This window comes from Lepisma saccharinum, chromosome 8 (genome assembly GCF_977018435.1).
Source record: "Lepisma saccharinum chromosome 8, izLepSacc3.1, whole genome shotgun sequence".
Taxonomy (NCBI): domain Eukaryota; kingdom Metazoa; phylum Arthropoda; class Insecta; order Zygentoma; family Lepismatidae; genus Lepisma; species Lepisma saccharinum.
In genome coordinates, this window is record NC_139236.1 from 25,581,727 (window position 1) to 25,725,905 (window position 144,179).

At 38.1% G+C, this 144,179-nt stretch overlaps 1 protein-coding gene across 1 annotated transcript; it reads right to left on the minus strand.

The window, feature by feature from the left end:
- Positions 1 to 2,581: 2,581 nt before the first annotated feature.
- Positions 2,582 to 115,784, minus strand: Ilk (integrin linked kinase). The gene is made up of 9 exons (XM_083126353.1): positions 115,395 to 115,784; positions 56,808 to 56,973; positions 55,436 to 55,628; positions 32,511 to 32,591; positions 28,205 to 28,400; positions 23,532 to 23,775; positions 22,434 to 22,533; positions 16,068 to 16,198; positions 2,582 to 10,517 (listed from the first exon to the last, which is right to left on the minus strand). The coding sequence occupies exons 1-9, from the start codon at positions 115,481 to 115,483 to the stop codon at positions 10,371 to 10,373; spliced, it is 1,347 nt and encodes a 448-aa protein (XP_082982479.1). The 5' UTR covers positions 115,484 to 115,784; the 3' UTR covers positions 2,582 to 10,370.
- Positions 115,785 to 144,179: the final 28,395 nt, after the last annotated feature.

Genomic DNA, 144,179 nt, shown 5'->3' on the forward strand with positions numbered 1-144,179 from the left:
TCATTTTGAGACATTGTACTCAAATAACATATTGTGATGTGCGTATTACTCACAGCTAAATAATGAAGAACTTTAAAAAGATCTAAGATCAATTACTTACGTGTGTGAGTACGATTAGTCAATCAAAACAACGTTTCAGAGGTCATGAGTGCCTCCTCCTTCAGGTTAATGCATATTCTTAGGCACCAAACATGGTGTCACGTTAAGAAAGTGTTAGTTGAGGATACAGGTTAAAGGTTATGGTAAAAAACACTTACTGAAGAACCTGCATTGTAGCTATAAAAACAGTCATTCTGTCCACACACAAATCTAAAACTGCGCATATCACAATCTAAAACCTCATAAAAGAAACATTCGAAGCGGCTGTTAGGAGCCACCCGGCCAGTGTTTGGTAGAAGCGAATGTGCAGCCTATACTCAACACGGAGAAGGAAGCAAACCTCCCTTCCTTGGTTTTCCCCTCATGAAACCCGTGCGTCACCAGTCCAAGGTGAACTCGATTTCCGCCTCAGCGGCCTTCCTGACCTCTGACGTAACATGGAAACCTAACTTGGTGTCATTATTCACAGCTTTATCCCATTTTTTGGCCATTAAAGGTTGACAGTGTTACACTACTGAGGAGGCCTGACCTTTAAAATATCAACTGATATTTAGCTGTGTGCTCAAGAGTATGTATCCTCAACTAACAGTTTCTTAACGTGACACCATGTTTGGTGCCTAAGAATACGCATTAACCTGAAGAAGGAGGCACTCTTGATCTCTGAAACGTTGCTTTGATTGACAAATTGTACTCACACACGTAAGTAATTGATCTTAGATCTTTTTAAAGTTCTTCATTATTCACACTGTACTCAATGAGAAAAACTTCAACAGTAACAGAAATACACAAATATTTGCACTGTACTGATCTAAGAATAACAGAAATATTATATCAAAGTCAGGATTCTTCTACAAATAAATTTTATGCACAGATTAACTAATCGGAACTGAACCTAAAATGGGATCCAAATCACTAGATGCTTCCAGTGGAAATCAGACGTAAACTTACGACCATGAAAATAGGCAGCTGGGCAGAATTGCACTGATGCCACATGTGGAAAAGCAAAGCTAGAGTGGGACAAAGTTGCTGGTTCCCACACACTGTGTGGCAATGTCAACCATTGCCTAATTCGAGCATCAGACCGACCTCTCCACGGGGCAGTTTCAAGTCCCATTCGATACAGAGCTCGTGATCGTGTGAATTGGAAGTTCTTTACAGGTCCAAGAAATGGCATCCCATAACCACAAGTTGACTGCTCTTAACACATTGGGGTCTCACGACGGGCATAGCCCGCAGTGCACTTAAAGTCAATGTGGACGAACGACGGGCATAGCCCATCCTGCGGTATGCAATCGCTTTGCCGATTGAACTACGGGCTATATTCGTACTTCGTCTCATGTGCATGTTCATTCAAGCCTCTTTGTTGAAATTCTGACCGCTAGGTGACTCATGTGCTATTTTTATCTCGCACCTGGGACTGTTTGTTGTCGGGTTGCTTTGTTTAGAATGGCCTCGTTAGATCCAAACTGCATAGCGGAAATTCTGCATGAGGATTCCGCCTTAGAGTTTGAAATTAGCAACGATTTTGATGATGCAGATGAATTTGAAAATTTGGAAGGTAGGTTATATTCGTAATAATTAATTGTTGACAATATAAACAGTGTTGCAAACTCTAGTATTTTATGAATGAAGTGAGAAGAGGTAATTTTTTTGGGTCTATTCATCTTGCCTCTTGCTTGATTCTCCTACATGCACTGATGTATTTTTAGTTTTTCCATTTATTATTTTGTATAGGGTATGTCAAATGAAAATTTATTTTATTTATTTATTTGTTTAATTTTTACAGATGACGTAGAACCAACTGATACATCATCTGGTCCTGTCCTGCAGCCACTTTTTCATGCAAAAGCTAATTACCTGTAATTTGTAATTATTTTTTGTTATGTGCACATAAGAAGTATTCTTATGCAAGATTGAAAAGATGTATTGATAGTTTATGTAGTTTTTGCACTGTTAATTATTGAAATTTCCAGATTATGAACTTAAAATATATCTATATTAACATTTGTTACAATGTTGTACTCAATTTTTTCACAAAACATTGCTGAAAAAAATATTCAAAAATGTCTGAAAATGAAAAGAAAATTTAACAAATTTTTGTTCATTGAAAAGAGAAAGTTTTGTAGATTTAAGAAATATGTGGTAAATAAAAACAAATTAAAAATATTTGTTTATGATTTTTTGAAAAACAACCAAAAACCACAGACCAGAGATAAAATTGCTGTATTATGAGGCCAGGCCAGACCCGAATGTGTTAAACCTCCGAACACACGGAGGTGTGTTCAGACGTTCCTTGATTAAAGGTTGACAGTGTTACACTACTGAGGAGGCCTGACCTTTAAAATATCAACTGAAATTTAGCTGTGTGCTTAAGAGTATGAATGTGTAGAAGGTATGGCCTTTCTTCGAGACTGCATTAGTGTCCAAAAATTACTGTCCACACACAACTTAAAACTATCAAATGATTATACAGCAGTAGCTTGAAATTTGACTTTATTATTACATACTTATTTTACATTTGGTGTGCAAAAGCAACATAAAAACTTTAAATAGACTATTTCATTAGTAACGGCTATGTATGCCAGTAAATGTACAAAATGCAAGGCATTTTTCCTCAGAGTATAGGCACCTTATTAGAATATTATTTACAATTACAGAATTGCTTTAGATTATCAATACAAAACTAGTAAAAAAAATGGAGCAGATAGATTATTCTCGGTTACTAAATTGTTAGAGAAAAATTTTCCGTTTTAAGTCCTAGTGTAGCGTTATACAGTTCCTCTCCACAAAGTCATCTGCTCCAAAGCTAAAATTAACATACAAAATGGCCAACCAAATGTTGAAGCACTGAAGATGGCACAACAATGGGACATACTCATGGCACACATTTACCCACAATTCATTGTCTTCATGCATCTTTTCTGGCATTTTTAAAAAACCCAATGCCTAAAAAATATTAAGTATAATCTTAATAAGTATGAATAATGAAGAAATTATGATAAGAATGTAATGCTTTCCGATTGTGATGCTGGGGCAAAAAAGTATATTGATCATAAGTGAATATATTTATGTTATCGTAATGTTAAATTGAAAAAAATGAATATAAGAGCAGAAGAAACTACGAGGACGAAGGATACAGTTTCCTTCACGAAGAGCCTAACAAGAGAGAGATTTATGCAGCCAGGTGTCAGACAGGATCTATAATTTTGCATGAATGCTTATGGAAGTTTTATTTTTTTTAGTAATAATAATAATAATAATAATAAAAATAACCCATGGTGACAGCCCATTGAGGGTCCGGGCCTACCTACCGACTGCCGATTTTTCCTCCACCTGATTCTTCTCACTCACCCGAAGTGGGAGATCATTTAACAAGTTACGGGGTGACGTGTGGTCAGCACAACGGACCCAGTCGGTGTAGGTTTTCATAACTAGGTTACACTACTCATTTGTAGCTCCCCAATATCCTCACGATGGTGGGTGGCCAACGGTCCCATACAAAGGCCGAAATCTCAGGAGAAAAGTTGTTATGATTCCCCCAGGAGACTCGAACCTGCATTCGTCCCATAGCCGGAGCCCAAAGCATGATACCTTAGACCGTATTACACCTCTATTATAACTACATAAAGCAGAGGAATGGAAAGAAAAAAGACTAACTCATCTTTACGAAAAATGCTAAAATATTGTTCAACAAAGTGAAAACTAAGTTGAAGAGTAAGTGCTTCCGTTTTCTAAATTGATGGGAATCGAAACATTCTTGCCAATATTTTTAATAAGATACAACTGAAATGTGAAATATTTGCAAGTATTTTGCCACTTTATGCGAAAATGACTCATCCATGGAGTTTATTTTCAAAACACCTATAAAGCATAAACTTTGAATGGGTAATTCCACTCCAGAAACTTACAAACACACGAAATAAGATCAAGAAACGCACATTTTTACATGTGCTGACTGCATTACATCACTTTTACATTCCAACAACTTGTAGTACAGCATGTACTGACATCACACTGAATATGTCCCATTTATGCATAAAACGCACATAATAAAGAACTACATAGCTATGCACGAAGATTAACTTAATGCAAATATTACATATGAATTAACCTGTTTTGTACACAATATGGCAGTGTTTGCTCAATGAGTATAACATCAAACTATAGCACCAATATAAACTTCTTTTTTTCACAAATAATACAAGCGATAACAAAAAAGAAAGCATTTCCCTTTCATAACATCCAAGGTTTCATCATCAGATAAATTAATGTGGGACAATTCCACATAAATATCAGGTCAGAGTCAAGAGTATAGTTATGCATGAAAATACGAAAATTCTCGATAAGTTTTGCCTCGTTACAAAACTGCGAAAAATAAGAAATTTCATCAATCAGTGAAAAACCAGCAGTTGCATAAAAATGAAATCCAAATTTGTGTTTGAATAAGTGTTGCAAACCTAGCATTCTCTAACAACATAATAAGGAAGAACTTAAGTTTGTAATGGCAAGAACCAGAAACAGACCAATATACCTTTGTATCACATTTCTTGCAACAAGCATAGTACGCATGAAATGAATAGTTAAGGGGAGGGGGGGGGGGCAGGAGGGGGCAAATCAATGATTGGAGTCTTAAGAGGAACAGTGGCCTCAGTTCCGATTGTTGTATGATTTTCACTACTTGTACACGACGATAATAAAGCATTTAGAAGAATGAAATTATTGTGAAATTGAGGCTTATAGAGGACATTTCTGTAATTTAAAATAGCTCAAATAAATATCTAACTTCTGATAAATTCGGTTTTGAAACGCAGGTTGCACAAGCGGCTGAGAATTAGCTGTTGGACTCATTTACCTTTGTGTGGAAACCATTGTACTATACACATGCAAGAAAGGAAGAGAAGTGTGCAAATGCTAACGCAACCAAACTTATTTGGTCTAACCTACCGAGACATGTACAAGTATAATTATACTGATTCAAATACCAATCTATATTCTCTTAATTCACATAAATAAAGAACTGAACATATGTGCAATGAAGGGAACTCTCTTTAACGTGTGTCTGTAGGCATGTAGAAAATTCATGTTACATAGAAAATAAGTGTGTGTGTACCACAATCAGAACTTGAGCCAGAAGAATTCTTTGAAAATGGCATTATCAGTGCACTGTGTGTTGCCTATTAGGAAGGCATATCAAGTGTTTCTGTACAAAGCGCTTGGTGGTGATACCAACCTCCCAAAAGAGAGAGAGAATCAAGAAAATAATCAGAATGAGCTACAGGGATTCTGTTGCTCTATTGGGTACATTATAATCTCTCTTTAGAGCAACTTCTTGCCTGACGCTTACTACAGCATTCTGACCTTTTAGCGTGAGGGTTCCAGGCTGAATTCCCAATGGGCCTCAAGTCTCTCGAGCAGGTTTGTTAAAGGTCCAAGAATCCATAAATTTCAATAGGTTTTATTGGGTTCCGTAACAGGACCGGAACCTTTCTTCTTGACCGATTTAAATTTGGTTCAAGTTGCATATTGTTTCATTTCAATACGGAACTTGGACCTTATTTAAACCGATCAGGAAAAAAGATTCCTGGACCGAATTGAAATACTTTACAGATAAAAAGGGTTCTTTACAGTCCAGAACCCATTTACACTTCCTGATTTTCTCTCCTGGACTAAAATTGAATTTATTTAAAATTCCTGGACCTTTCACAACCCTACTTTCGAGTTGATCCAACATTGTGAGAAAAATAGTAACAACTGGAGTTGGTATTCTGGCGTCACATCACTTGATGAGCCACTGTAGCCAATATAGGTATAGGTTCTCCACCACTGAATTAATAGGAGGAGCGTGCACCACAAAATATTTTAAAAGATTTGCTACCTTTAAAATCAATCATATTTTAACATAAGTACAGAAGACCAACTTTACATTAGGATATTTATGCCTACCGAAGCCAAAATTACAACATAATCAGGTTGTTCAACTGATATGTGAGTACACATACTTAAAAGCTTGGAGTTTAGACAACTATTCAAGGCACTAATGATCACAGTAATAGTGAATGGAATATCATTGCAGTGAAGAAATTCAAATTATAGAGCAAACAAAAACAAAAGAACCTTTGGCTAAAATCCATTGTGCACTTTCCCCTCGATGCATTCAGCTCGGACCCTAAGAAAGTACGGTGCACAGGAGTCGCGGTCTGTGCAGGTTTTTTTGCTGGTGGGTCCACTATAGTCTATGCAAATTTTAGTACAGCATAATACCAATGTACATGTTTCTATGCTTTGTAAGCTTCTTTCTTTAAAATTCAATCTTTGCAAAGAACTAAGGTTAATCACATGAACTTACATTGAAATAAATAATGTAATTTCCATTCTATTCAATTCATGTATGCTCTGAAACCAACTTCTGTAAATATAATTGGACAATTTAATTATCATGGTCATTAAAACTTCAGAAAAGTTAATCTATTCACACTTAAGCCATAAAAACAGCCTTGACTTACCCTTTTTTCTTCTTTTCTAGACTGTACAAAAGCCTTTAACTTTCCTTAATACCTCTGTATATACTGGCACCATATTGAAAGTACACTTTGTTAAACTCTCACATTATCCATAATTAATACATTTGGTGTATTACTTAACTATATATCAGGGTTATCTTTCATAAAAATATTCTTTTACATGTGCTAATTTCAATACCATAAAATATGCTTGGATATACAAGTTCATAATATTATGTACGAAAGAAATACAGGCACCAAGGACGTATATTCTAAGTTTTCTGTCCTAGTACTTCAAGACAAACATGGTCTGGTGAGTGAGGTCATTGGAAAATCCTTGTTTTGTCCTGATAGCATTCCATCCAGCAGTATAAAACCCAACGATAGTGTCAAAATAAACAAGTACTAAAACTTTAAACTTAGATGATTTAATCGATGAAAAAGATAACATCCAAGTGCATGCCAGAGCAGTTCTGTTACAGATATCCTCACAAAGGTTGCAATTTTATTGAAACAGAAACTAAAAGTCCTGTGGTGCACGATCAGCGGATCTAGTCTCATCGCTGCTGTATTCCAGCTTCCAACAACTGAATCTGCCACCATTGTTTTCAAGTAGCTCCCCAATTGTCCAACTGGAGATCGAACCAAGGACCACTTGCACCAGAGGCTATGCAGGAACTCTAATAAAAATAGATCAAGGCTTATATAGATGGAAGAATCAACCATGGACCTCCAGGTAACCAAATTGCAATGGTTAGGATTTTGATTCAATTCGTGTTTTTAATTTCAAAATCCAACTGGTGAACTAATTAAACAAGAAATCACCGAAGACAACAAGGGTAATGGAAGTTGCCATGGTGATTACAGATTACTTAATGAGTTGTCTGGCATGTCTTGACGCTCTTCAAGGGTTTGCACAACAGAGTTCAGTAAAAAAAAATTAAAAAAATATCCTTTGGGAGTAAAACTAACCCAACACTAGCACACTGGAGATAAAATATGATCATTTTTACGAGCATAACTAAAACTAAGTTATGAAAATCAATGCAATTGACACCTTTTAATGTTAACATTTTCTTCTTGTAGAACTACAATGTGTACACTATAGAAAAATAACATATGAAGCGCTCATAGTAAAAGACTACACAAACTTTAAAACTTACTTCTGACATAATACTGCAACAGGAAAACAACCATTGCATACAACCAAATAAGAATAGAACTTATTCTTATTTTTAAAGAATAAGACACTTTGTTTACACACACAGACGGACATCAAAGTTAAGTGCTAAACTCTAACAAAACATTCCACTTACGTGGTGTAAAGAATAATGCAGACACAAGAATCTTGAAAAATTCAGCATACGGGAGGAAAAGGGGAGACAGGAAGCATACTAATATAAGTAAATGTGTGATATTATATACAGAAATGAGAACTGGACAAACCAAAATGATAAATCAACATGCTAGTCACAAGAATATTTTTCTTCTTGTAAGTGAGGTAGTTTTTGAAAACTTCAGTCCAGAAGATAATTGATCTTAAGGAAATGGAAGACACTCACGAAAAAGTTACATAAAAGGTTAGATAATAAAATCTTAAAATTAAGAAAAAGTGCATTATCTGATTGTGAATTTCTTCCTCTTAACATTTTGTCAACTTAATACTGTAAAACAAAGTGAAACAAAAGAACAAGAATTTTCAAAAAATAGGACAATGTCACATTAAAAATTACAAACATATCACACTCAATTTCTATGGTTATTATCCGGAAGAATTATTGGGCTACCCAAGTGTAAAAATAGCAAAACCAAAGCTTGCCACAAGAAAAACACCATGTGGCAGTTTATTGAACTAGTGAATGAATTCTCTTTCGATACACATTTTTATTTTTTGGAAGATACATTGTGAAGTGTAAAAAATTCCAAGAGATTTTACTCCTCTTGAATAAGCTGTTTGTATTTTTCAATTTTCTCATGTGAGGTTACGAGGCGTTAGACATTATTTAAAGATAAAAAATATACATTTGAGCTACAAATCAACCACATTACAAAATACAGGCATAAAAAATACATTCTTTGTTATTAAAAATTAGCTTTACATTGCATCTTTAAAGCACAAGTGGCACGTTTAAAACTGAAATCTTTCCAAAATATCAAAGTCTACTTATTTTCCCTACATGAAAATGGAGTTATGGTTGAACATGTAGCATATTTTACATATAAATGTGGGTCATTAGGGAATACATATAGGATATCAGAGGCACGATTTAAGGCATACTACAAGCTAGTACCCTATTCAGGTATAATCTGAAAATATCTGAATTTGAAACTTAAGTTCTCATTTCCTGGAGATTACTACAGTATAAAGCAATTACCAAGTATATATTACTATATATGCTACGATGGTTCTTAGGATACTTAGCGCAATAGACAGCAAAGCACTTTCCCTAGTGATGTGAAAAATATGTTTGAACTGTAGGTGGCAGGCCAAGAAATTGTAAAGTTTAAAAATACATTAAAAATCTGTTACAAATGTGGAAGTCAACACTGAATTTCTTAATGAACTTTTTGTCTTTCATGGCTAATCACATTGATGGGGATGATGGCAATTACAGGAAACTGATGAAGGGAAGTTCACAAAGAAATAAGACACCCAGACTGGAGGTATAAATCAATGCACTCTGCCAACAAGGAAGATGGGTTTGGTACGAGTCACATCCAGCTGCAAATACTTTGTGAAAACTGGTTCCTCAAAAAAGCTGAGAGCATCAAACTTAACCCTCGTAACAAATTTATTTTCGCAGTTAGAATTCTAATAATGCCTACTCGAGTGCTGAGTAGTTCGCACGGACAATGCTAGATAGCATATGGAATTGACAGCTTCTTCCCTCGAACAGGCAAAACGATTGGTATACACTCGAAGTCCAGTAGTTCACATAAAATTGTAATTTGTCTGTGGTAGTAGGTCCTCAAATATACACTGTGAAGTGAAATCAAAACTTGAGTGAACTTAGTCATCATCTCCATGTTAAAATGTAGTTTAGTCTATGTTACCAATACATAGCAACATGTGAAAATGAAAGATTATGGGCTGAAACTTCCAGGGCAGATTTTTACACGTTGAACTGATATTTGAAACTATAAACTCGAGCGAATCATGCCGGCCCCTGTGGCAAAGTGGTTAGCACATCGCACTACGATGCCAGGGATACCAGGTTCGAATCCCGGGCATGGATGTTTGAGTGTGTCCATTCATCAATTTCATCATATCAACCATCATCCTCATCCTTGCAAATTAGCCAAAAGTGGCACAAAAAGCGAAGTAAAATAAAGCAAATCAATCAATCGAGCATATCATGCTCGAGCGTAGGAGACTCAAACAAGTATGATCGAGTGAAAGTAGTCCCATGCAGTACTATGTTGTAGGTTAGTAGGAGAGGTTTAGGGCTGTTAGCAACCCATTTTCACGATGTGTTAGCAATTGGGTGTGCCCCACACACGACCCCAAGGATGACAGGGCTGTGTGTACATATTCTGTCAATGGATTCCATGGAACATAAGCGTGGTAGCCATTCAACCTTTGACGACCTCCATACAGGGTTGTAACAAGTATCTACCAGAGTTTTATCAATTTATAAGTGTTTTTGCCTTAATTTAAACTCAGATATTTTGTGTTAAACCTAAATAGAGTACAGAATCGTGCTCCTCCCTGAATTCTTTTTTCTTGTGTTCAACACCAAAAAGCTGTCATGATTTTCCTCTTTTCGATACTTATCTGTGCATCTTCTCTAAGATGGGTATGACCATGTCAAATGTTGGCCTTTTGCCTGGATCTTCGTTCATGCAGATTCGAACTAACTTCGAGAGATGATGTGATATACCTGGAGGAATGGAGATTCTCAAGTTCTCAAGTGCGACCTGGAAATAAATTATACGGAACTCAGTTGTACGTAATTCTGTTTTATATGTAAATAGGTCCCAGCAAAATATAATTTAAAAACACATTAATTAAACATAATTTCTACGTAATGCATTTATATATAATTCGGTATTATACACACTAATTTTCATAAAGTACAGTTGATTTGTACGTAACCCAGCTTCAACAATGTCACAGAAGCATACATTTCATGTCGTTACGAAAACACAAGGCGAATTTCAAATAAGAAACAGGATAGGCATGCATGTTGGTGGCCAGTCTCGCGTTGCGAGAAAGAAGAGTGTGGCATGGTGATGTCACAGAGAAGGCAAGGAGACGTGGCGTGCGAAATGAAATCATAGGAGAAAGATTTCCCACAGTTGTTCAGAACATGAGAAGCATTTATTTTGTATGTCATTGCAATACAAAAGTACACACGTTAAAAAGATGCCGATAGCTGACGTTTGTGGTGTTCCATAATAAAAACAGAACAGCAGTTCCTTAAGTGAACAGGCCTCCCCGATGGTGCAGTGGTTGCGTCGTCGCCTTGTAATCAAGAGGTCCCAGGTTCGATTCCCGATGGAGGCATATAGTGGTTCAGCTCCCACTTTAAACTGTAGGTCCAGTCCCGATTAGCCTTACTGTGCATAAAGTGGACTTAAAACAACAAATCAATCCAATCCAATCCTTAAGTGAACATTTTCACTTGCTACTGGTCCGCAATGGAGAACAGAAAGAGGATAAGTTACCCGCTTGAACAGAAAGTAATTTATACAGCAAGTGGACCCTATTCCACATAAAACTTACAAATCAAACTTTTAGATTCGATAAGGGCATGCGGAACAGTCTCCACAGGGATCTTCCCAAGCTCTTCCCCCCGTGGCAGTGTAGCCAACTTAGCTCTCGTGGATCCAGGTCTGGCTCTTTTGTGCACTCGTTTGGCTATGAACAGGGGCACCTGCCCCCTTGCTCCACTATGATGCCACCACTGGTTCCAGCCCACATAGACCAACTTTTGCCATGTTTATACATGTTTATATCCCCGGAATAGCACTGCGCTGGGCAGAGCATCCATAATACAAATTATTTCCGCTAGGCAAGTGTCGAGCAACTCATTGTGAGTTCAGTACACTCAGTGGCTTCGCAGGGGAAGGTTGTCTCTGGTCACGGTGATTTTTTTCGTAAAAGCAGTTTCGCTCGCACCTCTTTTTTTGTGATGGCCGATGTAAGAGAACAGTGTGCAGCTGTGAAATTTTGTTTCCTGCATGGGCAAAAAGGTGGCAGAAACTGTTATGATGTTGAACACAGCTTACAAGGACAGCGCTATGGGGAAAACTCAAGTGTACGAGTGGTTTTCTCACTTTAAAACAGGTGACATGTCGATTGATGACAAACCTCGTTCTGGACGTCCGTCAACTTCCAGAACGGACGAAAATGTCGACAAAATTTGTGAACTTATGCTCGAAGACTGATGACAGACTATTGAAAAGCTGGGGACGTTATCTGGACTATCTTGGAGCTCCGTTCAGCAAATTTTAACGGAAGATTTGGGAATGAGAAGGGTCGCTGCAAAATATGTGCCACCACGACAATGCAGCCATCTCAGTGCACAAGTTTTTGGCAAGAAACAGCATGACTCTCTTGCCCCACGCCGCTTACTCACCTGACCTCGTGCCATGCGACTTTTTTTTGTTTCCCGGAATGAAGAGGGACATGAAGGGACAGCGATTTTACGACGTAGAAGAGGTGAAGAAAAAACTAGGAAGAAGCTGTCAGCCATCACAACAGATGAGTTTGAAAAATGTTTCCAAGAATGGAATCACAGATTGGACAAATGTATTCAGTGTCATGGAGAGTGCTTTGAAGGTGATAACGTTGTTTTGTTAAAAAAAAAAAACAAAAAAAAACATGGCTTTTAAAAAAAAATCTGGTTTCTTTTGGGTACACCCTCGTATATATTCTAACCTGCAAAAAATTGTTAATTGTGTAAGGATTTCAAAACTCAAATCTACCTAATCATTTTGAAGAAATCTTATCTTGCAATAATCTTCCGTCTGTCAGATTGCTCTACAAAACAAAGGAACAAAGTAAACAGATCGAGAGAATTCTGTTTTATTTTTAACACAACATTATTTTCCTTCCTCGATAAAAATAAAAACTCAACTGTGAAAATCTCGCCTCAGAACATTTATCAATATGTATAAATTCAATAGGATTTGGATTAGTAAAAGTTGCAATTTTTCACATCTACGGAGAAAAATTCAAGCAGAATTCATGCATAATTCCCGGAGCCAATAATTCACGCAGAATTCCCGGTGAGTAGCCACCTAAAGAAGCATTTATGTGTAAACTGAACAACAAATGGAATAACTGACAAACATAGAAATACAGTATCATCTTTCCCAGAAAAGTGGAAAGAGTCGTGGGCATCTGACTTCCATGCGAGAGACCTGGGTTCAATTTCCAGGGTGGGATGATCTATACCTGCTGCAAAATTAGTTTGGTATTGAGAGCTGAAGGAACACGCATCACGGTGTTGACATATCATGCGGTACGGTACGCAGTGCAGCCGTCTGACGCTGTGTCGAGGAAAACGTGTTATGAAAAGGAACAACAATGATGAAATGTGTTATTGTTTTTCGAGGAAAACAGAATAACAATGATGACAACAATGATGAATGTGTTATTGTTTTCTCTCTTCATTTCCATCCCCCTTACAACATGAACGAATTAATGAAACGAGCATTGTTTACAGATTATGTTTTCAATCCATTCTGAAAATATTGAATATACGAGGGTCACTATTTATATTTTGAGCCTAACAATGAAAAAACAGGAATTTGGCATTGAAAACTGCTTTATTGTTTTTCGAAGTATTCTCCTTTATGGTCAATACACTTTTGCATTCGTTCGAACCATTTGTCAAAGCAGTTTTTCCAATCTTCTTGAGACACCTCCATAATATGGTTTTTGAATGCATCAACGGCATCTTCCGCCGATGAAAATCGTTGTCCACGCAATTTATTCTTGACATTCTGGAACAAGAAGAAGTCATTGGGTGCCAAATCAGGACTGTACGGCGGATGACCCATCAATTCGATTTTTTGACTGTTCATAAAGTTGGTTGTTAGACGAGATGTGTGACAGCTGGCATTGTCTTGATGAAGAATGATCCGACGGCGCGGCGTTTGTTTGTTTTCCGTATTTGACCGAAGACCTCTGGCAAACAAATTGTTGTGTACCATTCAGAGTTGACCGTTCTACGCTCCTCTAAAGGCACAGTTGCCACATGACCAGTTTTCCCGAAAAAACAGGCGACCATTTGTTTCGATGTGCTTCGGGCGCGAACAACTTTTGTTGGATTGGGTTCATCTTGAAACACCCATACAGTCGACTGCTGTTTACATTCCGGCTCATATGCATATATCCATGATTCGTCACCTGTTACAATCTTATATACATCTTTTGAAGCACCACGATTGTATTTATTGAGCATTTGTTTGCATCAATTGACGCGAGCGTCTTTTTGAGTTTTTGTCAAATTGTGTGGGATCCAACGAGAACATACCTTTCTCACAGCTAAATGATCATGTAATATTTTATATATGCTGGTGGAACTAATGCCTATGGTTGCCTCAATCTCACAGTATGTCACATGACGATCTTGCAGTATTAGGTTTTGCACAGCATCAATGTTTTCTTGAACAACAACTGATTTTGGACGACCTTCGTGAATCTCGTCGGTGAGCGAATGGTGGCCACGATTAAATTCGTTATACCAGAGTTTCACAGTGGCAAAGGATTGGGCTTCATCGCCAAATGTGGAAATAAGTTGATCGATGAACTCTTGTCTTGATAATCCAAGTCGAAAATCGTAAAAAATCATCGCACGAAAATGTTCACGAGTTAATTCCATTTTATTGTTGTCGCGCAATCTCCAAGGCAACATAAACAACACAAATCAAGCTATTGACAAAACATTTGAAGTACGTTATGGTCAATAATGCCAGACGATTCCGTGCAAACGTCAAATCGCACCTAACTTCAATCAGTGTTGCCAAGGCTCAAAATATAAATAGTGGCCCTCGTATACACTTTCAATAATCATTTCTTTCCGAAGTCGCCGTTAAAGTCTGCCCATCTTTCAATTATATCGCAACTGAATTGCACAAAAGTCCAGTTGGTGGGGCATCTGACTTTCACGCGTGAGACCCTCGGTGGTTTGTGGAACTTTTTCAAATATCCCGAGCGGCTCCGGGGTAGACTCAGCCCAAGTGAGTACCTGGGGCAAACCTGCGGTAAAGGCGGTTGGTGAACCACATTACCGCATCACCTCCACAATATGGCATAGGTCGAGGTCGAGAATGTGTGGAGCCCTACCTACACATCCCCATATGCCTCCATACTTTACTTTATTTTGCGTCCATTATTTTTTTTGTATGAGAATCCCAGATATTTTATGACTGTCCTTAAAGATGTTTCCCCACCTTGAAAAAGTCCCGAATCTTTCAACGAAATGTGCAGTTTCCCAACAGTGGGATGATTTTTCCTCCTATAATAAGAGTAAATATGGCGACGAATAGCATCTTGCTGAAAGGTATCTAAACTTGTCACGCGTTTACTCATATTCCTCTTCTTTCCTGGGGTTTCCAGTTTTGAAGCTTCGCATTTATTTATTTACTTATTTCTACCACATTATATTTTTCTTTCCCTATGGTAACAATATTGTTCTTAGACATGCCGAAAGCAGCAGCAGTCCTGTCCAGAACTTTATTTACAGAAATGATTGGACCCCCATTGTTTTTCTCTTGCTTAAATTATTTGCCCTCAGAACAAACCATCTCCCGCGTTTGTCCTTTGAGAAGAATTCCTTCTTCTTTTAGTGCATGGCCTCTTTGGTACATTGTCATCTCGAGTATTGCCTCCTGTGTTTGACATTCTTCACATAAGCTCACGACACACTCAAGCAGAACATAGAAAATTATGTACAAAAAATAACACACTAAAACAGCATGCTATATACAACACAGAATACTCTAAAAACAATAAAAACTAAACAAACGGACCGGTTAAAATATTACAGCAATGCAACGCAACAAACAAACATGCCCTCTCCCAACAACATGAAATCTGATCGCAGGAAGAATCGGCCGATAAGCGGCAACACCGAGATAAACGTTTTCTGTTGCTAGGTAACCAGGGCTTGGGTGAAGCACTGGAAAGATTTTGATTGGCTCGCATGCCAGCAACCCACCCTCCCGCAGTGACGTAGACCCGATTTTCCCACATGCTTCACCAGCGTCAATACCAAACTAATTTTGCGGCAGGTATAAGGTAAGAATTTTCCAGCCTTGTCCCCACATAAAGTGGCTCTGGGGCTCCCCCAGCCTCAAATCAATGGGGACATGTATAACACGCACAACAGTTTCTTGGGATAAAATTTTTGGAAAAAAATTGTGCATTATACATGAGTAAATACGGTATCTATGATCTTTACCAACATGCAACATGTAACTTTCCTTGTACACATTAAAAGCTGATGTACAAACCTTCATTCCACATTCCATTGGTGAAAGATCAGCGAATGGCACTTCTCTGGTAGACAGCTCCCACAGCAAGATGGCAAAGCTCCACATATCAGATGCCTCCCAGTTTATGTCACTTGGTTTCTTCTGAAGTGCTGTTAAAAATAAATTTACATTATCAAGTTTGATGCAATGCAACAGAATGAGACCAAAATTCAGCTAAATAACAACGTGCTTTTGTCTGAAAAACCTACATTTTGAACTGGTCTATAAGGTCTGTTAGAAAGGTTATGAGACTGTGCCTGGGACAGCTGTACACCAGAAAACCTTCACAAATCCACGTTGTCTCCTTCAAAGTAGTTCCCTTGGGACTTGGGACACACTGTCGTAGACGTGTCTGCCAGTCTTGGTAGCACTGTTGGAAGTCGTTCCACGTGAGTGTGCTCGAGTGGTGTTTCACGGCTCATCAGATGTTGTGGTTACTGCCAAAATGATGACCTTTCATCTCCAATTTCAAAATTACGAAAAAGAAAGATCAGGTGAGTAGGGGGGTTGTGAAACCACAGGAATGCCCTTTTGTGTCAAAAACTCAGTGAGTGAGAGAGCATTGTGACACGGAGCATTATCGAGATGCAGCATCCATGAGTCGACAATGTCTGGGCGGATACATCACACTCTTTGCGGAGTCTGTCAAGCACCTCATGGTAAAAATGTTGATTAACTGTCTGCCCTGGAGGAACAAACTCTCTGTAAACGATCCCTTCACTGTCAAAAAGAAGTCATCAACATGGATTTGATTTTTGACTTGCTCATTCTTGCTTTTTTTGGACGAGGGGAGGAGGGATCACTGGCTATTGAAGTGTACACTCCATTGTCTACAACACGTCTCTATGACACACAATTACTTCATGGACTGTAGGCCTAACACTACTCATGCTTTGATGTCTACACTTGTACTGGCAAACAGCCAAGATCAGACACACTACCTCCTAACACGTGATTCATTACAGTGTTGCCAGTCTCATTACTTTTCTAACAAACCTTTTATACATGCCATTGTGAATAATGTCAGATGACTAAACCAAGCCCTGCCATTGGCTGATTTGCCAAACTTGGCAAAGCAGAACCTTGCTGACTTGGGACCGAGACGTACATCATATACACAGGCTGAGTATGCTGTATCTTGGTATATTTCTGTTGAGGCCTTCGTGGTCTGGTAGTTATTTGACTTTGCATAACCCTTTCCGGATGAGCGACAGTTCAATAAGACAGGTGAAGGGCATAGCACGACGTTCACTATCAAATTCTATTGTGAATGAACAACAGGCTATAATTGCAATGCATCTCTAGCAGGTGTGATGCAATCACCTCTTTCAGATTCTAATGGCTATATATCCAATTTTCTTTGTAGCTGAATTTTACTTGTACTCATGTCGAATTACATTGCATTTTTGTTTATCCTCTTCTGAGGATTCCACTTCGGATTTAACATTTAGTGACTATTTCAATCCCAAGAATAAGTTTTTCTCATTATTTTTCATTAATTATTTCTATATTATGCATTGAAAATACGTGTATATTTTCAGGAACTTTTATTACAGTTTATTTCTTTACTTTCAAAAAATTATTAAAGAAAAAATCATAAATCTGTTGAAAGATAAGATGTTGTAGATTTCAGAAGAAATTATTAAATAAATAATAACATACATAGTAACATATTTTCTATGATTTCCAAAATAATTATATTTTCAGGTACATCCGGAAAGGGTTAATTTTGAGTTCTTCAAGTATATCTGTCTCATTGTTTAAGTTATGAAATTTGGTTTATTATTTGGTAGATTACTCTGGGTCATATGGGATCAATGCTGGATACATTAAGGTGAGGAGTTACAGTTACGCACCAGTTGTGCATTTAGTTCAATATTGCCTAAATGGGCAGGTGGCCGCGGTGGCTCAGTCGGTAACGTGTCTGACTACCATGCTAAAGGTCCCGGGTTCAATCCCCGGCCGGTTCAAATACGGGAACTTTTCTAACGATGGAAGCGGCCCCGGCGCCCACCCAGCGTCGAATAACATGGGTACCTGGGGCAAACCCTGGGGGGTAAAGGCGGTCAGGGGCGTGATGCTGATCACATCACCCCCACTCACGACCGGATCAAGAAAGTGTGGGGCATTAACCCCACACCCCCTATACGCCTTCATGGCGTGGTGCTAAGCACAGGGGAACACTTTACCTTTGTTGGCCGCGGTGGCTCAGTCGGTAACGCGTCTGACTACCATGCTAAAGGTCCCGGGTTCGATTCCCGGCCGGTTCAAATCCGGGAACTTTTCTAACGATGGAAGCGGCCCCGGCGCCCACCCAGCGTCGAATAACATGGGTACCTGGGGGAAACCCTGGGGGGTAAAGGCGGTCAGGGGCGTGACGCTGATCACATCACCCCCACTCACGAACGGATCAAGAAAGTGTGGGGCGTTACCCCCACACCCCCTATACGCCTTCATGGCGTGGTGCTAACCTTTACCTTTTACCTTTTGCCTAAATGGGCACTACTTCTAAAAAAAACTGGGTGTATGCAAGAGTATGAATTTCTCCACATGTTGCAAGTGGAAGCATTTTTTTAATATACTGCTTATTAAGCTAGACACGGTGTTTGAAAAATATGATGAATAAGAATTTTCAGAATCCCATGTATTCCTTATGGGAAATCAACTTAAACATCAAGTTATGGCTAATAAAATGGAAGTTTCAACTTTTCTGCCGGTCTAATGCATGTTCAAACTGCCCTCTTCCCATTGATATATTTTTCTATCCCATCGGAAGTTTGATATTCCCAAGAGAACAAATCAAATAATACTACCATAAGCCAAATGCATTTCTCCCTGTCTTCTACGGCCATCCTCGCAGTGTTGCCAAACCTGATGCACATAAAGGAACTAAATTTCATCTTAAGTGGAGTTAAAACTGACCTTCAAGGAGCTATAGTTACGAAGGCTGGACAAAGAGCCTCCTAGGGTAATGTTAGTTGTCAAAGGGGTGGGGGTGCTGCTATTACCATTAACTCTAAATTGATGACAATTACTTTTCACCATCTAGATCCGGCAGCATCACCCATCTCAATAATACACCGATTGTCCTATGAAATCGAAAATAAAGGATTCCCTGATGGCAATATTATGTGAATTTCACGTCAAACACAGCACTATATATATATATATATATATAAATAAATAAATAAATAAAAGGTGGAGAGATAAGAGGGGGTGGGGCGATGCAATCACTATAACAATATCACTGGAACCAGTGATGGCATCATAGTGGGGCACTGGGACAGGCACCAAATGATTGCACAAAAGAGCCTGATCTGGCTCCAAGAGAGCTACGTTGACAACACTGCTACAGAGGGAAGAGCTTGGGAAGAGTCCCTTGGATACTGTTCCGCATGGCCTTAAACTCAGAAAATACTTTTTGAAAAAAAACGATTCACTTGACATTTTAAGTACCTCTACACCATTCACTACACATTACCTCCTTGTATAAATGACGTAAGACTGTGTTGAGCACAAATAATATAAAGTGAGAATCCTGTAGGTTAAGGGTTATTGTTATATATGAGGTTGTTCTTTGGGTTGCCAAACATTTTTATGGTTGAAAAGATTCTCTCGGGCTATCGACCAGGTGAGTTGTGGAAAAGGTTCCAAGCTTCCAAGAGCTAATGTCACTCTCATCTTCAGGGTAGAAGTGACGTTCTTGTCTCTGCATTGAAGTAAGAAAGCTAAGCTTGAGAGTAGTTTCGCTTTCTTGATCCGTGATTCCTCGAATCTATGGATGTGATCTAGCATTTCCTCCCTGTAGAGGTACTTGAAGTAAGTCTTGAAGCTTTCCTGGTGACAAATGATGAAAAGATTCTCTCAGGCTATCGACCAGGTGAGTTGTGGAAGAGATTTCTACCCTTGTAGAAGATGTGAGTGACATTAGCTCTCGAAAGCTTGGAATCTCTTCCACAACTCACCTGGTTGATAGCCAGAGAGAATCATTTCATCATTCATCGCCAGGAAAGCTTACTTCACTTTTATGGTTGTTCAAAATATTGTTAGAAAATATTGCGGAATCGTTAATATCGTAAAGATTTAGGTAAAAAAAAAAGTGAAGTGCTCCCCTGTGCATAGCACCACGCTATGAAGGCGTATAGGGGGTGTGGGGGTAACGCCCCACACTTTCTTGATCCGGTCGTGAGTGGAGGTGATGTGATCAGCATCATGCCCCTGACTGCCTTTACCCCCCAGGGTTTCCCCCAGGTACCCATGTTATTCGATGCTGGGTGGGCGCCGGGGCCTCTTCCATCGTTAGAAAAGTTCCCAGATTTGAACCGGCTGGGGATCGAACCCGGGACCTCTAGCATGGTAGTCAGATGCATTACCGACTGAGCCACCGCAGCCACCTAAAGATTTAGAGGGTTCCAAAATTCCCGGAAAGGCTTAGACGGTTGGAAAGAACTAGATTTATAGCACTCTTTCACATTTCTGTTCCCACACAACTGAAAGGGTTCATTGCCCCTGCGGCTGCTAATTGCTTTGTGTCAATCCATGAAGTCAACACGGATACCTGGGGTAAATTGTAATCTCTCACTTCTGGACAATAGTAGAGGATCTCTGAATAAATTCTCTTTTAAATGTCCATAGCGCGAGTCTCCAGATCTTTCAAGGTTGCAAAGGTTCTGTCGTACAGGTGCATTCTAAATTTAAGATGGGAAAATTTCATAACATGCTGGATGTCTCCTGTTTCTCCCTCATTGCGAACACTTCCTGATTTGCCAAATAAATGCAAAAAGGGACTGGTCTAGTGACTGGTAATTATTCTGAATGATTATTGCTATTTCTGAGTCTTAATCGACGCTAATGTATTCTTAAAGGAATGCCTTCTCAAATTCCCTAAACATGCTGAACAGTCTCAAAAATCTGAACCAGCCTGCAGATATTTCGTTCAGCGAAAGAGGCAATATTCTATCTAATAGAAAAGTATCCACAATTTCCATAACTTCCTGGTAATTGCGTAATTCATACAAATAATTATGTGGACTTACATCACCGACATTTTCCTTAAAGATCGGAATGTTTATGTTGCTTTTCTCAAAGATTTTGCTGATTTTTCCTCGTCTGTCTTAATCATAGTTCCTTGTGTAACATTTAGAGAAAGTCTCTCAAGTTCCCCCACAATATTTTCCTCAGGCCTTCCTTCCAAGTTCGCATTGCCTAGCAACTTGCTAATGAGCTCCCTGTCTATTTGAATTGCCATTTTTTTTAACTGTTATTTTCATTCCACTTCACAATAGCATATGCCTCCAGTACTTCTCACAAAAATATCCCGGACAGGCCCCCAATATGTAAAGGTTTAGATTGTGTATTTATGTGATTTACACCTCACACCTTCAACATACATTCCCATACATTTTTTTTTTACGTTTGTCCCTAGGTTAAAAAACAAAAATCATGCAGTATCTGAGGTTCTGTGGAACTATAGCAGTAGCAACTGTCAATAGACAGGTATTTCTTCAAATCATCATAATGCCCATTTTCCTTTTGATATATTAGGTTTATTCGTTATAAATTATTTACGTAAGAAGTTAATACTTGACTGTTAATCTAAAAAATCCCCATCTCAGTGTATCCTATCCCCACCATCCCGAAGTGTGTGTGTAGACTCGTGTAGCCACTGGAGTATTCGAGTAAAAAAAAAATAACCCTTCAGTACCAAAAAAAAGTGGCCGAAGGTACGTGTGTTGTACCCCCGGTTTCCCACATGAAATAAACTATTGAAATAGTGCGAAGATATCAAGTGTATGTATTAGAAGAAAGAAAGAAGATCCCCATTGGTTCACATAGTAAAAGAAAGCTCTCATAGCCCCTCCCTACCTCTTACATCGCAGTACTCTGCCAAACATCTGAGAGCCATAGGTCCCACTAATGACATAACCTGTTACAGGAAACTTCTGCTGGTCGGCTGTCCAGCGACACACCCACCTATCCCAACGACCATGAGTTCAAAAAAAAAAAACAGTACAGAAATACACATACATACAATTTATAACATAAAAAGGATCCAGTAATGATCGCATCATTATAATATATTGTGGACATTGAACTAAATTTGTGTTTAAATTTAACACAAGTTTACAACTTAAGTAGTCCTATATATTTTCATCCACTGTGCCAAAAGATAAGATGTACCTCTCCTCACTTCTTTTAGATTTTACGTAATTGGGGAAACTAAAGAAGTAAGGGAATATAACATCCACATCATGAATTTTTAAAAATAAATATATGTTGAAAAGGGGTAAAGATCAGCAGGACCATAAGAAAGATGAACACAGTTTTAGACTTTATTGTACTTACCCTCTGGTGACATCCAAGCAGGGTAATACATCCTTCCTTTCTCCTGGAAAGAAAATTTTGCATCCGCCATATTCACTCGGGCTGTCAAATCATCATCAATCTGCCAAAGAAAAGCACAACACATACAGTAAATACAAACTAAACCACAAAGCATGATAAACGTACTACCTGAAATATGGTTTTAAATATTTACATTTAATTAACAACGTAAGACACTACACGAGCTGCATAAAATACAGTCTTGGCATTGCCACTATTACTGTGACTGTGTTGAAGAAAAACCAGAAGTGAATCCCATATGTGTGCCACAAAATGGTTGCTTCTGGTGCTGCTGTGCGGTTAGCAATGGGCTGCTCGACTTGGGACACTCTTCCAACATTGCCAAAATAACATTTGTAACAACCAGGAGCCAATGATTGAGCCCTTGTTCTTTATTGTTGACAATTAATTGTAAATAAACAGGAATTTCAAGTATTTTACAACGGCAAAAGTAAACACTTGGGAGGTATAAAATTAGAAAAAAATATATTGTTCGGATGACAGAAAACTTGTAATTAACGCAATTTGACGGTATAAAAAATGCCGAAAAACTTGTATTGCTTTAACGTCGCTTCAGGCTTTTTCAGATATTTGCAAGAAATTCACCCAACTCTTTTGGGCACATGGGCACATGCAGTTATTGCACGAATATGGAGTATATATTGAGCAAAATTCTGAAACATGGAAATAATATGTAAAAATAACTAAATATGTAAAATTGAGCCAAAACCTAACACACATACAAATATGGAAAATAAAATCTTAATTTTTTGAGTCTACATGTCATAATGCGCAAAGATAATACAAAATATAACTGATTTCAGCTTCCCTCAATAAATGGGTACCTGGGGGCAATCCTGGGTGATGTTAATATTAATACAAGGCAGCCAGATTGTGGCGCTGATCACATCACACTCAACAAATGGCCGAGATCGTGAATGTGTGGGACTCTACCTCCACGCCAGCTGCCCCCATGTGCATGCACAGCATGTTACAATGTGCAGGGTGAAGCTTTAAAAAATACCCTCTTTTACATTCCTTTCTAATGTAACAACTTACCATGACATGACGACTGCTGAGATGATACTGTGGTATGATACGCTCCAAGCTGTGAAGAAATGCCATTCCTCTGGCAATGTCCAGCGCAAACTTAAGGGCCTGGACCGTGTCGACGACAACTCCCGTGCCTTCATGAAGAAAAGTGTACAAAGATCCAGCTGGCATGTGCTGGTTGATGACAACCAAATTTGGAGGCGAATTGCAGCATCCAATAACAGGAAGAATGTTCGGGTGCGAAAATATCCTAGAAAAGAAACATTTAATACTTAAATGCCATGCAATAAAAAAATGAAGAATATTATTCAATCGTTTTTTGTAAACTAGCTTACTTTTATAACATGGATGGACAGGCATGGAATTTTTTGCAGATAACAATCTAGTACAGACATAATTGACATTCTACCAATACAATTTAAAATTGTGATATCAAACTTGAAGAACCTGTGGTTCTCCCCCTTAATTACTGTGCATGACAAAATGATTGCAAAAGATTTTGCCTTAGAAAAAGGTGTAGCCAAACTTCCTTTACAAAACAAAAGCATATAAATTTACATCTATAAACATAAAATTTTGCACATAAAATTATATCAAGTACTGATAAGAGTACCAATTACTCCATCCAATCCATACTTTACAACCACATTTATCTATTTTATCATAAGTACAAGTAATATGTACAGGGTGTCCACAAATTATCTTTACAACTTTAGACTTGAAAACTATACTAGATAATGACAAATCGTTTTCAACATGTGACAAGAAAACTCAAAAGTTTTTTTATTTTCCAGGTGACGCAGATTTGACGAAAAATATGGGTGCCACAGGAAAAAGATCAGTGTGTAGCCTGGTTTAGAGAGACAAAGTCCATTCTTTTCACCTTTTGAAATTTGTTAAAAACTCTACACATTTCAGTGGAAATACTGTAATAAATTAATCTCACATCCTCCGCAGTCTGAACCTTTCACCTCTTTGACCCCCTAATAGAGTATCTGGGAAGGGGGGGGGGGAATGTTTGGTAGTAATGATCCTGTGATACAGGGTCCAAGAGTGCATATACATGTAACCACAATAATTCTTCCAGAGTAACATCTGCAAGTTGCAGATCTCGAGTGCAAGTGCACTCCGTGGCAAAAAAGAATCGCCCCCTTGTGATAAAATCTAATATTTTTTTCAAGCGGTATGTTTTATTTGTAATTATTTTGACAATTGTACATACTGAACGTAATTTTAATATTTTCTGATATTTTACTTACTCTAACAATGAACGTAATAATGAAGAAATCAACAAAGACAGCGGTTAGTTGATTAAATTGTTAAGCTTTATGGCCTTTATTGCCTTCCATTATTGTTTAGTTATTTCTTGAAAAACGTAATATACTCTACATTTGCAATAAAAAATATAATAACAAAGAATTAACATAATTTGGGTCACAATAATAATAATAATAATAATAATAATAATAATGTGCAAAAATGTAGGAAAATGTAAGAACTCCCTCCTTCATCTACATAGTATGTACTTTAAAATATCACACACATTGTAAATATTACATTGTTGAAATACATCCACAAATGAAGAAATACTGCTTCAAAGAAAATTTTTACACTTTATTACAAGGGTGGGGGCTCCCCTGTGCATTTCTTTCATAATTTAATTTTAAGTTTCATGTCGGTTCTTTTACTCTTCCATGAACTATAATTTGTGCAATGAGGTTCGTATCACTTTTCCGTTATTTTCGGAGCTTGTTTTGGATTGGATTGATTTGTTGTTATAACTCCACTTTATGCACAGTAAGGCTAATCGGGATTGGACCTACAGTTTAAAGTGGGATCCTAACCACTATGTGCCTCTACCGGGAATTGAACCCCGGACACCTTGCTTACAAGGCGACGATGCAACCACTGCGCCACCGGGGCTTGGTGGAATATCTATTGATTTGTAGTTGTAGGAAGAAAACATAGTTGCAGTGGATGTTCTCTTTTCAGCGTTGCTACGATTTTTTGATTATGAAATTCCCCTGACATTTCCAGGTTTTCCAGTCCAAAAATGAAATTTTTCCAGACATGTTAATTATCATGATTTTCACTTTTGAACCTTGTCTTTTTCAATCAAATACAGGGTGATTATAAAGTCTCGATACATTTTTCAGAAAAAGAGACTTGAGATCAGAACAAATGTATTGAATGAATTCCCGAGTACATGGAAACACAAAATCAACATTGAAAGAAAAAATATCGGGCATGATAAGTGGTGTACAGGAGAAAATCCATGAAAGTGTCACCTCATCATACTTCCATATGAGCCTGAATGTCTACACATGAATTCTGATGAAGCCACCATTTCACCAAACATCTTTGAGACCATTGTCAGGTTGAGCACAGCATGCTGGATATGTAGACGTAGGTAGGTCTACTAAAGAGAGGGGATCTTCACCCTGTACACCTGTGATTTGATGTCAGCTCCAAATGCGTGGAATGCATTTTGATCACTAAACAACACGTGTTGCATCAAATCTTCCTCCTCCACTGCCTGTAACAGCTCTGCACGCATTGTTTCGCGACCAGCATGGTCCTTCCTTTCTAACTTGTGCACCATATGAAGGTAGTATGATCGTATTGTTAGGGTGTAATGGAGTGTCTTCCACACAGCCAGTTGTGGTAAAAACAGCTCCCGGCTTAGTCTCCTTCTTGTTGATGCTTTTTGGCTTCTGGTGATGGCATCTTCCACCCGTTGTACAGTTTCAGCTCCTATGCTGTGCCTTCCTAAACATTTAGCATTGTGCACAGAACCTGCTCACTTGAATTTTTGATCCAGTAACCTGATATTAGCCCTGGTTGGAGCAGGTTTGTTACATTTCTTTCAAACATTGTCTGGACCTCTTTCAATCTTAATCCCCACAAACATCCACACAGCACAGCTATTCTCTCTTCAGTAGTCAGCATCTTTCACATCACATACAAGAGAAAGAAGAAATGAACCGTTTTCACAAAAATGGGTCGAAACTTTATAATCACCCTGTATATAGATCTGTTAATTATTGTGAATATTATTTTCACAGGTTTTTTTAAAGCAAATTACATTCTGCATGCACAAAAACACCTGAAAACTTGAAGAAAAATGTAAAATTACAATCGGCATCAAATGTGTCGAGGGCTATAATCACTCGCCTGTAGCCTTCAGGCTAAGGTAATAAAGGTACATTACATCTCCAGAATCTAAAAACAACAGAAAAAGTTCATACACAACATAATCTACCATATAAAATTTTTCACTTTCTAGCGGATTTATAGTGTCGTAGAAAATGCTGCTTTCTGTTTACATTTATAAGTAAGTACACAGCATCTGGAGAAATTTTTTGTTGCATATAGGAATAGGAAATGCCAACAAGACTAAGATCTATAAAAAAATAGATGATAACCTCTTCTTCACCAACCTATCCGATAATTATGATCACATTGTCAATGTACTTTAGTTATCAATCAGATATCTGGACTACAAGTTTTACTTTGATATTCTTTCTAAAATCTAGTATAAAAGTGAAAACGTATTACCGAAATTTGAAGGAACCATAATTGTGCACAACATTAAGAATCATAAGAACAAGTTTCTGAACTGAATCTTTCTTGGAAGTGGAAATGAACAACTTGTTCATTTTGCAACTTTTTCTCGAGCAGACTTCAAAATGCATGTACTACATTCCAGACGATCTGCAAAATTCCCTGACATTTCCCCGTTTTCCAGGTTTTCCAGATGCATAGCAACCCTCCTTTTGTTTGTTGTGTTGCGAATGTTTCAAGACAAACTTGGATGTTTTTAATTGTACAGTATACAGGAAGATGGAAGTAATAGCAAATGTTTTACTATGTCAATAACATGACCAAGAATTTTGAAATAAGGAGCATGGAATTGAGAGGGGAGTTGAGGGATATCATTACCATCTTCTAGGAAAACTAGGGCAACTGAGCGGTATAATTTATTTTAGACCCTCTCCCCCTATTTCGGATATGCTAATGTAAGTACTACATTGCTTGTCTCCTTCTAAGACCACACTTCACCATTGGAATTATGAATTATAAATTTATATTTGAAGGGTCGGGGGTGGGGGGGGGGGACCAGGTAAGTCAATTTTCTGATTTAAGCAAGGTAGTGTTGTTCTTTTGACCCAAGATGAAGAAATGCATGGCTGAGAGGTATGAAACGGGGGAAAGAAGCAAGTTGGTAATGAGGTATAAGGTTTTTTCCCCATTCCATACCTCTCAACCATGCCTTTCTCCATCTTGGATCGAAAGAACAACACTACCTCGCTTAAATCAGAAAATTGACTTTACTGTTTTTCTTTACCCTGACCCTTCATTTATAAAAATTACAATGAAATGACAGAGTTCTGCACTAAGTTACATGCTATGTATACATAAATAGAAATGGTAAAATTATTGGCAATTTTATTATTATTTTTTTGCAACATTGTTTATTAAACATATCTTTATCTAACTTTGTCAAAGACTACATAAGGAATGATTTATTTTCATTCACGTGAAATATTTGCAGCCTGTTCAGATGGACATATTAAATTTATCAACATTAATGCTTCAGGTGGAAACTGAAAGGTGATAGGACTGCTCAAGCCTTGGGGTAAAAAGTGAATTTGCTTGAGGAAAATTTTGCTATTAACCTGAGTTTTGGGAACTCCTCATTGAAATCTCTTGAAACTCGTGAAGTGCACTCTCTGATAGCCAGGATTTTTGCAACAATGTCATTCTTCTGCCATCGCCCTCTCCATGTCTCACCAGATGGAGTAGTTGAAATTTTTGTGTGGAGAGAAAGATCATTGATATTTATGCCTTTGTGCCGAGACAATGTGGCATCACCTGAGAGAAAAAAATAAACATTAATGTGACTTGGAGCCCAATACAATTGAACTTTCATTACACTGGTGCAAATTCAAATTCGCAATACCAATAAAAAAGTATGATAATAATCATGACAATAATACTATTTCTAGTTTGTGATTGACCACACAAATTTGGCACAGAGTATATATACAGAGTATTTGAAAATAAGATACTTAGGAAAATATTTGGACCTAAAAGGGATGAGGAGTCAGGTGAGTGGAGAAGGTTACATAATTTAGAACTACATAAATTTGTATTCATGTCCAGATATTATTAGATTGATTAAATCAAGAAGACTTAGGTGGGCAGGCCATGTGGCACGAATGGGAGAGGAAAGAGGAGTTTACAGGATTCTTGTTGGGAAACCTGATGGTAAAAGACCTGTAGGAAGGCCAAGACGAAGACGGAGGGACAACGTTGAGATGGACCTAAAGAAAATCTGTAGGGATGGAAAAGAGTATATAAATCTTGCTCAAGATAGGGACAGATGGAAGGCCTGTGTTGCTGCAGCCATGAACCTTCAGGTTTAAGAAGGCTAGAGAGTTAGTTAGTTAGTATATATACACAGAGTGTGCTTCTCCCCTGAATATTCTATATTTATCAACACAAAGGTTGTCCTGGAAATTTGGCACAATGAATAAATTTATTAATTTTTGCAACACTTAAATGGATTTTGTGATCAAATGATTATCTCATGTGAAGTTGTGATTATTTTATAGAAAAACACTTGTAGATTTCTTTGGTATAGCACCAATGGAAACTTACATATTACAATTTATTGTTATTCTGAACAGCTCTGAATTGTTATAAATAGGGCTACGATTTTGATGACCTTAAAATTGCAAAAAAATGAACTTTCAAAAATGCATTTATGACCTAATACATGCAAGAAAATGCTCTATAAACTTAGAAAAATGACCTGAAAATTCTGAAAGATTTGTAAAACAAATTTATAAACTACCAAGAGAAATTCAAATTACTAATTAACGTTACAGTATCTATCACATGTTCATTGCGTATGGTAGTACAAGTACACTTCAAGTACTGAGTTGCAGTACACAATGAAAATCATATGAAAATTTTCAAAAGTGAATGATTGTTGGCTTTCGGACAAGAGTGCCTTGTACATGGAAAAATTTCTCTTGACTTCCACTGACACAAGAGGAGCAGCGTACTTGAAATGAACAATAGCACTTGCTGTTAAGTTACCTTCAATTCCATAGAGTGCAAATTGCTTCCCTGACAGAATGTCCAATACAGAGCACAAAACTTTGTACCCCTTGTTTTTTAACAATAATCCATCTGGCAACAATATATTTACTGATAGAGGGGGAAATCACATTGCTTGAGCTGAATTGTCAACAGCTTAGGTAAACAATACTGCACAGAATTTCTTTGTTTCTTCAAACACAGTCATTCAGAACTGACTGAAGGCAATGAGACGAGAGTTGGGAACATCTCTCCTTCAACGGGTTACATTTGCATGTAAAATGCCCCTTCTTTAACCAAAATGTAGAAAAATGCATAAAATGACTTTTAAAATGACTTAAACGGTTTAAAAAGTTTAAAAAATAACCTTTACTCCAAAAAGGGTAAAAAAAATGCCCTAACAAAGGCATCCCAATTAATTCACTTATGTGTAAAACACATTTCTATCTACTTATGCAATGTTTCTGCCTTACCAAAATCCTAGCCCTAGATATAACAGTATCAATAAGAATATCAGTTCAAACTGGTACTGGTTCAGCCTTAATAAAAATAAATAAACAAAGTTTAACTGCTTTAATGGAAGTGTTGTAGGCTTTCACAGGCATTTCCAGAAATGTTAATCAAAACTGTTCACTAATATGTGTAAATTTCCTGAATAAACACAGATGGGGAAACTGGGGTTGGCCTAATTTGGCCAATCTTAATCTGGATATGTTCAAACGTGGCAATAGCTCATCATTAGCAACATTTTAAAAACATAAAGATACCTTAAATGAATACTGATTGATAACAAATGCAATACTTCTATCAACAAAACTCGCATTATACAAAATAGATACATTGCAGAACAGCAGTACCAAGTAAAATTAACAACTTTCGCGTTTTCAGCAGCAGAAATTGTTTAATTTTTCACCATTTCAATCTGTCCAACAACGAAGAAAACAATAATTGTAAAAAAAGGTACAGTGCTCCAATGTGCTTAGCACCACGCCATGAAGGCATATAGGGGTGTGGGGGGTAACGCCCCACACTCTATTGATCCGGTCATGAGTGGGGTGATGTGATCAGCATCATGCCCCTGACTGCCTTTACCCACCAGGGTTTCCCCCAGATACCCATGTCATTCGATGCTGGGTGAGCGCCAGAGCCGCTTCAAACGTTAGAAAAGTTCCCGGATTTGAACCGGCCGGGGATCGAACCTGGGACCTTGAGCATGGTAGTCAGACACGTTACCGACTTAGCCACTGCAGCCACCATAATTGTAAATTTAATAATTTCAGCCATTAAAGCAATCAACACTAATTAACACTAGCACTCTAAAAGTATAAGCAATGATGTCCCAAGATTTAAGATGTGCTATCTAGCGAGAAATATGGAATGGGGGTACAACAACTAGAATTTTGGAAAGAACTCCATTACCCCCAAATACAAATTGTTCAAACTGAAGCTATGAAACCGTTTCTTTGATTGATTTCATTTATTTTACATCACAATTCTACTACTTTCGGCTAATTGCAAAAATGAGGATGAATGGCGATAAGATGAAACACACATAGACAGAACAGAAAACAAGCCCCACAGACAATTATACGAGGGTCACTACGAAAGTTTAGAGATACATAATAATTAAGAAAGATAAAATTATTTTCATTACTGTATTTTCTCAAAGTACTCGCCACGACATTCTATGCACTTTTGCATTCTTGTAAACTATTTTTGAAAACAGATTTTGCACTCATTTTTCTTGAGTGCTGTGAGTCATAAGTTTAACCTCTGTGGACTCCATGTTGGATGTGTAGGGGGACGCAAAGTGATACAAGAGGATGATCCCTTGTGGTCCTGTCCTGGGTAACCATTCTTGAAGCTTCTCGAAAACTTTTGGTAGGCAAACTGTTGTGAACCACTGAGCAGTAACAGTCTTTTGATCCTCCAAAGGAACAAAATGTGACATTACCTATTTTGGAGGAGAAAGCTGCCACCATTTTCTTTCCGACACTTCGGGGTAGCTTCACTTTTGTTGGTGGAATGTCATCGGGAAAAATCCACATTGTCGACTGATGTTTATTTTTCTGGATCAAACTGTTAAATCAAGATTTCGTCATCAATAATAATGTCAGAGTAACCTCTGTCACATCTGGCGAGCATTTCTTAGCACCATTCCACACAAACACGCTTTTGTTCAACTGCCAACGTGTGAGGCACCCATCGGGATGCAACTTTCCTGATTCCTAAGTAATCGTGAAGGATCTTGGACAATGCTGGCGATCCAATCTGTAGTGCTACTTTACTGTTCTTAAATGTCACTCAATTGTTTTCACTAGCCATTTTTTACACAGCAACAATGTTTTCCACAGTCACTGTCATCGCCAGAAGCCCATTTCTCTCCTTCCAATGAGTTTCGACCTGTCTTGAATTCTCAAAACCACTGAAAAATTGTCGCATGGAAAGCAGCAAGGTCCCCGAAAGCCTGTTGCAATTGCTCAAGGCTCTGCGTCTCATTTAACCCACTCTTGAAATCATAGAAAATAATAGTAGGAAAGTGATCTCTTCCCAGCTACATATCTGCAGGCAACTGATGCCACTCGGATCGAAACAAACAAAACCCTCCCAGCAACACCGATAAGCCAAGCAGGTTGAAACTTGCACGGGCGAATCAGCTAAGATGTTGCTGGCGACCGCATCTCTTGGAAGTGGAACAATGAACCATAACACAGCCTATCTCAAAACTTTCGTAGTGTCCCTCATACTGGCAGAAGGACAGACAACAGGGCCTTGCTAGTTTGTAATATGCAGTCTAAGGTATACTGTGTGGAAGGGAGGTTGACATTTGGTTGAATCACCCCTTGCAACCTGAAATTGTTTCTTATATATACTTACGACTCCTTGTCTTTAATCCTAGCCAACTTTGATCTTTAAAGTTTATCTTCTTTAGATCCTGTCCAGTTTCAACCGCCAACTCTGTAAATAAAGAAATGCAAATTGTAAGCTTACATATCATAAAGTAAAAAAAAAGAAAGAAAGAAAAAAAAAGAAAACGAGAGAGAGAGAAAGATTTTGTGAGAAATATAATTTACTTTTGGCACACACTGTGCATGGGTGTATAATGTGATATCTTGCCTACCGGCTGTGTGACTGCCCAGGGTGCACGGCGCTCAGTTCTTCTGTAGTTTGTGGACGAAGTGAACTGTACATGTGTACTCCGTTGGAAAAGAAATTAAGTGTGAAAGTGGAACAGCATATCAATCTGAAGTTTCTTATAAAACTTGGAAAATCCGCCACAGATACGTATGGTTTGTGGAAGGAAGTGTACGGAGATGTGTGTTTATCACGCAATCAAGTATTTGAGTGGTTTCAAAGGTTCAGAGACGGACGAGAAGTGATTGCGAACGACAAGCATCCTGGACGGTCTTTCACGTCAAAAAAGGAATCAAACATTGCAAATGTCGGTGAATTGATTCAAATCGTGTACCCGAAGGTCAAACTGTCAACCAACAATATTTCATTATGATGCTGATGACCCTTCGTGGGCGAGTAAGAACACGACGACCTGATTTGTGGAAAAGCAAGTCATGGATTCTTCATCAGGACAATGTTTCTGCCCACATCGCATTGTCAGTGAAGGCTTTATTGGCAAAGTATGGGATCTCAGTGTTAGAACATCCACCCTATTCACCGGATCTTGCTTGCTGCGACTTTATTTTATTCCCAAAGGTCAAATCAGCAATGAAAGAAACAAGATTTAAGACTGTAGAATGTGTGAAAACAAAAGCGAGGGAGATCATGAACATGGTTTCGGAAAATGATTTCCAGCACTGCTTCCAGAAATGGAAGATTCGTATGCGGTGTATCAACAGGGCAGGGGAGTACATTGAAGGGGATAATGTTCATATTGTACAAAATAACCAATAAAACACCACACTGTGTGGGGACAAAAAGTTTCGAAAAAAGTGCATATTATACATGAGTAAATATCGTAATTTTGGCAAAACTTTTTCTGGATTGATTATAGAACAGATTCTTCCATATTAGACGACACATTACTTCTTGGATACAACCGTTTTTACTGAGCTGCTTGAGTTTGCTGTTCTGTGTGATGGTGACAGTGATAATGATAGAATTATAAACTTTCTGGTAACCAACTTCGGACTTGTGCTGCGTTAGTCTACTCCAAAATTATTGAAGATGGAATGGCGCAGTTGAGAAATGGTGAACCCGATGATTCTAGAAGTGATGTTAGTGCTGTATCTACGTATTTCAGTGGCTGATGCGATTGAATTTGAAGTTAGAATTCCTCAGTGAAAGCTATTGAGGCAGATAGCAACAAGCTCAGAATCCGAAATTATTGATAAAAACAGTAACACAAGCACTTAACGCAAGGCTGAAGTAAAAGTAACGCCATCATGCCAAAGAAAAAAGCTTCGAGTTCATCAGTGGGTGAAAGAGGTGACATTGAAAATACATCTTCTTTGGAGTTCACATGTCCTGATTTACTTCAAAATGATTTTACACTGGTTCAAATATTCAAATGTTTTTTAAGATGAAATTCAATCCACAATTCAGTTTGCTGTAGATTGATTGAATTGTTGTTTTGAGTTCACTTTATACACAGATCGACTAATCAGGACTGGAACTACAATTTAAAAGTGGGATCCGAACTATTATGTGCCTCCACCGGGTATCAAACCAGAGTTTGCTGTAGAGAAAGAAAAAAAGGTAATAAATTAAAAAAACAAAGCTACCCTTTTAATATGTTTTACACTTTGCAAAGTGGACTCAAGCCTTTCATTGCAATAATATTCCTTTCTGGATACAATGTACCAGAGAGCCTTATCAAGATGCATAGACTGGAAACAACAATTCCAGAGATGGGAGTAGGCGTCTCTGTAGTCATGGATTTGATATATGTGCCACAAAAATAAGACATATATTTTTCTAAATTATTGAAATATGCATATATATATATATATCTATACAGGTATTGGACAAAATAATGGAAACACGAGTTTGAAAGAGGTCGAATTGTTGGTGCCCGTTTCACTGGAGCATCTGTGAGCAAAACAGCAAAGTTATGCGGTGTAACACGAGGCACGGTCTCGAAAGTCATGACCGCATACACAGTGCACGGTGAAACAGGGTCTGCTAAGCACAATAGTGGTTGAAAGACGAAGCTGCAGAAAAGGGACCGCCGGGCCTTGAAGCGTACTGTGACGTTGAAGAAGAAAACAATGGCCTCCAAAGTGACTACAGAACTTAATCAGCACCTAAACACCCCGTGTCATGCAAAACAGTGAGGCGGGAACTGCATCAAATGGGTATCCATGGGCATGTTACTATTGCCAAGTCCCTAATAACTGAGACGAGTGCTCAAAGGTGACATGCATGATGCAATGACCACAAAACTTGGACGTTGGAGGACTGGAAACATGTCATTTGGTCAGACGAGTCCACCTTTACCCTCTTCCCCACTACTGGACGCATGTTTGTATGGCGAACACCCTCGGCAGCATACGATGTGGACTGTCACCGCCCGACTGTCAAACATGGTGGCGGCTCTATTATGGTCTGGGGCACTATATCATGGTATTCGGCAGCCCCATTGTCACATTACACGGTCGGGTCTCATAAGCAGTGTATAGAGAACTCTTGGGTAACCAGATCCACCCAATGGTGCAAACCTTATTTCCAAACCGGAATGCCATCTTCTAGGATGATAATGGCCCCCATTCATACTGCTGGCACTGTTCAACAGTGGTTTCCAGAGCATGCTTATGAGGTTCAACATCTTCCTTGGCCCACCCAGTCCCCAGACCTGAATATCATCGAGCCTCTGTGGGCTGTTTTGGAATCCAGGGTTCGGCGTCGATTTCCACCTCCTTCGTCTCTACCTGAGCTGGAGGCTGTGCTGCATGAAGAATGGCTTCAAATTCCACTCACCACCATTCAGGACTTGTATCGGTCTATTCCGTCTCGAATCCAAGTTGTATTGCATGCTAAAGGTGGCCCCAGACCGTATTAATACATGATGTTCCGACTTCCACAGGCGTTTCCATTATTTTGTCCAATACCTGTATATATATGATACAAACTTTTACACAAATAAAAAAGTATTACATTTACTTATAATTTCTGCCAAATATCTGCATACTTTGCAATATTTTATCACATTACGTAATCAAAAATTAATGGTGTCGTTCATAGGCACTGTCGACATTTGTCAACATGCTGCAACTTAAATTCTATTGATTGAAAAAATAAAAATCGTGATTTTTTGTTAATTTTACACTTAAATTACAAAGATAGGTAAAGGATATAAGATATTTCAAACAAAAAATAATTTGGGCAGAAATGGGTTAATAAAAATAATTACTTTTTTTAGCAATACATTATATTTCAAGAACAGACTTAGCTTTTTCTAGAGTAATACACATCTGCCGAGATGTAAACTATGGATGAATATTACGAACTATTCATGCCAATGGAGCCTCCATATTCTTTATTTGTATATATATACATGTTGGACGAGGAATATATTATGGATCCTATTTATATATTCACACATGATCTATTGGAGTTATAATTATATTAACAACAATAGCAACAGCATTTGTTGGATATGTACTACCATGGGGTCAAATGTCATTCTGAGGAGCTACAGTAATTACTAATTTGCTTTCTGCAATTCCATACTTAGGAACTATACTAGTTCAATGAATTTGAGGTGGATTCGCAGTAGATAGTGCTACATTAACCCGATTCTTCGCCTTTCATTTTTTATTACCATTTATTTTAAGAGCAATATCCATAATTCTTTTACTCTTTTTACATCAAACCGGATCTAATAATCCACTATCTATTAATAGTAACATGGATAAAATCCCATTCCATCCATACTTCTCCATAAAAGACACGCTAGGATTTATAATTACAATTTTAAGATTAATACAACTCTCATTAATATTTCCAACAACCCTAGGAGATCCGGAAAATTTTACCCCAGCAAACCCGCTAGTAACTCCAGTACATATTCAACCAGAATGATACTTTCTATTTGCATATGCCATCCTACGATCAATTCCAAATAAGCTTGGAGGAGTGGTAGCACTAGTATTATCTATTATAATTTTATTTATTATACCCATACATCATAAAAGAAATTTTCGTGGACTACAATTCTACCCTTTAAATCAAATATTATTTTGATTAATATTTGCAACCTTTATTTTATTAACTTGAATTGGAGCCCGACCAGTAGAAACTCCATACATCACTACTGGACAAGTATTAACAATTATATATTTTATATATTTCATTATATCTCCCGCAACACTACTATTATGAGATAAAATTTTAAAAAAATGACTTCTTGACTGAAACTTTAAGTGTATGTCTTGAAAACATAAAATAGAATGTAAATATTCTAGAAGTCTTCACATTCTAATTATTATGCAACTAAATATAAATTGATACAATTAAGCCCCTAAAGCCAACAACAACAAAAAAAAAATTAAAGAAACCGGAAGAAAACTCCTTCAAGCTAAATATATAAGCCTATCATAACGAAATCGTGGTAGTGTACCTCGAATTCAAATATAAATAAATCCTAAAAAAATAACCCTCAACTAAAAAAAATAAGAAAAATGGTATCCCCCCAACCACAAAATTCTAAATAAAACACTTATAAATAAAATACTAGCATATTCAGATATAAAAATTAAAGCAAACCCCCCAGCAATATACTCAACATTAAACCCTCTCAGACTCTCCTTCAGCAAAATCAAAAGGAGTTCGATTAGTTTCAGCTAAACAAGAACTCAATCAGGCTAAAGCCAATGGTAAGGCAATAAAAATAAATCATAAATAATCCTGAAAAATACTAAATAAAAGTAAATTATAACCACCAATTAAAAAAATAAAAGATAATAAAATTAACACCAATCTAACCTCATAGGAAATAGTTTGAGCAACTGCTCGAAGACCTCCAAGCAATGCATAATTAGAATTAGATGATCACCCGGCAGATATTACTCTATATACCCCCATTCTCATACAACATAAAAAGAAAAATACACCCAAATAAAAATTAAATAATAAGGTATGATATGGAAAAACAACCCAAACCAACAAAGATAAAAATAAACTAAAAACTGGAGATATATAGTACGGATAATAATTTCTCAAAGTAGGTAGTGTCTGCTCCTTAGTAAATAATTTAACTGCATCAGCAAAAGGCTGAAAAATACCACAAATTCCAACCCGATTAGGACCCCTACGAATCTGAATATATCCTAAAACCCTATGCTCAAATAAAGTAAAAAAAGCAACTCTAATTAAAACACATACAACTAAAATAATAAAAGAAATAACTCCAATAAATAAGTCTAATATCATTTACTATAAAAAGAAATTTATCTTTATTTTTGAATTCTAAATTCAATGCACTTCTCTGCCATAATAGTAATTATTATTAATCAATATTATTATATATAATATAAGTATTTGGTCCTTTCGTACTGAAACACTTTAAATATTAAGAGATAGAAACCAACCTGGCTCACGCCGGTTTGAACTCAGATCATGTAAGAAATTAAAGGTCGAACAGACCATCAAATTTGAAATGCTACACCCAAATGATATCTTAATCCAACATCGAGGTCGCAACCCCTCCTGTCGATATGATCTCTCAAGAAAGATTACGCTGTTATCCCTAAGGTAACTTATTCTTTAAATCACTAAAAATGGATCCAAATAACAAAAATTATTGAACATTAAATAAAAAAGAGTTAATTATTATCTTCCCATCACCCCAACAAAATATTATTTAATAACATATATAATTATATTACTAATCAAAACATTACTAAAATAATATAAAGATCTATAGGGTCTTATCGTCCCCTTAAAAAAATAAAGCCTTTTCACTTTAAAGTAAAATTATATACTAATTAATTAAAGACAGTCTATTCCTCGTCCAACCATTCATTCTAGCCCCCAATTAAGAGACTAATGATTATGCTACCTTCGCACGGTCAAAATACCGCGGCCATTAAACAAGCGTCATTGGGCAGGTTATACTTCATATAAAATCATGAAAAGATGTTTTTGATAAACAGGCGAGAATAAATTTTGCCTAATTCCTCTAATTAATTAATTAAATATACTAATAGAATCATAATTTCCAAATAAAACTAATTAAAAGATATAATTAGGTAAACAAGTAAAACCAAACTAAATTTTTAATAAAATTCCAAATAAATTATAACAAAATTACAAAAATTAGCAATCTCCAAACCAACAAATATAATAGTTTACTATAAAGTTATAACCAACATATCGACCAGAAGCACATCCCCCTGGTCATAACTAAACATTAATATTATAATATATATATTAATATAAAAAATATTAAAATGTAAAACTACATTAAATATAATTCCCCAATAACTAGATATAAGATAAGTCGAATAACATTTTATTACAAATAGCAATTTTAACAGAAAAATATAACACTTTTACCTTAAAATTAACCTACTAGCTCCTCACCTTTCGAGAAAACAGAATATTCAATTAAAATTTAATCCTCCCTGATACAAAAGGTACGATTATTAACATCTCCTATAATAAAAATTAATATTTCATATATTTAATAAATCCCAACACTGTACTAATAACCTATAACAAACTAATTTATATATACTAAGTATACAACCAACCCCAATAAAATTACTTTTCATATCTAATCAATTTATAAACAAAATTTAAATAGTAATAAAATTTCTATCAAAATATGTCGAATCGCACGACTAACTACTCAATGTAAATGAATATTCTAACTAACAGAAATATTTTGATACTAATCAAACCAGGCACACCTTCCGGTACACCTACTATGTTACGACTTATCTCACCTATATAAATGAGAGCGACGGGCGATGTGTGCATACCCTAGAGCTAATAAATCAAAATGCTATTCTAAAACAAAATTACAATTAAATCCAATTTCAAATATATATTTTCAATATATTATCCAAATCAACACAATGTAACCCATCTCCCCCTACTAATAAACTGCACCTTGACCTGAAATATATTTCAATAGAAAAAAAAAATATATATATTTAAATATTCAAATTACGGCGGTATACAAACTGATATTTACAATAATAGGCTAAATAAAACGTGGAATATCGATTACGGGACAGGTTCCTCTAAATAGAATAAAGCACCGCCAAATTCTTTGAGTTTCAAGATCATAACTAATACTACTCAGACCAAATTTACAATGATAATAATAGGGTATCTAATCCTAGTTTAATACACCACCTTTATAGAATTAATAAAAATAAAGAACAAATTATATTAAAAATTTCACCTAATAAATAAAATATAAACAACCAAAAATCAATTATTACTACAATTAAGCCAACAGCTTTCCACTTATGTCCCCACGTCTAACCGCGGCAGCTGGCACGAATTTAGCCGGACAAAATAAATATTAAAATTTAAAATCCTGTAATCTAATTTACATTAAAATTAAACAAACCCACACACTGCGACCTAAATTCAGATATACCATCTCAACCCATAAAAAATTGACGGAAATTCTACCTCTCTTTAACAAATACATATGTAAAATTTAACTAAGGAAATTTAAGCTAGAATAAAACTTTAACCTTAAAATATAAAGAGAGGTTCTTTATTATCATATAATATGCATTAAATTAAATTAAATTATAATTAGGAATTATTTCACGAAAATTTCCCCTCATTTAATTTCTACTCACTTTCCCATACTATATAGAACACAATTTTTTTTCCCTCAAAATTGTGTTCTATATAGATATATTAACTTCTTTTTTCTCTAAACTCAATAAGTGTTAAAATGACATATTAAGTAAGTCAATTACTTTAAGTTAGACTACAAACACTTAAAAAAAATTAGGTAAAATTAAAAACAATTCTGAAGTATTTTATATTATTTAATAATATTTTATTAACCATAAAAATAAAAGTCCAATAAATAATATTATTAACCCACTATTATAATATTTTTATAAATAAGATGTCTGAAAAAGGATTACCATGATAGGGTAAAGTATACATGAAATTTAACATGTTCTTATTATTTTATTATGAATAAAATTCATTTTTTATAATTGAAAGAATTAAACTTTCTCCAATGGTATCAAACCCCATAGTGCATCATACACCAAAATATAATAAAAAGGTAAGCTAATTAAGCTAGAGGGCTCATACGCCACATATGAAGGTTTATAATTAATCCTTCACTTTTTAATGCTCACAACCCCCAAAAAAATAATATTCCTATTGACCCTCACAATAGGAACCCTCCTTTCTATTTCTTCCACCTCATGATATGGAGCCTGAATAGGCTTAGAAATTAATTTAATATCTTTTATTCCATTAATTTCTACACCAAATAATCAATGAAATACAGAAGCATCACTTAAGTACTTCCTAATTCAAGCATTAGCATCATCAATAATTTTGGCTGCAGCATTAGTTATAATTAATTCAGTAAATTTCAATATACAGACCCAGCTTTTAACCATAGCTTTATTAATAAAAATAGGAGCTGATCCATTTCATATCTGAATACCAGAAGTTATAGAAGGAATAACATGAATTAACTGTCTAGTAATAACAACTATTCAAAAAATTGCTCCATCAATATTACTTAGTTATGTAATCGACAGTTTAAACATAATTCTAATTTTAACAATTAGAGCATCAGCAATTATTGGAGCAATTGGAGGATTAAATCAAACCTCATTACGAAAAATTATAGCCTTTTCATCAATTAACCATATATCATGAATTATTCTAAGAATAACATCAGAAGATAACACCTGATTAACATACTTACTACTATACATCCTTATCACTACCTCTGCCATTATACTATTTTCAATAAACAAGACATACTACGTCCATCAACTGTTCATATTAAAACTTCCTCCAATTAAAAAAATGTCCTTATTTATATCAATACTATCTCTTGGTGGACTACCACCACTACTAGGGTTTTTACCAAAATGAATAGTTATTATTCAAACAACCAACCTTAGGCAATTAATTATAATCATAATCCTAATTAGTATATCATTATTAAGCCTATACTACTACTTACGAACCTCACTTACATCAATTTTAATAAATTATAAAACTAATATATGAAATATTATTAACAACAAACCATTAAATTTAAAAGAACAAGTATTATCGGTAGTTACAATTTTTCTCTCAGTTTGTGGATTACCTCTAATTCAACCAATTTATATATCTCTATAAAATTTTTATAAGGTTTTAAGTTAATTTTAAACTAATGACCTTCAAAGTCATAAATAAGAGGTATTCTTTTAGGCCTTAATACATACAACGTATCACCCTGCAGTTCAAAATTAATGAGAGAGTTCAAAACTCATAAATAAATTTACAGTTTATCACCTATAACTTCAGTCATCTCATTCTTGCAACGATGATTATTTTCTACTAACCATAAAGATATTGGTACAATATATTTAATTTTTGGAGTCTGATCAGGAATAGTTGGAACATCATTAAGTATTTTAATCCATATAGAATTAGGTCAACCAGGAAGTTTGATTGGAGATGATCAAATCTACAATGTAATTGTAACTGCACACGCATTTATTATAATTTTTTTCATAGTAATACCTATTATAATTGGAGGGTTTGGGAATTGATTAGTACCTCTAATAATTGGAGCCCCAGACATGGCCTTCCCACGATTAAATAATATAAGATTTTGATTACTACCCCCATCATTAACTCTACTATTATCAGGAAGAATTGTAGAAAGTGGTGCAGGAACTGGTTGAACCGTATATCCTCCCCTATCTGCAGGAATTGCACATGCCGGAGCCTCTGTAGATCTATCAATTTTTTCATTACATTTAGCAGGAGTCTCCTCTATTCTAGGGGCAGTAAATTTTATTACAACGGTAATTAATATACGAACTATAGGAATATCCATAGAACGAGTACCATTATTTGTATGATCAGTAGTAATCACCGCAGTTCTCCTATTATTATCACTACCAGTTCTAGCGGGAGCAATTACCATGTTATTAACAGATCGAAATTTAAATACCTCATTTTTTGATCCATCCGGTGGTGGGGGCCCTATTTTATATCAACACCTATTCTGATTCTTTGGACACCCAGAAGTGTATATTCTAATTCTACCAGGATTTGGAATAATTTCACATATTGTAACTCAAGAAAGAGGTAAAAAAGAAACATTTGGAGTCCTTGGAATAATTTATGCAATAATAGCAATCGGATTTCTAGGATTTATTGTATGGGCACATCATATATTTACTGTAGGAATAGATGTTGATACACGAGCATACTTTACTGCAGCTACAATAATCATTGCCGTACCAACAGGAATTAAGGTATTTAGATGAATTGCCACACTCCATGGAACACAAATTAATTACTCCCCATCAATATTATGAGCATTGGGATTTATTTTCTTATTTACAATAGGGGGATTAACAGGAGTAGTACTAGCAAATTCATCACTAGACATTGTACTACATGATACATACTATGTTGTAGCACATTTTCATTATGTATTATCTATAGGAGCAGTATTTGCTATTATAGCAGGACTAGTACATTGATTTCCACTATTTACAAGAGTAATAATAAATCCAGATTGATTAAAAATTCAATTTATCTCAATATTTATTGGAGTCAACTTAACATTCTTTCCACAACATTTTCTGGGGTTAAGAGGAATACCACGACGATATTCGGACTATCCAGATGCATACACAATATGAAATATTGTTTCAAGATTAGGATCAATCTTATCATTTACAGCAGTAATTATTATAATTTTTATTACATGAGAAGGTATAACAAGTGCTCGACCAACATTATTTAATCTACAACAAGCGTCATCAATTGAATGATATCAAATATCACCTCCATCCGAACATACCTATTCAGAACTTCCAATACTGCTTATTAACAACTAATTTTTAAGGTGGCAGAGAAGTGCATTGAATTTAAGCTTCAAATATAAGGACTAAATCCTTACTTAAAAGTGGCAACCTGAAATCAAATAGGACTACAAGATAGATCCTCCCCACTAATAGAACAAATAATGTTCTTCCATGACCACACAATATTAATTTTAATTATAATTACAGTATTAGTAGGATACCTAATAGCATCATTATTTAATAATAAATTAACAAACCGAATACTTTTAGAAGGACAGGTGTTAGAAACAATATGAACAATTATACCAGCAATTACCCTAGTTTTTATTGCACTACCCTCCCTACGTTTATTATATTTATTAGATGAAATTAATCAACCTTCACTAACCCTTAAAACTATTGGACATCAATGATACTGAAGTTATGAATACTCCGATTTTATAAAAGCAGAATTTGACTCATATATAACCCCAACAAATGAAATAATGATAGAATCATTTCGACTATTAGATGTAGATAATCGAACAGTACTATCAATTAATATAGATATTCGAGTACTAACTACGTCTGCAGATGTATTACATTCATGAGCCATACCATCTATAGGAATTAAAATAGGTGCCACTCCAGGACGACTTAACCAAGCAGGAGTAAACATTAGTCGAATTGGTCTATTTTTTGGACAATGTTCAGAAATTTGTGGATCTAATCATAGATTTATACCAATTATTATTGAAACTACAACTCACAGATCTTTTATTAATTGATTAATAAAAATTATACAAGAATCATTAGATGACTGAAAAGTAAGTAATGGTCTCTTAAACCACAAAATAGTAATATAACAACTACTTCTAATGAAAAAGTTAGTTAATATATAACATGGGAGTGTCAAACCTAAGTTATCTATATAGATACTTTTTTATCCCACAAATATACCCATTAAACTGAATTATTCTATTTACAACATTTATATTAATTTATTTTATTATTCATAATCGTTAATTACTATAATCATAATAAATTATTAAATAGTAACAATTTTAAAATAGAAAATAAACCAAAAATTAAATATTGAAAATGATAACAAGATTATTTTCATCATTCGACCCAACATCATCAATTATAAATATATCACTAAATTGAGAATCCCAAGAACATTCTTGGGATTATTAATAATCCCAGCCCCATTTTGATTAATACAATCACGGACCTCCATATTATATAACATAATAATAATAAAATTACACGAAGAATTTAAAACATTTCTAGGAATAATTAATCACCAAGGAAGAACTCTAATATTTATTAGTATATTTTCAATAATTTTATTTAATAATTCAATAGGACTACTCCCCTATGTATTTACTAGATCAAGTCATTTAGTTTTTACCCTAACCCTAGCCCTACCAATATGATTATCATTTATACTATTTGGATGAATTAACAATACAAAACATATATTAGCACACTTAGTACCGGAAGGTGTGCCAGCACTATTAATACCAATCATAGTAGGTATTGAAATAATTAGAAATTTAATTCGTCCAATAACCTTATCAGTGCGATTAGCAGCAAATATAATAGTTGGCCACCTAATAATATCAATAATTGGAAATACAGGAACAATGTTAGAAATTATTGGACTTTCAATATTAATTTTAGCACAAATTATATTAATTATTATAGAAACAGCCATAGCATTTATCCAATCTTATGTATTTGCCTTATTAATTGCTATTTATTCAAGAGAATCAAAGTAACTAATGTCAACAAATCAAAACCACCCATATCACCTAGTAGATCAAAGCCCGTGACCAGCAACAGGGGCCATTAGAGCAATAATATTAACAACAGGCATAATTAGATGATTTCACCAACAAAATATAATATTATTAATAATAGGAATAACAACTATACTCCTTACAATAATTCAATGATGACGAGACATTTCACGAGAAGGGACATATCAAGGATTACATACAAATCAAGTTATAATAGGACTACTGTTGAAGATTGTAAATAGTATTGCTTTCCGCTCCTCATTTGTTTTTATTTAACTCCCGCTGGGAGCTTCTTGCAAGAACTCGGAATTCTGGGAGCGTGGTATTCGAATACAGCGGCATGGTGCATGTCGGCTCGCGGCAGCGGGAGAACATTTCAGCTAGCCTATCGGATGTGGGCCTTTTTGTATTTCTTCAGTGTGCAAACGTATTTAACTATTATATAATACCAAGTGAATTAAAGGACTTGTATCATTAGCGAATTTGTTGCTATATCCGTTGTTCCAGCCCTATGGTAAGATACACAATATGGCGTCATACCCAGAGATGCTAGTTTTCTTTCATGTTGATACGTGGAAGGTATCTACAGACATTATGGTCCTCCGCATTCCGGATATAGTGACAGTTTGTTTCGTGCAGGTCAGTGATCATCAGGTGTGACAGTGCTAATTGTGACAGTGTTACAGAACAAACAGTGTTTTTGGTTTGCACAGATACATGTTTTCCGCGCTTTCGTAACGAACATCGTTACAACGAATTTTGCAGTGACCTTGAACTCGGTTGCGATTACAGTAGCATTAATCGTCACGGTACGGTGGAATCAGCTGTTTCAGGAACTCTTGTTTCGTCGTAGGATGATGGATTCTCTGTTTCTTCACCACCGTCGTGGGAGGAGGGATTGACTTTCTACGCGAGCATCAAAGAAGCAAATCGGTGAGTAAGTCTGGTTCAATTTACATTTCCTTCCTTGTATTTTCCTTACCTTGCAACCATGGCCGACATTCAGCGTCTTATCAAAGAGAGAAATGCATGCAAGCGCAAACTCAAACGTATAGCTTCGTATGTTGATACTTACGATGAAGCATCAAGCAACATTCTAACAATCAAGACTCGCTTGGAGCATTTAAACGAGGTTTGGCTAAAATTAGAAGAAGTTCAAGACAGCATTGAACTACAATCAGTCGAAGGTGAACATGACGCGGCAAGAGAAGAAATTGAACGCATGTACTTTGATTTGAAAACAAGAATGCAAATTTTGATTGACAAGCATGTCACAAAGCCAGTTTCCCCTGAAACTAAACCATCTGCATCACGAGGAAGTACGCAGGTGAAACTTCCGGCAATTGCATTACCACATTTTAGCGGTAATTACACACAGTGGGTGTCTTTCAAGGACACGTTCGTGTCGCTGATACACAACAATGTAGATATTTCAAATGTTCAGAAGTTTCAGTATTTGCGCGTATCGTTGAAAGGCGAGGCCTTACATCTAATTCAAAATTTGCCAATGACAGAAGCAAATTACGCTATTGCTTGGGAGCAACTCAATGAGCGATACGACAATAAAAGGTTGATAGCAGTGTCACATGTAAATGATATTTTACATATCAATCCAGTTGTAAAGGAGAATTGTCAGGAACTTCGTGCATTTACAAACACTGCAGTTAGCTCTATTTCAGCGCTCAAAATGATAGCTGAAGACACGTCGTTAACTGATATAATTTTAGTTCAGCATCTTGTTTCAAATCTCGATCCTGCAACGAGAAGAGCATTTGAACTAGAAAGTAATGATACTGAATTTAGCACATTAGATCAGCTCTTTAGTTTTCTAGAGCACAGATGCCAGGCTCTTGAAAAGATTAATCCAGTTACGAGTGAAGGTAACAAGGTAGCAACAAAATCATCTACAAATATGCACAAACAGTACAGTGCTAAATGTCAACAATCTTCGAAGTCATATGTTACAACAGATTCTTCATTGTGCATGTTTTGTAAAGCAAACAAACATCGCTTATTTTCGTGTGAAGCCTTTAAGAAAGCTTCTATTTCACAAAAGTATAAATTTTTACGTGAGAATCGCGTATGCTTTAACTGTCTTAGCAGCAACAATCACGTTTCGGCACAGTGTAAATATGGAGTGTGCAAGCTATGTAAACAGAAGCATAGTACTTTACTTCATGTAGATGAAGGTACATCCAATGTAAACCAGCGGCGTGAAATGTCATCTGGGGGTCACGTGAACACATCGATGGTAAACAATACAAGCGACTCTTCACAGCATTCAGATCAAGCACCTCAGGTTTCTTATTGTTCAATTAAGCAGAAAAACGCGTCACAGGTGTTACTTGCTACGGCAATTGTTCAAGTACAAGATATAGCGGGCAATTGGGTCAATTGTCGTGCTCTCTTGGACGCGGCGAGTCAGAATAATTTCATTGTTGAAGATTTTGTTCAAAGTCATCGTCTTAGAAAGGTAAAGCATCGAGTTCCCATTCAGGGAATCAACAATTCGTCAGCTGAATCGAGTCATTCAGTAGAGATCCGTCTGAGATCTAATAATAGCAATTTTACGACAAGTATTTCGTGCTCAGTGTTGCCAACCATTACAGGATTAATGCCTTCAGAAAAGTTTGATGCATCTGAATGGAACATTCCAACAGATATTCGTTTAGCAGACCCAAGCTTTTGTTCGCCAGGCAAAATACAGATTCTGCTTGGTGCAGAGGTTTTCTTTACCGTTATGAAGCCTGAAAAGAGAACAAAACCAGGAAATTTCCCCATTCTTCAAGACACAGAGTTTGGATGGATTATTGCAGGGAAGATTCCAGCAACATCTTCTAGCAACAGTATTACTAGGTCATTTTTCACGAGAAAGGAAGATTCTCTCAGCTCGCAACTCCAACAGTTCTGGATCATAGAGGAGATCCACACGAAACTGCAATCACCAGAAGAAATTGCTTGCGAGCAACATTTTCAGCGAAATGTGACACGAGATGAAAGTGGCCGTTATACGGTCAGGCTGCCATTATGTAAGGATCGTTCAGTGTTAGGTGACTCCTCACACTCTGCATTAACTCGATTTCACCAATTAGAAACGAGGCTTCAACGTCAACCACAATTAAAGGCTGATTATACAGAATTTATGCAAGAATATTACCAGTTGGGACACATGGAACCCATAGGGAATTTAAATGATGTACAAACAAATGACTGCACAAAATTTTTCATTCCGCATCATTGTGTTTTCAAGGATTCCAGTACAACGAAAATACGTGTTGTTTTTGATGGGAGTTCGCCATCAACAAGCGGTGAATCAATAAATAGCATACAAATGGTTGGACCTACCATACAGGAAGATTTGTTTTCCATTGTTCTAAGATTTCGAACTCACAAGGTGGCATTGGTTTCTGATGTAACAAAGATGTATAGAATGATACACATACATCCAGATGACAGGCCACTGCAATGCATTCTGTGGAGAAACTCTCCTCAGGAACTCATAACAGTATTTCAATTGAATACGGTCTCGTATGGGCTTACATCAAGTGCCTTTTTAGCAACCAGATGTCTGAAGCAGTTAGCCGAAGATGAAGCAGTTAACTTCCCACACGCATGTCAAGTGTTGCAGCGTGATTTCTATGTTGATGATTACGTTGGAGGAAGCAGTAGCGTTCAAGGTGCGTTACAACTTTATCAAGATCTTTCAGAACTTCTGAAAAGAGGAGGATTCATCTTACGAAAGTGGTGCTCCAACAGCACTGAAGTACTCAACGCTATTCCAGAATCACTGAGAGAGACTCAAAATCTAATTCATTTTCATACCGAAGGTGTTAAAACTCTAGGAATTTCATGGAATCCCTCGGCAGACACTTTCATGATTAACATTGGAGCCAAGTCTGTCAACATGATGTCACACAAATCAACCAAACGTCAAGTAGCCAGTGTTATTGCCCAGATTTTTGATCCAATTGGACTACTTTCACCAGTAACTGTAATGTATAAGTATTTTTTACAACAGTTGTGGCTTCACAACATAAACTGGGATGATCCACTTCCAGAAAGCCTGCAAGTTGAATGGGTTCATCTTCATTCTCAGCTACCAGTCATCAGTGAAATGCAAATACCACGTTTCATCTTAACACCTGGTTGTGTAAAGAATATACAAATCCATGGCTTTTCCGATGCATCGGAGAAAAATTATGGCAGTTGCTTGTATGTTCGTTCAGCAAACGAAGAAGGTTACACCGAAGTTCACTTACTGTGCTCAAAATCACGGGTCGCCCCGATCAAGAAAACCACTCTTCCTAGATTGGAACTGTGCGCTTCAGTCTTATTGGCCAAATTACTCAACAAGACTCTCCCAATTTTGAGACTTAATATTGACAATGTTTATTTGTGGAGAGATTCACAAATAGTTCTGGCATGGCTCAGATCGCCAGCAAGCAGATGGAAGCCTTTTGTATCCAACAGAGTAGCGCAAATTCAAGAATTTACTCAAACTTATCAATGGAGACATGTTTCGTCCAAGGATAATCCAGCGGATTTAATCTCCCGTGGAGTTAAACCTCAAGATATTTATCATCATTCGGTATGGTTTCATGGTCCAGCTTGGTTGCAAGAAGATGAAACGTGCTGGCCATCATCATCATCTGACACAAGTCTTAAGAACAAAGATGTTCCTGAACAACGAAAGCTTCCTGTAACTACACTGGTGTCTCATCTGCAATCAGAGGCAATAATAAACGATTTTTCTACATTTTTCAAATTGTTAAGGATTGTAGCGCTCTGTAAAAGATTCATTCGCAATTGTAAAAATGCAAGTAACAAACAATGCGATCCACTTACTTCAATTGACATTGAAGACGCTACTCAAACGTGTGTCGTTATGACACAAATTTCGTTCTTTCATCGAGAGATAAATGATCTTACTGCCAAAGGGCAAGTGTCCAACAAAAGTATCCTCAAGGACTTACACCCCTTTCTGGATAATCAGGGAATTCTTCGTGTTGGAGGTAGGCTAGAAAATAGCAACTTGGAATTCAGCAGCAAGCATCAAATCATTTTGCATCCAAAAAGTCACTTCGCCCGTTTACTAATTGCATCAGAGCATGAACGATTGATGCACGCAGCACCTCAATTGTTAATCTCATCCATTCGAGAAAGGTACTGGATACCTAGAATACGACAAGTTATTAAGCAAATCATTCATCAGTGTTTAACTTGTTATCGTTTGAAGGCATCTGCAGCACAACAGCTAATGGGACAGCTCCCATCCATCAGAGTTACACCTAGCAAGGCATTTAATCATGTGGGCATAGACTATGCCGGACCATACGTCATCAAAGTAGGGTCAATCAGGAGTAAAATCACAAAGAAATGCTACATAGCTCTTTTTACGTGCCTAGCCACGAGAGCAATACATCTTGAGCTAGTAACAGACCTTACTTCTGAAGCTTTCATAGCAGCATTGCGACGTTTTACAGCAAGGCGAGGCAAGTGTTCCACCATTATCAGCGATAATGCCACAACATTTCAAGGAGCGAAGAACGAACTTCAGAAACTTCAATTGCTATTTCAATCGCAAGGATTCAGTGAAGACATTCAAAGGTATGCAGCACAAGAAAACTTTCAGTGGAAAAACTCACCTCCACGTAGCCCATCATTCGGTGGTGTCTGGGAAAGCGCCATAAAATCCATGAAGTACCATCTTCGTAGAGTCGCCAAGAATGCTGTACTGACATACGAAGAGCTGTCAACTCTTTTGTGCCAAATCGAAGCTTGCTTAAACTCTCGACCTCTTACATCCTTACCTGACTCTCATGAAGAATTTAATTACCTCACTCCAGGCCACTTTCTTATTGGTGGTCCACTAACTTCCTTTCCTCAACCAGACTTAAGTGATCTCAAGGAAAATAGACTTTCCAGGTGGCAACGAGTTCAACAGTTTCTACAAAGGATTTGGAGAAACTGGTCCCGAGATTATCTTCATGGTATGCAACAGCGTCAGAAGTGGACAACCACGCAGTTCAACCTGCAACCAGGACTACTTGTCCTTCTGAAAGAAGACAACCTACCCCCATTATCTTGGAAAATGGGCATTATAGAAGAAGTGTTTCCAGGGAAAGACAATTTAGTTCGTGTAGCCGTGGTTCGCACCAAGGATGGAGTGTACCGAAGGGCTCTCAGTAAGATTGTACCTCTTCCAGATGGGAAGATCAATTGAACTTTCATGATTTAGTTTGGATGCTGTGCATTCCAACGGGGGGGAGAATGTTGAAGATTGTAAATAGTATTGCTTTCCGCTCCTCATTTGTTTTTATTTAACTCCCGCTGGGAGCTTCTTGCAAGAACTCGGAATTCTGGGAGCGTGGTATTCGAATACAGCGGCATGGTGCATGTCGGCTCGCGGCAGCGGGAGAACATTTCAGCTAGCCTATCGGATGTGGGCCTTTTTGTATTTCTTCAGTGTGCAAACGTATTTAACTATTATATAATACCAAGTGAATTAAAGGACTTGTATCATTAGCGAATTTGTTGCTATATCCGTTGTTCCAGCCCTATGGTAAGATAGACAATATGGCGTCATACCCAGAGATGCTAGTTTTCTTTCATGTTGATACGTGGAAGGTATCTACAGACAACTACGATGAGGTATAATTCTATTTATTATTTCAGAAGTACTATTTTTTGTATCATTCTTTTGAGCATTTTTCCATAGAAGTTTATCCCCAACAATTGAACTAGGAATAATATGACCACCAAGGGGAATTACTCCATTTAACCCAATACAAGTACCTTTATTAAATACAGCAATTCTGCTAGCCTCAGGAGTAACAGTAACATGAGCCCATCACGGATTATTAGAAAAATGTCACTCGCACACAACGCAAGCACTTATATTAACATTAATATTAGGAGCATACTTTACTATTCTTCAAGCATATGAATATTATGAATCCCCATTTACTATTGCTGATGCAGTATATGGATCCACATTCTTTATAGCAACAGGATTTCATGGACTACATGTCATTATTGGATCAACATTTCTAGGAGTATGTTTAGCTGGACACATCTTATGCCATTTTTCACCAACACATCACTTTGGATTTGAAGCAGCAGCATGATATTGACACTTCGTAGACGTAGTATGATTATTCCTTTATATTTCAATTTTTTTTTTTTGAGTGTTTTAAGTCCACTTTATGCACAGTAAGGCTAATCGGGACTGGACCTACAGTTTAAAGTGGGATCCGAACCACTTGTGCCTCCACCGGGTATCGAACCCGGGACCCCTTGATTACAAGGCAATGACGCTACCACTGCGCCATGGGGGAGGCCCCTATTTCAATTTATTGATGAGGTAGATAGTATTTACTTAGTATATTTAAAGTACGCTTAACTTCCAATTAAAAAGATTATAATAAAATAAAGTAAATAATTAATATAATCATAAGTACCTCATTACTAATTATAATGATCACCTCAATTGTAATAATATTATCCACACTACTATCAAAAAAAATAATTACAGACCGAGAAAAAAGATCACCATTTGAGTGTGGATTTGACCCAAAATCCTCAGCACGAATTCCATTCTCTATAAAATTCTTCTTAATTGCAGTAATTTTTCTCATTTTTGATGTAGAAATTGTAGTACTACTACCAATAACAGTTATTATTACTAATTCAAAATTAATATATTGATTATGTGTTAGATTCTTATTTCTATTAATCTTACTTTTAGGCTTATATCACGAATGAACCCAAGGATCACTAGAATGAGCATGCTAGAGTAATAGTTAATGATAACATTTGAGTTGCATTCAAAACGTATTGAATAATTCATAATTCAATTTACTTTACTAAGCAAGAAGCAAAAGCAATCAGCTTCGACCTGAATAAATTGGTATATATTACCCTTGCTTACTTAACTGAAGCCAAAGGAAGGCGGCATATTAATGTTAATAATAAAATTAGGATTATTTCCTCAGTTAAGGGGTATAATATTAAGTAGGGGCTGCTAACTTCCATCTTTAGTGGTGAAATTCCATTAATACTCTTCATATTATTTCTTTAGTATATAAAATTACATTATCTTTTCATGATAAAGCTGAACTCTAAACAAGTTCAAGAAGTGTTTACAGAATTATTCTATTCTTCCTAATAACTTCAATATTATGCTTTATTATAAGCTATATAAACACACATAAATTATTAATAAAATTACTATTAAAAATGAAAATATAAAATAAATATTAAAATAGTTAGAATGTATTAGTTGAATATTTAAAGAACCACTCCTTATATATTTATACACCCCCTGCCCACCTATAAGTTCACTTCACCCATAATCAATAGCCTTAATATATAAGCCTCCGGTAGTAAATGAACTATCAATTACTCCCCCCCGAAGATAGGTAAGGTTAAAATCATATCCCTCCTAATAAATAATATATTATTTTATTATTAAAAAATGGATAAATTTCAAACAAGAAAGATGTGATATTATACCCAATTCATCCACCTAGTAAAATACAAATGATTGCCCCTACCTTCAATTTAAATGGAATAATAATAACAAAAACAGAAGGAAAAATTAATCATATTAATCCAGAACCACCTACAATGGATAGGAATAGTAAGCCTAATATACCCTTAAACATACCTCACCCTCCATCATCAGAAAAAAATTGAAACGAAATACCTCTATAAGACTTACCAACTAAATAATAATTCAACCGAAAACTATAAGCTATAGTTATACCCGTAGAAATTCATAATAAAACAAATATTACTAAATTAAAAGAAGATATACTTAATATTTCCAAAATTAAATCCTTAGAATAAAACCCAGCCAAAAATGGTATTCCACATAGGGCAAGACTAGAAATTATTATACAAGAAATAGTTATTGGCATTTTATTAATTAAACCCCCCATACAGCGAATATCCTGAACATCTCCTATAACATGAATAACTACACCAGCACATAAAAATAATAAAGACTTAAATATAGTGTGAGTCAATAAGTGAAAAAATGATAACTCCTTTAATCCCATAGATAATGTTAACATTATTAATCCAAGCTGTCTTAATGTAGATAAAGCAATGATATTCCTCAAGTCATATTCAAAATTAGCACCAACCCTAGCTATAAATATAGTTAATCCGGATAATAATAAGGGTATCCTACCAAGAACAGTATACATTAATATATCCCCAAAACGAATTAATAAATAAACCCCAGCAGTAACTAAAATAGAAGAATGAACCAATGCAGAAACTGGGGTTGGTGCAGCTATAGCTGCAGGCAGTCATGCAGAAAATGGAATTTGTGCACTCTTTGTTATCCCAGCAATAATAATAAATCTAGTAATTAATATATGCCAAATATCTGCATACTTTGCAATATTTTATCACATTACGTAATCAAAAATTAATGGTGTTGTTCATAGGCACTGTCGACATTTGTCAACATGCTGCAACTTAAATTCTATTGATTGAAAAAAAAATCGTGATTTTTTGTTAATTTTACACTTAAATTACAAAGATAGGTAAAGGATATAAGATATTTCAAACAAAAAATAATTTGGGCAGAAATGGGTTAATAAAAAAAACTTTATTATACATGATGGCATGTTCTTTCTTATCGATTTTTTAAGAAACTTCTTACAGCATGTGCAGGGATAATCATGTTAAAATCTGACTTACATTGGAGTTAAAAGAGACAGAACAAAGCAAATTAAAAACTTAATCCTAACCTTTCAAACCTTCTCAAGGTCTTCAGAGAGAATGATAAAGGTTGGGAGAGGAAGGAAATGCTGGAGGAAGTTAATTCTGCACTGTCTGTTGAATGTTTGATTGATTCTAGCAGCAGAAGCCATGTTAAAAATATTTAAAAAATATTAATTTAATGCTTCTAATCACAAAAAAAATATTTTTGCCATTCATGTGTATTGTTTATAATGGAGAAATGTTAAATTTTAAAAGAGTCAACCTAAGAAGTAACATTACAAACCATGTAATCTTTTTGCCAGAGATCCTCTCGCCTTGTCCAGGGGTGTATCTCCATCTTTGTTGGCGAGTGAGACGAGAGATCCACTATTTACAAGGTCCTCTGCTATGGACTGATAGCCCCAGAAACATGCATAGTGCATTGGAGTATTGCCATGTTCATTAGTGAAGTTGACATCTGCTCTATTTTTCAATAACTGGAATAGGACAGGGGCAAATTTTAATTCACAATAAAACTGTTGGACAATTGACAACAATTGACAGTTGATCCTAATGGTTATTATGCAGACTACAATAATAATAATGATGATTATCCGATTATCGAGGAAAAAATGAGAGATTTTGCCCTTGATATTTGGCTCAATGCTGCAATATGTTTCAAGTTGGTTTTATACATCTTCACACCTACAACAAATCTTCTCAATAAATTGTAATGTTACAGAACAATAACACATTGTGTTTCAGTTTGTTCACATGATATTTCATTCATTAAGTAACTATTTTTCCTTTTAAATTACAGTAGAGCGTCGATTATCCGAACGTCGGTCAACCGAACAACTGCTAAACCGAACTGTGTACTCGCTCGCACCTGTTACTCTCCCACCCTACCGTCCATCATCCCCCTCACTCCCAAACCAAGTTTCCCACAGTAGTCGCTGCACTGAGCCACCGCTGGCGGAACATTGCTTCTAATGGGGCCTTCATAAGGCGCTGCTGACCGGCCAAGCCGCCAGTCGCTGTGTTTCAACAATCAGCACACTTCTGTCGGTGTATGTATTGTTCATGCAAAATGCGTATGTAATATGTACATATTTTTGTTTAATAAACTGTACCACATACTATATATTCCTACTAAAGTTGCCTTTGTACGTTACTTTGTAATACTTAAAGAGATGCCTGTTTTTATGAATAAATTTACTGTACAGTACTTCTTTTTGGCAAATAAACATGTACAGTTCGATTATCCGAACAAACCAGTTTTCCGAACACCCATGTCCCCCAATTACTTCGGATAATCGACGCTCTACTGTACCTCTCTTCCTCTTTGAATTTATTGGTTATAAATGAAAACTGTGTAACTGTAAATGTAAATCGAGTACATTTCACGCCGTATATATATATATATTATAATGTATTCTGCACATATTGCAATTGCAAACCAGAATGTTGCATGAAATTTTTCCATTTAAAATACTGTCTAATATAAAAATAAAAAAAAGTTTTGGAATCATTTGTGCACCATTTATGCTGGCAAAAGTACTAAACAAAATGCTTCCATCTACAGTGGGTCTAAATTACAGCATGCAGCAAAATAATAACATGGATGAAATTTATTGTAACATGATATTTACCAAAGATCAATGATGGTATCTTACCATGTGGACTATATCCTGATGCCCATGTGCTGCAGCTAAATGTAGTGGTATGTCATCCCCTCTATTTGTGGAATTTATCCTTGCACCTCTCTGAATAAGCATCTCTACAATCTTCGTGTGGCCTTCTTTGGAAGCCCAATGCAATGGACTGAAACCATGATCATCACTGAAATTTAAACAAAAGGAATGCATGTTAAAATTTTGTAATATACCATACAACAGGAAATTACACTATTTCCAATCATTATTTACATTAATTTTACGATATCAGAAAATATAACATTACTAAACCATGTGGCTATATAAAAGTTAAACAATTTGGAGATTTATTTCTGGCACATAACAGCAAAATGTTTAATTGGTATTACTCATTATCCTTAGATATTATATATGTTCCACACATTCATATATAAGAATTTCACAACTTTTTTCAATAAAGGGCCTTTCATAGTGTGTATAGAGTGGTAATGCAACGAGAATTTTTTGAAGAATTCATAAGTGGTGTATTTTTTACATGCGGAAATAGCCATAACCATAACAGTCTAAAATACAGTGAAAATCAGTGTGAAATCAAAATTGGGGAGGGGGTCCTGTGATTTAGATTACAATTAAACTAAGTTCCTAAATAACCTAACTGCATTTATTAGAAGCCAAGATGGTGGCTGGTGTTACTTTAAATATCAAGAAATATGTTTAAAACTTATGTCCAATTGTTTGTATTACTGATGAGGATATGAGATAAATGTAAGCCCTGCAGGTAATGGAAGTACAAAGAGCATCCCTTCCGAAAAGGAAACAGCTTTCTGTTCCCCTCTCACAGTGTGAATTTGAAATTATTTGTTCTTGTGACCAGCCTTACTTGTAGTGTTTCAAAAGTCACACAAACCAAATTTTGATCGCTTATACCATGAAAACTGTACGGTATATTTAAACAGGAGTTTTTACATTATAAAGCCTTACCGACGGCCATATTTTTCAATGCTTAACATTATCAGTTTACACCATACAGGAAATTCCATAAATTAATAAATAGCAAAGTCAGAGTTGATCTTTCCCAGAATGACACATTGAGTGAGAAACATATGTAAGAAGATATCGTAAGGCATAATTAGACATCTAATGCCTGATGGCATATCAATCTGTCATTTACAACCAACATGGGTCGTGTGAAGCATTATATGGGCTTTTGAGTGTTAATTGAAAAAGTGTCAATTTAGCCGATGGTGTAGAGGTAATGTGGTCGTCTTGTAATCAAGGAGTTCTGGGTTTGATTCCCACTGGAGGCATGTAGTGGTTCGGATTGCACTTTAAATTAAAGTTTCAGTCCAGATTAACCTATCTGTGCATAAAGTGAACTTAAGACTCCGTTGGTCACACACAATCTCTAGTTGAGTGGTTTTAATGTTGCCATTTATCAATGATTGTCTTGTCAAGCCACTACTCTGTCTAGCTGCCTTCCTCTTATACACCACCAATTTGTTTTCAGTGTTAGTCAGATCTTCGAGCCAATGGGGGGGGGGGGTGATTTCCGTTGAAGCCCCTTGCTGTCTGAGTCCATCCCTGACTATAGGCTTACTTTGCCGGTCTGGCATTCCATGCCTGACTAACGAAGAGTGCCTTTCCATACTTTTATAGAATTTCAATTTCTATACTTTTATAGAATCTCAATTCCTTGCAAGAAAAGATCTAATCATAATAATTTAGTTTTGCATTTGAGACCATTAACTTAACATATTATAAGAACCCGGCTCTGGCACCATGCGCGACCATCCATATAATTTTTCTCACGTGACCCACGAAGGGTTAACAACAAAAAATTCAAACTCGGAATTTTGGCCATACATTTACATGCCAAATCACAAGTTTGCAAAAAATTGGACTCCTGAGAGGATCCTACGCTACTTTTGTCTACCCTAACGTCTCTCTTAACAACATCCAATCTCTACTGTGCTTAGCTTCTTGAGAACCAATGGACCAAGCCACGTGACAGCATTCTACATCATATCTCCAAAACTAATAATGATTTTTCAGTTCAGCTTTTCGTTCAATAAAATATACATATAATTTTAGAGCATGCTCGAATAATGAAATAATAATCGTAAAAGTAATCGTAGTTATTTTTTGTGATGTTTAAAAAACGACCTTCTCCAATGACCACGTCACAACCCTGCCCATCAAAAAACATCATTTTAAAAAAATGCGAAAATTTAGATTTGATTGATTCATTTGGCTTACTTTACTTCGCTTTTCTGCCACTTTTGGCTATTAGCGAAGATAATGATGAGTGACAATATTATGAAACTGATGAAGGTACATTCACAAACACCCATACCAAGACCGGGATTCGAACCCGGGACACCTGGCGCGAAAATTTCGAGTAAACGGGTATATCCCACCCGCCCCCTAATTTCCGCCAATCGAAAAAGTAACCACAATTCACCAAAGTTTTCGTCCCAACCATTAAACAATAAGATGCATTTAGTGAAAGAATAAAAGTACTGGAATTAGAATATATTCCTGAAATTTCGCATTTTACGGCCTTTTAAAAAAAGATGTGGAGATGCGACTTTCAAGGGGTTTACATGTATAGGGTCGATGCTAGAACCGAATTCCCACTAACATTGATATATAGCTTTTTTTTAGGAGCTTAATACATTTTTATTATTTCTTCCCATGAAGTATGTAACTATTTTTAATGTGACTTAGCATGATTTTAGGAACATTAAAGTTCTACAATACACATATACAATATATTTCAAAATCACTTAAAGTGTTTCTGGTGGCCATAATGGCCTACTGAATAAGTTTTTTTTTAAATTTCAAATGTCTTCTTCTATTTTGTAACTTCTATTATTGGGAGGGAATAGGGATAAAATAGTTTGTGTTCTTGACGCCTGATTCTTGAGGATTGAGAAGATTGTCATTTAGCATTCACAGATAAAACCAACATCTGATCTCTACGATAATTAGTCCTTGTGCTCCGATTTTTTTACGTTTAAAAAGCACATGCCTGGAAAGCTCGTTCTCAAAAGGTTCATTGAGTCAGTATGGCGAATTCGTTTATTCACTCGAACCAGTGGCTGCGATTGGGTATCAAAACTGGGGTGGGGGGCCCACAGACAGTTTACTTTCCCTCGTAGATAAGGTTTAGCATAGTGGCAAAAAGTGTGTGTGGGGAGGCCAGGGTAACTGGGGCTGCAATTGTTTAATACCCTCCAAAGAGAATCATTATGTGAAAAGAAGGAAGTTTGTATGCAACAATACATGAATGTTGTCAATAGTGGCGATCGGGCGCCAAAACTGGGTGAGGGTGGGGGAGCAAGGACTGTACTACTTTCTCATGGTAGACAAGGTTTAGCATTAAGAGGCCATAGTGCGGGGGCTCTAATCGCCGCCACTGAATGCTGTACCTAAACGACAGAAGCTTACTTTGCTCTGGAATATCTTCAATTGATAAATTAGCAACGGTTTATCACTTGCGGTGTGTGAAACGTGCTTCTGGTGACAATCCAACAATGTTTGAACAATGAACATGTTAGAGAAAGGATACGTTCTGAAGGACTGTCATTCTGTGCGTCAAGGAGACAAAATATCTCTACCACTAAGTGGCGGCGATTGGGTTCCAAAACTGGGGAGGGGGACAGTTCACTATATCTTGGTAGATAAGGTTTAGCATAGTTCGGGGGCAACTGCCCACACGCCCCCCCTAATCTGCGCCACTGCACCACTTATCAATCGCGACAAATGTATTTTCTAAAGAATGCAACACAAGTCCAGTCATCACACACATCTAGTTGCTGTATGAATTTGTGCTTAAAACCTTCACGTTTTCTGCAGTTTTCACGGTCACAATATTTACTTGCCTATAACTCCCCCCCACCTTTCTCCGCACTTTCTTACCAACTGTTTACGACAAACTTACGCCTCCGGTACTGCTCTAAAACAGCTTGTACATTACTTTCTATATCTCCTAAATGCCCTTGAATGTTTTGAAAACGTCAACAGAATTTGGTGAGCCCGCAACATAGGAAACTTTTTTCGCCAACCATCTTAAAACGCATTGGTCGATCACCTGGCATATATCTGCACGAATTTACACTCAAAACATCTACATTGGGTGGAATTATTCGAGTTCAATGTTAGTTACGTGCCTTCATTTCGATACTTCGTCTCTTCCCAACAACGCAAGGAAGCTTACTTAAAATCATACGTACAGAATTATGCACTAAAAACTGCTCATCTACGAAAATGGTGCCTAAACAAATAATAAACAGAATTTGAAGCTTTTAAAAGTTTTCGTTACGAAGTGCCTTGACAAGTTCTATCTAATACCCATGGTACCTTCAGCTAAACAGCTTTGCACCGCCCCCCTTCCAAAGAATCGAACCAAATCAAAATTTTTATTGGCACGTTGTAATATAAAATGCCGTAATGATACTATAACTGTCGTTGCATATGCCCAAAATATGCAATTAACGTTCAAAGAGCATATATAAAAATTAGCATTTAAAGGGTACACGAGACTTGCACAATTATACCCCCTTTTCAAAAATGCCACATTAACCATTAAAAACAAAATAACACTATACAAAGTATTGATAAGAACAATGATGACGTATGCTTGTGTGGTATGGCAACATGCTGCACCATCATACCAAAAGGCACTACAAAGTATTCAAAATAAAATATTTAGAATAATAACCGCAGCAGATAGATTTGTAAACAATATTCAAACAAGGGAAATGCTCGAAGATTTCATGCAAAAAGAAAGAATAAAATTTTGTAATAAACAACCGTATCACTTCAACCAAACGATACAGGACATTGGGCACAGAAATCCAATAACAGTAAGTCATAAAATGCCAAGGTTAAACTAGATGATTAACATAAGTAAAACAGTTTAGGTTTAGTGTTAGCAAAAGAAGGCAGGGCAACTAAGGTTATAGACATTTCCTTTTTTTTAGAATAAACCGCCAGGACAAGCGAGTGTGAATTCAAAATATGTAGCCTTCATAGTTTTCGAGTTGCGTTTGTTTAAAGTCAACTTAATGTACAGATAGGATAATCGGGACTGGATCTACAGTTTAAAGTGAGATTCAAACCGAGGCGCACACCTCCACCGGTTATAGAATGCGGTCCATAGTTCTGGAAATGCCAAAAATGGCCAGCATATATAAAACACTAGCTGATTACCCGGCGTTGCCCGGGTATTTATTTATCCCAATCTTGTATTAGAGAGGAAAATAATGAATTCTAACTATACTGTAAAATGTAACTAATTTTAAATGTGATCGTGAATGTCACCAATTAGCTTAGCGACTCCGAAAACTATGGATTCGACACTAATCCAGGTCATTTGTGCCATTTTATTTTTCATCCCCTCTCACCCCCCATGCCGATAGATGATGAACTTGGAGTTGAACCGCATTGGGAGTGTCACGAAAACTATGGATTCCATTCGCAACACAGCCTGAATGTTAGACAACCCGAGAAACACTATCGTTGTGCGGATTGCATAGTCACGGAAGTCTGTCTGTGCGTAATTTAATATCTGTGACTCTCGATCATTTTTACATGTCACCCCTTCCCACTCCACCCCTAGGGGTGCGCCAGGGATGTCTTACCCCAAAATATTATTTCCAGATTTCAAGTGATACGTGTACCAAGTTTGGTTGAAATTGCTCCAGACGTTCGAGAGTTATGCCGGAACAAACAAATATACACACCCACACACACCCATTTATATATATATATATAATAATATAGATAGATACATAGATAGAAGATAGTGGCCATACATTCGTGTTCTACACATCAAGATCGATGCATAAAAACGGGGCCTGGGTGTCTACAAGAGTATATTTTCCTTTCACCATACCATCACTCATTCTCACCGTTGCGATTAGCGACGCTAAATGACAAAAAATCAAATCAAATCGTCTATCCACATTTTGCATTTTTGTCCACTGCGGAAATTTCATAAACCTAGAGAACGGCTTACGCAGGGTGCGAAATCCCTGGAGGGACAGGGGAAGGGGGGGGGGAATTTCCCCACTAACGATCTTTTCTGAACCCCCCCCCCACAAAACTTTTCCGGGGGGCAGAGGTTTTTTTTTCTAACATCAAACATAAACAATTAGTTTGGGAGTCGATTATACTTCACTGGAATAATATCGAAAACATACACAAAGAACGGACAACAAAGAGCCTCATCTCCAAGGACACTGTGCCAAGCAATCCCCAGAACAGAACACAAAAATTAAGTCCGACTTGTTATTTCTTCTCCATTTCTCATTACCTTTCGTCAGCTACCGCAAATATATTAATAAAACACGCAATAGCATTTCGATTAGACTATTATCATATTACTATTAGACTAGGAAACTATTATCTTCTTAATGTCTCTTAATTTTTGACCCTCCCTCCTTAGCCACGCGAATCATTGTTCATGTTCATAGTAGTAAACTCAAATCTTCAATTTGCAATCGAATTTTAAATGGACAGTCGATATAATAGATTGTATATTTTATAATATAATTTTCGATACCCGGTGGAGGCACATAGTGGTTCGGATCCCACTTTAAACTGTAGGCCCAGTCCCGATTAGCATTACTGTGCACAAAGTGGACTTTAAACTACAACTCAATCAATTACAATAAAATTTGATTTAATAATTTATTTAATTAAATTGCACGCCTGAGTGTCTGTCTGCTCTTTCCCCCCCACCAATCTGCACTATTTTCGCACCCTGGGCTTAGGCATGTAGGACTCAAGGAAAACTTTTGACAGACTGTCGAAATAGAGATAAATGTAATTGTAGTTTGCGACATAGCCTAACATTAAGCTGGGTCAGACTAAAAGCAGCTATGTGAAGAAAATGTCGAATTCCCACCTTTTTTTAGTGGAATATAATTTCAGCTGGAAACACTGGTAATCCAGAAATTTCAGCGCGGACTTGAGCAAATACTGGCCACACACTATTTTGAAACATGATAAAAACAATCCTGGTGCAAATTCGGACACACTTTTAAATCCATTCAGTATTTGTTGCTCCAATTTAAGTTATTGCTGCAGCACAATAGTATATAACTTTCGCTGGCAAATATCGTGAAGGTAGCAACACTGCATGACGTAACAACTCCGAAGACCTACTTCTTCAGAACTGGGTTTCCTAATTTGGAAGCAAGAGGCTTCGTCTACGGGTGGGACGTGACGTCACAAGCGAGATTCGCTGATGAGGTGACAAGACAAGCGACAGATATTTTTCTTGCGTGCAGTTCCTGTGAATGTGCATTTTTCTATTGACGACAAAGATAACCTTCTTCAGGCAACAAGGTTTCGAAGTGACTGTCAACATCCACTAAGTGCCCTTCAGCGTTGTAGCACTGAACGTAGCGATTAGTAAGCTGTTGTTCACAAGCTAATATAACTTTATTGTAAAAAAAAAAGTGGGGATAAAACCTCTCATGTATGCAGTACTCTATTCGCATATAGGTCCCAGCGGGAATCGAACCTGGGACACTTTGTTTACAAGGCTACAGCGTAGGCACTTCACCATCGGAGAGGACGTATACTCTGTCCCGCTTATCTCTGGAGCAAGGTCGAACATAGCGGCAGAGAAGGGGGGAAATCGAGTGGGCGGAGCGAAGCAGTACGCGCTGCTTCGAAGGCTGGTAGCTGCAGTCACTTCCCCACCCTCCACGCAATCCCATTCCCTCTCACATGCTCATTGATGGAGCCGTCTCGCGTCACCACTTGCGCAGAGACTTGTTTTCGTTCGCCTGCTCCACAGATAGACGGGACAGAGTATATGTATGCATTGCACGAAGTCACAAAGGCACACAAGGCATGTCGAGGGCCTCACATATTCTAGATCTCTGCCATACTGGAGATGATGTACTCAACACCGCGCTCCAGCCGCCCTTAGTCCTCAGGGTTGCCGCCAAGTACCCAATGAGTAGAAACTGTAGTAATTCAGAGCTTCACTTACAGGGCTCTTAGTATATACAAACGGATATAATTTTCAGACATGAAATTCAGTGACTGTGCTGATATTTGGAATTTCAGTACAATTTTGGGACCCTTGCACAGGTCTTTCGTTAGTGCGGCAAACAAGAAGATTTTAATGGATATGCGAAACGCTATCGTCGTCGTTTAGAAATCACGAGAAACAAAAACCCTAAAATATTATCTGAAGGTTCTTTTCTTTACTAAATTATGCTGGAGCAAATGGGTATTTTAACTAGGAACTACGCACGAATTTCCGTCTCCTCCCTGGCTAATGTGTAAACACAGGGACGTAGCCAGGGGGAAGGCTAAGGGGGATGAAGCCCTCCCTGAAACCCTACAAATATCTCATTTAAATAGTGTATAGTGGTAATTAAATTAAACATCTTGTATAATAATTTGCAATATAGAGAAAATTCATTTTCAGTGATTCTAACCCCCAAATTTTTCGCCTTTAAATGGCGGCTCTTCACAACGGATAAGCGCCCTCCCCGGAAATAAAATTCTGACTACGGGCCTGTGTAACAACAATGAAACTCACTTTTCTGCAGACAGCTGTTCGATTATAGGTGTTCCAGATTGCCACAAATTCTACAATTTCCAATCAGTATTATCTCGGTCCTTTCCATGTAGGTACTGTAGTTTGTTCACATGTCGCCAAATGATGGTCTCCACCACACACTTCAGTCCGATAGAATCGACAATGAATACCCCTGTGATGTACCTATGTACTTCTAAACATCAGAGAGCCAAATGCATCACAATGAAGGAATGGGAACAGTGGTGTAAAAGTTTGCCTATTAATTTTCCAATTTTTCATTATCTGCTGGTAACATAGTGCCATTACACATACTAGCACACCAGGTTAAAAAGATTTACGTTGTTGTGTTTCATGTGACAGCTATAAAATTAGCCGCGAAACTAGCTATTGCCGATCTACACTCATTTAGGCATTTTCACTTAGGCACAGTTGTTTACAGGCCCGTACCCAGGTAAGAGACCATTGGGGCCATGCGCCCTCCACTCGAACTGCAAAATATTTCAATGTGGACCTACAAAAAGCTCTGAAAATAACATCGACGATTTTCAAATTAAAAAGAAGAAAAAATCGATTTCTCCCTTGCATAAATAAATGGGTTTGTTGTGGAGAGAGGCAGGCTCCACAAGCCTTCAGTATTAGGTACTTTTAGTTTTATAACCATTGCACCTACCAGTCATCCATTCCTTTTAATCTCTGTCCCGATTCTTTTGAAGCAGTCGTGATGCAAATGCAAATGCCTCTTTTTTTGGTTAACTCACATTTAGACATGTTCTTTTATTATAATCACAATTGGTAATATGCATAATTTAATTTATAAGTATAGAATTATCATGGCTATCCAATGGTGCTGTTATAAGAAAATTTGAAAACATTGGTAATTTGCGGAACGCTTCTGAGAACTGAGCGTAAACAATAAGTACTAAGCTGTACGCCGTGTGATACTTCTTTCATTTTCTCTGTAACACCCATCAACTCCTCCCCTGTCCCTACGCACGCCACTGTTCGCTCTCGTTGCTGAAGATATTGGCATCTCCTTACCCACGACGCATGACAAACGTATATTACTACGCTCACCGAGGGCATTTGATACTACATTTCTGATCTTGTCAGAATTTCGGTTTTGACGCGCGCGTATATACAAAAGTTTCTGTCCCTGCTCACCCTCACCGGGTTGCATTTTTTGGAAAATGGTTTGATTTGATTGATTGATTAATTTAAGACTAATCGGGACTGGACCTACAGTTTAAAGTGGGATCCGAACCACTTGTGCCTCCACCGGGTATCGAACCCGGGACCCATTGATTACAAGGCGACGACGCTACCACTGCGCCATCGGGGAGGCCCTTTTTGGAAAATGGTTACGAGTAAGAAGGGATGGGGGTGATACCGTTTTGGTTTGCAGAAACTGTATATTTTTGATATTTTGGCAAATCAAAAGCTCTTCCTAGATTGGCTTGGTTCTTTCACAAGTCGCAAAATGATGGTCTCCGCACACTTCAGTCTGACAGAATTGACAATTCCTAGATTTTGTAAAAACAATATGGGCACAATATAGCAGCGGTTGCTCAGTCGGCTGACACTCATGCGAGAGACCCGGGTTCGATCCCCGGCGGGGGAGAACCGGAATTTTTCCCACCTGTTCAAGTTGCTCCGGCGCCCACCCAGCGTCGTATAAAGTGGGTACCTGGAGTAAACTCTGGGGGGGGGGGGGGTAAAGGCGGCCAGGGGCGTGGTGCTGATCACATGACCCCCATCTTCGACCGTGATCAAGAAAGTGTGGGGCTCTAACTCCACACCCCCTATACGCTTTCATGGAGTGGTGCAAAACACAGGGGAGCACTTTACTTTAGCTTTTTTTATTATGGCCACAATACCAAGTCCACAGAATCTTCAACCTAATTTCAAAAAAGGAAAAAAATGAAAAGGAGAAAGGAATTCCAAAAATAAATCTTGAAATGCAAATTTAGTATTTTATTATTTTGCAGTTGCATCATCTATTAAAACCACAGTTCATGGTTTTTAATGTTCACGAAAGCCTGCTCTATTTAACTTCGATAAGTCACCATATTTAAATTGAATAATTTACGTTATAACAGCAGCTCTAGTACAGCATACCGCAAAGGTTACTAGTAGGCAAATTGTCAGTCACCATGTTCATTCTCTCTGTGAGGGTCATGAAAAGAAAAAAAAAACAACTGATATGCAGACTACAACATATGTGCTTATGGACGTGGCTTCATATTCTTCTCCTTGGAGCACAACAATGTTCAAGCGTTCAACAATAGTTATGCATTGTTGAAACTCATTGCAGTAACTATGAAATTACTTCAAATGATAATTCATCACCATGCAGAGATAACGAAATTTTACTCTACTTTTATTGAAGGTAATCGTATCTCATTTAGATTTAAGTTCAGAACTAAGTCAGGTCTTCAAGAACTGTCCAGATAGAAACGATTTCCAATATTGGATAGAAGAACTCTGGCAACTGTAGGATAGTCCAGAAGTATAATTACAGAGTTTTGTTTTCGAAATTTTAATGAAGGTATAATTATTGTGCTTTCTTTCGTTTGAGCCGGAACAAATACATTAACACTCATCTAGTTTCTAGTCCACAGAGCTAAGCGTATCTGAATATCAGAATAACTCTCAACCAGTAAAATAGAGGAGCCATGTATTTTCGTTAACCTAAGCTATAGAGGTTCACTGAAGTCGTTTCCAAGTACGTAATATTCGAAAGTTATAAAAATTAATTCAAACGTCTGTGTATATATATAATGTTCAAAGAAACACGGGCATATGAAATTATGAAGTAAGAAACGAACGAAATCGAGTCTATTACCCCTGTTTTTTTGATTGATTGATTTAGTTTATTTTACTTCGCGTTTTGTGCCTCTTGGCTAATTTGCGAAGATGGGGATGAATGATGAAATGATGAAATTGATGAATGGACATTCACAAACAACCAAGCCCGAGCGGGATTCGAACCCAGAACCCTTGGCGTCGCAGCGCAATGTGCTAACCACTCGACCACAGGGTCCGGCTCTGTAGATAATATGTCTGTCCAGTGATCACCTTGTCCGCAATTTTCATTGTATAAAGTAGCCTAGGCAGGAACAAAACAGACTAGTATAATGTATATGAAATGAACAGCACACAGCATTTGCCTGAAATCTCTTGAAGGGGGGGGGGCGAACTTTCCTGAAAGGAATCTGTAAATATATATATATATATATTTTTGCCTATGTATAGTTTAGAAACTCTACAATGGCCTAGAGGTTACAGACAGGGTTTCCCCTGGTACGACATCCACGAGGAAGGGGTAGGGAACAAAATCCACCGTTTCGGATGGTAAGTAAAACTGTAGGACCGTTCCCGAGAAGGGTACATCTGTAAAAGTTTGAAAACTTTCACGGCGTATACTTTCCACCCCATTCAGTCGCCATATATCCAGGAACTATGGGACTCTTGCCAGTGCAAACGGGAAGGGGGAGCCGCACTCCCCCATTCAGGCGAGATGGGGGTTACGAACACTCTACCCTTTCCGCTTGGATCGGAGGCCTCGTCGGAAGTTCCACCATGGTGAGGCTCCACGTGCCCCGTGGTGTGATAGTACGCGAAGGTGCTGCGAGCTGGCATTAGTTCATCAGCTCTGGAATCCTCCCCCATCGGGAAGATCTCACATTTTACTCAGCATCCACTGTTGTTATGCTGGAGCAACATTGACGAACGTGCCGCAATTTGGTTGCAGTCAATTTGCTCTTCCACTTTTCTTGAATGTTTCAAATTCAGAATGTGCATTTGAAATTATAAACGTTTCGAACAGTTTTCATTCTTTCTTATCTGGTGATGGAAAAATTGCTAGCGCGTATATCTTTATTTTTTGGTTCAATGTCCGCAGCCGGCCACCTTGAGGTTTTCCTATGTCGCTTCAGGCAAATGATGGTATGTAATATAAGTGCACGCATAATTCTTCCTTTTGGATCTGCGAGGTAACCAACCAAAGCTAATAGGTTAACTGATATTCCAAGTGCTTTCTGTAATATCAAGACTTTAGATTTATATATTTTGGCATTTGCAGATTCAAAACGAATAATTATTTAATGTTGTATGACAAGATCTGTTGCCGTGAAGAGAAAACATGGATCTTGAAATACACTGACGCAATCGACTCCCGTGAGTCGGTTGCAGTTGGTTCTCCGGCGCAAGGCTGTAAGGTACAAATGGCCTTGCGTCCCTGTTCCAACTGAAACAAATATGCCCTCACAGATGGTAGAGACGTTGACGTCGTTGAGAGGCTTTCCACTAACATCTAACTGTACCAAAAGTTTAAATGTCATTGCAGGACCCCAACAGTTTCTCGCCTGAACCAATTCAACGTCCGCCCAGCAGACGTGTAACAGCCGAAGCCTCATAAGAAATGGTGTACAGTCACGGACACTTCTGGGTTGTAAGAACTCCATTAACTTTCAATGGGGTTACTACAACCCAAAAGTGTCCGTGACTGTACATAACGGCGGAGATCCTCGCCAACAACCAAATAAGGTAACAGTGGTGACCAGGTGTGTGTCAGAAGTTTTTTGTAATGTGTTATCCCATCTTTATATGAATACTAGCTGATTGCAAGGCGTTGCCCGGGTATTTATTTATCCCAATCTTCTATTATAGATCGACCACAAGGAAAAAAAAAACCTTGGGACGAAAAGTCCCAGCGCAGCTTTCCCTTCTTCCCTCCACCTCGGGCCATAAGGAAGCATGGTCCACTCTCCCCCCTCCCCTACTCGCGGGGGTACGGTGCACAGGACTCGCGGGTTTGCTCAGGTTGTTTTGCTCGTGGGTTCACTTATAGACAGGAATATAATGAATTCTAACAATAGTGTAAAATTAACTTGGAATTGAACGGCATTGCGAGTGTCACTATTCATCTCAGCGGCCCCGAAAACTATGGATTCCACACTAATATCGGTCGTTTTACATGTCGGCCCCTTCCAAACCCCACCCCTAAGGGTGCCAGGGGTGTCTTGGAGTTGAACGGCACTGAGAGTGTCACTATTCATCTTAGCGACTCCTTCAACTATGGATTCCACACTAATATCGGGAGTTTTCGATTATTTTTACATGTCACCCCCTCCTTCCCCTTAGGGGTGGCAGGGGTGTCTTACCCCTAGAGAATTTCTTTCGAGATTGCAAGTGATACGTGTTCCAAGTTTGGATGAAATCGCTCCAGGCGTTCGAGAGTTATGCCGGAACAAACACACACACGTACATACACTTTTATATATTAAAAAGAAGAATAGATAAATGGTTAAATCGGCCAAGGGAGTGTTGGTAATATACTCGAGTGGGAGAAGGGTAAGGAATAACACAAGTCGACGGCGCATGCCAGCATTGGTACGTATGAACATGTAATGACTGTACAAGTGATAATTACGACTCATTTCTAGCAACAGCTTCTTAACTACGTACTAACCAAAATAAGGCAATCTTAACATTGATCTTGAGATCCTTATGGTTAAGACTTTGTTTAAATGTTGTTTAAGGCTGGCTACCCAGAAGAACGCAAGTTCATGCTCTCTCACTACTTCAATATTGTTTAACGTAACATTATATTAATATTATGTCCTGTGATTAATATTATACTTACTTGTCATAATGATAAACAAGTATATATGTTCTGATTTGTTTCTTTTTAAAGTGGAAGATACTATTATGAACTGTGATACCTGTGTATTAGTTCGTTGCCAAGAATGAACATATTTCCACAACAGGTAACAATGAGACCAGGAGAATAAATAAGAAATTGCCCAAATATCCTGTGAATTTGTAATCTAGAACTATGGAATCCAACAAAAGCGGATATACAATCCAAGCTAAATGAGTAAAGTTTTCCTGTAAGGAAAGCACTGAACCTCCTCGTCTATAAAGATCTGAGAAGTACGAGGAGCAACATAAAGTACCGAAGACATATAACCCTTTATAAAATGTCGTGAGTACATGTCGAACAATCTGCCTTTCCATTAGTTTCAACAAAAGACAGACTATTTCTTTCAACCTCTGTACCAAAGTGTTCTATACAGGTTGACTTGTATTAAACCGAAGTCGTAATCAGCCTCCGAAGCTGAAGACAAACGTCACTTTGCTTCACTTAATTATTTTTCCTTTCTTCCTTGCCCTTCTTTCTCTAGCCCTTTCTTCCACTTCTCTTCCCTTTATTTCTCTCTTCCCTTCCAAAACTACAAACTGAATCAATTGTCATGATGAAATAGTTACTTGTAGAAAACAAGGTTCAAAACTAAACAACACAAATGCTAAAATATAAGTACCTCAACCTTCTACATTCCCGCTTCTGTCAAACGCAAATAACGTAAATCTTGTACTAACTTCCCAACATATGGCATTTCAGGGTGGCTACTCTAGGACTTTGATAAAATTCAAGTATAATTCCCGGTTTTCAAGGCAGATTTTCAAAATATTCAAGGACACAAGCACATGTTTTCTGTATTTCAACGTTGCGCATTACCGCCTCTCAACAGCCGCACACATGCACCAGAGGCGCAACCATGTACTTTTGTGGGGGGGGGAGTACTAGGATAAACGTACCAATGATAATAATAATAATGATATTATTATGACTATTATTATTAGTAGTAGTTATGTTAGTGTCAAAGACGTTATCATCCTCGTAAATTACAAAAAAATTGGGTGTAAATCCATTTGTGTTGGAACAAACGATTTTAAACATTCTTTAAAAAAACGTTCAATTTCACATTAATTAATAATTGAAAACAAGTACACTAACTGTACTTTTGAATGCATTCCGAATATTATTCTATTTGTACATATAACATGCATAACTTTCATGTACAACATATGTTTTACACATATTCGAAATGGAGTGATGTAAAATAAGAAAATTTAGGAGCAGTCAGCGAAGAACAGGGTGAAAGGTTCCACCAAGATATTAAAGATATGGAGTGCAAATATCAAGGACAACGGAACAAGAACATGCTCGCCGACTACTATTGGATGTTAACACGAGAGAGGCCTGAGATTGCACATAAAAGAAGAACGTCAAAAAGAAGTTTCAAAGTCAAAAGGGTACGTACGTAAATATAAACTTTGTTTGTGTTTGGTTTTGTTGTTTGTTCAGTTTACAATTTGTGTCAAACGTTCATGTACACATACAAGGGTCGTTCAAGGTTGACCGGGACTTTTATTTCTGCAGAGGAAATAGGTAGCAGAAGAAACACCAAACTATGTCAGTTTTTCAAAGTATTCTCCGTGCGCGCCGAGGCACCGTTGCCATCGTTCTGGCAGCTCCCGAATTCCTTTGGCGTAGAAAGAACTTGGTTGTTGTCGTAGCCACTGGAGGACATCGCTCCGCAGTGCTTCGTCTGTCGTGAATTTCTTCCCTCCCAGATGGTCTTTAAGGGGTGCAAACAAATGATAATCACTGGGGGCTAAATCCGGACTGTAGGGGGGATGGGGCAGAACTTCCCAGCGCATGTCGGCCAGAGTTGTTGTTGTCACATTGGCCGTGTGAGGGCGGGCATTGTCATGGAGAAGAATGACATTTCCAGACAACATCCCAAGTCTTTTCTTGCGAATGGACTTTCGTACAGCACCACTCAACAATGTGGAGTAATACTGGGCATTAATCGTGCCCCCTTTGTCCAGAAAATCCACATGGATAACGCCCTTCATGTCCCAGAAGACACTTGCCATGATCTTTCCAGCGGACGGCTGCGTTTTGCTTATCTTGGGGGGCGGGGAACCTTTATGCCGCCACTCCATGCTGCGTCTTTTGGTCTCTGGGGTTGAATTATGCAACCATGTTTCATCACACGTGATGATGGATTGCAACAATTCATCACCTTCTGCTCGAAACCGATTCAGAAGCTGTTCACAGACCGTCCTGCGTGTCCACTTCTGATCGAATGTCAGCTGGCGGGGAACCCGCCTTTCACAGATTTTGCGGAAGCGTAAGTGGTCGTGAATGATTGTCTCAACACTCTCGACACTGATATTCACCTCAGCAGCAATATCCCGCACTGTTACTCGCCGGTTCTCAAGAATCATTTGCTGAACACGTGCGATATTCACTGGTGTGACTGCAGTCGGGCGAATGTGTCCATGCGCTTCATTTGTCACCAGCTCCCGTCCTTCGCGAAACTGCTCACACCATTCGTACACTCTTGTCCGCGACATCGTTTGTTCACCATACTGTGCTTGCAATCGTCTGAAAATTTCATCTGGTTTCACTTTCTCCTTCACGAGAAATTTGATTCCACACCGCTGCTCCACAGCCACAGACACACTGCTTGCCGCCATGTTCGCTGCAACTGCTGCGCATGCGCGAAATACGTCATGCCGGGCGCTAGTTACTCGCGAAGGAATACATTACGTCACCCGCACGTGTAACGACCCTGCGTGGTCGCCACATTTAACAACCCTGCGAGGTCGCAAAATTATATTTTGTTAAGAAGGTATGGATGAAGAATGCATGCTAAATGTTTAAATGTGTTAACGGATCCACCTCTATGGTTATTAGTTTCGCTTATTATTATTGGACCCTACGTGGTCGCTGTATTCTATAAATGTTAATGAGTCCACCTCTACGTGGATTAACTTGGCTGATTATTAGACCTTGCGTGGTCGTTGTTTTTGGTAAATGTTATCAAATATTGTGACATGAGAATTAAAGTTTAAAACCTGAAAAGTGGAATGTGAAATGAAAAAAAATTGTAAATTAGCTCAGCGAGAAGCACTCTTTGAAATCAGTAAGTACTAGGCAGAAAGGCCTGGAGTTCAAATTCTGAGTACAGTGTGAAGGTTTATGACATGAGATTGTTAGCCATTTTTATTGTCATTTATACTGTTCAATTTGTTGATGCAAGTGAGTGGTAAGGGTAAAGGTAAAGACACTTGAGTAAGTGTGCTAAAGGACATCTTTGTGATACGATTATAATAAACTGTTACATATATATGTATAAACCTGGTTTAGTCTTTCTTTGCACCTAGCAAGCCCTGCGATATTTCTGAGTCCTTGTACTACGACTGAATCAGTTAGCACATATGGGTAACTTTTGCCGACCCTCCAACTGCAGTGTTTAGCGTGTTGAACGCAGCCAGTACCAGTACTCCTGCGCCTTGGAGCTGAGCACTGCGTGGGTGGACGTTGCATAAAGTTTTGGCGTCTTAACGTGGGGCCCGAGAGATTGTAAAGACTGAAACCAGCAAGCCAGTGGGAGCCTTTTAGCTACAAGGACTAGAAAGGGCTCATAAGTGTCAGTGTTGGTGTTCTTCCAAAGAATTCACGAAGGTGAAGATATAGTGTCGGTAGTGGAAGAAACCATAGACGGTGTGCCAAAATGGAAAGGGATGCGTCAAGTATGAGCTTAAGAAGCAGAGGGAGGAAAACCGTAGATGAAGAAACTGGGTTCGGATGCTGTGAGGATACCGGAGGAGAGAGGGAGTCTTTCCAGTGTTGCCAATGTCTACAGAAGTTTCATTGGAAATGTGAGGGGCAAGAAGAGACCTCAGTCTCCACTGCAGAGTCCAGATGCAAGACTTGCTTATCGGTACCCTTGATGGTTTTAGGACAAGAACCAAGTGCTCCTAGTACGACCCCATCAGACCATTGGTTATTAGAATGGCTGATGAGAGATAAAGAAGAGAGAAAGAAAGAAAAAGCGGAGGAGGAGAAGCAGAGAAAGAAAGATATGGCTCAATTAGAGAAAGCTAGAAAGAAAGAGAAAGCAGAAGAAGAAGCTAAAAGAAAACTAGAGACACAAGAATTTAGGTCGCTAATAGAGTCTCTAGAAGAGAAGAGAGAAATGGAAAAACGAGAAGCAGAAGAGAAGAGAGAAAGAGAATTAGAGACTCTCCATGCCTTAGTTCAAGGTCAAGAAGAGAGGAGACAGCAAGAAGCTGAAAGAAGCCGAACAGAGATGCGAACACTGTTCTCCCAACATAAGACAGACCAGTTAGAAAGTCTTAGGGAGGAATTAGATAAAATTAGAATCTCTTGTCAGCTGGAAGTAGTGAAAGTAGTGGAAGAACAATTAGAACCTTTAGCTGTCTGGCGTGGTGAAATGGAGCAAGAGCAGGAACAAATGAAGAAAAATTTAGAGGTCTGTCTGCAATTGGTAGCTCAGTCTACGACGGAAAATGGAAGTGAAGAACCAGAGAGAGTTAAGCAGATAGAAGCATCTATAGAAACCATAAGTTCAGCAGTAAAGACTCTGAGTGAGCAGACTGTAGTTATGGAGAAGGCTGTCCAAGAACAAAAAGTAGCTGCAGAAACGATGGCTAAAGCAACCGGCGAAAAGGTGAACTCTCTTCGCGGAGAGACACAGAAATTGGAGGTATCTCTTCGGCAAGAAATACAGGAGCAGACTGGGTCTATGGTCAGAAGAGTAGGCGAACTGCAAGATAAAATTGAACGGTTGCAGCTACAACCGGGAGTGCTTTCTGATGTTCTCCCAGATTCCATTGAACGAAATAGAAGTCTGAATCCTGAAGCAGCCTCTTATGAACCTCCTAGAGTGGTGCAGAATCCTTTCTATATGGGAACCATTCAATCGGATAAGCGTAAGCGGCCTAGAGAAGCAGATAGTTCCGACGGGACATCTCCTCGGCGAAGAACCGAATTTAAGATGCCTAGAATGTCTGACATCGCACACATCCCCAAGTTCAAGGGTGATATCGAAGCTCAGTCAGCTGAGAAATATCTTCGTGAGCTCAATGTAAGCTTCGAGCTCATGCAAGTGCCTGACAATTACAGACTCGAATTGCTACCTAGAGTATTCACAGGTAAAGCTGAACATTGGCTGGCAGGTAACATAGACAGTTTTGTTAGCTATGCTGATTTCTGCATAAAGTTTAAAGAAGAGTTTGCCTCCGAGAAGGCTAAGCAGAGACAATTAACAGCTGTAAGAAATAGAAGATATTCCCGTCCAGTACATGAAAATATGGAGAGCTTCGCTTGGAGCATTTACGCCGCCTATAGGAATCTAAGTGACAACTTCAGCGAGAGCGAGGTGCTGAATTTAATCATAGGTCAGTTACCTTATAGAACTCGAAATCTCTGCCTTGCGCACTCTCCCCGAACAGTTGACGAATTGACCAGTTTCCTCAAGGACTTTGAAATATATGATGATCCCGACTACTGGAGAAATAAAGAGGACTTCAAAGATAAAGAACTTCCCCATAAGAATTTCAAAGTGCGAAGCATTGAGACCAAGGGTGACACTAAACCTGAAAACTCTTGGAGCGCTCGGAATTTTAATAGATTTGGACGTAACAGAGGGCTGAACCATAACCAGAATGGTCGATGGGAATCTTATCGACCAAATCGAGGGCCAGATCGCAGGTTTCCCGATTGGAGGAGGAACAATCAGGGACGCAGTAGTCCTAATTCTCCTAGGCGATCCTCACCTAGAGAATCGGGACCAAGGGGAAGACAGTCACCCTCCAGAGAAGTTATGACCTCTGAGCAGGAGGGAGCCCTAGAAACAACCCGGGACTTCTTGCATAATCAAAGGTCTCAATCCTGCCAAACAAACTAAATCCTTGTCTAGGTGCTTCGTTCCCATTTAGGCAAGGGGCCTCGGAGGAGCGACCTGATACAACTATCCAAGAACTAAAGGTTAACTTTCAACTAACTGAAACAGAAGAAGTAAAATTACAGAGTGAACTGAAATCCGCAAGGGAATCGAGGATTAGATATAAATCACCAGCAGTGGCTGCAAAGTTAATAGATATACCAGTGACTTGTGTAATAGATACTGGGAGCGAATGCTCTATTTTAAGTTATGAAGTTTGGACTAAGTTAAAGGAACAAATTCCAGGTATTCAAGTGCAGAAGGTTCCAGAGATAAGATTGGTGGATTTTTCTGGGAGCCATAGGAAGCGTGTCTTTGGCAGCAGACGTGTGGAACTGGAGATTGAAGGTATGGTGTTCAGTACTGAAGTTTTTATATTGAGAGGGTTTGTTACAGATCTTCTTTTGGGCATGCCATTCTTGAAGCAGCACGAGGCCGAGATAAATTTCAGAAGAAACTCGGTAAAATTGTATTTTGGAAAAACTCCGGATCAAGATGTAGGGAATCCACTGGATGTTGAAATTGTGCGGTACATCCAAAAGGTCCAAGAAAGAGACGAAGAGTGGATGTATAAACCGACAGACCTCAAGGAGAAGGTCGAAACTATAGACATTCTTAATGATTCCCAGAAACAGGAGTTGCTGCAAGTGCTGAATCAATATATAGCAGTGTTCTCAGAGAAGCCCGGTACCATGGAAAGTGCAGAATGTGAGATCCTTTTAAAAAGTACCGAACCAGTTCATCGCCCTCCATATCCAGTGCCGCTCTCGAAAAGGGCCGCTCTAGAAAAAGAACTTAGCTTGTGGAAAAGCTGGAACATTATTCAACCATCGGTATCACCCTATCTCAATCCATTACTAGTGGTGGATAAGCCCGATGGTAGTGTAAGACCGTGCCTGGATTTTCGACTATTAAATGCTATTATGATTGTTCCTAAAAGCTCAGTGCCACCTATTGATGAGTCATTGCAGAAATTTAAACAAGCCCAGTATTTTTCGAGTTTAGATCTAGCTTCAGGCTATTTACAGATTCCTTTGAAACCAGAATGCCGAAAATACACTGTTTTTTCGTACAAAGGTCGCCAGTACGAATTCTTGAAGATGCCTTACGGCTTATCTAATGCTGTGTCTACCTTTGTGTCAGTTATGCATAAGTTTTTGGACCTGAAACTGAAAGTTATCTGACAGTGTACATAGACGATATTCTGATTTTTGATGTGGATTTCGATAGCCATATCAAACATAAAGAAGAGGTGCTCCATACCGACGAACAAGAACCCAGTCGACAGAGCCAACTTCGACAACCTTCGCCTTTACAGATGTTCTCCGGAGCGAAGAAGAGAAGTAGTAGGGGAAGAAGAGGACCAAGTGACTGAAGTGTAGAAGAGACAGAGATTCTTACCAGTTTGATCTTTAATATTTCCAGTAAAATTTTTCCAGAAATTGTAAGTTTTAAATTTCTACCAAAATTTTTGCCCGAGGAAGGGGCGTATGTAACGACCCTGCGTGGTCGCCACATTTAACAACCCTGCGAGGTCGCAAAATTATATTTTGTTAAGAAGGTATGGATGAAGAATGCATGCTAAATGTTTAAATGTGTTAACGGATCCACCTCTATGGTTATTAGTTTCGCTTATTATTATTGGACCCTACGTGGTCGCTGTATTCCATAAATGTTAATGGGTCCACCTCTACGTGGATTAACTTGGCTGATTATTAGACCTTGCGTGGTCGTTGTTTTTGGTAAATGTTATCAAATATTGTGACATGAGAATTAAAGTTTAAAACCTGAAAAGTGGAATGTGAAATGAAAAAAAATTGTAAATTAGCTCAGCGAGAAGCACTCTTTGAAATCAGTAAGTACTAGGCAGAAAGGCCTGGAGTTCAAATTCTGAGTACAGTGTGAAGGTTTATGACATGAGATTGTTAGCCATTTTTATTGTCATTTATACTGTTCAATTTGTTGATGCAAGTGAGTGGTAAGGGTAAAGGTAAAGACACTTGAGTAAGTGTGCTAAAGGACATCTTTGTGATTATAATAAACTGTTACATATATATGTATAAACCTGGTTTAGTCTTTCTTTGCACCTAGCAAGCCCTGCGATATTTCTGAGTCCTTGTACTACGACTGAATCAGTTAGCACATATGGGTAACTTTTGCCGACCCTCCAACTGCAGTGTTTAGCGTGTTGAACGCAGCCAGTACCAGTACTCCTGCGCCTTGGAGCTGAGCACTGCGTGGGTGGACGTTGCACACGTTTCATCATGATCCGGCTATTCATCGATTTTTTACGTACGAAAATCCCGGTCAACCTTGAACGACCCTTGTATATTGCTCCTCGTGGTCAATCGTCTATTTTATGTATGTTACCTTAATAAACACAAATGAACATAATACGTTGGTGCTTTTTTTCTAGAAACTTCACCATAATGGGATGTTAAAAGTGTAAACGCAAGAGAACTTTGTGTTTTTCTCTCGACCAGAGGTGGCTCGTGCGATCTGGCAACAGTGGTTTTCTTCCATTTAAACCTATACAAAATAAAATCAATTGCTAATAAATCAATTTGCATCACCAAGCATCAATTTTACATAGATTTAAATGGATCAAAAACACTGTTGCCAGATAGTACATGCAAAATTGTTCGCGAAAATTCCTTTTTACATAGGATTTTAGCAAAAATATCGATATCGATTGTACAAAAAATCCTGACGTGATGGAAAAAAATGGAGGTCATTTTCGAAATCAGCACACCCAATAACATAATACTCAGCGTACACGTCTCTTCTATTTTTCAACAACTTCAATTTCGCAGGCCTGTGTAATTGAAAACAAGTACACTAACTGTACTTTTGAATGCATTCCGAATATTATTCTATTTGTACATATAACATGCATAACTTTCATGTACAACATATGTTTTACACATATTCGAAATGGAGTGATGTAAAATAAGAAAATTCATGCCAACACTAAATTGTGTACGTATTCAAAGTTTATTTAATACACACACACACACACACACACACACACACACACACACACACACACACACATGTACAGTATATATATATACACACACACAGGATATAGGTCTATTATTTATATTCATTACATATTCAATTCATCCACCTCATAAAAACCAACAGCAAAAATTATAAAAATTGTCCCTGAAATGTGCACGCTCCTTCTCCTCACAACAATTGTTCATGCATTTAAGACAAAATCCATAAAGAGAAGTCTTATTTCTCTCTCTGGTAATTTACAATGCATTACAGAAAACAATCATACTGCGAGTGAAGCGAAGAAGAAAATTTTCAATCGATTATCTTTGCAAACTGAAAACAATATTGATTTAACAGGCCGCAAATAATTTCACGAAGCGCCATGGCATTCTCTCATTTACAACTATTTTTAATTTTGATTGTTCGGTGGCCAGGGCCGACTCCCACCGCTCCCCAGCTACGTCTCTGAACTTGACGAGACTAAGAAAAGTAGGCAATGCGAGCGAGAAAATTTTATGAAATGTAATTTTATTTCCATACAATTTTAAATCGAGGGGGATAATTGCCCCTCTGTACCCTCTGCAAGTGTCCTTGGCCACCAATGTTTGTCCCCTTGCCCTCCTTAAAATTGATTTCCATTCAAGGTTGGTGGGGGGAGGGGCAATGCCCCCTGACCCTTTGTGGTTGCGCCACTGATATGCACACACAAATATACTAACAATATGAAGTGTCTGTGTGATTCCAATGTATCCAAAAATTCTAATTTAATTTAATTAAACGGTATATTAAAACATTTAATTTGAGGCCCTTAGTTTACATTTGCCATTTCAAATACTCAGACTCGAAACACAAGTCACACAAATGTTATGGTATATATTCTAACGGGGGGCAAAGGCTAAATGGGATTTCTCGACCTTGAGTCAAAAACCCTGATGGAACTGATATGCAACCTATATCCAAACACCATACGTTTGGTGCAGTGAATTTCGGTGAAGTCCGGAGGGCTCATTTAGTCAAATCCACTCTCCTCACCTCCTCGTTGGGGGCCCCTGGGATCTTTCAAGATGCGAAAGAGAGAGTGGTGTGCGGAAAGCAACGGGAAGCTACCGCATATATCTTTTCCCTAGAAAAACTGCAATCATGATGAGTCATTCCAAGGCAAAATATTCCGGACGTAAACTAGCCCCCCATTCGGATGTCCGGGAGGGGGATGTCCGGGAAGGACACGTTATGACAAAGGACACTGATGGGGAAAAGAGAAGCAAACAGAAGGTAAGATTAAGGATTGGAACGTGGAATGTCAGAACCCTGTTACAGTCGGGAAAGCTAGAAAACTTAAAGGCAGAAATGAGAAGAAACAAAGTAGATGTTATGGGAATATCAGAAGTGAGGTGGGAACAAAATGGTGAAATAGTGAGTGATGAGTTCAAGATGTTTTATTCTGGAGGTGATCAACAAGGAAACCGTGGTGTGGGAATAGTGCTAGGACCACGTGTGAAACATAAAGTTATAGCAGTGCGTTATGTGGATGACAGGATTATAATGGTGAAACTTCAAGGAAAGAAGAAAGACTTAGTGTTAATTCAAGTGTATATGCCACATAGTGGGTTGTCAGAAGAAGAAGTGGAGGAAAACTATGAGAAGATAGAGGAATTGATGGAAAAAGAGAGAAAGGGTTCGTGCATTATCGTAATGGGTGATTGGAATGCTGTAGTAGGAGAAATGCAGGATGGAAGTACAGTAGGAAGATATGGATTAGGCGAGAGAAATGAGAGAGGGGAAAGCCTGGTAAATTTCTGTAAAAGAAACTCCCTAATTGTTGGAAACACACTGTTCCAACAACATAAGAGAAGGAGGTACACCTGGATATGTCCAAGAGATTGTAAAAGATACCAGATAGATTACATACTGGTACAAGAAAGATTTCGAAATTGTTTGAAAAATGCGAAGACATTGCCAGGAGCTGGCATTAATTCAGACAACATCTTGCTAATAGGAGAAATCAATCTTACATTGAAGAAGATAACCCAAAACCAGGTGAGCAAGAAAGCCCACTTAGAGAAGCTAAGGGAAGAAGACGAAAGACAAAAATTTGCAGAACATTTCCAAGGAAACTATAATAAGTTTAAAGCTAGTTGTAACAATAAGGATGAGATGTGGGATGGAATAAAAAGCTGCTTACAGAAGGCAGTGGATGAAACAATAGGCTACAGGGAAAGGAAAAGTGCAAAGAAACCATGGATTACTGAAAGTATGCTGGAAAAAATGGAGGAACGGAGAAAATGGAAGAATGTAAATACAGAAGAGGGAAGACATAATTACAAGATACTGAATAACCAGCTAAGAAGAGAAACTGACAGGGCAAAAGAACAATGGATGAAACAAAAATGTGAAGAAATTGAAGAACTGGAAAAAAGAGGAAGGTATGACTTGATGTATCGTGAAGTAAACTGCTTGGGCTTCCAAAAGAAGAAATGGAAAACAATGTGGATGATAGAAGACGAGGAAGGATGTGAAATCTCAGACAAAAAAGGAATATCGAATGTGTGGGGAAAGTACGTTGAAGAGCTCTACCAGAAAGAGAATCGCCCAGACAGTCTGAATGTAGAAAATGAAGACGACGTGCCTGATGATGAGAAAGGATACTATATCCTGAATGAAGAATTTGAGCAAGCACTCAAAGAAATGAGGAATGGGAAAGCAACGGGCACTGATGAAATTCCTGTTGAACTTATCAAATGCCTGGGAGATGGAAAAAGAGAAATACTGCACTTATGCAATGAAATCTATGAGAAAGGGGATTGGCCACAAGATTTCACGGAGACTGTTTTGGTACCTCTGCAGAAGAAAAGCAATGCCAGAAAATGTTCTGAGTACAGGACAATCAGTTTGATATCTCACTCGGCAAAAATTCTTCTAAGAATTCTGAACAGACGCCTATACTCGAAGGTCAGTGGCGAGTTAGAGGAAGAACAGTTTGGTTTCAGGAAAGGAAGAGGTACAAGGGATGCAATTGGTTTACTGAGGACCATTGGGGAAAGATATTTAGAGAAAGGAAAGGAGGTGTTTGTAGTATTTGTAGACATGGAGAAAGCCTTTGATAGAGTGAATTGGGTTAAACTTTTAGAAATTCTGAAGAAAATTGGTGTAGATTGGAAAGAGAGAAGACTTCTAAGCAACTTATACATGAATCAACGAGTTAAAGTGAGAACAGGAGACGAAATGACAGAAGGCTGTGAAATTGGAAGAGGAGTACGACAAGGATGCTGCCTATCGCCTACTTTGTTTAATATTTATTTAGAAGATATAGTGAAAACTTGTTTCCAGGGCACAGGAGGTGTCAAATTAGGAGGAAGAAAAATAAACTGCATAAGATTTGCTGATGACATGGCATTATTCGCTGAGGATGAAATAACCATAAATAGTATGTTAGAAGAGTTAAACAGCAGCTGTGAGCAGTATGGGATGAAGATTAATGTAAAGAAGACAAAGGCAATGGTTATAGGACGGAAACCAAGGAATATTAATGTGAGAGCAAACAGTGAAAGAATCCAGCAAGTGGATAGCTTCAAGTACCTCGGATGCACTATAAGCAGTGACATGAGCTGCAACCAAGAAGTGAAAATGAGAATCGCAATAGCAAAAGAAGCTTTCAATAGAAGAAAAAATGTTTTTTGTGGACCCATGGACATAGGTCTAAGGAAGAGATTAGTGAAATGTTTTGTGTGGAGTGTAGCACTATATTGTGCAGAAACCTGGACGTTGAGAAGAAATGAAGAGAAACGACTCGAAGCTTTTGAAATGTGGACATGGCGAAAAATGGAGCGTGTAAAATGGACGGACAAGGTAAGAAACGAAGCCGTACTGAAAAGAGTTGGTGAAAAAAGATCTATACTGGAGACCATCAAGAAGAGGAAAAGAAACTGGTTAGGACACTGTCTAAGAAGAAACTGCCTGCTAAGAGATGCCTTGGAGGGAATGGTTGAAGGAAGAAAAGTCCGTGGAAGAAAGAGATATCAGCTTATGGATGATATTAAATTAACTGGGTCGTATGCTATTACGAAGCGTAAGGCAGAGAACAGGGAAAGCTGGAGATTGCAGTGAAAAACCTGCCAATTAGGCAGAAAACAATGAATGAATGAATGAATATTCTAACCTGCGAAAAATTGTTAATTGTGTAAGAATTTCAAACTCAAATCTACCTAATCATCTTCAAGAAATCTTATCTTGCAATAATCTTCTGTCTGTCAGATCGTTCTACAAAGGACAGTAACAAAGTAAACAGATCGAGAGAATTCTGTTTTATTTTCACACAACATTATATTCCTTCCTCGATAAAAATTAAAACTCAACTGTGAAAATCTCGCCTCAGGGCATTTATCAATATGTATAAATTCAATAGGATTTGGATTAATAAATGATGCAATTTTTCACGTCTGCGGAGAAAAATTCAAGCAGAATTCATGCATAATTCCCGGAGCCAATAATTCACGCAGAAGCCACCCGGATTTAAGATGTGGAGTTTACATTTGCCATTTTACATACCCAGACTTCGAGTCACAAATGTTACGGGATGTATTAATCTACGGCAAATTGTTCATTGTGTAAGATTGATTGATTTGGTGCTTTAAGTCCACTTTATGCACGGTAAGACTAATCGGGACTGGACCTACAGTTTAAACTGGGATCCGAATCACTGTGCCTCCACCGGGTATCGAACCCGGGACCCCTTGATTACAAGGCGACGACGCTACCACTGCGCCATCGGGGAGGCCTCATTGGGTAAGAATTTCAAATTGAAATTTACCTATAAACTTCAAGACATCTTGCAATAATCTTCAGTCTGTCAGATAGATTGTTCTGCAAAGGACACTAACAAAGCAAACGGATTGAGAGAATTCTGTTTTATTTTCCACGCAGCTTTTTCTTTTCCATCCTCGATAAAAAAAATAATAAACTGTTAAAAACTTGCCTCAGGACATTAATAAATATGTATAAGCTCAAAGGGATTTGGATTAATAATAAAAGTTGCAATTTTTCACGTCTACGGAGAAAATTCACGCATAATTCCCGGAATTCCCGATGAACAGCCACCCTGCATTTATAAGAGTATAAAGTTCTTATTTCTCTCAAATTTTCTGCTCGTTCTGTTTGATGACATCAAACGCATGACGAACTCAGGTAAAAGGCGAGATAGATATCCGAGATGATTCGCTGCTGGGCTAATCAGAAAGTTGAACGACCAACAAAGAAAATAGTGCTTACACTTATGCAGTCTTGTTGCAAGACACAATTAGTAGCAACAAATTGCTCTGTGGGTATTCAGATTCACATTTCCAAAATTACTTGTTAGAACTAATAAATTATTCTTGGTCATCGCCTATTTTTACGGAAACCCGTGGTTAAGATCAACCATCGTTCATGGTCACAAGCGCACGTTCTTCATGTATAAATGCTCTTTGCAATTCGATTTCCTAGATATTCACTTCCTTCCTTTCAAGCAATCAGAACCAGACGAGTTGTGTTTGGCATGTCTATGTCTATAATCAGTTTGCACAGGAGACTTGCCGTGTATTGAATGCATGCGCAAATTAAGGATAACCATTTTCGAAAAAAAATGTTTTTCAATTTTCGAAAGTGAAATTTTTCGTTTTTCGCTATTTCGAAAATTTTGTCGTCCTTCGTCTCTCGATTTCGATAAACTTTCAGTTTTTCGTTTCCAACCTATTTATTTATAGAAAAGTTTTTCATTTCTGTGTGTGTGTTTTTTTAAAGTTTTTATTCTTTCGTATTTTTATTTAATTATGGAAAAAAAATAGTTTTCCGCAGAACGTTATTTGGCTCCATGAACTTATTTTCAAAATGTTAGCGTTCAAAGGTAATTTCTTTCGACAAATCCATTACTTTCTTGATTTTCCATACACTTTTTCATGAAAGGGAATTACGTTATTATTTTAATGTGAAAATAATAATTTAAAAACCTGTGAAAATAACATTGACTCTTTTTTCCTTGAGATTGTGCAAGAATTTCGATTTCGTGCTAACATAAATGAGAATGTTGTGGAGAGAAGCAATCTCCAGAAGTCTGCAGTCCGCAATATGGAATTTTATTCTCATTGCCATTGATGCAAGGCTACCAGACGTCCCTATTTATTTCCTGTCCCGACTTTTTGCAAACTGCAATCGTGATGCCAGAAACTATCATATATTTTTTTGTTAACTCACATTTAGACATTTTCTGTGACAGCCTTCGTCTGTAAGCGAGTGTTGCCGTTTGTCGAGAGAGGGTGTCTACTGGTGAGTTTAATTTTTGCAGTTACTTTAGACGGTAATATTGCAGTTCTATAATACTACTGCAATACTACCATAGCATTGGTGGTCACATCTAACTAATACTCCAGCATTTCGGAGACCAGCGTGACAGAGCGGATATCACATCACTCTACAACTCCAGGGGTCCCGGGTTCGAATTCAGGCCTGCGCATGGGTGTTCTATGTGAGTGTCTCTTCATCAATTTCATCATATCATCACTCATCGTCGCAATTAGCCAAAAGTGGCAGAAAAGCGACGTAAAATAACCTAGTTCAATCAATAAAACAGCATTTCGGAACTTATCTTTGTTCCACATTTTCGGTTTTCGAAAAAATAATAATCTAGTCTTCGAGAAAAAAAATCGTGCTATCTTTTTCGTTTTCGAAAAAGGGATTTTCGATTTGGAATTTTATCGGAATGGAGTGATTATCCTATGCCTACTAAGGAGCGCGGCCGAATAAATGTGTATCACTATATGATTGTATGACACAACTTCACGATATGCCGGTATATGTTAGCGAAATGCAGCATTTACCGAAGATGGCAGGTTTTGAAAACCCGACCATATACATGGAAACTCTGAAACGTAATTTTTCGATTTTCACTTTTTTTCCCAGAAAAATTAGTTTCTAAAAAATATTCTTCAGAGCTAGGCGCCAGCTCTGAAAATCAGGCGCCAGGAAACCACCTACTAGCAATGGTGCATACTATAAGAAGTTGAGCATCACCATATTCAAAACATCGATAAATTGTGTGAGAAAAGCGGGAAATACGGGGTTGGGGAACAAAGAGTAAGAAATTGTTTCTGATTCTATGGAATGTAGCTACACAACGTTGATAAAAGAATGATTTGCTAACTTACGCTGTACTGCAATTTGAACTTAAAGAGTCTTCAAAATTTCGTACATGCAAACTAAAAAAACGGCAATATTACAGCAAAAGATCACAGTCGCCAGGCTGAAATTCTTAGTCGCCATGCGACCGGGATTTTTGGAGCCCTGTCCATGACTTTACCGTCATTTACTACCAAGCAAAGAAATCCCGTGTGACATAATGCATGACATCAACTACAAGAGCGGTGCTCTCACAGTTGGTTGTGTTAGCATGTTGAAGCAGTTAAATGGATTAAATCATGCGATGTCTCTCCAGCTGCAACGCCTATGCGTTATTTGGGGGAAACTGGGAGGGAACAGATGTTTCCAGTCGTTCAAATTGCATGTAGGCGAGATACAGGATCAACAACCACCGCCCATGAAAGCTCAAGGGCACCGAATGCTGTTTGCCTCTTTAAGGATAAAAGAAATGTTGAGGTTTCATTCTACAGTTACCGCGCGTGCCACGTATATTTCTACCTCTGCCTACGCATTTAAAGAGCATTTCTGATTCCTGGGCAGAAAAGGGAATCACGGGTTTATCGTGGCGCAAGTGGAAGTCATAAATCTAAATATAATAATGCTATACTACTGTACTATCGGTGCTGCAAGTAAGTGACAAATGCGGTTCTTCTTGGAAATGACCTCACGAGTTGGAATTGGGCGAAGGCGAATTCGCTAGTTTTCGAGTTAGCGGACTACGGACGGTTTGCTGTCGAGATGGTTTCTGGAGGAAGCTAATGAGGCAGAGAGGAACAGAAGTTTCCATGCTCGCTTTGATGGGCTCCTTGAAAGTAGACAGCTGACAGACGGTTCCAACAATTTGAAGCAAATGTTACATGTTGCAGAAAGTTGCTTCATGCCGTTAGTTTACGTGTATCAGAGATCATTAAAGATGTGCAAGCGCCGGAAAATCAACGAGGAGGGTTTCAAGAGTTATTTTTATCCATTAGGAACAATTTGCCAGACCATGTGGATTAACTATGTACCAATCCCCCCTTCTACACACAAAGACACGCACACACGACACAATTCGTGCATAATCTTGGACTAGCGAACGTTCCCGCTTTTAGCCCATTTCAAAAGTCAGTGTGATGGAAATAACAGGGAATTCAATTTTGTTCAGTCACTGGAACAAATCTGGTGATTTAAATACATCAGTGACTGAATCAAATGTATAATTTCGTCAAAGCGATCCCCATACCTTTAATGGATATACGAAATACAAATTGGACACACATAACAAGACTTACCTCAAAATAAAATCGGAAATACGACACTAAACCACACAATAATTTATTATTTATTTGTGATAGAGCCTCAATTTCATATGGCTGGAGTACATACATACATTATAATAGTAATGTGCGATTTGTTACTAGATTCTACACGCTATTCTATTTATTCCCATAAATAATGCACCAAAGAAAACTATTTTCACATTTTTTTAATATTTCCGGAGGGATTGAAACTAAAAAAATCCCCCTTCTCGGCAAATCCTTGCTAAGGGAAATTATATTTTATCAACTCTGGTCACAAATGAGAAAAACTCAAGGAGGGGTTTACCTTATTTTGCCGGGATGCTTGACAAGAAATTCCTCCATCATCCTCAAAACTTGGAACGACAACGCGATCAGAAATTTAACACAATTTCCGAATTTCCTATCTGAGCGTTGCTTAAAGGATCACAATCCCATAACATTGCACTTCCACCCGACTTGGCAATGTCAGGATACTAGAAAATTGCAACGGCTGCAAGTACAGCGGAAAAGGAAAATATATCTTGCTCAAACTCTAACGTAATTTCAAGCAATTTACTCGTAGCACGTCCGTTTGCTATCAAATCACTGAAACGCCTAGAGCAAATGCTTTTCGAGATATGAGAAAGAGGGAGTAGGCTGCATGTCACTCAGAAATTGACATGTGGTTGATATGGCACAAGGTAAAATAAGTGACCACCCACTAAACACACAACAAAATGAACACTCGCTCCTTGAAAGGTTCTTGCGAAATTATCTGTATACAGAGTGACCACTCTAGGACAATGATAAAATTTAAGTATAATTTCCGGATTTCAAGTCGAACTTTCCAAAAATTCAAGGGTGTAAGCAGATGTTTTCTCTTTTTCAACCTTACATATTATTACCTCTCATCCCTTCCCCCCCTCAAATATATTAACAATATAAAGGGTCTGTGCGATTCCAATGTATCCAAAAATGCTAATTCAATTCAGTTGAATGGTACATACTATATTTAATTTAAGGTGCGGATTTTACATTTGCCATTTCACATATTCAGACTAGAAATACATCTACAAACACAAGTCACAAACGAAAACTTGTTAATTGTATAAGAATTTCAAATTTTCGTAATAAACTTCAAGATCTCTTGCAATAATCTTCCGTCTCTCTCTTGTTCTGCAAAAGACACTAACAAAGTAAACGGATTGAGAGAATTCTGTTCTATTTTACACGCAGCTCTATTTTCATTCTTCGATAAAAATCAAAGCTAAACTGTGAAGAACGTGCCTCAGGGCATTTACAAATGTATAAATTCAATAGGATCTGGAATAATGAAAGCTACAATTTTTCACGTCTACGGAGAAAAATTCACGCACAATTCCCGGAGCCAATAATTCACGCATAATTCCCGGAATGCAAGGAATTCCCGGTGAGTAGCCATACACACACACATACACAATTATATAAGTGTGTGTGACACGCGCAGTGGCACGATGTAAAGTACGTATTGTAGCCTGATTCTCATTTCTGCCTGTTAGCGTTTTCTAGTGTACTGGGGAAGAGAGAGAGGTATGCACGTCTCTTACTTGTTTACTTTGCTTGTAATTATCGTCATCAATTCTTAATTTACCCAGTATTGTGTGATATTGCGATACCATATAGTATTCCGGGACAAGCATGTGGCCAGTTACCAATGAGGCTCGTACCAGTGTGCCTGAACGGTGCATGCTACGTTGAAAATTCAAGCATTTTACACTGAAATTCGCCTAGTTCCAACAACTTTTCCCTCTGTCCATTTTTCGATGTGCATTATGAGACTGGACTTTTGAATCACCCTGTATTTCAATAACTGAGAATGTAAACATCATTTTCATGAACGTTAATTCAAACAATATTGTATTTCATTTGTGTTAGACCTTTACTTTTGAATTGTAGGAATTTGTCAATCAAAATAAGTTATCATGCGTTACCTAACCTACATATAACTCCGGATCCCATTGGCATCCCATTTTAAATTTTGTACAGTTATTGAGTATTAGTGTATGTATGACATAATCTTTTGAAGAAAAAATACATAAATAAAAGACCCGTTTTTGAAAAAATGGCTACCCAAGTTTTTTTTACACCACCTTCAATTGTTTGTTGCCCTGGAATAGACATGCTATATCTCGTGTGAAAGAACCCTTCAAGACCTTTCCAACGCCGTCTGAATCACTTCTATAGGTGTCCTGATTGCCGAAATATTGCAATTTAAAGCTAACAAGATGTTGGAAAAAATTGTGGCCACCGAAACTTTTTCCCCCTCTTCTACAGGGTGAGGCAAAAGTCCGGCACCACCCTTTTAATTTGAAAATGACTTACTTGACAGAGGACGATGAAATTTCGGATATCCTCACCAAATAAAGTTAGGGGAAAAATAACTGCAAATTCTTGTTTCTGAGAAAACGCACATGTAAAATGATATGCTACATGACACACTTCCCATTTGAAAATCTGGATGTAATTCGAAGATGGCGGCTTTCAGGAAGGCCCCAACCCAATTGCTCATATCCGAAATTTCATCGCCCTCCGTCGAGTCGTTTGCAAATTAAAAGGGTGGTGCCAGACTTTTGCCTCACCCTGTAGTTGAGTCTTTGTTTCGGCTTACAAGCGCTATAAAAACACTTTATCATGTTTGTATGCAGCCATGCAGTACAGATTCATTGTTATTTCTTCAGTTGGATAACTAACGCCAGCTGACAGGATGAAACTGAGATTTACACTTTCGCTGAATTCGTGCATTATTGAATGGTATTAGAAGGCAGTGAAAATTCAAAAGCACATTTCTGATTTTTTTTACAAACACCATTTTTTTGTCCTCTTTTTAGCCTTTCAGAACCATGACTCAGATTTACGTTTCCTAGACATACTTCGATAGCGTGAGGTCTCTCAAAACGAGGCCCTGTGCGGTGGCAGGCGTCGCACACCCCCTAAAGACGACCCTGATTGAAAACCAAGAATATGCTCGTGTTGCATCGAGGCATTTTGCTCGATCGTCTAATAGTTCGCACGGATGACGCTAGATGGCTTACGGAATCGACTGCTTCTTCGCTCGAGCGAATAACGCTCGAACAGGCAAACGATCGGTATACGCTCGAAGCCCAGTACTTCACGTACAACCGTAATTTGTCTGTGGTAATGGGCCTTCAAATATACTTCGTGAAGTGAAGACGCAGTGAAATTGAAACTAAAGTGAACACAGTCATCATCTCCATGTTAAAATGTAATTTAGTCTATCTTACCAATACATAGCAATATATGAAAATGAATAGATGATTATGGGCTGAAACTACCACAACGAATTTTACACATTGAAATTATATTTGATATTCTATATATTTGAGCGTGAGAGATTCGATCGAGTTTGAGCGAGCGAAAGTGGTCTCTAAGTGACGAAATAGGCTCTGCATATTATCTACGCGATAAAGGGATTTGGACAGTTTTCACGAAGGAGGGAGAAGGGTGCAATTCTGCTCATCTCACATTATACCAGCATATCAAAAAACTTTTGTGACAATTTAATGATTTTAAACAATTGCAACTGAAAACTATTGTGCTCGCACCACAAATAAATGTTCAAATTGTTATTAAATAGCAATTACTAGCCATGAGCGTTACTTCACATTGCAATGCATACAAAATAATGTTGCAGTGAGAGGATTTCGCTCGAGTGCCAAGTAGTTCGAACGGACCACGCTAGGTAGTGCACGGAATTGAGAGCTTCCTCGCTCGAGTGAATAATGCTCGAACAGGGAAAACGAGCGGTAAACACTCGAAGAACAGTAGTACACGCATAACTGTAATTTGTCTGTGGTAGTGGGGCATCAAATATGGATCGTGAAGTGAAAGACGCAGTAAAATTGAAACTTAAGTGAATATAATCATCTCCATGTTAATACACAGTGGCGTGCCCAGGATTTTCGAAAGGGAGGGGTTATGTACGCTATTTTTGGTAGTCATCCATATTTTGCCAGCTTTTCCTACATTTGACGTTCTTTTTTTGAGGAATACTGGGCCAAAGGGGGGGGGGTTATAACCCCCACCAACCCCTCCTTGGGCACGCCCCTGTTAATACACAATGATATATGAAAATGAAATAGATCATTATGGGCTGAAACTACCAAGGCGGATATTTTACATATACTGTATGTGTATTATTGGCACATTAAAATTATATCGGATTGTATACGCTCGTGGGTGGGAGAGACTAACGAGTATGAGCGAGCGAAGTGGTGCCAAGCAGTACTCTAATATACAGGGTGGCTCAAAGGTCCCTTAACACCCCCCGGTACAAGGCCACTGCAGCGCGCAACGTGGAAATGGTGACGACCAATCGTTGCCAGGCCAAGGGAAAACCACATTGACGTCACCCGCGCGGTCGGCGGCCATCTTGAATTCAACTTCAGAAATTTAAATGGGAAGGAGGTGATATGATATATCGAATCAGGCTAGAATTTCACGAGAAATTCAATGGTGAAGGTTTTTTTCGATGTATCAACCAGTAAAAAGTTATGACTGAATTCTTCTACCAATTTGCTCCTTTTCGAGGTGTTAGAAAAATGTTAGTGAAAGTGTTAGAAAAATGCCTAAAATTTGTTTAGCGCGTCGGTAACGTATCGAGATCGAGTGACGTCTAGGGAGAGAAGTTCGCATGCCACTGTATATGATTTTAATCGGATACATCCACGAAGAGCTGCGCATTATGAATGGTTGTCGCGAACAATTACAGTGTGACGCTTCGATTGAATGAAAAGTCACTCACAGTGACAAGGCTAATGTTTATGTTCATAAGGAAGTTCATAAACAGAATATTCGATGCTTTTTGTGATAACCCATTTTGGATAGATCAAAGCTGAATGGTTAATGGTGTGGCGTGCTGTGTGGAACACGATTGGTTAGTCCATTTTCCATCGACGGAACCTTAAATGCTTAGGATTTGTTAAATGAACAGGTTTTTTCATCCTTGCTTACGGAAGAAGGTACTTTTTACAGTTTCTTTTTATTAGGGAGGAACACCAGAACACTATGGGAACGTTGTGAAGCAGTTTCTGCCCAAAGTTAGTTATCCGATGACAAGGGTCGCATATTCTAAACTAAGGAGCACCCAAAGGTGTACGCAATAATATTTCCCTCAGTTTCTTAATCCATACGCCACAAGCATAATTTTAATTCACAAATAAAATGACACGTGTTTTTCCAAAATGCATTGAGCGCAACAGTGATGTTTCCTAGCAAAGCTCGGAGTGGCAGAAAGGTTCCGACCCTTCAATATTCCGACTTCAAAGAACTAGAATGCCTTTTGTACATTCTCTTTTCAAATCTAGAACTTTCTCTCTCGGGACTGATTTCGAACAATCTTTTCGAAACGCACTCTACTGAAGAAACGAATAAACCCCAATCGCAGTTTCACAGTTCAATAACAATTACTCCCGAGCCTCGCAAATTCCCTCCCATCATCCTCTGCAAGTGGATTTAATAAAGTTTTATTGAGAACGTTTAGATTCAGCACTTTTTAACATCGTCATGCCTTTCACGATATTTCTTCTGAATTCGTTTGAAGTAGCACTATTTGATAACACAATGGGGCAAGTAATTTGAAGTTTCTTTCTAACGAAAACCACGCCAAAATAATAAAACAACAATTAACAGAAATTTAAGCACAAAATAAGGCGAAACCAGAGCTAGCTCGGTAGCCTGTTAGTATAGCAATGGGACGGAATGCAGGGAGACTCTATTTAGTCATGCATTTTTCGTTTAAATTTGTACGCAGCGTATTTCCTGTGTGTGAAAAACTACTTAAGTAGTTTAAATTGGTTGATTCATTGATTTCGTTTATTTTACTTTCCTTTTCTGCTCTTTTGGCTAATCGCGAAGATGGGGATGAATGATAAAATTGATGAGAGGACACACGCAAAGGAGACCGGGACCCCTGCATCGTAGCACGATGTGCAAACCACTCCGCCACCGAGATCGGGTTAGTAGTTTAAAGTATTGTACTCAATGATTTCCGCACAGGCTACGCATTTTTTCTCAAGATATAGATTCTAGTAATTAAAAAATAAAATTTTGCTTATGAACTTTATTATTCAGAATATGCAATAACAGAAATACACGTCTTATAGTTTTTACGCCCACAACTTGGAAAAGTGTTATACGATTTCATAATTTACTATTGCCATTAATTTAAAGAGCGCTGAAAAAGTGTATATTGTTCATTAATCTTAAACGCTTGTTCATTTTTCGTGGACAATATTGGTTTGCGTTGACATGAGAAGCTGATTGATTGAATGAACTATATTAGTTCGCTTTTCTACCACTTTTGGCAAATTGCATACAACACAAGTTCCATGGAGGAGTCCAGACGGCGGAGCCTCGTTAGTCTGCAAAATGTAGTACAGGGAAGAGAGGTTGATATTGGTGCCTTCCGGAAGAGTCACCGCCTACACCCCGACTCGATGTCAGCAATTGTGCAAAATAATATATATATATATATATATTTCATCTATAACCAACGTTTGACGAGGGAGGGCCTGTCTCAGTTATCAAAATAAGTGTCTGCATCTATGAGTTTCATTTTTCGTCATAGCATACCCCAACTTAATAATTTCTGCTTTCAGAACAAACGATAAAAAAAACTGTCTCTCTTCACCATTATGCGCTATGGATTTACTGTTATGGCTTTGAAGTACGCAGAAATGGACACGTTTTTCTACTGACTAAAAGAAACTAAAACTTGAATACAAGGAAAAACAAGCTGGAGCAGCATTTAAACCCGTATCCCACGGAACTACGTTCCCTACTTGATCGCCTTTCTGACCGGGTAAGTAATTCTTGCCTACCGACTTGCTGATAAACTGGATTTGGCAACTAGACCGTGTTTTGTTTCGCCAAATTGTAAATCTTTCAGAAAAAAGTCAAGTTTTGTGTAAAAAGCAGAAAAGGTTCGCGGCATTCTTGGTTCAATTGCGAGAAGAAAACAGACCACTCCCATTCTGATGGACTAAAGTCTAACAAGACGTGTGTTTACTGGCAAAAATCCTAGCATCTATTTTAGTCCAATGACGATCTGGGAAAATAGCGTGACTCCATAGTACGAGAGACAACGTGCACAGCAGCATGTGCAACTCTTGAATAAACTGTGGGTTGGAGTGGCGCTCTGTGAAATCTCGGGCCCAGAAATTAAATCGGCTTGTAAGTTGTTACAGTTTGATCCAACCAAACGAGGCTTTTTTCTTGGGGACATTCGATTAAGACAACTCCATATTTCGGAAGAAACGCAGTTTCATTTCGAATGCATGTTTCGTTCTCTTCTCATTCTATTGGTCTGGAGCATCGGAATAAACCGTGTTCTTTTATACTTCGCAATTAATTAAAAAAACAAATTTGACTACTAAACATAATCAAAGAGGTGCCTTGACCTCCCCGATGGCGCAGTGGTAGGTAGGGTCGTCGCCTTGTCATCAAGGGGTCTCGGGTTCGATAGCCGGTGGAGGCACATAGTGGTTCGGATCCCACTTTAAACTGTAGGTTGTCCCGATTAGCCTTACTGTGCATAAAGTAGACTTAAAACACCAAATCAATCAATCAAAGAGGTGCCTTATACCATGGCTAAATAAGCCAGCAATTTTGATTCACATTAAAATCAAGGGAACTGTGACATCGAAGTGACAAGCGAAACGGGCATCTCCAGTCTGTAAAAAGAAAACACACTGCGCATGCGCGGCCACCAGACCGAGGCTACACGATGCACGATATTGAGAAAAAGAACCAGTCCGATTGTCGTACCACTTCGGTACGGAAGGTTGCATTCATCTCTGAAGGTTTCCAAGCGACAAGTGTCGCTTCGATCTGAAAGCTTCCATAATGTGCCTTACACAGAGAAAAACGAATTTTTTGAATCAACAAAACACGTTTGGTAACCATTTTTCTAAACAAATGTGCGCGATTACTAAAATCTTTTGGTTCTGGAAAACAATCATTTGTTTGTCGACTATTTAAACATATTTACGTTTGGTTGTCGGGAATAATTTTTTGCTTATTCCGAACAAACTTTTTTTCACTGCTTTACTGAAGTTCGAAAAAGGACATGATTCTCGGCTAGTAGCAAGTCTCGGTCTTGTCTGGAGTTTACAAACGTCTGTCTTCATCTCCACGGTTTACATTTTAAAACTTTTAGTCTCGGTTAGACCGAGATGGCCTTGTAAAAATGAAGACAAGCCCGACACTTCGTGCGAGATTTCTAGTCTCGTTTGATACTTTAGTATAATACGGTAAGAGTTTGAAAAATCAAAATTTCTTGATTATGAGGCTTCTTTAGACATCCACAGAGGATATCCATCTCATTGTTTACGGAGAAGTCATATTTTTAAAAAATAATAATTGTAGTTAATAATATGTTTTTAATCAGCAGGCAAGGTTCGGCCGTTGGCTGCTCTATCACCAAAATGCAGTTGTGGAGGATTTGTAGCGTCGAAACGAGGCGTCAAGCAGAACATTGCTTCAATTACCTTTATACACTGTGAAAGTGTGTGCGGTGAGCACTGTATAATCCACAACCCTTCCTCCCACAGCGACATTCATTCCTTTCCCAGGAACTCCCGAACGAGCATTGTTACAGTTTGGACTATGTAACCGTGTTGGCTTCCTATCAATAAGTCACATATTATCGAATTAGATAAAGAACACTTCCTAATTAAACAAGGCGACTGATAACCCATTATGATAATACTCACATCTTCAAAGAAATCTCTTCAGCAACTATCTTCTTCTACATCTCTAGCTATTACTAAATCGTAAGTACTGAAAGCATATTAACAACTTTCGAATGAGCGTAAACCCTTGTCTATATATTCCACACTTTCAAGTTAGAACCAAGAGTCTTGACAAACGCAGGCAGACGACACAGATTCAGCTTATTATACAGGGTGTCTACAAATGATTGAAGCTGTTTCATGATGTTACTGATGGATGAGAGGGGGTGAAAAATAAAATGTCAAAAATGACCTACATTAGTGTCGAATCCATAGTTTTCGGAGTCGCTAAGCTAATTGCTGACATTCACGATGACATTTAATCCCAAAGAATTTATATATTCTTGCTCCTGGAGTAGAAACGAAAAATGTTGTTTGTAATCAAGTTTTGAGTTAAATTAAAATTATAGTGAATTTGTAAAAGATTTTACTTTATAATTTGTATACTGTACATATACCTTTAAATACCTGTAAATAAAATTAGTTACATTTTACACATTAGTTAGAATTCATTATTTTCCTGTCTAATAGAAGATTGGGACAAATAAATACCCGAGCAACGCCGAGGAATCAGCTAGTTTGCAATAAAAACAAGTCTTGCAGTGTCGGCATCGGGCAGCAGTCACACAGAAGGGTAGAGCGAGCACAAGAAGAAAAACCACAACTCTTCCTCCCACAGCGACATTCATCCCTTTCCCAGGAACTCCCGAATGAGCCCTAGCATTATAATAATGCTGGTTTTGAAAACGTGACGTTCCTAACGCACGACTTACTTGACTTGACTTAATTCCTTTTGCTCCATCAGGAGCATAGGGCTTCAGTGAAACGCCTCCATTTGGCTCTGTGACGTGCCAACTCCTTGACCTCTCTCCATGTTTTTCCTTTCTCGGCTGCTTCTTCTTCTACTGTTCTCTTCCATGTCTTCTTCGGACGTCCTATTTTCCGGGCTCCTTGGGGGTTCCAGTCTAAGGCTGCTTTCTCTATTGCTCCAGCTGGTTTTCTTAAAGTGTGACCTAACCAACTCCATTTTCTTCTTTTTATTTGGGTTGCAATTGGCTGTTGTTTAGTTTCTCTCCATAATTCTTCATTTGATATTATTTCTGGCCATTTTATATTGAGGATACGCCTGAGACAGCGATTAATAAATGTTTGTATCCTTTTCGTGTTAGCTTGTGTGGTTTTCCATGTTTCGCAAGCATACAGTAAATCTGACTTTACATTTGTATTGAAAATCCTTATTTTTGTCTTTCTAGAAACATTGCAGGTTTTTCAAATGGGATACAGTTGTATAAATGCCACATTGGCTTTCTTGATTCTATTTTGTATGTCTTCATCTGAACCTCCTTCTTTTGTTATGACACATCCTAAGTATGCAAATGACTCTACTTGTTCAACCAGCTCATGACAAACATTCAATTTTTCTTTTCCTCTTGTATTGACTCTCATTTATTTAGTCTTGTTCACATTAATAGTGAGTCCTGCTATCTTTGCTTCTTCCTGTAGTCTTTTTAGTTTCTCCTTCATGTCGCCAAGTCTTTGAGATAATAAGCAGATGTCATCCGCAAAATCTAGATCTTCTAGTCTATCTTTGAGTCCCCATTGTATTCCTCTTTTCCTGCAACCCATCGTTTTCTTCATAACTGCATCTAGTACTAGCAGAAATATTGTCGGAGATAGAATGCAGCCCTGTCTCACTCCATTTGTAACATCTATGTATTCTGTAAGCTGCCCTTCATGTAGGATTTTGCACCTGAAACCTTCGTACATATCTTTCATTAGGTTTAATATCTTCGTTGGAATGCCATATTCTGCTAGTGTCTGCCACATGACTCTTCTATTTAGTGAGTCAAAAGCCTTTTCAAAATCGATGAACGTAAGATATAAGGTGGCTTGCCATTCATTGTTTTGTTCCAGAATTATTCTTAGAGTATTTATTAAATCGACACAACTACGTTGTCTGCGGAAACCAGCTGGTTCTTTCCTCAATGTTGATTCTACAACATCCTTCTCTCTATTTAAGATTATTCTCGATAGTATCTTGCTTGGTATACTTAGCAAAGTAATTCCCCTCCAGTTTTTACAGTTAGTTGTATCTCCCTTTTTTGGCAGCTTTACTATTAAACCTTCTCTCCATTCTAATGGAACTTTTTCTTCATTCCATATTTTCTCTAACATAGGTTGTAAGAGATCAATGGAAGTTTCCACATTAGAATAGAAAAGATACCATAATTAAATTAGGGCCCCCAAATAGAGCAGAAGTTAGGCTAGCAATAAAGCAAATGAAGAATGGCAAGGCTCCTGGAATGGATAACATAAATCCGGAACTAATTAAAGCTAATGTGGAAACTTCCTAACGCACGAGTTTGTAAGAATTGTCAATGAATGGTTTCTTTTATTTCCACATAGCGTTGACCACCAGCAAGGACGTGTTTAGGGAAGGGGGGAAGGTCCGGACCCTCCCTCGAAAGACTTACCAAGTATAAAAATTAAATAATGAAAATATGCCTTGTTTAACATTTGTTGTATAATCGAAGGTTATTTGTTTCAATTTATTTGAAGGCAGTAAATATTTAGTTTTTACAAGTACTTTATTTAACATTAATTTTATGTGTGTGTGTGTGTATCTAAACAAAAGCTAACTAGTACAATAACTTCATAACAACAACATAATTATTTTATTGGGAGACGCATTAGACTAACTATCCTACCCCACTGTCAAGAACGTATTTAGGGGTGAGGCCCAAGGGTCTGGAGCCCCTCCCCGAAAGACTTAAAAAAGTACTAACATTAAACAATGAAAATATACTTGTTTAGTATTTGCTGTGTAATGGACAGTTATTTATTTCCGTCTAACTTTGAGTGGCAGTACCAAAGATATTAATCTGAAACTTTAAATTTCGTCAATAGGATCTAACATTATTTCTTATTATTTAATAAATATTCAATTCTTTATCTATTTGGCACTGATTTCCTTGCCAGGGCAGTTGATTTAAAACTAATTTTAGCGATCTTAACTATACCATAGATAATAAATACATGCTTTTATATCTCTATTCTTACACCGTTTTTATCTATTAATAGCAATACAATATTAATATTTTATTATTATTATTTCTGAGGCAATTGGTTCGGAACCCCCCCCCCCCCCCGCGAAATAAATTTCTAAATACATGCCTGACCACCAGGTGGTTACATGCCTCCAATGTCACGTTTGGGCGTAGCGCTTTCCCTTTAGCACTGCTTTGATCTTGTCATCTGCTTCCCAGGAGGGTGCATCATTTTCGGAAATGTACATGGAATTCTTGTGCGGGACCCCAACCTGTAACAAGGAAGGGTGAACGAAACTTTGAAAAGGACAAATCTTGACAAATGAGTTGTTTCTCTTGGCCGCTATACCAATCAAAATCTTTGATATCAGCGAAAAAAAATTACGTATCGACATCGGCTCAGCACTAATTTTGAGTGAATTCCTTTGTAGTAAACTGTACTCTATTCTGATGTTTCTTCCTTATATTATCTTTCAATAAATGAATAGTACTGGAGTAGGTGTTTAGTTGACAATAAATTTAATTTGCTCCTGATAACATATTCTACTTCGATTCAAGATTTAAAATTTTTAAAAAATTATCTAACAAGAGTGTCCCAAGTTTTTAATTCATTCCCAAGGGTGCCGCGAACGTAAAAAGGTTGGGAATTCCTGACCTAGAGCTACACCATTTCTTTCATCGTGGACAGACAACAGATTTAGACACATTGTTACAGACCTCCCTTGTCTCCTGTATGCAGGGTGCGAAATCATTTAAGACTGGTGGGGGGAGAAATATCTTAATCTACAAACCCCCCTCCCCACAAACATACATATAAATTATACGATATACATATTTATAATGTTATTAAAAGTAAAAATAAATTACTAAACTAAAAATATATTATTATTACTAATTACAAAAAAACTGTTACTTTTATATACCGGTATATCAGATATTATAAAGTAGCAAATTACTTCCTTTACTAACTGGTTAAAGATGTTAATAAATTATGAAATAGTTGAAGTGGTTTTATTATGTGTAAGTTTTTATTGTTTTGCATTCTTGTTTTACTTTTATTGTGCGTATTGGTGTAGATTTGTTAATGATCTCTTGAGAGAGAAAAAGCATTGAATACTCACAACTACACTAATTTGTGTATGTATTCGATATTATTCTTAGTACAGTATATTTGAAATTAAAAGTAATTGCTCATCTTTTGTTTGTTGTAACAAAAACTCTCCCCTGGAAATTTTTGGAGGGGGTATTTTTGAGGGCAAGATTGTTGGTGAGGGGAAATCCCCCCGTCCCCGCCAGGATTTCGCAACCTGCGTGTGTGTCTTTTCTATTCTTTTTCTTCTACGCTCCAAGATTTTCAACGTAACAGTTGCCAGCTTCAAAGGCATTTACTACGTGACCGAAACATAGTGAGGCTGGTCTTACACAAACACTCGAGTTAATGCTTCAATGCTACTATTGTACTTGCACGTAATTCAGCAAAAATCCTTTCACTTCCTCGTTCTAATGCGTTTTTGAAACACCTACAATTAAGATACCGCTCGACCAGATCAGCAAATACTTTTTCGAAAAGTTCTCTCGTTTTCAAAAATCGATATCATAGTCCAAATTATGAAATGTTACATATGTTTATAAGACATTCAATTGATTTTTCGTGTGGTTTACCTAACTTTGAGGGACCAGAATCGAACTTGGAGCTTAACTTTGTGTGTGTGTGTGTGTGTGTGTGCGGGGGGAGGAATCAAGAAAGTTTTCAAGCCCATAAAAATATCATCCAGCGCTATTTTCATAAAAACTCTCACATTTGCAAAATCATAAAAAATACTCATAAGTTTGCTTCCCAGGTTCTAATAGGTTAACAAAAGTACCATTAACTTGTGAACTTTCATAAACCTTGAACGTTTTGGACAGGCGGGTGCCCCCTTGCCGCCCCCCCCCCCAAGTTACGCCTATGTTCCCTGTTGTTTAGAGATATCTGTAATAGTTTTGTGGCACTTTAAGGTTGTTTCTATCGCGGATATATGTGACAGCCAAAGCAAACCACACGTAACTTGAATTTTGTAGAATGAATTATTAAAAAATGCGATTTTTAAAATATGGAATATTGCAGCAGCTTTTCCAAAAAAAAGTCTTCGCTGACAAAGTTGTACATTGTTCGTCGTGTTTTTTTTTTTCGGTAATTCTCTAACAACGATAATTTTCTCTAACTAGACAGGAAAGTAAGTAACTCTGCTCGTAGTCCCTGCGCAAGAAGATATGAGCGTTACACAAGCGATTAGCTCACTTCCGCTTCTTTGCAAAATTAGGAAACTCCACACTAGAATTCTGAGACAGGAAAAGGTGGAAGCATACTCAATTGAGTGACGTCATCCACCGAGGTTGGTGATCTTGGCATAGCGCCACAAGATGAATCAAGGAAACAGCCCGAAACTGGGGTGAAAAGGAGCGGAACAAGCGTGTTCGGTTCGGACTGTCCTTTACAAATGCAATACTGCTCAGCCTTTCTTCGTTTATATATGAAAAGAAGCTGTCTAGTATTGGAGGGATTTTGATGTGTACAACATACAAAGTTTGTTTTTTAATTTCTATTTTATGCATAGGCAAACTGGGGCTGGATCTTAAGTTTTAAGTGGATTGCGGACCCACTGTAAAATGGCTCACTGAGGATCACAAGAATGCATACAGCAGCAGTGCATATAAGATTGTCCACTTTATGCTCAAACAGTGGCGGTAGGGAGGGGGCGAATTTCAGTAGTGTACCTCATCGCACCAAGAATCAATTCTGACCCACACTTGCACTTGTTTACGTTATGTATAAACAATAATTCACACTGTAAACAGGAACCAAGCTGACTTCCATGTTCCAGATATTAGAGTATTGTATTGTAGAAATAGGGATCCAGGGCTGAAATAGATGGTTATTATTGTATGTTGTTATCGTAATTCCTACCGTTGCCGCGGTAAACAGATAAATCAGATATTAGGAATAAAGTAAACGAACAAAGAAAACAAAAACCTGTGGTCTTAAGGGGTCTCGGATTCGATCTCCATTTGAGGTATATCGCACAGTGGATCCAAATCTAAACTGTAGGTGCAGTTCCGATTAGCCTATCTTGAGCATAAAGTGGACAAACTTTTAAATATATATATATTATCGAGTCTGTTACAGTTGGTGGTTAGCACAGCGCGCTTCTACGCCTGGGACTGCGCCTGGGACTGTGTGGGTGTTCTTTGTGAATGTCCGTTCATCTTCGCGATTAGCCAGAAGTGACAGAAAAGCGGTAAAATAAACCAAATCAATCAATCAATAATCTGGCAGTTGGAAGGGACGATCGCCCCTATCGCCCTCCCCATGGAACCGCGCCTGTGCTCAGGTAGGCTAATCGCGACTTGTCCTACAATCTGAAGCACTGGGATCGAACATAGGTTCTCTCGATTACAAGGCAATAGTAAATTGACACCACTATCAAACAAACATGTTTCTAATTGGATACCCCAGAATTTCATGCCAACCGATGATTTATCCACATCTTCTAAATTTTTTTCAGAAAGGTCCAATTTATGGTCTAAATTTACCTCCACATCTTCTAAATATGTACTTACACCGCCCACGTGGAAAATTCTGAATAAACCCAATAATTCACAAGTCTCGCAATCCAACTACTACTACAAAGAAATTTACGACTTTCCCTGCAAATTAGGGATGTGGCCAGGGATTCTCAACCCATGTGCCACGGTGCCAATCTGTCAAAGGAGATCAAAACTGATCTTGTATACAGGGTGCTCGGAAATTCCCCTTACAAACTCCTAAGGCTAGTAGAGGGAACTGAGTAGACAATATTTGGAATAGGAACCCATGCTATTTGTTGTTACCTTGGCATTGTTACCAAATAAATTTGTTTGTATTATGTACTGTCACACATCATTCGATTCTGTACCTTACGTAACACCTCATTTAACATGTTGTAATAAATGATTACACTTTAGGTCATCAGGTGCTCTTCGGAAGTCATGTACTGCCTACCCGGTTGCATACCAACACAGGCACATCCGACACATTGTCATGGTTGTAGCACGGAAACGGAACGTTTCCGGACATGGGTTCCTATTCCAAATATTGTCAACTCAGTCCCCTCTACTAGCCCTAGGAGTTTGTAAGGGGAATTTCCGAGCACCCTGTATTTAAAAAAACTGAATATGCTGACCAAGGCAGTAATTTATTTTATTACAAACATAAACTAAACGTAACGTTTCAACCATCTAGCAAGGTCTTCTTCAGACTCTGTATCAAGTACAAATGTACAAAAGTACATAAAATAAATTACTGCCTTGGTCAACATATTTAGTTTTTCATATCATGGAAACAAGGCTTAATGGTGTTGTAATTGTATATTTACTCGTTCTGGAGTAAAATAGATATCCTGAATCTTTTGTACACCAAGATGGCATCTATGAAAATTTACAAATTAAAGTTTGAATAAAATCTGAATAGTGTTTTATACCATGCTGAAAATTCAATCGACTGTTTACAGTAGATCAACCGGCGTTTTGAAACACCTACTGTTTTCAGTCGATAAGCTGTGCTGCTAATATTTTCTACTGCTTTGGGTAGCTGAACTGGCTACAGAAAGGCGTGCACACGGGAAGGGGGGGAGGGGGAAGGGGTGCCGACGCCTCTTAATGCGTTCTCAGAAAATAAAAAAATGTAAAACTATCATTAAAAACCTTAGAAACAATATGTGTTAAAAAAAACTAAAGAACTTGGTTTTCATTTGAGATGCCCCGCTCTCTCTTTCTCCAAAGCAATGTGATATTGTTTACTACAATAATCATTAATTAATTGGACCTCCCCGATGGCGTAGTGGTAATGTCGTCGCCTTGTAATCAAAGGGTCCCGGGTTCGATACATGGTGGAGGCTCATTGCACAGTGGTTCGGATCCCAGTTTAAACTGTAGGTCAAGACCCGAATAGCCTTCCTGTGTATAAAGTTGACTTAAAACATCAATTCAATATTCATTACACTTTATTAATTTACAACCCTCTTCGACTCGTAATGTTTATTTGTTCATTTACATTACCTGTTATCTCTTGTATTGCTTGTTATGTTTGTTATATCACTTATAGAGATATAACCTTGTATTGTATTATATATTGTTTACTTTCATTATTTAAATATTATAAATATCATCACAATGATAGGAGAAGCTGTGCTAAAGTGATAACAAATACTCAGAGACTATAATGTTCAAATTTCTTCATGTGCCTATAGTTTCTGAGAAAAAGAAATGAAGTTATGACAATTAGGTTAACATTGTCCAGCACTGGTGGTGATTAGGGGGGGGGGGGGACAGTTGCCCCCGCAATATGCTAAATCTTATCTACAAAGGGAAATATGCTGACTTTGACCCCATTAGTTTTGGAACCCAATCGCTGCCACTGTTGTCCAGATATATCTGGCTATTGAAACTCCCTCTTAGCTAAGGCACCACCAAATAAATTGGTCTGTGCATGCCTATGACTGTACAGCTAGCCTATTTTATTGTTTCCAACATATTGCTACATAAAAAACAATAATGTTATCAGAAGTGAAAAAATGTTATCTATGCAACTGCAAATGCAATGAAGAAATCAATTAAAACAACTAAGATAAATGTCTGATAAAACATGAGGAATTTTCTACTTTGGAATACTTTCACAATAAAAAAAGTTTAAGTGTGTAGCTTCATTCTGTTTAACACACTTGTATAAAATTGAAAAACAAATTGTTTTAGTCATAAATTGACATGTTGCTCTTACTATTTTCACACAAAAACTGCAACAAATTATGTTAAAGAACTGAAAAAGCAACAAATAAAAACACAATTGAGCAAGTTGATCAAAATATTATAAAACTGAATTTACCATTACTTTAACATCGCGATTAGTATACATACGTATATACATTGGAATATGGCTCAAGACGAATGGGTAAATACTGACTGGCACTGGATACAAAAAAGTTGGATGCCCCTGCTTTATGTGCATCATCATCTTCAAGTGGCAAGTTTAAACAATGAAAATTATATCAAACTATTAATTCTATTTACAAAAATATACAAAACTACACTAAAAATTTAATAACAACATAAAAATTAACAACAATATGCAAGATGTGTACAAAGTCAGAAAAAACAGGAAAGTTTATAATACTATGTTTTCTATTCTGAGGAATAAAGTTGGGATACATAAAATGCAGGAAAATGGTATTGTCCTCTTCCCTTCTTTTATTAAGCTACTGCAACACTGCATAGCTCTAACACTTAACTACGAAACTGAACAGCTGAAAATGTTGGTGTCCAATACACCCACAGCAGAGTTTTTTTCCAAAAGCAATGGTTAACATAATTAAATGACTATTTAACCCAATGATATTTTACACAGGAACTGGAATATATAGTCCCACACAGTAGCCATGTGGTCTAAGGTGCAAGCTTTGGGTTCCGGCTATAGGATGCAAGCAGATTCGAGTCTCCCGGGAAGGGGGGGGGGGGGGCGTAAAAACTTTTCCTGAGATTTCAGACTGTGTATGAGACCGGTGGCCATTCACCATAGTGAGGAAATTTGGGAGCTACGTCAGGAATTGTTAAATTGCTGATCGCACCTCCCAGTACTTTGAATGAATATTTCCAGTGGCTTGTCAATAGCTAACTACACCCTGCTGGCACAGATATTAAGAGGAAACATTTGCAACATTGCATTTTCATGCAATTGGGCATGCAAAGGACAAACATTTGCCATGCCACTCAAGAGCTAAACTTAGCTTAACTTTTCAGAAAGGTTTAATCGATTTATTGATCTAGTTTATTTTACATCACTAATTGGAAAGGTGAGGATGAAAATAAGATAACATTGGTGAAAGGACAATCACAAACACACATTGACAGGATGTAATACGAGCCTCAGAGAGGAATTTACTGGCTGCAAATCCACATGTCAAAGCCTCGCTTTTTATTTTAAAATGCATTCCAGATTGAACAGCGTGGAAGAGAGGACATATGGGTATTTTTGCATAAAGGTACAGAGCAGGGTGCTGTGGATGTAGTGCTAACACAAATTAATATAAAATCCTATAACTAAGTTTGTTACATTGACTTGATCTGCTATCTGTCTGATAAAGGCCACAAAACCATACGAAACTGTGTAAACGGAGTATCGTGGAATGACACACTATGAACGTCACATAGGCCAATAAGTGTATTATGTCCTGGTCACAAAAATAAGTGGACAGCAGTGGGAACATGAAGACTTTTTCTTTTCTTACATCAATAGAGAAGTAGAGAAGGAAAAAATAATGCCATGTAACTGTAGCACAATATGTTTACTTTGTTGTAAATACATTCGTCTTTAGCTCCTCATTTGGTTGTTGGTCACACTCGCCTATACAGTGTGACCAACTCCCTCCAAAACTTTAATACAATCCAAATTTTATGTAACCATCCCAAATATTTAATGATTTTTTTTCAAAGCTTCATAGCAGAAAGATGAAGTATTGCAGAAGTGTAGAAATGATTGTTACAGTAAATTTGAACCTTGGTAAAAGTATTACCATTTGTAGTTATAAAAAGATCAATTTATCTGCAAAAAAAGAAGTAAAAGTACATTATGCAAGCATATTCCATCTTCCATTGATAAGGCATTTTTGTGTTCATAGAAGAAAGAGAAAGGATCGCAGAATAGTGGAAATGATTGTGAAAGTAAATTTGAATCTTTCTCAAGTAATTAGCCCTGTTTGCAGTTCCAAAAAGTCCTATTTAATGGCAAAAAGAAGATGTAAAAGGTATCTTATGCTTCCCATCGAGAAGGCATTCCACAGACTACTGCTGACAGCACCAACATGATGAGTTATTGAAAGTATTTATGGAAATTACTGTAATGGTGAGAACCATAAACCTGGCCCACTAACCTAGCCACGAAAGCATTAGACATTATTTGCATACTGTGAGCCCTAATCCTAAGGCTTGCCTAACCTAACTACAAAACCTCTTTTCACCACATACACGTGACCTAGATAGCAGAAGTAGTCTGTAACCAAGATGCCAGTAAATGAATGGCTGGTTGCAAGATAAGAATCATATTGGAATATACGGAAGTGAAAATCCATTCTCAAGCAAACATGCAGTACGTAATCACTAAAACTTTGAAGTATGTGTTAACAGACATAAATAGAAAGTGAAACATGAAAACACTGGAACTTGGGCCAAATTTTCAAATAAAAGGAGTAAAGAAGACGAGAATAACCAAAGTGATAAATGACCCCCTGATTACCAATTTTGTCTTTCAACAAGTTTTAAAACAAAGGTAAAAATTGTCATTACAAAATATTTTATTATGTACCCTGCCTCCGTAGAACGTGCCCCCCTTCCCAGAAAATATCCTGTGTAGTATATGCTAGTGGTTGGTCACGTTTGTCACTGATATTTTTAGTCACAATACTGCCTTCATATAGTCTATTTAAAATATGAAAGACTTATCCCTAATTAAAAATATGTTGATATATATAAACATAAATACTCCTGGCAAATTATATTTATGTATAATTGTAAATATAATACCATCTTAATTGTAATTCTCAGATATCAAATTTGAATAGATAGACCACTTATATATAGGCAACTTATTATTCTCAAAAACTAGAAGGGGGCTTCCATGATGGTGTAGTGATAATATTGTCACCTTGTATTCAAGGGATCCTAGATTCAATACCTGGTGGAGGCATATAATGGTTCACACCCCATTTTAAACTGTAGGTCCAGTCCCAATTAGCCTTTCTGTGCACAAATTGGACATAGAAACAAACTAAAAAACTAGAAAAAGAAATAATACGACTCAGATGGTAAGGTATCCTGACGATAAATAATAGTCTATTAACTAGTAAGTAGAACTGCTAAGGGCATCTTTTGACTGCAGCTGTAGCAAAGTAACTTTTAAAATGTAGAATTCTGAACTCCAACCAAAACTTCCAAACGAGTACTTAATACAAGTTAACTTTGCAGCAGGTTTTTGTATATGTAATTCCAAACATGCGTGCAGAATATAGTTCCGCTGAAACTGTCTCTATTCCGACACAACTGCATACTTGCAAGAAAACAGTTATTTAATATGTAAAATACAGACAAAATAATACACCCATTAGCTGGTATAGACTTGATCGGTTGCAATCACTGTGCAGATGAACTTGGATCCGCAGATTCACCAACTGGGATGTCTATTGCGTGGAAGAAACACTTAAGCCCAAGACAGAGTCGAGCAAGACTGAATACCTTGCAGAGCATGTGGAATCAGTGATAACAGTGTTGCACATTCCACTATTTTAACCCTATGTTTATCGTGATTCATTGCTAATCGTACTATACAGCAACGAGAATGGCTGAATCGAGGTCTCCTGTTCAGCGCATGGTTTTGCCTGAGTGTTATTTTGGGAAAAGCTCTTCAAAATCAAGCAAGTTGTTTAAAATGCATATTCCTCCTTACGGTAACAAGACCAAAATAAAACAGGGGATGAGGTGATTTGCCACCAATGTGTGCACGGACCCCGTTGAATGATTTGCAGTTTGAGTTTAGGAGGAGGAAACGATTGTTTATTGTTTGACGACAAAAGAATCTCCGTGGTATAAAAAAATATCGCCGTGAGAAGAAACATGTTAATTAATTGGACGAGATGTTGAATCAATCGTGGGAGGATACCACCGTGCAAAACCATTGCCAAAGCTGAAGCGGCTGACGGGAAATGGGGAGTCTTATTGATTCACCCACTGGCGGCAATGAAGGCTTTGTTGAAGACACATGTTTACTGTTCCCTGCAAAGAAAGGGAAGGGTGATTATCACCAAGAAATGGACAGTTAAAGACTTGAATCCTGGTTTAGTGAAGCGATTCATACATTGCGACGAAACAGAGTAACAGTAGCAGACAATGTACTTTATTGTATATTTTATCACAAATCATGCAGTGGCGCAACCACAGAGGGCAGGGAGGCGCTACCCCCCAACCTTGGATGGAGACCAATTCTAGGGGGGGCAAACATTGAAGTAAAGAAAAGCAAGGTTAGCAGAATCAAAGAGTAGCAGAACAAAATGATACTCAAGATGAAATTAGTTTTCATATACTTCTTGCATTTTTCTTCCAGAGGGCCAAGAGCACCTGCGGGCAATTATCCCCATCAATTTCAAACTTTATGCAAATAAAATAAGTTTTGTAAAATTTTCCTGCCTTCCTTAGTCTCACCAAGTTGAGAGCCGTAGCTAGGAAGCGGACTTGCGCACCGAATGATCTAAATAAAATAAAAGATGTAAAAGAGAGAATGCCATGGCATCAGTGAAAGTATTTGCACCCTAATAAATCAATATTGTTTTCAGTTTGCAAAAATTGGATCTAAAAATTTTCTTGCTCACTTCGCTCGCAATGTGATTCTTTTCTGTAATGCATTGTAGTTTACTATAGAGAAGTAAGACCAAATATGTACTTCAGACTGTTGCTGCTAAACAGTTCTGTCTTAAATGTATCACATGAACAATTGTTTTGAGGAAAAGGAGCACACACATGAGAGAGACAATTTATACCATTTTTGCTGTTGGTTTGTTGTGAGATGGATGAATTGATCACGTAATGTATTTAAATACGTGTTGCATGTCGCTCCATGTTGCATATGCAAGTTACACATGTCATATGTACAAAAATAATTACATTCGTCATTTTTGTATTTCAAAAATACAGTTTGTGTGCTTGTTTTCCATTATTAGCTAATGTGAAATTGAATATGTTGAAAAATTCCAGGAAATAATAATAATAATGCCATTATTATTATTATTGGCACATTTATCCTCCTGATACTTGCCTCCCCCCGACAAAAATTCGTGTTTGCGCATCTGAAATCATTCTTTTTTTGGTGGTACAAACTTGAAATGAATTCTTCATAGATTTCTTTCTTTCCAGACCAGAAACAATAACTCATCATTAAATTCAAGAGGGGCCTGTTGTTTACTTTTACCTTTGTCTTTTTTGCATGCTCAACATACACATGCCCTCATGTTTAGAAGATAGGGTATTTCGCGATTTATATTAAGTAATGACACAATTATTACATAATCTATGCACAGAAAGTACTTTAAAATTGAGACAAAAAGAAACAAAAATACATTCCACTTGACATACATGTGTGAGTTTTGATGTGTTGTGCGGTTGGCAATACTGCAGTGTCTGCGATCTAAACAGCTCAGTGGCTGAGGCAGGACAGGCACGGAAGATTCTGAGCTCAGTTCTTGTGTGGATTTCCTGCTGCAAAGTTAGCTTGACGCTCAGCTTACTATTCTCTCCTCTCAATTTGCAAGCATCCATAGAAGAACATAAGTATCCTGTTTACAAATTCAACAGTGTTAATAACACTATGATACTCTCCTTGATATTCATTGATGGTATGGAGGCTTGCCAATTTAATAAGTGTGGTGAATCAAAACCTGATTATTATGAGGTAATTTTTATGACTAGGCATTGCTTCACCACATAAAAAATGAAGAAATTCAATTAGTGATATCTGTAATATTATCATATGGTTGGTTATCTTCTATCAAATGCTCTTGTAACACAATACAATAAAATTTAATTAATGATATGTTATCTGCAAATCTATCATATTGTAATCTTCTATACAACCTCTTCAAATTTTATCACATTCAATTTGGCAATTTCACATTATTGAAACACATGTGATGTTTGAATTCCAATAATGGTACTTTACCTATTCAATCAACATTCTGAGCAGTGAGAGTTAGATGGAAGTTTACAGTGCTAGTGACCCTTAGTGCACACTCACGAAAGTTCAAAATTTTGAGTGAATTGGTAAAATTGTGTTTCATATGAATGTTTGTCATTTTTGGCTCAAGGAGATGTGTTTTCAGCGAGCAATTAGCAATTTTATGTGGTATGATTTATGACATCACAAGATGATTGATGTCAGCAACACACCAGCCCCTAGGTTGGGAAGATTGTGCTTCATATCAATGTTTGTCACTGTTTTTAGCTTGTGGAGATGTGTTGCAAGCGAGTAATTAATGATTTTATGTGGCATGATTTGTGATGCCAGCAGCCTACCTCTGGCACGTGCAGCTGTTGCTTGCTTATTGTAGAGGTGCAACAATGGCACAGGAACTGCATATTTTCAAGGTATACATATAAATTCATTTTACCTTCTAGTTTGGTTAGGAGTATTAGACTTGATGGTGATAGTAATTTTAAGTTGTTTTTCTTTAATTTGCATGTGCTTCTTCTTGTGTGTAATGAAATTTGTTTAGAAACAAGTGGGTTGTGATTTTCCATTGTTGTTAGGTTAGGTTTCATGGTGACAGTAATTATACGTTATTCTTCGATTTCATGCATGTTTGTGTGCATGTATAATGATTGATTGATGCACAGTAAGGCTAATCGGGACTGGACCTACAGTTTAAAGTGGAATTCGAACCACTATGTACCTCCACCGGGTATCAAAACTGGGACCCCTTGATTATAAGGCGACTACATGCATGTATATAATGAAAATTGCTTTAAAAAAAAGAGGGTAACATTATCGTATGAGGGAAACAGATTCCTTCAAATTTACAGGAGGAAGTACTTACGGAAATCATTTTCTTTAGCGTTGTGGAAGTTCCTGAATGTAGATTTGATCCATTTTAATGTGAATGCATGTTGTTTTCTGCGAAAGTCTCTGTCCGACACGCTGTTTCTGCTCCCGCCATTTGCTTCCTGCACGAGGGTGCAATGTTCCCTGTGTTAAGATGATGCAACCCCGTAGCCAGTGTTTCAGCCTCACCGTGTTTTCACTAGAACATGACGTGTCGAGTATTTTTAATTTTTTTTTTAACTATGCTTGCCTAACCTAACCTCACAGAAAATGTTTTTTGGGGCTAACGTCAATGGTTTGCGACGTATTAGCAGAATTTCAAATCCGGGCACGAAAGTAGGCTAGATATTTTCCGGTGAACGAGGTTGCAACACTGCATAAATCGACAAAACACTCTCAGAACGCCCCCTAAACCAGTACGCTATCACGGCCATAATGTGTTACAGATTCGAAACAACAAGTAACAGCAAGTACTCGTAAATCTAAGAAATAGATATTGATATGCATTATTTCACTTTAGGAAATATTCCACATTCGAAAATAATACGTTAGCAATGTAAAGAAGCTGAAAATATATGATTCGTAGGTGTTTCCCTCATACGATAATAGTACCAAAAAGGTCAAAAGTGATCTTTGATTCGAAAAATTGGACGTGTCATGGTCACATTATCGGGGTATAATGTCTTGGTTATTTGTGGTTTCGGTAACAGTAGTATAAGCCGGAGACACATAAAACTCGGTTGTTTTCAAATAAAAATCAGTGCTACTTACCTCATATGCATAGCGGAAGATTTTTCAAGCTGGCCATAACTTTTTTTCCATGAAAAACACGTTACTTTTAACATTATAATCATTTATTGGTCGTTGCTAATTCGGCGGGCAAATCTTGACTCACGTTGTCTATCGTCAGCTGATATGCAGTATCGTCAGCTGATGTGCAGTGTTTCCAAACTTATGAACCGATAAATGCCGCACAAACTATTCACAAAATGTTTTTCAGCGAAAATTGAGGCTAGACTCTACTTTACGTCCTTATCTGCATGGTGATTGTTTCTTTGCTTTCGCGGTGCGCGATCGTGGTGCGGGTAAGTACCTTTTTCTTTTTACACTTTCTGTTCACTATAGCCCCACTATCCATTCACGGGATCGAGGTATGCCTACGAGGTTAGGTCAGTTAGGTTAGGTTCCATTAGCACTCATTTCTCCCCTAAATATGTGCTTCATCATGTAAAAAATACCTCAGTACGTTCAATTGCGCATATCCGGACAACATCGGTTTTTCTCGATTTACTCCTTCAGGAAATTTTTGCTCGCTTTGGGATTTACGTTGTTGAATTCCTTATAAAATAAGCTTTCCAACGATATATGACACGTATTCCTTACGAAAAGGACGTAAACTAGAGTCTTACCTTTTATTGGAAAAAAAAACCCGCTCACACGTCATCTTGTCAAACTTCCGCGTGGTTGCTACACTGTGAGGGGGTTACATAACCAAACGCACGGAACATTTGATTCACGTAGTCGACGGTAATGGCGACACGAGCTATCGCACAACGGAGATGCATGATTGACGAAAAATACCTTATTTACAGGCAAAATACATAGCACGATTATAAAAAAAATATCTCCGGCTTCAGAAAGTCCTCAAGAACACAATTCCGTAAGTACTTTCTCGTCTTTTCTCCTGTAAATTTTAAGAAATCCGTCTCCGACTTATTCTACTGTTACCGTGGTTTCCGCATGTTGAAAATAACTTTAAGGCATCATAAAACATCGAAATCTGTAGATTGAGGGGGGAAATTTTTGATGGTGCATGATCAGTCAAAAGCCTTGAAGTTTGCATGCATGTATTCAAGAGATATTATTATCATAGATCATTTATATAAATGATTTTGCAAGTTGTACACGAAGGTGAGGTATGAGATAAGCAGACTGGGAATGGTTGTGGATGTTTGAATCAATTTGGGAAAAGTTGAGAAAAGTAGGTTCTGCAAGTCACGGCGAACATAAAGTGCTGCTGTCTGAAGCATTGTTCTTTGCACAGAAAACGTTATATGTATGTGCATAAGCCAAAGAAAATGCCAAAGAAACCTAACTGAAAAATCCTAACCTACATAAAATGTGTAAATAGACGCCAATACTGTAAACATGTAGTGTGTAAAAATAAAGCTGAGAGTACAATCATGACCTACCTAACCTACTCTTGCAGGCATATATGAACGGAATTAATGTTTGCTTTGGTAGGGGGAGGAGGAGGGGAGCCTGATCCCCCCACAATTTTGTTGGAAAGTACATGCACATGTTCAGATAAAATGCTAACACTATATAATACTGAAGTGCAGGCCACTTGATCTGTATGTTACCTCTTTATCAAGCTTCACCATCGGACCTTTTATTTTTTCAAACTTGATATCTCAGTGTGTTATTGTTAGTATCTATAGTATGTACAATAAAACAGATAACGCACAAGTAGATAATTACTGTTAGGAAAAATAATAAAAAAGGGGAGTGGCACATACCCTTGATTCATATCATGTTCCGTATCATCCAACCACACACGCACTTGAATTGCATTGCCTTCTCGGCACCAGTGAAATATGTCTTCCATTATGTTTTCTTCCGCAGTTGGAGTTGAAGCCTGAAAGATCTTTGCTTTTCCAAAGGAACTGTCTAAAAATAGCACACACTACACCTTTTAGCTACTGGCAAGTATAAGCTTACATGTTATTACGAAAATAACAACATTTCGCGATCAAGCACAAGGCTTTGAGAATCATAGAAATTAAAGCTGCACGAACAAAAAAGCACAGATGTTCAGCACACACCTACAGTACACTCCCCCTTCTTTACTACATCACAGACTTCTTTCGTCATACGGCGTCCCACTTTCTTCAAGAAACATAGTTTCTTTTTCTCTTCTTTTTCTTTCTGTCGACCCTGTCGACTTTCATTCGATTCATCCTAGTCGAGAAATCGAGAAGTCACATATTCAACATCAAACGTCAAAAATGAGTAATTTTACCTATATGGTTCACCCGGTTCCGGTGACCCCACCGTACCGTGGGATGCACAAGTATTGCTCGAGAAATGGCCGAAGTTCCTTTTGTTTTATTGCGATTTTATCATGTACGAATGCAATTTTTACATGGTTCGATTTCGATTTATGTCTGTTAACACATACTACGGAGTTTTAGCGATCACTTAATATATGCTATCGAGGTTAGGTTAGGCAGGTTAGGTTTGGTTCCTTTAGCATTAAAATAAAATCCCTAAAGGCATTCTACTAGAGTCGTTTTCACGTTCAGAAGACACAATGGGCTCTTATGGGCAATGCTTTTCTTATGGGAAATACGAGCGCGCTGTTGTGAAATTTCTGGATTTACAAATTTAGCTTAAGTAAAATCGGTACCTGCAGTTTTGCAGGAAATTTTGTAGAGAATACAATGGTAAACACAAAAAACTGGTAACTTGCTTACATAATTTTAGATAAATTAAAAACGCAAATTTTCCGTGAAAACACAATTTTTACATTGTTTTCATTCCTAACGTTGAAACATGCCGTAAAATTGAAGCATTCATTATTAAAAAAATTGACACTGTTTTTTTAATTGTCATAGGTGATGGTGGTACTCAGAATTTATCAATACTTTAAAGCATATTCGCATTAAAAAATATTCAAATAAAGTATGTGGAGATTTTTTTATATTCGTCCAGTAGAAAATGTCGTCGCTGGCCATTTTTTGTTCTCTAATTCCAAGTAAAAACTTCCAGCGACAAAGTTGTGGAGAAAATAATGAAATTATTTTTTATAACCACTCAAAGGTTCCCAGAAATATTACTTCCATGCATTTGGAGTTTCTTTTTAACCCGAACCGCGCGCGAAGTAAGGAGACGTTGTCTGGCCATCTTGAGCCGACTCACCGCAGCATTCCGGCTATCACCACCAAGTTTTCGAGTTGTTATTTTATTTCCATTCAGTAAAAATATGAACTTCATGCAGTTTGTTATAATAGAATTGAAATTACTTAAATTTAATAATTGACAATTATTTCCAATGCTGCACACCCCCTATACGCCTTCATGGCGTGGTGCTATGCACAGGGGAACACTTTACCTTTTTTTTTTTTTTTTTTGTGAGCAACATTAGTGCTGTCGCAAATACACGTTGTTTTTGTTTACATTACTGTCGACATTAATACTGAAATGAAGATCACCTTTCAGCTTCCAACGTACACATAAATTCATAGACACCATATTAACCTTTGAAAGGCTTTCCAACACGTGACAAAATATGGGGCTTCAAGATAGAAGTATGACATGCCTTGCTTGAGTCGTTGACGTCTTATCAGTTCACGTGGGCCATAACTCATTTGTTTGTTTGGGTTGCAACTTGAATTTAACCCATGTGCCAGGTTCTTACTTGAGTGAGAGATCTACTTTGGTCTCTTTAGACTTTTTCCCTCTCCCGAAAAAGTGTTTTCAGTTGTGTGAGCTCTCAGAGATTTTTACTTCTTTAAGTGATTTCTGAAGAGTCATATTCGTGCATTACAATCGCGTGTGTAGTGATCGCAATGGATCATAGTAAAAAGGATAACTGTAACGTTCACAGTATAATATTAATATTAATAATTACATATAATTTCATTATATATACAAAATATGTAACACCTTCATTGTGAAGGAAGGTCATCATTTCCCGGCGACATGAGCTAGCGCTGTATTGGCAACACTGTGCGGTTTCTCCATAAGCGCCGTTGTGTCTTCTGAACGTAAAAACGACTTCTAGGGTTCCGATTTACTTCTACATTCATTCCCACGGTTCTACGATATTTACTGTCGCTTGTCGACGGAGAATATCTTGTCCATGAGAAGTGCGTAAGGTAATTTTCAAGTTGTTTTTTCCAACATAAATAACTTTTTTCGAGTCCAAACAGCGTTCATTACTTTAAGGAAGGTTCAAATTTCGTGTGACAATGATTTCCAAAATTCTAGAAATGCTCATAGAAAGATAAAACGTGTTGACCAGAAGCAGGGTTGGCAAAATTTGTGTTTTTTTAAGAAAAGAACAAAACAAACTGTTTTTCTTGTTTTAAACATAGTTTTAAACATGAGTTAAAAAAATGTTTTAAACATGTTTTAAACAAAAGAAAGTAAACCTTTTCCAGTAAATTATAGTTAAAGTCGTTAGAGAAAAAAATATTTATTTTTATGAGTACAGTGGCGGCAAGGAGAGTTTATTTCCCTTTGGAGATAAGGTTTACCATACTGCGGGGAAGAGGTGTGCGGGACAGAATTTTTTGGATCGGGACATTCGGCACGGGGAAAATTCTCAATTTCCGGACAAGTCGGGAAATTTTCGGGACGGGATATGTTTAAAATTTCCCAAACCTCTTGAAATCTCGAATTCTACACGTAATTTCCATCTTAAGTGCTTGTTTTTGCACTTCTGGTACAAAAACTAACAATTTCCGATAAGTTCCAGACATTTACAATGCAGAAAACGTCGAGAATTGACGACTTTATAAAATGACAATTCGGTATTTCCCGACTGCTTGGGATCCCGAAAAGTCGGGAAGTCATTTCCCGAAGTCGGGATCGGGACGGAATTTCTTTTCCCGATCCTGGTTCCGACTTTTTGGATCCCGCACACCTCTACCGCAGGGACAAAAGTTGGGGACATAGCCACCCTTTTTCCGCCTATGCTGAAGTAGGTTAGGATACATATTCATATAAATTTCAAGAAACTAAATATTATAGAATTAGAGTGCATCACACATAAATTTGCCGTTGCGTAGAAACGAATTTTCGTTTCGTGTCCCTCTCTCTTAGCATCACGTGTTCTACCCTGCTCGAAAACCTTCGCTATTGTTGCCATATTGTCATTCCATTCTTGGACACACTCGCGCAAACATCATTGAAAACAATTGAATAGCGCTCCAGCTCGCGGATCCCACCGTTCGGCAGGGACGGTAATGTGGCAATATAGCACTGCATAGTGGTTGCTTCTTTTATGCAGTGCATGTTCATTGGCTAGCTAGTAACTAGTGTTGCCAACTGTAACAATGAAGCACTATTTCTGTCACGGAAAGGGAAAAGCACGTAAAGTGGCGGTGAGTTTTGTTGGATTGGAAGCACCATATTTTTATTTTATACTAAGTATTTGACCGGTTTGACGTTGTGTGCGTGTATTGCGTGTGTGTATGTAAAAGTGTGTGTTTGCTAATGAACGTTAAATTCCATAATGCCTCCAGTTCTGTCGAAGTTGAAATCAAAAACCTTGCATAGCCAAGCTCGGGAAATTCTAAGCAACGTGCACGAGTTCATGAAGGAGGAAGCAAATCATGGTGTTAGCATCCCAATAACTTTAATAAATACATACTTTTACATATTTAAGGAAAATATACTTAATTTTACATATTTCAACAGGTTTAATTCACAAATTGTTCATATTTCATAATTTTGGAATTATTCAAAATAAATAAATTATGTGGCTCCAACATCATTTCAACTCTGGCTCCGGCACGTGTTCTTGTAGAAATTGCATAGAGGAGGCTGTCATTTTTGCTGCTTAATGCGATACATATTGTTTTCTGTGTTAAAATTGCCATGCTTTGATGGGTGACCAAGTTCATAGCAGGGCCGGCGGAAGGGGAGGGCGACCCGTGCCATCGCCCAGAGCGGCAAAATTTGAAGAGAAGAAAAAAATAAGCCTATTGAAAACTGTGATCGAGCGAGATATTCTTTTGCGCTGAATAGTATTGAAATAGCATAAGAAGTCTCATCATTTATTTTATATTTTGATGTTTTAGTTAGGAATATATTGATTTTCAATTTTCCGTTGCTGCGTAATGACCGGGGGGGGGGGGTCGAAATAGAGCGGCATCTGCCGCCACCTCCCAGGGAGGCAAAATGACTAGCGCCGGCCCTGGTTCATAACAAAAGAAAAAACCGCGCAGCTTATCGTCTAGTGGCAGTATATGTACTTGTTATTGTTGTGGAAGCCGGCATCCTTTGTAAATGTACAACAAAGGCAACCGACTGTCCCCGATCTCAGAGAGGAAATAATAATACTGCTTGAGGAGGAGTGTTATGGTGCAATTGTAGCGGTTTAACACGTTGGCATGTTATTATCTGCCGTTGCAGTTCCATACCAGTGTATACGGGTTTTGGGAGTGAAAAGTTAGAACGCCACCAGTGCATTAATGCAATGAAAAATAATATATATATATATATTTATTTTGTTTGAAATCACTCAAATAAGGAATCGTATGAAGAAGTCTTCTTTGCAGCATTTTTGGTAATTTTACTTATGTGTTAGTTCATATTTTGCGAATTTTTAGTCCATATGTATGTAGCTACATACAAAGCCACTTGTTAGTACATATTAATCCTAGTCCTGGTATAATGCATGACGTTTAAAACTCAACGTTAGATAGACCTGAATTCTCTAATTTTCTTGTTGTACGTAACAGCTGTGCACCGGCGCACTGCAGCGATCTGCTCCATTCTATCTGCTCCATTAGCAACACTGCTTCTTTAGTTGTTTCGCGCATCGCACGGCAGAAATATCTGCGCTGGACTCTACTATCCTCGTCCTAGAAAAATCAGAGTGAAATATTTCCCTCTGCCTGAACAGTTTATATAGCAGAAAACAACCTGCAGTGTCATAATAGATTCTGCAGATCAATTTATCTTTCCAAGTACAAAATTATGTTACCAAAAGTAAGCATCTGTGCTTAATTCAGTTATACAAACCAATGAATCGTATCGCAAGAAAAAAAATTCACGTCGTGATCAAAATCACGGATTGTGTATTCAGATATTAGTTTCCAGCTTCCACCAGTCTCAAACTTACAGGACAGTACGAAACAAAGAACTGAGAAGTTTTGATTTCTACAGTAAAGCACGGGTCTTTCTTGTCGCACAACAGTTTTGCTACCTTGTGCATACATAGCTAGCCTGCCTAACCTAACAACGTAGGCATTTAGCCTAAAATTAAAAAGGTTTCTCCCGTAACGTCAGTACATAAGGTTGCTCAAATGTTGTGCGATAAGTGAGACCAGTAAAGCACGGATTAATTGACACTCACCGCGCTTTCCAGATTTCGCCAGCGTGTATCAGACTGGTGTACCAAAAATGACGTCAATTTCGGTGAAATTCGGAAAGCTTCATGCTGCAGCAAATGGAAGGTAGATTCGGAATGTGGGCGCATATCTGCGTTTATCAGAAAAAATCACCATCAGTGACTAAATAAAAAAAGGTAAAGTGTACCCCTGTGCTTAGCACCACGCCATGAAGGCGTATAGAGGGTGCGGGGGTAACGCCCTATACTTTCTTGATCCGGTCGTGAGTGGGGTGATGTGATCAGCACCACGCCCCTGACCGCCTTTACTCCCCAGGGTTTCCCTCAGGTACCCATGATATTCGACGCTAGGTTGGCCCCAGGGCCGCTTCCAACGTTAGAAAAGTTACCGGATGTGAACCGGCACAGAAGATATTTCATGAATATTATATATTTTCACTTAACGACATATTATTTTGCATGTGCAGTACGAATTTAGTGGTATTCTTTTGTAATGATATCGAATTTTGCAAATAGATGCTTTCCTGCATTTTGCAGCAGAAGATGGAAGCATGTTTTGCAGGCGCGGCTCGTGCATTATTTACCCGGGGGTTCACTGAAGTCATGTGACATATATTCAGTTTCCGCAAAATAAACTTCCTTCGCCTAACAAAAGGATGGGGGGCGGGCTTAAAAGTTTTGTCCAGAATTTTTTTTATATGGGAGTATAAGGTTTTGTATTAGGGGTGTGCGAATAAATTTAGGGCTGAAACTACAATAAATTGTGCCTTTATGAAAAAAGTTGAGTTTTGTTGGAATGGACGTCCTCAAGTAGGGGCAAGTAATATATTTTTTCCTCAGGAGGAGCAAAAAACACTCCTTCAGTCTGAAGTTACTGCAACGCTTTTATAATAATTACCAAAAATTACTGTGACTGAAATTAAATTATATGCGTGTAATATATAATTTTTGGTTTACATTCAATTTCCATGGGGGGCTGCCCCCTTTTCCCCTTCCGGACGTCCATGCCGACTAATCAGAACTGGTCCTACATTTATTAAAGGGAAATGGCAACTAATGGCATGTGCATACTAGAAATCGAACCTGAGACCCTTTCATTGATACAAGATAGCTTTGTTCAAATTTGGGGCTGGTCGACCAGCACACGCTTTTTTTCAGTGGACAAGGAAGTTCGTTTACGTTAATTACGTGCATTTCCATCGGTCATTTCTTACCTGCGCGGACAGCATCGCCTACACTGCATCATGTGACATAACCTAGGTAAAGTCCATCCCTCGCTTCACTCGCAGCATCACTTAATACTTTCCAACAAGTATCCAAGCACTTCAAAAACTAACAGACTTGAGACGATTGACACCGAGCGACAGCGAGTCACGTCTTCGCGCCATTCTTTCTCTTTCGCGAACCCGAAGTGTTTCCACCTTTAAGGAAAAACCTCTGAATGCATGCACGAGCTATTTTGGTAATGTATCTCCTTTATTTTAATTCATCGCATCTAATTCCAGCTTTTATTTGTTTCCACTCATCCATCTCTGCCACAATTTTGCATTTATTCCAAGAAGTTCAGTACAAAAATGATACAAAGAGAATATTGAATATGTAATGTGTGCGCTTCAAACTTGAACCGCACACAGCAACACTGGAAGGGAGGAAGCAGCGAGATCGGAGCCTTGTCCCGCGCCTTCTGCGAGAGAACGAACTGCGCATGACCGTTGGGTTGAACATAGGTTCTGCAAATCTCATCTTCCATGTATTTTGTCCTATACCCTCCTCGAGCTTCTGCTCCCGCACGAAGCTTTCACAATGGCAAGAGCTGTCCTGTGGGGGTTCAACTGAGGGTCTGTATCAGGGCGGCCGAATCGCGGTTTCTTCTTCTCAGCAAAAGAGTTCACCGTATTACGGGCACAAATACATGACTTATTGTGTAGAAGTTTTAGCGAAATAATGTGAAAATGTACAGACATTGTTTATTGTTCATTCTCGAGGTGATTATCGTATATTACTAGGGGTTCACTGATCCTGTGCGCTATAGGGCCAACCGCGCCTGATGTTTTGATGCATTGGCATACTTTATTTCACTCTGCGTGCAAGCGAAGGAGTAGTAGTATTAAAAATGTCGACAGTTTATGCCTGCATCCACTTTATTCGCCCTCCATGCAACAAAATTGGTGTGACGTTCCGTACTACTGCCTACAGATTGCATACCACGATTCAGAAGAAGCTTCAGTGCAGACGACGCCATTTTGATTCACCAGCCGCACCACCTCTTGAGGCTGGTGTAAATTGATGACGTCATGGTTTAACCTGGTGAAAGCTTTCGTGCGCCCCGGTGGAAAGCCGAAGCGTGCATCAGTGGTGCACCGGCCCGTCCATCGGTGAAATCTGGAAAGAGCGGAGATTTAATGAAAATCCAGGGTTGCCAAACAAAAAAATCACAGACTATAAAATATCAAGTACCAAAATGTGTTTTAAACACTTCTAAAAAAACATGTTTAAAACACATTGATTTAAACGTTTATAACATTTGTAAAAAAACAAAGCCGTGTGTTTTAAACGTTTAAAAACAAAGTGTTTTAAACAATTTTGTTTTAAACATGCCAACCCTGACCAGAAGTCATGTACAGGCAAGGAGAAGGTACAAAGCAACGAACCTTCAAAATGACCATTTTTACTGTTGCAAAATGATAAGAACGGCATCCGAGACCTGCTTTAATATCTAATACACGAACCATTGCAGTACACCATTTTGAAGACCTGATTTTAAACTGTCCACCAGCGTTTTCAATAGATTAGCATCAAGAGCATCCCATGCAGCAACGATAGCATTCCTCAGGTCATGAACGTTGTTGTACTGCGTTCCATCGGCGTACACTGAACGGCACAGAAGACTCCACAGGTTTTCCATGGGGTTAATGTAAGGGGAAATCGCAGGCCAATCAATGACATGCACATTCCTGTCCAGAAATCAGAAGATAGTGGACTCAGCAATGTGTATAGTGGCGTTGTCTTGCTGAAAACCCCACTGATCGCCACCAATGCCATTGGCAAATGGCAATAGATTGTCCGTTAGGACGTTTTGGTATCCGAGCGCATTCATACGGCCTGTGGGAAAGGCGAGATTCGTTTTTCCATGATAACCAAATCCACCCCACACCATTACAGACTGTCCTCCTTGTTGTCTCTTGCAGAAGATCTTTTCCTCTCTGCGGAGATCATGCCAATAGTATCTCCAGCCATCGGTACCATCCAAATTGAATTTATTTTCATCACTGAAAATTACCCGCCGCCATTCTTTCTTCCACAAAATGTGCATCTTGGCCCAGGACACGCGACGCTCCTTTTGTTGTGCTGTGAGTCGTCGCTGTCGATTGGCCTTGAGATATCGGAAACGATTGCTGCGTTTCACAGCCCGCGATAGCGTTGATCGATGCACATGAATATGAGGATCACGAGCCAACTGTCTGAGGGATGTTTCACCAGCAGCCAGCTTCCTCAGGACGTCACTTTCCTGTCGGGGCGTCAATTTCCGCGGCCTTCCCGGTGCTTTGTTCATTCCATACCTGTCTCCAAGTTTTAGGAAACTGTTCACCACACACAAATTCGGCGTGCAATCTCATTCGAAGACACTCCCTCTTCCTTATATGCCAATATTTGCCCCTTTTCACATTCCGACAATCCTGCTCGACGGCCCATTCTGCACCTTCATCAATGCTGTCGTACTCCTCAACAAGGCATGAATACCTCGCGATCTGCACGCTAGCTGCAACAGCGCCCTCTGTAGCCACTGGCAATGACATCAACTGGGGTAACCGCACTCCGTTCTTATCATTTTGCAACGCTCTTTTGACTTCGACCTTGCCTGCTGTTACACATACACGTCTCCCTGAACAGTACCACGTTTCTCATAACATACGTTCCTCTCTTTGTCAGTTTTCATCACTTTCAGTAGTGTAATCAGGAAGGTTCAAATCAATACTTGGTACGAGGCCTATTATTTTTATTAATTTAAGCACAATAGAAAACCTATTTTGACGATGTTTTTGTTGATTTTATACTATTGCAACTCTGTGATTTTTCATCTCGTACTTCGTACGAGTGTCATAATTTCTTTTGAGTTAAAGTACATAACACCTACACCCACACCCACCCACGCCCACCCACGCACACCTACACCCACCCACGCACACCCACGCTCACCGACGCACACCGGCACCCACCCATGCACACCCACACCCACCCACACCCACCCATGCACACCCAAACCCACCCACACCCACACACGCACACCTACACCCACCCACGCACACCCACGCACACCCACACAAATTTACTTCTGGTCTACTTCCGGTCTACTTCTATTGCATCATGTTGCGCGATAAGTCATTACGCAACATTGCGATAGCTCGTAAGGATAAACTATTGCATCATGTTGCGCAACAAGTTTATTACGCATTATTATGATGACCCCGTATCTGACGTGTTGTTTTCTGATTGGTTGGGTATGACGTAATGCGATGACGTGGTGTCTTCTGATTGGTTGGTTATGACGTAATGCAATGATGTGTTGTTCTCTGATTGGTTGGATTATGACGTAATGCGATGACGTGGTGTCTTCTGATTGGCTCACTGTTTCGGATGTTTTCAATGCGTTCCGCGCTTAGGTTACTTAAAGGGTTTTTGCATTACACATCAGTCAGTATCGTGAGAGTGTTTGAAGAGTGCGGACGTGTTGTTGCAATGCTCCTCATAATATTTTTGTTAAAAGTTAAGTATTTAATTTATTTTAAAGCTACATATTATTTATTATTTTAAGTTTAAAAAGTGTATCAAGTGATTTTTTTCATAGTAATTTCGATCAGATTGAGTTTTGGTGTGATCAGATGTTACTTGTTGTCTCCTTATAAATAACATAGCTGAAAATTTTATCGTAATAGCTACAATTATTTTATTTTGAAGATGGTTCAAGTTGTTTTTTCACACAGATTGTTTTTGTATGAATTTGTATTTGTATTGAATTTTGTATTTGTTCCCGAGAAAATTTATATATAAATACCAGAGCTGAAAAAAATTGATTATAATTATAACTATTGTTTTTTAAAGTTACATTCTATCAATTATTGTAAGTTTAAAAGTGTTTTTTAGTAAATATAATCTTACTGAATTTTGAGCTGAGTGTGCGTCTTATTGTTATTTACTTAAAGCATATGAAAAAAATGTCATCTACCAATTTCATCGAATGTGTTATTTATGGGAAATTAATCTCCAAAAGTAATATTAGCAAGCATAGGGCAAGATGTAGCGAACCAGGTTAAAAAATAAATCGTTTGTTACCTACTAAGCCTTGTACTCAATGTGGAAAAATAATTAGCATTGCTAATTTAAGTAAACCTCTGAAAATTTGCAAAGCATCAACCGGACATGGAACATTGAAAAGAAAATTTGATCATCCTGAAACTGAAGCTTCTACTTCCAAAAAAATTAAGATGTCTAATAACCAAAAGCCGATTAGATCTGCATTCAATGACAAACTCCAGGATTTCTGTTTTACTTCGAAACCAGGCTGTGATATTTCTATTTTTTTGAGTGAAATTAAAACATCTATCATAAATATTTTGAAAAATAACCTGGAAAACAACTCCATAAAAGTATATGTTGATCTAATCTGTAAATATAAGAAAACCGATGGTACAAGATATATTTTCTTTCACAAAACAAAAAACCAAGTTCTTTATTTGGCAGACATTGATAATTTGAATGTTTTTTATACTAAACTTACTAGTGTATTGATTAGGAAACACGATGAATTCAAGGCTAAGGATTCAGGTTGGTCTTTATGTGGAAGTCCTCACAGATTAACCGCTTATGTAAACAAATTTACACCTTTTCCTGCTTCGAGTTACGTTCCACTTCCGGTAGAAATTCAGCATCAGAGAGCTGTGCTGAATATTTATAACACCGACAATAAGTGTTTTATGTGGTGCATTTTAGCGGCACTTCACCCGATTCATTGTTCAAATCATCCGGAACAGGTTAGTCACTACACACAATATATTGACGAGATTGAATATGCTATGACAGGCATCGAATACCCTGTTGATATTTCCGACATAACAAAGTTTGAAAACAAGATACGAAATGGAGAAGGAAAACGATTAGCTATAAATGTATATTCGTATACTTCAATTAAGCATTTTGTGCATCCCGTTAGGATAACTAATATTGTTGATGACGAAGCCATAGAAATCAATCTGCTTCTTATTGCTGACAATAATGTTCATCATTACACGCTAATTCGTTCACTCTCTCGCTTGGTCAGAAGCCAAACAACCAAGCATCCTGCACATCGAAGTTTGTCCAAGATGTTTAACCGTATTCGACGATCGTGACCAACGTAATTACCAAGATTTCCAAAATCAAGAGAAATTGCCAAATAAAAAATTGCTGAACATAAAATCTACTGTGGAGTTAACAGACCGGCTCGCATGTTAATGCCCAAAGCAAATGAATTCGAAGAATTTAAAATGCACAAGGCCTTGTTGGAACATCCGGCCATTATCATTGCAGACTTTGAGGCTTTTCTCAAACCATTGTCCTATTGCGATCTGGATCCCCAATTTTCTTCCACAACACCGTACCAGCTTCATGATCCAAATAGTTTTTGATATGTTGTTGTTTGGCAGGATAGGATAGATAAACCATATATATATCGCGGACCGAATGTTATTGAACTCTTTTTCAAAAAGATGGTGGAGCTTCTTATGACAATCGAAATCAATGCTTCCATTATCCAGCAATGAACTTCAATCTTACAATAACATTGAAACGTGTCCGGTGTGTGATCAACATTTCACGCATGAGAATCTATCTTTTATGTCATAAATAAAACTATCCGTGACCATGTACAAAATTGACAGCTTATCATTATAGAAAGGTTTCATAATATTATAATGAAATTCGAACATGTACAATTTCGACAAGTCGAGAACTGTTGCACCAACGTAAATAGGTTTTCTGATTTTTATTAATTTTATATCTAAATTAAAAAGTTTTAAATTTTCGTTGTAAATTTTTCGCGATTTGAATCTAGGATCAGATACCAATTTTCTATATTTATTATTATCTGAAACCAATTTTATGTCTATGTGCTTTCTGCCGTTCTCCATTGTTTTTCCATAAACGGCATTATTCATTAATTTATAAAAATCTTTATCTAATTCTGTATCTCGTGTTGGTCTCAATATAAGATTTTAACCATGGAGAGTGTTTGAACTTGAGAATTCTTCTGACATTTACTGCCTGAACACCCTTCTGAATTAAAAACTGGAGATTCTTGTAGTGGACGATATATCCCTCTTTTCTCTCCAGAGTTAACATAAGCTTGCTTTGATTAGAATCAGGTGGACATTTAATTTCGGGAGCCGGACGTAAATCGGAAAAAGTATCATGCAAATTATTTGGAAATTCAATGTCCACCTCAATGAACAGACCAAATTCACGATCATCGAAACGATTAATATAAATTGAAATGGCATCTATCCACTCGAATCCTCCGTATGGAAGTTTTTGTATCATTGCGAATCCGTAGAGATTGTTTACGTCAGCGTAAAATATGTAATTCGATGGTCGATTTGCATCGTATTGATTCTTAGACATGTGAATGTTGTTTGCCTTTGCGTGTCTCTGCGAGCATTGCACCATCCCCCCACGTATCCCCCTTTCTATAAAAAGTAACATGTCCACATCCGATATCAATTGCAACTTGATTCTGGTCTGGAGCAACATAGCAGCCCACGCCAAACCAGGAAGACTGTAGAAGTGTACTGGATCTAATTTATAAATATTTATTGCTGTTTTTCTAAATACCTAGAAAACATCAGCAAGTATTGTTATGTCTAATTTGAGATATGCATCGTGATAATCCCCGAGAGTATTGCATCTCAATTCCTTCCATATTAATTTCGCATTGTTCGTATTCTTCATTCGTAATTCCGGTTTTCTTTTTCAGTTGACTGAAGAATTCTTTTCGAGGTGGGAGAGTGTCATCGTCAAATATAGATTCATCGGTTACATATTCGTAAGGATAAATGCCTTTACGTTTAATCAGTTCTACGTGTATGTTGGGAAAACTAGCTTTTGTAATTTTAAATTGTTCGTCAGTAAGTTTACTTGCTAAAGCATCAAGACTTGCCGATAGGAATCTAAAAAAATCTAGAAACCTCATCTCTATGATTTCATTCGTTCCTGCAATTTCAACTTTTTTACTTATAGAAATATAACGCTCTTCGTTTTTAGCAAGAATATCTATTTTTTGCATATCGTATCCAAGATTCCTAATTAAAAAATGGAAGTTGTAATTGGATCCATTGTGAAAAAATATTGGTACGAATTTGGGCTTCTGGATCTTGAGGTTGCAGGTGTTACAGATTCCACTAATGTAGTTTCCGGTGAAATGATTATGGTGAAATGCTTTTCGATTGTCATCCGTGAAATGTTGATCACACACCGGACACGTTTCAATGTTATTGTAAGATTGAAGTTCATTGCTGGATAATGGAAGCATTGATTTCGATTGACATAAGAAGCTCCACCATCTTTTTGAAAAAGAGTTCAATAACATTCGGTCCGCGATATATATATGGTTTATCTATCCTATCCTGCCAAACAACAACATATCCAAAACTATTTGGATCATGAAGCTGGTACGGTGTTGTGGAAGAAAATTGGGGATCCAGATCGCAATAGGACAATGGTTTGAGAAAAGCCTCAAAGTCTGCAATGATAATGGCCGGATGTTCCAACAAGGCCTTGTGCATTTTAAATTCTTCGAATTCATTTGCTTTGGGCATTAACATGCGAGCCGGTCTGTTAACTCCACAGTAGATTTTATGTTCAGCAATTTTTTATTTGGCAATTTCTCTTGATTTTGGAAATCTTGGTAATTACGTTGGTCACGATCGTCGAATACGGTTAAACATCTTGGACAAACTTCGATGTGCAGGATGCTTGGTTGTTTGGCTTCTGACCAAGCGAGAGAGTGAACGAATTAGCGTGTAATGATGAACATTATTGTCAGCAATAAGAAGCAGATTGATTTCTATGGCTTCGTCATCAACAATATTAGTTATCCTAACGGGATGCACAAAATGCTTAATTGAAGTATACGAATATACATTTATAGCTAATCGTTTTCCTTCTCCATTTCGTATCTTGTTTTCAAACTTTGTTATGTCGGAAATATCAACAGGGTATTCGATGCCTGTCATAGCATATTCAATCTCGTCAATATATTGTGTGTAGTGACTAACCTGTTCCGGATGATTTGAACAATGAATCGGGTGAAGTGCCGCTAAAATGCACCACATAAAACACTTATTGTCGGTGTTATAAATATTCAGCACAGCTCTCTGATGCTGAATTTCTACCGGAAGTGGAACGTAACTCGAAGCAGGAAAAGGTGTAAATTTGTTTACATAAGCGGTTAATCTGTGAGGACTTCCACATAAAGACCAACCTGAATCCTTAGCCTTGAATTCATCGTGTTTCCTAATCAATACACTAGTAAGTTTAGTATAAAAAACATTCAAATTATCAATGTCTGCCAAATAAAGAACTTGGTTTTTTGTTTTGTGAAAGAAAATATTTCTTGTACCATCGGTTTTCTTATATTTACAGATTAGATCAACATATACTTTTATGGAGTTGTTTTCCAGGTTATTTTTCAAAATATTTATGATAGATGTTTTAATTTCACTCAAAAAAAAAATAGAAATATCACAGCCTGGTTTCGAAGTAAAACAGAAATCCTGGAGTTGGTCATTGAATGCAGATTTAACTTCCTTAATTGAAACGTGGTTTATTCTTCATTATACATGAGATCAACCAGCCTGGAAGTCGAACCCAGGATCTTGTGAGGTAGTCAGACTCTATTTTAGAATGCCAATATGTTGAATATTTGGTCGATCAGTCGATCCTGAGGAAGACAAACTGCCAGCTTCTCATTCGACGTTTTACTCGCGATGTAAAAAAAACGAGATCACAAACACTTCGTGATCCTATCTTCTCTCTTTTACAGAAGTTTACCACCGCTCGGACAACAAATCCTATTTCAAACTCACAGATATCAACTGTCCACCAAATCAACAGATGAACCAACCTTTTCGATGTTTCTCCGATTTTTCAGAAAGTGGCCATTCCCTCCTTGCAGGACAGATCATTAGCAGGAGGGTTGAGTGCATGTGAGAAGAACCGCTATGTCATTCATTCCGGCGCCGAAAAAGGGACAAGCAATATATTTCTGTTCTTAGAATTTGCAACGCATGGAGATATCTTTTCTGAACCATAAAATAATTAACACAGAGAGTTCTAGCTACCCGTAGCTAAATCTTCCTATTTGTGTCGTCCTTTCGACGCCCATGAAGCCAGTGCAGGGCCAGATGAAGATAAAGTGCGGGTTTTGGAGGGGATCCTGGATCTGGTGTGCAGCAGGGAGGAAAAGTGCATTTTCAATAGGTCTCAGACTTCCCTGACCGGGGCGGACCACAAAACCATTAACTGCATCCCCTTCCAATACATCTATTTGTGTTCAACAAGCAAGAAACAGGTAAATAGGAAAGATATGCCTTGCTTGGGTTCGTGCTACTGAAAATTGAAGAAGTGTTTCAAACTGCAAGCAAAATTTACTGAAGAATTATTTTGCAATATTTGTCATTAAAGTAAAATTTCCAGCAAATACAGAACAGTTTCCCGTGGCCACGTGGACGTTTGCCGGGGCCAGTGCCCCCGCGTGCCCCACCCTAACGACGTCCCTGCTTTAAATACACATTTGAAATGTTCTAGAACATCAAATTTGGGGGTCTGAGACTGCTAAACCATCAACTTTGGGGGGGCTATGAATAGCGGAGACAGCAAAATACATGACTTATTACTATTGATTGATTGATTAATTTGTTGTTTTAAGTCCACTTTATGCACAGTAAGGCTAATCGGGACTGGACCTACAGTTTAAAGTGGGATCCAAACCACTTGTGCCTCCACCGGGTATCCAACCCGGGACCCCTTGATTACAAGGCGATGACGCTACCACTTTTTTTTCTTTTTTAATATTCTTTATTTTATGCAGTAGTGACTACTTACATGATCCTATGATAACATTACACATATATCAGATCTATATTACATAATTAGGTGGACTTACAAGAAAATGGCCTGCAAAAAGTTTGCATAGAGTGTTTTGCTGTTGGCTTGGTCCATCTGGTAATAATGCTCACTGTAGTGATATTGCAGCGAAATTTGCATTGACACTGAATTATGTCCTAAAATATAATAAATATATTGAGCTACTAAAAACTGGACCGCTCTTACTTTAGTAAGAGGGAAGAACACAAAATCTGGTAACAGTAAATGATCTACAGTAAATGTATCGGGCGATGGTCTACATATAGTACCAAGGCATTTACACAAATACTTCCATTGATCTACCGTTGCGGGACATGTTACGAGGCGATGTCGTAAAGTGTCCTCAGCTTGATGACAATTGGAACATACAGCACTGTCCGTCATTTGGTATCGCCACTTTCGAGCACCGGTCGCAATGGCATCGTGAACTACTAGCTACCACAAAGATCGAACGCGGTTAGAAAGATGACAGGCAGATATATTTCTCCATACGTTTGACCACACTCCATTAGTTCGGAGAAGCACAATTCGTGGCTGGTGGTGTAACCTGCAAGTCAATTGGTTATAGAAAAATTTCACTGTCATGCCATCGACATCCATGTGAGGTGAACCGATTAGGAGATAGCAAAATTCGACAAGAGTTGTCCTCAAATAGTTGTAGTGATAAGGGATCTTCCCTGGATAAATGGGTGTTCGCAGTTCCACTTCATCTATCAGAGTATGTAGTAATCTTGCTGTTAAACTATCAGGGTAGTGCAGAAGCAACTCAATGTTCCGTTGTAGAAACAAGGCTGAGGCTTGTCTCTCCACTTGGCGCAAGTTCAGTCCTCCGTTACTTACTGGGAGGCATAACGTTTCATGTGCGACATGAAACAAATGTGCATGCCATATGAAGCGCGTTATCATCTTTCGTACTTGCGCCGCGACTTTCGCAGGGACAGGCAAAACTTGGGCAGCATACCACAACTTCGATAATGCAAACATGTTCACATACTGTATTCTAGAGCGTAAGGATAATTGTCTATAACTGTTCATGTTCAACACTGCCTGGATTTTTGGGAGAATAGTTGTAAAAGTTCTGGAGACAGTCTCTGTGATGGTCGTAGTGAAGATTATTCCCAAAATTGTCACTTTATCTACAATGGGTATAGTTACAGGTTCAGTCCACAGAGTGGGGTTACACCCTAGGGGTAAGATTTTAGATTTCTTCTGGTTCAAACTAAGTCCCGTCTGCTTTCGTAACGTTTCAAGTACTGCCTCCATACGAGTCAAGTCTAGCCGATCTTTCACGATTACGGTCACATCATCTGCGTACGCACATATTTTGTGGTCTCTCCCAAGAAGCCTGAGTCCCTGAAGTTTTTCATGCATCAGTCGTAAAAATGGAGCCAGAGCTGCGCAGAATGCAAATAAGGAAAGTGGACATCCTTGACGGACAGAACGCTGAATAGAAAAGGCTTGCAACAGAAAACCATCGATAGATAACTGAACTCGAGCTTCTCTGTATAAGTTCTGTATAGATTGTACAAAGAAATCGCCACATCCCACTTTTCGAAAGTAGTGGAAAAGATAATCATGTCGGAGAGACTCAAAGGCACTTTTGAAATCTAACGCCACTAAAGCAGCTTGAGAACCTTCAATACCTTGCATAGAAGTGATGATGTCACGTACACTAGTTAGAATGTGAAATATTTTACCACTTGTACCATATACATATTGATACGGCCCTAATAAAGTATCCGCAAATTGTTGCAACCTTCGGGTGATCAAACGTGCAAAGATTTTATAATCAGCACATAGTAATGTGATTGGCCGGAAGTCTTCTGGCTTTCTGGGCTGAGATATTTTGGGAATCAAAACCATAACACCCATAAGACTCGTTCGTCCAAGGCGTTTCTTCGTAAACACAGCATTGAGCCAACGTGTGAACAGTGGAGCCACCGTTGTCCAAAAGGTTTGGAACAATTCTCTCGGGACACCATCGATTCCCGGAGCTTTACCTCTTTTTCCACTGTGAACAGACTCGTACACTTCTTTCTTTGAGAATGGCTGTTCTAAATAGCGACGGTCATCTTCCGTTAACATGGGAAGGTCCATCCCTTGCAGTGGAGTGCGATGGGAGCGTTGATCTTCCTTCTCTTTAAACTGATCTGCATAAAAGTCCCGTAAGTAATTTCGTATTAACTTTGATTCTGTTAGTCTCCCCGTGGCTGTATCGAGACACGTTATCCTCTCTCGCTGTGCACTACGTCTCTCTGCTAACACCTGCACCAACGAGGCTTCTTCTTGTGCGTCAAACATAGGAAGACGACTCCTAACATTGTAACCTTGTATACGCTCTCTGTGCATGCTCAGCAGCACTGCTTGCACTCGTTTCACTTCTTGACGCACTGGCTTCCCTTGTATTAGCTGTGTTGTTAGTTCGTGAAGCACTCTGTAGTAAAAGTTATATTTCTTATTGAAATCTGAGTATTTGACACGACTATATGCCAAACAGAAATATTTAATGGAGGGTTTTAGAAAAGTGTCCCACCACATAATAATGCCAGTTTCACGTACGCTCATTTCTTCCCACTTCTTCCATTTTTGTTTAAATTCGGTACGAAATTGTTGGCCGCGGTGGCTCAGTCGGTAACGCGTCTGACTACCATGCTCAAGGTCCCGAATTCGATCCCCGGCCGGTTCAAATCCGGAAACTTTTCTAACGGTGGAAGCGGCCCCGGCGCCAACCCAGCGTCGAATAACATGGGTACCTGGGGGAAACCCTGGGGGGTAAAGGCGGTCAGGGGCGTGATGCTGATCACATCACCCCCACTCACGACCGGATCAAGAAAGTGTGGGGCGTTACCTCCACACACCCTATACGCCTTCATGGCGTGGTGCTATGCACAGGGGAACACTTTACCTTTACCTTTTTTTTTTTACGAAATTGTTCATCTTCCAATAACCGTACATTGAACTTCCAAAATCCCCGCCCTCGTCCAACTGAAGGTACATCCAAACTCATGTCGAGTTGGACACTTAAATGTTCACTAAAGCACGTTGGGAAAATTCTAATCGCAGATATTTTGCTAATCATGTGTGCACTAACATAAAAACGATCAAGCCGACTCGCTGTGTCGGCACGTATGTATGTGTAGCCGTCTATATTCGGACCTTTAGCCACCCAAACATCGTGTAATTTAAACCCTTCAACCAGCGTCTGCAAGCTAGGTGATGTATGGAATCCTGGATATTGGTCCTGTCTTCTTAGAGTACAATTAAAATCACCCACCAGCACAATGTTTTGACGGGAGCCACCTAATGCCTTCGCCACGTCTGTAGCGTAAAATATGTTCCGATTATTTCTAGCGTTGGTATCTGATGGTGCATAAACATTACAAAACCGTTTCCTATTTGCATACATGTGATACGACCAGACGGGTGATGGAAAACTTCCGATATATGTTGGCCTTCTTTCACAACTATGGCGGTTCCTAGAGAATTGCGAGTTAAATTGTTATACACGGTATATTCACTGCCCAGACAGAAATCATCGGTCCCGACTTCTTGCAGGAAAATTACATCCAGGTGACTTTGCTTAATATAATCTAAGAATGCATGAGGCTTGACACTAGATTTCATCTTGTTAATGTTTATTGTTGCAAAATGATATATGGGGGTCGTCATGTGGGATTCTGTACTATTGTATCCGGTGGGAATGTTGTGTGCAGTTACTGACGTTAAACTATTTACCTTTTTCAATTTCACTACAACATGCGACAAACATAACCCTAATAACATTATAACGCGGACAACACACTTCATAACTAGGATATGGTAGACATACGAGGGTGGTTCAGCATGCTCCGCCCCTGACCCATTTCCATTGATAGTAGAGACCTGTAATTTTATATGTAACATTGTTCGTTCTTTAGACTAATATCCACAAAGTTTCAAGAATTTACAACAATTTCTCTCTTTGTTATACGTTGATGATCAGTAAGAAGTGTAGCCACATGTGATACAATGGAAAATCTGAGGTCCGAGCAGTGATAAAATATTTACTCAAGAAAAATCTAACACCGAAAGACATCCATGCAGATATGGTGGGAACTCTTGGAGACTCTAGCAACTCATATGATCCAGTGAAGAGATGGTGCCGTGAATTTAAATGTGGTCGGCAGACCTGTGAAGATGAGCATGGTGGTGGCTCATCTGCAACGGTGACCACAGCAGAAATGATTACAAAAGTGCATGACATGATTTTGGCAGACCGGCGAGTGACTGTCCGCCATATAGCAGACACATGTGGCATCTCAACTGGCAGTGTGCATTCAATTTTTCATCATCATTTGTTAATGGAAAAAATCTCTGCACATTTCGTCCCGAGAATGCTGACGGTCAACCAAAAGAGGACACGTCGTGTGACAAGTCAGAACCTGTTGCGGACAATAAAGGCTGACAAGCCAAAGTTTCTGAAGAGATTTGTTACAATGGATGAAACGTGGGTTCACCACTTCAAGGTTCAACCATCAAAGGGCAGAGTGATGGCATCTGTGTTCTGGGATGCAGAAGGAATCATTTTGATAGATTATCTCCAACAGGGAAAGACAATCACAGGTGTTTACTTTGCAACGCTAATTGAAGAATTACGTACTGCCATCAAGGAGAAACGCCGCGGAATGTTCGCCCGTGGTGTGTTGTTCCATTGTGACAATGCTCGCGCCCGCACCTCCCAAGTTGCGGTGGCTGCAATTCATGCAGCAGGGTTTGAAATTGTCCCTCATGCCCCTTATTCTCCAGATCTGGCCCCCAGTGACTTCCACCTGTTCCCGAACATGAAGAAACACCTTTGTGGAAAACATTTTGCCAGTGATTCCGAGGTTATGGATGTTGTGAATGCTTGGTTGCAGGACCAACCAAAATATTTTTTTTCTGCTGGGATTGAAGCACTGCAAGGCCGATTGGAAAAGTGTGTTAATGTTGCAGGGGACTATGTTGAAAAGTGACAGTGATTTGGTTTTCCTACGAGGGTTCCTTCTATGTCAGGGGCGGAGCATGCTGAACCACCCTCGTATATCACACATTGACTTCAAGCGACCAATCAGAGCCGCTGCTAGATTTCGCACTTTGTTCTCTTGTCGCACTCATCGTTCTACGCAGTCGCCGAGACACTGGAGACACAGAACGATGAGGGCCATCTTGCCGCCTTGTCGACGCCGTATCGTTCGTGGGGAGACTGCGTTTCTTCTTCTATTTTGGTTCCTTCGTTGTTTTCGGCAGAGCGCCTGATCCGGGGAAGCCGTCTCGGAGTTCCCACCTTCACCTGCATGATCATCATCTGCCTGCTGCATCGGACTATGGGGCACCTCTAGGGTAACGTCCATTGTTTCTTCCCCATTCTTCTCTGCTACGTGGGCTGATTGGTTGACATTAACTTGGTCCACACTGACGGGGATAGGAACGTCTGCTGTTGTCTTGTTTTCTACACTGGGTGGTAAAGTGGAATCTGGTACGGTATTTTTAGGTACATCCTGTAGTGAATCTTGTACGTTGCCCTCATTTTCCTGCTCTCCGGAGCGTTTCAGATGCACAGGTAGTATAGTGGTTGTCGGGGTCATCATTTTCTCGGCAGCCGGCACATTCCTCGGGACAGGACGCGCCGCCCCGGCATAGGACGTATCTTCGGGTTTCTCCATTTGACGACGTCGGGACGGACAGGAAACGTAAAAATGGTCACTAAGGTCACAGTAACTGCAAGTACGGTCTTGCCCACTATATGTCACCCAGTATCGTCCGCCACTGATTGTGATGTACGATGGAATCGCACAGGTTAGATTCATTTTGGCGATTTTACGGCCAGTTCTTACCGGATAAATATGATCACTGGAATACCGTTCATCGTCCAGGGATATTATCTGACCGTACGTACTCAGCACCGAACGAATAGCGTCATCGGACAGTTCACTCGGTACAACGTGCACTCTAACTGTCACGTAATTTGCATCCGCCCACGTAACAAGCACTGGACAATCCCCGTCTTCGTCACTATATTTATATTCTCCGTTTGACTGCAGCAACAACTGTTCACACACTACTTTCGATAGTAGTTTCAGAAAGATACAACGTCTATAATTGTCTACTTCAATACTTACTACTTGTTCCGGCTTCAATTTCATCGTCTTGCTAATCCAATTGTGTATTTCCGTCGAAGTTGGTTTCCTTCGCACTTGACTGAAGTTCAGTTTTAGTGTATTCAATCTCTTGATTACCATGTTGGCAGCGTCGCCGTGTTTCACTTCAACCGGACTCGCGAGTAATACGCGCTACGTGACTTCGAGCTATTAGAGAGACGAGCAAACACAACCGCCTCAGACCACTGCTCAAGCCAGACTGTCCACTGCGCCATCGGGGAGGCCTATGACTTATTACTATATACTAAGTATATAATTATGAGTATTGTTAACATTTTTACTAAAATGAGTTTCAAAATAACGAGGTGATATGACAATTATACCAGTATGTTGTTTAATGAATTCTGAACAATTTGAGGTCGTAAACACGACTTTCAGGCAATATTGATATGTACGATATTTAGTTATCCTCGAAATATCTTCCTCCAAAGCGTAAGGGTAAAATCATTCTAAAGTCTTTGAGTTTATTTAACACTGGCTTGCAGTAAAGTACGCAAGGAAAGCTTATGAAAAGTCTGTATTGCGAAAGCGGGAGCGGCTATGATGAAAGGCATTATTGCTAAAGCACGGCGTGCTATGTGTTTATTTATTATTTCAAAATTAAATTTAAAAAATAAAATATTGTAGCAAGAACAAAAAATAAAACTATTTGCTTGCGATTTGTGTTAGCATTTATGTAAATAATTTAATAAAATTGTTAAATATTGTAAATATTCGCTATTTTTATGGGTACGTCAACACTCAGGTTCTTTGCACCCGTCACATGTCCTTTCTTTACAAGTCGGCTACCGATGCCGGCATAAAACTGTTGTGTTGGCCTCTTAATGTAAATACATAGCCTACTTTTAAATAAAAATGTTAATTGTTACCTAAAAAACAAATGAGCAGACACACGTTTTTCATGTTACATTTCATTTGCATGAGGAATATAATAGCTGCTTAAAAATTGCTATACGAAGACGTAATTTTTATTTTTAAAAAAGGGAGGGAGGGAGTCATTCATTCATTTATTTCTGTGATCAGAGCCCCCCCCAATAATTTGACAAGTCGGCGCCCATGAATACTAGTGAAATTTACCAAAACATTATAATGCAGTTTGTTGCAATTTTGGAACCAGAGGAACGTCGGTGCTGGTTTCAGCAGGCCGGCGCAACTACGCATATTTCCAATGAGACTATCGCTATGTTAAGAGATTTCTTTGGACACAGGATTATTTCAAAGGGACTGTGGCCCGCCAGATCCCCAGATCTTTCAAGTCCGGACTACTTCTTGTGGGGGGTTTTGAAGCAAAAAGTAAACAGGCAGAATCCACGCACCTTAGAAGAGCTGAGGCACCACATCACTGAGGAAATTAGGAGTATAACTGTAGATATCCTCCATAATGTTGCAAGAAATATGGAAAAACGTGTTAACATGTGTATTCAAGAAGAAGGTCATCATTTTCAACATTTTCTTTAAGAATCTTACTTGTATATTTTGTATATTGTATATTTGTACTCCACACGCCTTGTTAAAGAAAATAATTTAAGTTAGGGGTAAATTTTGGTAATAAAATAATCTATTTTTTGGAATTTTGAAAACTGTAGAACCATTTATTCTTTGATTTAAATGGTAAAATGTGGTTCCTGCATTCATTAGTCACTTAACTTTTTCCATCTCACGCATTTTTTATTTTAGTTTTTCTGTTGGAATCAGGGGCGTGGGAAAGGGAGGAGGGGAGTCCGAACGGGTCCGTCGACCCCTATTTGGAAATTGGCATCGTTTAATTCCAGTTACAAGAAAGCAGAAAACTTGTTATTTTTATTCATATTCATAATCATAATTTTTATTTATTCTTAATAACAGATATGGAGTTCATTTAGTTGGTAGTGAGACAGAATAGCGACAGTAGAAACCGTGTTAAAAAGACTAATGGAAAATACAGGAACCAGGTTGTATTTCCATGTTCTACCATTTCACGTCCCTTCATGTATGTCACACTAGGTGCACAGCTTCTTTATACCGCGGCTAATCTCCAGGGTTATGTGTTCTTTTCTTTGGAATGTAAATCAGAAGGCAGAAATACGAGGGTCACTATTTATATTTTGAGCCTTGGTAACACCGATTGAAGTTAGGCGCGATTTGACGTTTGCACAGAATCGTCTGGCATTATTGACCATAACGTACTTCAAATGTTTTGTCAATAGCTTCATTTGTGTTGTTTATGTTGCCTTGGAGATTGCGCGACAACAATAAAATGGAATTAACTCGTGAACATTTTCGTGCGATGATTTTTTACGATTTTCGACGTGGATTATCAAGACAAGAGTGCATCGATCAACTTACTTCCACATTTGGCGATGAAGCCCCATCCTTTGCCACTGTGTAACGAATTTAATCGTGGCCGCCATTCGCTCACCGACGAGATTCGCGAAGGTCGTCCAAAATCAGTTGTTCAAGAAAACATTGATGCTGTGCAAAACCTAATACTGCAAGATCGTCATGTGACATACTGTGAGATTGAGGCAACCATAGGCATTAGTTCCACCAGCATATATAAAATATTACATGATCATTTAGCTGTGAGAAAGGTATGTTCTCGTTGGATCCCACACAATTTGACAAAAACTCAAAAAGACGCTCGCGTCAATTGGTGCAAACAAATGCTCAATAAATACAATCGTGGTGCTTCAAAAGACGTATATAAGATTGTAACAGGTGACGAATCATGGATATATGCATATGAGCCGGAACGTAAACAGCAGTCGACTGTATTGGTGTTTCAAGATGAACCCAATCCAACAAAAGTTGTTCGCGCTCGAAGCACATCGAAACAAATGGTCGCCTGTTTTTTTTCGGGAAAACTGGTCATGTGGCAACTGTGCCTTTAGAGGAACGTAGAACGGTCAACTCTGAATAGTACACAACAATTTGTTTGCCAGAGGTCTTCGGTCAAATACGGAAAACAAACAAACGCCGTCGGATCATTCTTCATCAAGACAATGCCAGCTGTCACACATCTCGTCTAACAACCGACTTTATGAACAGTCAAAAAATCGAATTGATGGGTCATCCGCCGTACAGTCCTGATTTGGCACCCAATGACTTCTTCTTGTTCCCGAATGTCAAGAATAAATTGCGTGGACAACGATTTTCGTCGGCGGAAGACGCCGTTGATGTGTTCAAAAACCATATTATGGAGGTGTCTCAAGAAGATTGGAAAAACTGCTTTGACAAATGGTTCGAACGAATGCAAAAGTGTATTGACCATAAAGGAGAATACTTCGAAAAACAATAAAGCAGTTTTCAATGCCAAATTCCTGTTTTTTCATTGTTAGGCTCAAAATATAAATAGTGACCCTCGTATATGCTATAAGATGAGAATAAATTTCCTGAAACCTTCACAGTTACAAATATTATATGCTTAAATTCTCAATACAAAATTATTCTTTCTAAGAAATATGTTAACTTCTTCTTCTTTCTTCTATGGAGTGGTTAAATTCTTCTTCTTTGGAAACGTTAACTTCTTCTTCTTTCATCTGTGGAATGGTTAACTTCTTCTTCTATTCTTCTGTAGAAGGATTGACTACTTCTTCTATTCTTCTGCAGAATGACTAACTTCTTCTTCTGTAGAAGTATGACATATTTCTTCTGTAGAAGGATCATCTATTTCTTCTATTCTTCTGTACAACGATCAAATATTTCTTCCATTCTTCTGTAGAAGACTTAACTACGTCTTCTATAGAAGGAATAACTTCTTCTATTTTTATTCTATAGAAGGTTTAACTATTTCTTCTATTCTTCTGTAGAAGGCTTAACTACTTCTTCTATTCATCTACGGCAAGGATTAACTTTTCTTCCCTTTTCTTTGGCATGAAGCTCAAATTTGGCTAACAAAACTTAGATGTATTTCGGGGCGACAAATCTGGATATAGCGCCACCTAGATAACGACCAAAGGGACAACCCAGGATCGCAAATGTAAGAGGTCCGGTCCGGTGCGACTAAAGTCAGCTAGCGCAACCGTAGTGCTTTGGGGCGACAAATATCAAATATAGCGCCACCAAGGGGAAACAACCAAAAACCTAAAGAGGCGTTCCTCATCGCCAGAGAGAAAAAGACACGGATTCGAATCGACAACTTGACTTCCTTACTCTCCTATATGTCTAATTCATGAGTATTTTGTTAATCATTATAATTCCTCTATTATTTAATGTTTCTTATCCTATATTTACAATGATTTAATCTGTACTAATTATCTTTCATTTGTTTTGTTTAATATAATCACTTTCTGTCTCCTCTAATTTCATCAATCGATTTACTTTCCGCCTTTCCGTCGCCCTGCCACCTACTGTTGCTTCCGCTAACTAATTCTCCCTATGTTGATCATTGGGTTCGGCCGTTCAGGCACGTAACACAATATTCCCCCTCTTGGGGATAACACTTTTTCTAACGAAAATAATTTTGTAGTTAGAAAAAAATTCCTTTTTGTCATTCTTTCTGTACATTCTCACAAGTCTATTTTTCTATTTTTGAGGCTCTCTTTCCTTTCCTCTGTACAATTGTACCTTCTTATGTTATCCAAGTTTTCTCTTCTTTCCATTTTAGTTTCCACATGTCTTATCATCACTGTATTTCGAAAGGTATTCATGACCTCATATGGTCGGTCCCTCGTATACGAAAAAAAAAATCATAATTGCTCTTTCCGAAGCTTTGCTTACTGGATGCGTCTTGCAGAATACCAAATCCCCTTTCTTTATTCTTATCTTCCACCTCTCTCATCTTCCTTTCTCTTCTTTGGCACGTAAAATCGCGGCGATGATAACGATCACGATGATGGGAACATCTGAGTAGGATATGAGAGAAATAGGCTGAAAGAAGGGAAAAGGGGTGGATTCCAGATTGGGTGGCGGTAATCGCGATTATAACTTACGCACAATTACTCATGTGGTTCCAAGTTTCAACTGGCAGGCACCAAACCCTAACTTCGCGGAATCTTCTCTCATCAATTATTTCACTAAGGCGACTTAGGCGTGGAATCATTCCTCACGCGGCGCCGTCAATTCAAATCTCTCAATAAAAGAAGAAAAACAAATGCAAAAAAGCGGGCAGTGCCATAGACGTCAACGCGTCATCATTTCTGAAAGGGAACCATCTCTTCAAAGTTGCCACCATTAATTATTCATTTCCCATTTACTTCAGGATGCGCCTCAATTTACTCTCATTTTCCCTGTAAAATAGTTTCCTTTTAGGCCCCAAAAGCTAGCCGGTGGTTGAGCAGGTAGAGACTCCTTCAAATGGAATCTTCCGTGACGCCATCCCAGGAACGGGCGATTGAATTTAGATAATTTTGGCAACCTGGCAACGTTGCGTTGAGTATTCACCAGAAAGAAATTACACACAAATTTCGCAACACTGGGCATGCGAGAAAATTATACTGCAAACATCATTTTCCTTACTGATAATCCAAATAGCATTTATTTACATCTCTTCTGTTATTTTTCTTTCTCAAGGAAAAGAACAAGTTTACAACAATGAGATTCTCAAACTGATAAAAGTAAACTTCACAATCTGAACAATCAAGCTTTCTCAAAGTTCTTTTACAAATATGACATTTCTTTTCTCGAGAGCTCGAACGGCAAATGATTTAGTAAGTGTACATGGCTGGAAATCCGGTGGTCGTCGGTTCGATGCTTGTTCGGCGTACGTTATGCGTACAACGGAGATGAAAGAAAAAAACAATCCCTGATGTTTGTGAAACTTAACAGACATCTATTTCAAAATGACTCGACTGCCCGGACCCACGTCAACTATTTACACATTAAAACCTCGGGTCGAACAAGGCCAATAACTCCGCCACAGCAACCCTAATGCATACGTTCGGGTTCGAACC

Bases quoted from the DNA above. Each gene is read 5' to 3' on its own strand.
- Ilk (XM_083126353.1), bottom strand. From the start codon at position 115,483: ATGGAAGACATATTTCACTGGTGCCGAGAAGGCAATGCAATTCAAGTG. The intron at 55,629-56,807 runs GTAAGATACCAT...GTCCTATTCCAG, and splicing joins ATCAGGATATAGTCCACATG to TTATTGAAAAATAGAGCAGA. The intron at 10,518-16,067 runs GTTTGTACATCA...ATTTATTTCCAG, and splicing joins CAATGGAATGTGGAATGAAG to GTCGCACTTGAGAACTTGAG.